The sequence below is a fragment of the Triturus cristatus genome, chromosome 1_2, assembly GCF_964204655.1.
Source record: "Triturus cristatus chromosome 1_2, aTriCri1.1, whole genome shotgun sequence".
In the NCBI taxonomy this organism is placed as follows: Eukaryota; Metazoa; Chordata; class Amphibia; order Caudata; family Salamandridae; genus Triturus; species Triturus cristatus.
In genome coordinates, this window is record NC_140580.1 from 123,060,041 (window position 1) to 123,204,219 (window position 144,179).

A 144,179-nucleotide genomic window follows, 5' to 3' on the forward strand; every position below is an offset into this window, starting at 1 on the left:
AACCCATACCTAAACAATCTTTTAAAGATTGGAAAAATATAAATCAAGAAGATTTGAAGCTCATACTAGAACAAACCCACCCAGTGTTCGCTTCAGACCCCAATTTAGCGCTCCAGCAATTATACGACTGGATGGGCCAGGCAACACACCAATCAGCCCCTTCTAAAGAACACTCTAGTAATAGAGCTAAACCCACCGCACCTTGGTACAATGACAAACTAAGGACACAAAAACAGATAAATAATAGCAAGGAAAGAACTTGGAGAAAAGACTATGATACTAGTAGTAAATCTGTCTATAAGGAATCCTTAGCACTATACAAAAACATGATAGCGGAAGCAAAAAAAGAATACTACAGTGATCAAATTGAGAAAGCTAAGAACTCCAGCAAACAACTATTCTTAATCACCAAAGCATTATCAGGCAATTCCCCAGACCTCACTCCCCCCCCCCGTCACAATTTTTGTGTGACTCTCTTGCCTCTTTTTTCTACACTAAAGTAGATGATATCTACCAGGCGTTCTCTTCCAAATCACCTCCGGGTTCAATCTCATCTACCACTCTCCCCCCAGCTAACACGTTCCCTTGCTTCCAACCAGTCACCCCGGACCAAATAAAAAATACATTATCTACCATTAAATCAGGTTCACCCCTGGACCCCTGCCCTTTATCTGTACTTAGACCAGTAATGGATGCCATTATACCGGCACTCACGCAGGTTTGCAATTTAATATTGCTGTCGGGCAATTATCCGGACCCTCTCAAAAACACTTTACTAAAACCTCTGCTAAAAAACCCTCACTGGACAAAAGTGAGTTAAAAAACTATCGACCAATTGCTAGTCTACCCTTCATGGCAAAGATGATTGAAAAAATCATGAATACCCAGATTTCCGAGTTTATTGAAAAACATCAGCTTCTCGACAACACGCAGTTTGGGTTTAGAAAACATTACGGGACAGAGACAGCCTTGATCAAAGCCGCTGATGATATCAGGGTCATCAGGGACCAGGGTGGCACTGCCATACTGGTTCTGCTAGATTTATCAGCGGCTTTCGACACGGTCGACCACAACACCTTGGTCGACCGTGTCCAAGGACTTGGCATCCGCCACACTGCCAAAAACCTAATAGCGTCCTTCCTAGCCAAAAGAACGCAGGCTGTCATTCTGGGACCCTTTCAATCAGTTCAACTCTCTGCTCCCTGCGGAGTTCCTCAAGGCTCATCCCTGAGTCCGACACTTTTCAACATCTATGTGTCGGACCTTGCTAAGACCATCAAAGCACATGGGATGATCCTAACCTCTTACGCCGACGACACCCAACTAGTGTTGGCGATTAAAGGCGACGGAGAGCAAGTAGCTGAAAAATTTAAGAAAGGGCTCCTAGATATAGGAGACTGGATGGCTACAAACTGCCTAAAGCTAAACTCGGAAAAAACCGAGGTACTCATCTTCTGTCCACTCTCTCCAGCCTGGTCCACCTGTTGGTGGCCAGAGACCTTCGGTACTCCTCCTACGCCCACCTCGAAGGTTAGGAACCTTGGTGTCATCTTTGATGATGGACTAAATTTCATGAACCACGCCAACAAAACAGTATCAACAGCACACTTGAAGTTAAAAATGATCCGGAAAATACGCCCTTTTCTCCCTGACTCTGCCATTAAGACACTGGTTTCTGCCCTGGTCCTCTCATCCCTGGACTATTGCAATGGGCTATTCCTCAATGCTCAAACCAGACTAATTGCAAAACTTCAAACAATACAAAATGCGGCAGCTCGCCTTCTTACCGGCAAAACAAAGTTTGAACCCATTTCCAAAAACATAAAAGATCTTCATTTGCTTACTGTGCAAAAAAGAATTCATTTCAAATCACTTTGCATAGTATTTAAAACAATCAATAATCAAGGACCACATTTTCTAAGAGACCAATTACAATCTTACAAACCCACAAGAGCTTTACGATCAGCCACTCTTAGCCAACTGGTCGTCCCTCGCACCAAAACAGTTACCTGGGGTGACCGACGCTTTTTGGTGGCGGCCCCCAGACTCTGGAACACCTTGCCCCTTAACATCAGACAAAGTGTTACACTGCTTCAGTTCCGCAAACTCTTGAAAACCTGGCTGTTCTCTCATTAACCTCTTTTTCTTTTCTTCCCTCACATCTGTTCAATTAACTGGTTTACCCCCTCACATTTCCTTAGTCAATATTGGTTTTAGCGCCAAGACGCCTACGAGTATATGCAGCGCTTTACAAATATTAAAAATAAATAAAATAAATAAATAAATAAATAATTCACATGAAATAGTCATTTAGAGTCAAAAAATTAAACATTAAAAAATTGCCATTTTCTGACCGTCTGGAGAAAGTTCGACAGGTCACGGGTCATCGTTTTTCATCAGAAAATTGATTTTTTGGACTGTCGAAAAATTGATTCAAAATGTCATTTGGATTGTGCCTCATGTTGAATAACTACTTTTTAAAGCCTCAATGTGACCAAAATTGCCATTTTTACCGACTTTTTCTCCTACTCAAAAGCTTCTATTTCGAATAATTTCAGGCATTAAAATGACTCTAAACACACTAATTTTAGTTCTAAGAGTACTAATTCACATGCGATAGTCATTTACAGTCAAAAAACTTAAACATTAAAAAATTACCATTTCTGACCATCTGGAGAAAATTCGACAGGTCACGGGTCACCGTTTTTCATCAGAAAATTGCTTTTTTGGGCTGTCGAAAAATTGATTCAAAATGTCATTTGGATTGTCCCTCCTGTTGAATAACTAGTTTTTAAAGCCTCGATGTGACCAAAATTGCCCTTTTTACAGACTTTTTCTCCTACTCAGAAGCTTCTATTTCGACCAATTTCAGGCATTAAAATGACTCTAAACACACTAATTTTAGTTTTAAGAGTTCTAATTCACATGCAATAGTCATTTGCAGACAAAAAATTAAACATTAAAAAATTACCATTTCTGACCATCTGGAGAAAGTTCGACAGGTCACGGGTCATCGTTTTTCATCAGAAAATTGATTTTTTGGACTGTCGAAAAATTGATTCAAAATTTCATTTGGATTGTGCCTCATGTTGAATAAATACACTTTAAAGCCTCAATGTGACCAAAATTGCCATTTTTACAGACTTTTTCTCCTACTCAGAAGCTTCTATTTCGACCAATTTCAGGCATTAAAATGACTCTAAACACACTAATTTTAGTTCTAAGAGTTCAAATTCACATGCGATAGTCATTTACAGTCAATAAGTTAAACATTAAAAAATTACCATTTCTGACCATCTGGAGAAAATTCGACAGGTCACGGGTCATCGTTTTTCATCAGAAAACTGATTTGTTGGACTGTCGAAAAATTGATTCAAAATGTCATTTGGATTGTGCCTCATGTTGAATAACTACTTTTTAAAGCCTCAATGTGACCAAAATTGCCATTTTTACAGACTTTTTCTCCTACTCAGAAGCTTCTATTTCGACCAATTCCAGGCATTAAAATGACTCTAGACACACTTATTTTAGTGCTAAGAGTTCTAATTTATTTTAATATTGCTCTCCCCTGAGGCGGAAGCCGGGGGATTCTCTCTCTATCCTTTATTTTTAAAACTTGTACCTGCACTTGTACTAGCTGATATTGTCCGTGCATAGGGCAATGATTAGTTCGATGTATTTTAAATACATTTTGGGTGGCTAAACCTTGGCGCTTACCTTCTATAAATCATCGCGCGCTGCAAAGCGCGACTGCAGCTTTCATCCCCAACAGCGCTGCCCTCTCGGTCGCGGTCACGTGACTTCTCCTACCTCACCCGCCATCTTGAGGAGGGAAGGGCTGCGCTCCAGTCTATCCAGCGCTCCCGCCCTCTTAGACTACTTAAGGGGCGTTTCTTCTACCACCGGCAAAAACCTTTATTTTAATATTGCTCTCCCCTGAGGCGGAAGCCGGGGGATTCTCTCTCTATCCTTTATTTTTAAAACTTGTACCTGCACTTGTACTAGCTGATATTGTCCGTGCATAGGGCAATGATTAGTTCGATGTATTTTAAATACATTTTGGGTGGCTAAACCTTGGCGCTTACCTTCTATAAATCATCGCGCGCTGCAAAGCGCGACTGCAGCTTTCATCCCCAACAGCGCTGCCCTCTCGGTCGCGGTCACGTGACTTCTCCTACCTCACCCGCCATCTTGAGGAGGGAAGGGCTGCGCTCCAGTCTATCCAGCACTCCCCCCCTTCCCGCCCCTTTGATGTATAAAAGTATAGGCACTTCCCGTCCGCGCAGCGGGCGGGCGCAGCGGGCGCGCCGGCGGCGCGCCGGAGGCGCGCCAGAGGCAAGCCCGTCTGCGCCCGTCCGCGCCGGGACCGGGCCCAGGGCCACAACCCCTGCCCAAAAAGTATCAGGAGACTTTAAAACATACACCAGCCATAACCTACATGCGCTTCGACCACTCAATATGGCCAAATGTTCAAAAATCAAACCCTCAGAGATCCATAAGGATACTGCCATCATTTGCCCTCACTGTTATGACACTATCCCATTAATACTTCCCCAAACTAACGGCTCTTCAACCAAACATGATGTAGGTGCTGTCACTTCCATAGCCCTTATAAATGCTCGCTCACTCGGTAAGCATAGGCAGGAAATATTTGATCTGATAACTGATTTTAAACTCGATATACTGTTTATCACCGAAACATGGACAGATGATACTTCACAGCCAGACTTGGTCATCGCCGTTCCAGAGGGATTTAAAGCCTACTGTCAGGACAGGCCTAAACAAAGAGGGGGTGGGCTGGCCATAATTGCCAGAGATTCATATCCTGTCAGAACGACATCTATTCCATCCACTTCCTGTGAGGCCATGCAATTTGCTATCAACATTTCCCCCCTGTTTAATTTCAAGGGTATACTAATATATCGTCCTCCAGGATCAAAGACGACCTTCCTGTCCAACATAAACACCATGATGGAATCTGTAGCCACAGAAAGTAGCTTCACGGTTCTAGGTGACCTGAACTTTCACTTAGATCTAGGTCACCTTACCGATTCTGCCGCCCTCATCTCTGATCTAGGTACCCTAGGGCTAAAACAACTTGTCACATCCTCTACCCATCAAGCAGGCCACATTTTAGACCCCATCTTTTCTAACCTAGAAGGACTGCAAATCACCAATATTTTGCCTATGCCTTGGACCGACCACTCTGCAATTTTTGCAAATATAGCCACCAATAATCACTGTAATAATAATCCTCAACCCATACCTAAACAATCTTTTAAAGATTGGAAAAATATAAATCAAGAAGATTTGAAGCTCATACTAGAACAAACCCACCCAGTGTTCGCTTCAGACCCCAATTTAGCGCTCCAGCAATTATACGACTGGATGGGCCAGGCAACACACCAATCAGCCCCTTCTAAAGAACACTCTAGTAATAGAGCTAAACCCACCGCACCTTGGTACAATGACAAACTAAGGACACAAAAACAGATAAATCATAGCAAGGAAAGAACTTGGAGAAAAGACTATGATACTAGTAGTAAATCTGTCTATAAGGAATCCTTAGCACTATACAAAAACATGATAGCGGAAGCAAAAAAAGAATACTACAGTGATCAAATTGAGAAAGCTAAGAACTCCAGCAAACAACTATTCTTAATCACCAAAGCATTATCAGGCAATTCCCCAGACCTCACTCCCCCCCCCGTCACAATTTTTGTGTGACTCTCTTGCCTCTTTTTTCTACACTAAAGTAGATGATATCTACCAGGCGTTCTCTTCCAAATCACCTCCGGGTTCAATCTCATCTACCACTCTCCCCCAGCTAACACGTTCCCTTGCTTCCAACCAGTCACCCCGGACCAAATAAAAAATACATTATCTACCATTGAATCAGTTTCACCCCTGGACCCCTGCCCTTTATCTGTACTTAGACCAGTAATGGATGCCATTATACCGGCACTCACGCAGGTTTGCAATTTAATATTGCTGTCGGGCAATTATCCGGACCCTCTCAAAAACACTTTACTAAAACCTCTGCTAAAAAACCCTCACTGGACAAAAGTGAGTTAAAAAACTATCGACCAATTGCTAGTCTACCCTTCATGGCAAAGATGATTGAAAAAATCATGAATACCCAGATTTCCGAGTTTATTGAAAAACATCAGCTTCTCGACAACATGCAGTTTGGGTTTAGAAAACATCACGGGACAGAGACAACCTTGATCAAAGCCGCTGATGATATCAGGGTCATCAGGGACCAGGGTGGCACTGCCATACTGGTTCTGCTAGATTTATCAGCGGCTTTCGACACGGTCGACCACAACACCTTGGTCGACCGTGTCCAAGGACTTGGCATCCGCCACACTGCCAAAAACCTAATAGCGTCCTTCCTAGCCAAAAGAACGCAGGCTGTCATTCTGGGACCCTTTCAATCAGTTCAACTCTCTGCTCCCTGCGGAGTTCCTCAAGGCTCATCCCTGAGTCCGACACTTTTCAACATCTATGTGTCGGACCTTGCTAAGACCATCAAAGCACATGGGATGAGCCTAACCTCTTACGCCGACGACACCCAACTAGTGTTGGCGATTAAAGGCGACGGAGAGCAAGTAGCTGAAAAATTTAAGAAAGGGCTCCTAGATATAGGAGACTGGATGGCTACAAACTGCCTAAAGCTAAACTCGGAAAAAAACGAGGTACTCATCTTCGGTCCACTCTCTCCAGCCTGGTCCACCTGTTGGTGGCCAGAGACCTTCGGTACTCCTCCTACGCCCACCTCGAAGGTTAGGAACCTTGGTGTCATCTTTGATGATGGACTAAATTTCATGAACCACGCCAACAAAACAGTATCAACAGCACACTTGAAGTTAAAAATGATCCGGAAAATACGCCCTTTTCTCCCTGACTCTGCCATTAAGACACTGGTTTCTGCCCTGGTCCTCTCATCCCTGGACTATTGCAATGGGCTATTCCTCAATGCTCAAACCAGACTAATTGCAAAACTTCAAACAATACAAAATGCGGCAGCTCGCCTTCTTACCGGCAAAACAAAGTTTGAACCCATTTCCAAAAACATAAAAGATCTTCATTTGCTTACTGTGCAAAAAAGAATTCATTTCAAATCACTTTGCATAGTATTTAAAACAATCAATAATCAAGGACCACATTTTCTAAGAGACCAATTACAATCTTACAAACCCACAAGAGCTTTACGATCAGCCACTCTTAGCCAACTGGTCGTCCCTCGCACCAAAACAGTTACCTGGGGTGACCGACGCTTTTTGGTGGCGGCCCCCAGACTCTGGAACACCTTGCCCCTTAACATCAGACAAAGTGTTACACTGCTTCAGTTCCGCAAACTCTTGAAAACCTGGCTGTTCTCTCATTAACCTCTTTTTCTTTTCTTCCCTCACATCTGTTCAATTAACTGGTTTACCCCCTCACATTTCCTTAGTCAATATTGGATTTAGCGTCAAGACGCCTACGAGTATAAGCAGCGCTTTACAAATATTAAAAATAAATAAAATAAATAAATAAATAAATAATTCACATGAAATAGTCATTTAGAGTCAAAAAATTAAACATTAAAAAATTGCCATTTCTGACCGTCTGGAGAAAGTTCGACAGGTCACGGGTCATCGTTTTTCATCAGAAAATTGATTTTTTGGACTGTCGAAAAATTGATTCAAAATGTCATTTGGATTGTGCCTCATGTTGAATAACTACTTTTTAAAGCCTCAATGTGACCAAAATTGCCATTTTTACCGACTTTTTCTCCTACTCAAAAGCTTCTATTTCGAATAATTTCAGGCATTAAAATGACTCTAAACACACTAATTTTAGTTCTAAGAGTACTAATTCACATGCGATAGTCATTTACAGTCAAAAAACTTAAACATTAAAAAATTACCATTTCTGACCATCTGGAGAAAATTCGACAGGTCACGGGTCATCGTTTTTCATCAGAAAATTGCTTTTTTGGGCTGTCGAAAAATTGATTCAAAATGTCATTTGGATTGTCCCTCCTGTTGAATAACTAGTTTTTAAAGCCTCGATGTGACCAAAATTGCCCTTTTTACAGACTTTTTCTCCTACTCAGAAGCTTCTATTTCGACCAATTTCAGGCATTAAAATGACTCTAAACACACTAATTTTAGTTCTAAGAGTTCTAATTCACATGCAATAGTCATTTGCAGACAAAAAATTAAACATTAAAAAATTACCATTTCTGACCATCTGGAGAAAGTCCGACAGGTCACGGATCATCGTTTTTCATCAGAAATTTGATTTATTGGACTGTCGAAAAATTGATTCAAAATGTTATTTGGATTGTGCCTCATGTTAAATAACTACTTTTTAAAGCCTCAATGTGAACAAAATTGCCATTTTTACAGACTTTTTCTCCTACTCAGAAGCTTCTATTTCGACCAATTTCAGGCATTAAAATGACTCTAAACACACTAATTTTAGTTCTAAGAGTTCTAATTCACATGCGATAGTCATTTACAGTCAATTAGTAAAACATTAAAAAATTACCATTTCTGACCATCTGGAGAAAATTCGACAGGTCATGGGTCATCGTTTTTCATCAGAAAATTGCTTTTTTGGGCTGTCGAAAAATTGATTCAAAATTTCATTTGGATTGTCCCTCCTGTTGAATAACTAGTTTTTAAAGCCTCGATGTGACCAAAATTGCCCTTTTTACAGACTTTTTCTCCTACTCAGAAGCTTCTATTTCGACCAATTTCAGGCATTAAAATGACTCTAAACACAATAATTTTAGTTCTAAGAGTTCTAATTCACATGCAATAGTCAATTGCAGACAAAAAATTAAACATTAAAAAATTACCATTTCTGACCATCTGGAGAAAGTTCGACAGGTCACGGATCATCGTTTTTCATCAGAAATTTGATTTTTTGGACTGCCGAAAAATTGATTAAAAATGTCATTTGGATTGTCCCTCCTGTTGAATAACTAGTTTTTAAAGCCTCGATGTGACCAAAATTGCCCTTACAGACTTTTTCTCCTACTCAGAAGCTTCTATTTCGACCAATTTCAGGCATTAAAATGACTCTAAACACACAAATTTTAGTTCTAAGAGTTCTAATTCACATGCAATAGTCATTTGCAGACAAAAAATGAAACATTAAAAAATTACCATTTCTGACCATCTGGAGAAAGTTCGACAGGTCACGGATCATCGTTTTTCATCAGAAATTTGATTTTTTGGACTGTCGAAAAATTGATTCAAAATGTCATTTGGATTGTGCCACATGTTAAATAACTACTTTTTAAAGCCTCAATGTGAACAAAATTGCCATTTTTACAGAATTTTTCTCCTACTCAGAAGCTTCTTTTTCGACAAATTTCAGGCATTAAAATGACTCTAAACACACTAATTTTAGTTCTAAGAGTTCTAATTCACATGCGATAGTCATTTACAGTCAATAAGTTAAACATTAAAAAATTACCATTTCTGACCATCTGGAGAAAATTCGACAGGTCCCGGGTCATCGTTTTTCATCAGAAAATTGATTTTTTGGACTGTCGAAAAATTGATTCAAAATTTCATTTGGATTGTGCCTCATGTTGAATAAATACACTTTAAAGCCTCAATGTGACCAAAATTGCCATTTTTACAGACTTTTTCTCCTACTCAGAAGCTTCTATTTCGACCAATTTCAGGCATTAAAATGACTCTAAACACACTAATTTTAGTTCTAAGAGTTCTAATTCACATGCGAAAGTCATTTACAGTCAATAAGTTAAACATTAAAAAATTACCATTTCTGACCATCTGGAGAAAATTCGACAGGTCACGGGTCATCGTTTTTCATCAGAAAATTGCTTTTGTTGGACTGTCGAAAAATTGATTCAAAATGTCATTTGGATTGTGCCTCATGTTGAATAACTACTTTTTAAAGCCTCAATGTGACCAAAATTGCCATTTTTACAGACTTTTTCTCCTACTCAGAAGCTTCTATTTCGACCAATTCCAGGCATTAAAATGACTCTAGACACACTTATTTTAGTGCTAAGAGTTCTAATTCACATGAAATAGTCATTTAGAGTCAAAAAATTAAACATTAAAAAATTGCCATTTCTGACCGTCTGGAGAAAGTTCGACAGGTCACGGGTCATCGTTTTTCATCAGAAAATTGATTTTTTGGACTGTCGAAAAATTGATTCAAAATGTCATTTGGATTGTGCCTCATGTTGAATAACTACTTTTTAAAGCCTCAATGTGACCAAAATTGCCATTTTTACCGACTTTTTCTCCTACTCAAAAGCTTCTATTTCGAATAATTTCAGGCATTAAAATGACTCTAAACACACTAATTTTAGTTCTAAGAGTTCTAATTCACATGCGATAGTCATTTACAGTCAATTAGTAAAACATTAAAAAATTACCATTTCTGACCATCTGGAGAAAATTCGACAGGTCATGGGTCATCGTTTTTCATCAGAAAATTGCTTTTTTGGGCTGTCGAAAAATTGATTCAAAATTTCATTTGGATTGTCCCTCCTGTTGAATAACTAGTTTTTAAAGCCTCGATGTGACCAAAATAGCCCTTTTTACAGACTTTTTCTCCTACTCAGAAGCTTCTATTTCGACCAATTTCAGGCATTAAAATGACTCTAAACACAATAATTTTAGTTCTAAGAGTTCTAATTCACATGCAATAGTCAATTGCAGACAAAAAATTAAACATTAAAAAATTACCATTTCTGACCATCTGGAGAAAGTTCGACAGGTCACGGATCATCGTTTTTCATCAGAAATTAGATTTTTTAGACTGTCGAAAAATTGATTCAAAATGTCATTTGGATTGTGCCACATGTTAAATAACTACTTTTTAAAGCCTCAATGTGAACAAAATTGCCATTTTTACAGACTTTTTCTCCTACTCAGAAGCTTCTATTTCGACCAATTTCAGGCATTGAAATGACTCTAAACACACTAATTTTAGTTCTAAGAGTTCTAATTCACATGCGATAGTCATTTACAGTCAATAAGTGAAACATTAAAAAATTACCATTTCTGACCATCTGGAGAAAATTCGATAGGTCACGGGTCATCGTTTTTCATCAGAAAATTGATTTGTTGGACTGTCGAAAAATTGATTCAAAATGTCATTTGGATTGTGCCTCATGTTGAATAACTACTTTTTAAAGCCTCAATGTGACCAAAATTGCCATTTTTACAGACTTTTTCTCGTACTCAGAAGCTTCTATTTCGACCAATTCCAGGCATTAAAATGACTCTAGACACACTTATTTTAGTGCTAAGAGTTCTAATTCACATGAAATAGTCATATAGAGTCAAAAAATTAAACATTAAAAAATTGCCATTTCTGACCGTCTGGAGAAAGTTCGACAGGTCACGGGTCATCGTTTTTCATCAGAAAATTGATTTTTTGGACTGTCGAAAAATTGATTCAAAATGTCATTTGGATTGTGCCTCATGTTGAATAACTACTTTTTAAAGCCTCGATGTGACCAAAATTGCCCTTTTTACAGACTTTTTCTCCTACTCAGAAGCTTCTATTTCGACCAATTTCAGGCATTAAAATGACTCTAAACACACTAATTTTAGTTCTAAGAGTTCTAATTCACATGCAATAGTCATTTGCAGTCAATAAGTTAAACATTAAAAAATTACCATTTCTGACCATCTGGAGAAAATTCGACAGGTCACGGGTCATCGTTTTTCATCAGAAAATTGATTTTTTGGACTGTCGAAAAATTGATTCAAAATGTCATTTGGATTGTCCCTCCTGTTGAATAACTAGTTTTTAAAGGCTCGATGTGACCAAAATTGCCCTTTTTACAGACTTTTTCTCCTACTCAGAAGCTTCTATTTCGACCAATTTCAGGCATTAAAATGACTCTAAACACACTAATTTTAGTTCTAAGAGTTCTAATTCACATGCAATAGTCATTTGCAGACAAAAAATTAAACATTAAAAAATTACCATTTCTGATCATCTGGAGAAAGTTCGACAGGTCGTGACCTGTCGAACTTTCTCCAGATGGTCAGAAATGGTAATTTTTTAATGTTTAATTTTTCATCGATGATCATCGTTTTTCATCAGAAAATTGATTTTTTGGACTGTCGAAAAATTGATTCAAAATTTCATTTGGATTGTGCCTCATGTTGAATAAATACACTTTAAAGCCTCAATGTGACCAAAATTGCCATTTTTACAGACTTTTTCTCCTACTCAGAAGCTTCTATTTTGACCAATTTCAGGCATTAAAATGACTCTAAACACGCTAATTTTAGTTCTAAGAGTTCTAATTCACATGCGATAGTCATTTACAGTCAATTAGTAAAACATTAAAAAATTACCATTTCTGACCATCTGGAGAAAATTCGACAGGTCACGGGTCGTCGTTTTTCATCAGAAAATTGCTTTTTTGGGCTGTCGAAAAATTGATTTAAAATGTCATTTGGATTGTCCCTCCTGTTGAATAACTAGTTTTTAAAGCCTCGATGTGACCAAAATTGCCCTTTTTACAGACTTTTTCTCCTACTCAGAAGCTTCTATTTCGACCAATTTCAGGCATTAAAATGACTCCAAACACACTAATTTTAGTTCTAAGAGTTCTAATTCACATGCGATAGTCATTTACAGTCAATAAGTTAAACATTAAAAAATTACCATTTCTGACCATCTGGAGAAAATTCGACAGGTCACGGGTCATCGTTTTTCATCAGAAAATTGCTTTTTTGGACTGTCGAAAAATTGATTCAAAATGTCATTTGGATTGTCCCTCCTGTTGAATAACTAGTTTTTAAAGCCTCGATGTGACCAAAATTGCCCTTTTTACAGACTTTTTCTCCTACTCAGAAGCTTCTATTTCGACCAATTTCAGGCATTAAAATGACTCTAAACACAATAATTTTAGTTCTAAGAGTTCTAATTCACATGCAATAGTCATTTGCAGACAAAAAATTAAACATTAAAAAATTACCATTTCTGACCATCTGGAGAAAGTTCGACAGGTCGTGACCTGTCGAACTTTCTCCAGATGGTCAGAAATGGTAATTTTTTAATGTTTAATTTTTCATCGATGATCATTGTTTTTCATCAGAAATTTGATTTTTTGGACTGTCGAAAAATTGATTCAAAATGTCATTTGGATTGTGCCACATGTTAAATAACTACTTTTTAAAGCCTCAAGGTGAACAAAATTGCAATTTTTACAGACTTTTTCTCCTACTCAAAAGCTTCTATTTCGAATAATTTCAGGCATTAAAATGACTCTAAACACACTAATTTTAGTTCTAAGAGTTCTAATTCACATGCGATAATCATTTACAGTCAATAAATGAAACATTAAAAAATTACCATTTCTGACCATCTGGAGAAAATTCGACAGGTCACAGGTCATCGTTTTTCATCAGAAAATTGCTTTTTTGGACTGTCGAAAAATTGATTCAAAATGTCATTTGGATTGTCCCTCCTGTTGAATAACTAGTTTTTAAAGCCTCGATGTGACCAAAATTGCCCTTACAGACTTTTTCTCCTACTCAGAAGCTTCTATTTCGACCAATTTCAGGCATTAAAATGACTCTAAACACACTAATTTTAGTTCTAAGAGTTCTAATTCACATGCAATAGTCATTTGCAGACAAAAAATGAAACATTAAAAAATTACCATTTCTGACCATCTGGAGAAAGTTCGACAGGTCACGGATCATCGTTTTTCATCAGAAATTTGATTTTTTGGACTGTCGAAAAATTGATTCAAAATGTCATTTGGATTGTGCCACATGTTAAATAACTACTTTTTAAAGCCTCAATGTGAACAAAATTGCCATTTTTACAGACTTTTTCTCCTACTCAAAAGCTTCTATTTTGAATAATTTCAGGCATTAAAATGACTCTAAACACACTAATTTTAGTTCTAAGAGTTCTAATTCATATGCAATAGTCATTTGCAGACAAAAAATTAAACATTAAAAAATTACCATTTCTGACCATCTGGAGAAAGTTCGACAGGTCCTGACCTGTCGAACTTTCTCCAGATGGTCAGAAATGGTAATTTTTTAATGTTTAATTTTTCATCGATGATCATCGTTTTTTATCAGAAACTTGATTTTTTGGACTGTCGAAAAATTGATTCAAAATGTCATTTGGATTGTGCCACATGTTAAATAACTACTTTTTAAAGCCTCAATGTGAACAAAATTGCCATTTTTACAGACTTTTTCTCCTACTCAAAAGCTTCTATTTTGAATAATTTCAGGCATTAAAATGACTCTAAACACACTAATTTTAGTTCTAAGAGTTCTAATTCACATGCGATAGTCATTTACAGTCAAAAAATTAAACATTAAAAAATTACCATTTCTGACCATCTGGAGAAAATTCGACAGGTCACGGGTCATCGTTTTTCATTAGAAAATTGATTTTTTTTGGACTGTCGAAAAATTGATTCAAAATTTCATTTGGATTGTGCCGCATGTTGAATAAATACATTTTAAAGCCTCAATGTGACCAAAATTGCCATTTTTACAGACTTTTTCTCCTACTCAGAAGCTTCTATTTCGACCAATTTCAGGCATTAAAATGACTCTAAACACACTAATTTTAGTTCTAAGAGTTCTAATTCACATGCGATAGTCATTTACAGTCAATAAGTTAAACCTTAAAAAATTACCATTTCTAACCATCTGGAGAAAATTCGACAGGTCACGGGTCATCGTTTTTCATCAGAAAATTGCTTTTTTGGACTGTCAAAAAATTGATTCAAAATGTCATTTGGATTGTCCCTCCTGTTGAATAACAAGTTTTTCAAGCCTCGATGTGACCAAAATTGCCCTTTTTACAGACTTTTTCTAATACTCAGAAGCTTCTATTTCGACCAATTTCAGGCATTAAAATGACTCTAAACACACTAATTTTAGTTCTAAGAGTTCTAATTCACATGCGAAAGTCATTTACAGTCAATAAGTTAAACATTAAAAAATTACCATTTCTGACCATCTGGAGAAAATTCGACAGGTCACGGGTCATCGTTTTTCATCAGAAAATTGCTTTTGTTGGACTGTCGAAAAATTGATTCAAAATGTCATTTGGATTGTGCCTCATGTTGAATAACTACTTTTTAAAGCCTCAATGTGACCAAAATTGCCATTTTTACAGACTTTTTCTCCTACTCAGAAGCTTCTATTTCGACCAATTCCAGGCATTAAAATGACTCTAGACACACTTATTTTAGTGCTAAGAGTTCTAATTCACATAAATAGTCATTTAGAGTCAAAAAATTAAACATTAAAAAATTGCCATTTCTGACCGTCTGGAGAAAGTTCGACAGGTCACGGGTCATCGTTTTCCATCAGAAAATTGATTTTTTGGACTGTCGAAAAATTGATTCAAAATGTCATTTGGATTGTGCCTCATGTTGAATAACTACTTTTTAAAGCCTCAATGTGACCAAAATTGCCATTTTTACAGACTTTTTCTCATACTCAGAAGCTTCTATTTCGACCAATTCCAGGCATTAAAATGACTCTAGACACACTTATTTTAGTGCTAAGAGTTCTAATTTATTTTAATATTGCTCTCCCCTGAGGCGGAAGCCGGGGGATTCTCTCTCTATCCTTTATTTTTAAAACTTGTACCTGCACTTGTACTAGCTGATATTGTCCGTGCATAGGGCAATGATTAGTTCGATGTATTTTAAATACATTTTGGGTGGCTAAACCTTGGCGCTTACCTTCTATAAATCATCGCGCGCTGCAAAGCGCGACTGCAGCTTTCATCCCCAACAGCGCTGCCCTCTCGGTCGCGGTCACGTGACTTCTCCTACCTCACCCGCCATCTTGAGGAGGGAAGGGCTGCGCTCCAGTCTATCCAGCGCTCCCGCCCTCTTAGACTACTTAAGGGGCGTTTCTTCTACCACCGGCAAAAACCTTTATTTTAATATTGCTCTCCCCTGAGGCGGAAGCCGGGGGATTCTCTCTCTATCCTTTATTTTTAAAACTTGTACCTGCACTTGTACTAGCTGATATTGTCCGTGCATAGGGCAATGATTAGTTCGATGTATTTTAAATACATTTTGGGTGGCTAAACCTTGGCGCTTACCTTCTATAAATCATCGCGCGCTGCAAAGCGCGACTGCAGCTTTCATCCCCAACAGCGCTGCCCTCTCGGTCGCGGTCACGTGACTTCTCCTACCTCACCCGCCATCTTGAGGAGGGAAGGGCTGCGCTCCAGTCTATCCAGCACTCCCCCCCTTCCCGCCCCCTTGATGTATAAAAGTATAGGCACTTCCCGTCCGCGCAGCGGGCGGGCGCAGCGGGCGCGCCGGCGGCGCGCCGGAGGCGCGCCAGAGGCAAGCCCGTCTGCGCCCGTCCGCGCCGGGACCGGGCCCAGGGCCACAACCCCTGCCCAAAAGGTATCAGGAGACTTTAAAACATACACCAGCCATAACCTACATGCGCTTCGACCACTCAATATGGCCAAATGTTCAAAAATCAAACCCTCAGAGATCCATAAGGATACTGCCATCATTTGCCCTCACTGTTATGACACTATCCCATTAATACTTCCCCAAACTAACGGCTCTTCAACCAAACATGATGTAGGTGCTGTCACTTCCATAGCCCTTATAAATGCTCGCTCACTCGGTAAGCATAGGCAGGAAATATTTGATCTGATAACTGATTTTAAACTCGATATACTGTTTATCACCGAAACATGGACAGATGATACTTCACAGCCAGACTTGGTCATCGCCGTTCCAGAGGGATTTAAACCCTACTGTCAGGACAGGCCTAAACAAAGAGGGGGTGGGCTGGCCATAATTGCTAGAGATTCATATCCTGTCAGAACGACATCTATTCCATCCACTTCCTGTGAGGCCATGCAATTTGCTATCAACATTTCCCCCCTGTTTAATTTCAAGGGTATACTAATATATCGTCCTCCAGGATCAAAGACGACCTTCCTGTCCAACATAAACACCATGATGGAATCTGTAGCCACAGAAAGTAGCTTCACGGTTCTAGGTGACCTGAACTTTCACTTAGATCTAGGTCACCTTACCGATTCTGCCGCCCTCATCTCTGATCTAGGTACCCTAGGGCTAAAACAACTTGTCACATCCTCTACCCATCAAGCAGGCCACATTTTAGACCCCATCTTTTCTAACCTAGAAGGACTGCAAATCACCAATATTTTGCCTATGCCTTGGACCGACCACTCTGCAATTTTTGCAAATATAGCCACCAATAATCACTGTAATAATAATCCTCAACCCATACCTAAACAATGTTTTAAAGATTGGAAAAATATAAATCAAGAAGATTTGAAGCTCATACTAGAACAAACCCACCCAGTGTTCGCTTCAGACCCCAATTTAGCGCTCCAGCAATTATACGACTGGATGGGCCAGGCAACACACCAATCAGCCCCTTCTAAAGAACACTCTAGTAATAGAGCTAAACCCACCGCACCTTGGTACAATGACAAACTAAGGACACAAAAACAGATAAATCATAGCAAGGAAAGAACTTGGAGAAAAGACTATGATACTAGTAGTAAATCTGTCTATAAGGAATCCTTAGCACTATACAAAAACATGATAGCGGAAGCAAAAAAAGAATACTACAGTGATCAAATTGAGAAAGCTAAGAACTCCAGGAAACAACTATTCTTAATCACCAAAGCATTATCAGGCAATTCCCCAGACCTCACTCCCCCCCCCCGTCACAATTTTTGTGTGACTCTCTTGCCTCTTTTTTCTACACTAAAGTAGATGATATCTACCAGGCGTTCTCTTCCAAATCACCTCCGGGTTCAATCTCATCTACCACTCTCCCCCCAGCTAACACGTTCCCTTGCTTCCAACCAGTCACCCCGGACCAAATAAAAAATACATTATCTACCATTAAATCAGGTTCACCCCTGGACCCCTGCCCTTTATCTGTACTTAGACCAGTAATGGATGCCATTATACCGGCACTCACGCAGGTTTGCAATTTAATATTGCTGTCGGGCAATTATCCGGACCCTCTCAAAAACACTTTACTAAAACCTCTGCTAAAAAACCCTCACTGGACAAAAGTGAGTTAAAAAACTATCGACCAATTGCTAGTCTACCCTTCATGGCAAAGATGATTGAAAAAATCATGAATACCCAGATTTCCGAGTTTATTGAAAAACATCAGCTTCTCGACAACACGCAGTTTGGGTTTAGAAAACATCACGGGACAGAGACAACCTTGATCAAAGCCGCTGATGATATCAGGGTCATCAGGGACCAGGGTGGCACTGCCATACTGGTTCTGCTAGATTTATCAGCGGCTTTCGACACGGTCGACCACAACACCTTGGTCGACCGTGTCCAAGGACTTGGCATCCGCCACACTGCCAAAAACCTAATAGCGTCCTTCCTAGCCAAAAGAACGCAGGCTGTCATTCTGGGACCCTTTCAATCAGTTCAACTCTCTGCTCCCTGCGGAGTTCCTCAAGGCTCATCCCTGAGTCCGACACTTTTCAACATCTATGTGTCGGACCTTGCTAAGACCATCAAAGCACATGGGATGAGCCTAACCTCTTACGCCGACGACACCCAACTAGTGTTGGCGATTAAAGGCGACGGAGAGCAAGTAGCTGAAAAATTTAAGAAAGGGCTCCTAGATATAGGAGACTGGATGGCTACAAACTGCCTAAAGCTAAACTCGGAAAAAAACGAGGTACTCATCTTCGGTCCACTCTCTCCAGCCTGGTCCACCTGTTGGTGGCCAGAGACCTTCGGTACTCCTCCTACGCCCACCTCGAAGGTTAGGAACCTTGGTGTCATCTTTGATGATGGACTAAATTTCATGAACCACGCCAACAAAACAGTATCAACAGCACACTTGAAGTTAAAAATGATCCGGAAAATACGCCCTTTTCTCCCTGACTCTGCCATTAAGACACTGGTTTCTGCCCTGGTCCTCTCATCCCTGGACTATTGCAATGGGCTATTCCTCAATGCTCAAACCAGACTAATTGCAAAACTTCAAACAATACAAAATGCGGCAGCTCGCCTTCTTACCGGCAAAACAAAGTTTGAACCCATTTCCAAAAACATAAAAGATCTTCATTTGCTTACTGTGCAAAAAAGAATTCATTTCAAATCACTTTGCATAGTATTTAAAACATCAATAATCAAGGACCACATTTTCTAAGAGACCAATTACAATCTTACAAACCCACAAGAGCTTTACGATCAGCCACTCTTAGCCAACTGGTCGTCCCTCGCACCAAAACAGTTACCTGGGGTGACCGACGCTTTTTGGTGGCGGCCCCCAGACTCTGGAACACCTTGCCCCTTAACATCAGACAAAGTGTTACACTGCTTCAGTTCCGCAAACTCTTGAAAACCTGGCTGTTCTCTCATTAACCTCTTTTTCTTTTCTTCCCTCACATCTGTTCAATTAACTGGTTTACCCCCTCACATTTCCTTAGTCAATATTGGATTTAGCGCCAAGACGCCTACGAGTATATGCAGCGCTTTACAAATATTAAAAATAAATAAAATAAATAAATAAATAAATAATTCACATGAAATAGTCATTTAGAGTCAAAAAATTAAACATTAAAAAATTGCCATTTCTGACCGTCTGGAGAAAGTTCGACAGGTCACGGGTCATCGTTTTTCATCAGAAAATTGATTTTTTGGACTGTCGAAAAATTGATTCAAAATGTCATTTGGATTGTGCCTCATGTTGAATAACTACTTTTTAAAGCCTCAATGTGACCAAAATTGCCATTTTTACCGACTTTTTCTCCTACTCAAAAGCTTCTATTTCGAATAATTTCAGGCATTAAAATGACTCTAAACACACTAATTTTAGTTCTAAGAGTACTAATTCACATGCGATAGTCATTTACAGTCAAAAAACTTAAACATTAAAAAATTACCATTTCTGACCATCTGGAGAAAATTCGACAGGTCACGGGTCATCGTTTTTCATCAGAAAATTGATTTTTTGGACTGTCGAAAAATTGATTCAAAATGTCATTTGGATTGTCCCTCCTGTTGAATAACTAGTTTTTAAAGCCTCGATGTGACCAAAATTGCCCTTTTTACAGACTTTTTCTCCTACTCAGAAGCTTCTATTTCGACCAATTTCAGGCATTAAAATGACTCTAAACACACTAATTTTAGTTCTAAGAGTTCTAATTCACATGCAATAGTCATTTGCAGACAAAAAATTAAACATTAAAAAATTATCATTTCTGACCATCTGGAGAAAGTCCGACAGGTCACGGATCATCGTTTTTCATCAGAAATTTGATTTTTTGGACTGTCGAAAAATTGATTCAAAATGTTATTTGGATTGTGCCTCATGTTAAATAACTACTTTTTAAAGCCTCAATGTGAACAAAATTGCCATTTTTACAGACTTTTTCTCCTACTCAGAAGCTTCTATTTCGACCAATTTCAGGCATTAAAATGACTCTAAACACACTAATTTTAATTCTAAGAGTTCTAATTCACATGCAATAGTCATTTGCAGTCAAAAAATTAAACATTAAAAAATTACCATTTCTGACCATCTGGAGAAAATTCGACAGGTCACGGGTCATTGTTTTTCATCAGAAAATTGATTTTTTGGACTGTCGAAAAATTGATTCAAAATTTCATTTGGATTGTGCCTCATGTTTAAATGTCGTTTAAATAAGAGGCGGATCTAGGGTGGGATCACACATTTGTTTGATGGAGAATATGGGGCCGGGCGTTTCACATCGGCCGTGGCAGGTATGGATCATTAATGCTACAGTGTAGAAAGAGTAACGTTGTGGTTTTGGAACGCTACATTATAGCAATGATAACATTGTGGTGTCCGAGTTGAATGTGAGCGGCTTTCGAGTTAAATGGGCAAATGTGCTAATGCAACATGGGTAAATTAGTGAATTGTAGGAATGTTTGCTAAGGTTGGTGGGTTAATGAGTGTAACTTTGGGGACGTAGAGGGGAGGTGATATTAGATCTATGGTGAGTGAGAGTTGCAGAGCTATTTGCTAGGCGGAACAAATCAACATCGTGAGGTACTTGTGAACGAACTAGACGTCACATTTAGACCCTGTTTATTTTAGGAAACGAAGAGACGCCATAGCATGGTTTTTGGGAAGCATCCAGGTGTAAATAGAATTAATTGACAAATTAGTTGAACCCCTTAAGCTTTAGTTTCTAAAGCGCTAGATTAGCAAGCATGACACATCGCAAAACGTTTTGTTTCATTAAATGCATAACTATCTGTAGAATCGTGATTTTATTGTTGAAATATTAACAGTTGTTTTGTTTCACTTGTTGTTGTAGTGACCCCTGACGAAGGGCACCAGTGGCCCGAAATGCATTGGGTTTATAAATAAACAGCACTGCCTAGACGAATTTGCACTTTTCGTGTTTTTGTCAGAGGTTCGGATGGCCCAACTTTAACACTAAAAATTGTGAAAATTGGCATACTACTCCGGGTGTGAAGGAAAAAGGTTTACACCAACATGAATGTACAAGTTAAAAACATGGAATGAAATGGATTAAAATGCGAAAGTTGGAAAGATTAAATGACGGCCCAGCAGGCCATACAAGCTGTGCGATTGGAGGGGGGAAATGGTACCCCCAAATTACGATTGTTATTGACCCAGATGCAGTTGGGGCATGGCATCTACCAAGACGCACGCACGCAGATGTAAAGTGATCAAAAGTTTTTCATCAGAAATTTGATTTTTTGGGCTGTCGAAAAATTGATTCAAAATGTCATTTGGATTGTCCCTCCTGTTGAATAACTAGTTTTTAAAGCCTCGATGTGACCAAAATTGCCCTTTTTACAGACTTTTTCTCCTACTCAGAAGCTTCTATTTCGACCAATTCCAGGCATTAAAATGACTCTAGACATACTTATTTTAGTGCTAAGAGTTCTAATTCACATGCAATAGTCATTTGCAGTCAATAAGTTAAACATTAAAAAATTACCATTTCTGACCATCTGGAGAAAATTCGACAGGTCACGGGTCATCGTTTTTCATCAGAAAATTGATTTTTTGGACTGTCGAAAAATTGATTCAAAATGTCATTTGGATTGTCCCTCCTGTTGAATAACTAGTTTTTAAAGGCTCGATGTGACCAAAATTGCCCTTTTTACAGACTTTTTCTCCTACTCAGAAGCTTCTATTTCGACCAATTTCAGGCATTAAAATGACTCTAAACACACTAATTTTAGTTCTAAGAGTTCTAATTCACATGCAATAGTCATTTGCAGACAAAAAATTAAACATTAAAAAATTACCATTTCTGACCATCTGGAGAAAGTTCGACAGGTCGTGACCTGTCGAACTTTCTCCAGATGGTCAGAAATGGTAATTTTTTAATGTTTAATTTTTCATCGATGATCATCGTTTTTCATCAGAAAATTGATTTTTTGGACTGTCGAAAAATTGATTCAAAATTTGATTTGGATTGTGCCTCATGTTGAATAAATACACTTTAAAGCCTCAATGTGACCAAAATTGCCATTTTTACAGACTTTTTCTCCTACTCAGAAGCTTCTATTTTGACCAATTTCAGGCATTAAAATGACTCTAAACACGCTAATTTTAGTTCTAAGAGTTCTAATTCACATGCGATAGTCATTTACAGTCAATTAGTAAAACATTAAAAAATTACCATTTCTGACCATCTGGAGAAAATTCGACAGGTCACGGGTCGTCGTTTTTCATCAGAAAATTGCTTTTTTGGGCTGTCGAAAAATTGATTTAAAATGTCATTTGGATTGTCCCTCCTGTTGAATAACTAGTTTTTAAAGCCTCGATGTGACCAAAATTGCCCTTTTTACAGACTTTTTCTCCTACTCAGAAGCTTCTATTTCGACCAATTTCAGGCATTAAAATGACTCCAAACACACTAATTTTAGTTCTAAGAGTTCTAATTCACATGCGATAGTCATTTACAGTCAATAAGTTAAACATTAAAAAATTACCATTTCTGACCATCTGGAGAAAATTCGACAGGTCACGGGTCATCGTTTTTCATCAGAAAATTGCTTTTTTGGACTGTCGAAAAATTGATTCAAAATGTCATTTGGATTGTCCCTCCTGTTGAATAACTAGTTTTTAAAGCCTCGATGTGACCAAAATTGCCCTTTTTACAGACTTTTTCTCCTACTCAGAAGCTTCTATTTCGACCAATTTCAGGCATTAAAATGACTCTAAACACAATAATTTTAGTTCTAAGAGTTCTAATTCACATGCAATAGTCATTTGCAGACAAAAAATTAAACATTAAAAAATTACCATTTCTGACCATCTGGAGAAAGTTCGACAGGTCGTGACCTGTCGAACTTTCTCCAGATGGTCAGAAATGGTAATTTTTTAATGTTTAATTTTTCATCGATGATCATCGTTTTTCATCAGAAATTTGATTTTTTGGACTGTCGAAAAATTGATTCAAAATGTCATTTGGATTGTGCCACATGTTAAATAACTACTTTTTAAAGCCTCAAGGTGAACAAAATTGCAATTTTTACAGACTTTTTCTCCTACTCAAAAGCTTCTATTTCGAATAATTTCAGGCATTAAAATGACTCTAAACACACTAATTTTAGTTCTAAGAGTTCTAATTCACATGCGATAATCATTTACAGTCAATAAATGAAACATTAAAAAATTACCATTTCTGACCATCTGGAGAAAATTCGACAGGTCACAGGTCATCGTTTTTCATCAGAAAATTGCTTTTTTGGACTGTCGAAAAATTGATTCAAAATGTCATTTGGATTGTCCCTCCTGTTGAATAACTAGTTTTCAAAGCCTCGATGTGACCAAAATTGCCCTTACAGACTTTTTCTCCTACTCAGAAGCTTCTATTTCGACCAATTTCAGGCATTAAAATGACTCTAAACACACTAATTTTAGTTCTAAGAGTTCTAATTCACATGCAATAGTCATTTGCAGACAAAAAATGAAACATTAAAAAATTACCATTTCTGACCATCTGGAGAAAGTTCGACAGGTCACGGATCATCGTTTTTCATCAGAAATTTGATTTTTTGGACTGTCGAAAAATTGATTCAAAATGTCATTTGGATTGTGCCACATGTTAAATAACTACTTTTTAAAGCCTCAATGTGAACAAAATTGCCATTTTTACAGAATTTTTCTCCTACTCAGAAGCTTCTTTTTCGACCAATTTCAGGCATTAAAATGACTCTAAACACACTAATTTTAGTTCTAAGAGTTCTAATTCACATGCGATAGTCATTTACAGTCAATAAGTTAAACATTAAAAAATTACCATTTCTGACCATCTGGAGAAAATTCGACAGGTCCCGGGTCATCGTTTTTCATCAGAAAATTGATTTTTTGGACTGTCGAAAAATTGATTCAAAATTTCATTTGGATTGTGCCTCATGTTGAATAAATACACTTTAAAGCCTCAATGTGACCAAAATTGCCATTTTTACAGACTTTTTCTCCTACTCAGAAGCTTCTATTTCGACCAATTTCAGGCATTAAAATGACTCTAAACACACTAATTTTAGTTCTAAGAGTTCTAATTCACATGCGATAGTCATTTACAGTCAATAAGTTAAACATTAAAAAATTACCATTTCTGACCATCTGGAGAAAATTCGACAGGTCACAAGTCATCGTTTTTCAACATAAAATTGATTTTTTTTGGACTGTCGAAAAATTGATTCAAAATTTCATTTGGATTGTGCCGCATGTTGAATAAATACATTTTAAAGCCTCAATGTGACCAAAATTGCCATTTTTACAGACTTTTTCTCCTACTCAGAAGCTTCTATTTCGACCAATTTCAGGCATTAAAATGACTCTAAACACACTAATTTTAGTTCTAAGAGTTCTAATTCACATGCGATAGTCATTTACAGTCAATAAGTTAAACCTTAAAAAATTACCATTTCTAACCATCTGGAGAAAATTCGACAGGTCACGGGTCATCGTTTTTCATCAGAAAATTGCTTTTTTGGACTGTCGAAAAATTGATTCAAAATGTCATTTGGATTGTCCCTCCTGTTGAATAACAAGTTTTTCAAGCCTCGATGTGACCAAAATTGCCCTTTTTACAGACTTTTTCTAATACTCAGAAGCTTCTATTTCGACCAATTTCAGGCATTAAAATGACTCTAAACACACTAATTTTAGTTCTAAGAGTTCTAATTCACATGCGAAAGTCATTTACAGTCAATAAGTTAAACATTAAAAAATTACCATTTCTGACCATCTGGAGAAAATTCGACAGGTCACGGGTCATCGTTTTTCATCAGAAAATTGCTTTTGTTGGACTGTCGAAAAATTGATTCAAAATGTCATTTGGATTGTGCCTCATGTTGAATAACTACTTTTTAAAGCCTCAATGTGACCAAAATTGCCATTTTTACAGACTTTTTCTCCTACTCAGAAGCTTCTATTTCGACCAATTCCAGGCATTAAAATGACTCTAGACACACTTATTTTAGTGCTAAGAGTTCTAATTCACATAAATAGTCATTTAGAGTCAAAAAATTAAACATTAAAAAATTGCCATTTCTGACCGTCTGGAGAAAGTTCGACATGTCACGGGTCATCGTTTTCCATCAGAAAATTGATTTTTTGGACTGTCGAAAAATTGATTCAAAATGTCATTTGGATTGTGCCTCATGTTGAATAACTACTTTTTAAAGCCTCAATGTGACCAAAATTGCCATTTTTACCGACTTTTTCTCCTACTCAAAAGCTTCTATTTCGAATAATTTCAGGCATTAAAATGACTCTAAACACACTAATTTTAGTTCTAAGAGTTCTAATTCACATGCGATAGTCATTTACAGTCCAAAAATTAAACATTAAAAAATTACCATTTCTGACCATCTGGAGAAAATTCGACAGGTCACGGGTCATCGTTTTTCATCAGAAAATTGCTTTTTTGGGCTGTCGAAAAATTGATTCAAAATGTCATTTGGATTGTCCCTCCTGTTGAATAACTAGTTTTTAAAGCCTCGATGTGACCAAAATTGCCCTTTTTACAGACTTTTGCTCCTTCTCAGAAGCTTCTATTTCGACCAATTTCAGGCATTAAAATGACTCTAAACACACTAATTTTAGTTCTAAGAGTTCTAATTCATATGCAATAGTCATTTGCAGACAAAAAATTAAACATTAAAAAATTACCATTTCTGACCATCTGGAGAAAGTTCGACAGGTCCTGACCTGTCGAACTTTCTCCAGATGGTCAGAAATGGTAATTTTTTAATGTTTAATTTTTCATCGATGATCATCGTTTTTTATCAGAAACTTGATTTTTTGGACTGTCGAAAAATTGATTCAAAATGTCATTTGGATTGTGCCACATGTTAAATAACTACTTTTTAAAGCCTCAATGTGAACAAAATTGCCATTTTTACAGACTTTTTCTCCTACTCAAAAGCTTCTATTTCGAATAATTTCAGGCATTAAAATGACTCTAAACACACTAATTTTAGTTCTAAGCGTTCTAATTCACATGCGATAGTCATTTACAGTCAAAAAATTAAACATTAAAAAATTACCATTTCTGACCATCTGGAGAAAATTCGACAGGTCACGGGTCATCGTTTTTCATCAGAAAATTGATTTTTTTTGGACTGTCGAAAAATTGATTCAAAATTTCATTTGGATTGTGCCGCATGTTGAATAAATACATTTTAAAGCCTCAATGTGACCAAAATTGCCATTTTTACAGACTTTTTCTCCTACTCAGAAGCTTCTATTTCGACCAATTTCAGGCATTAAAATGACTCTAAACACACTAATTTTAGTTCTAAGAGTTCTAATTCACATGCGATAGTCATTTACAGTCAATAAGTTAAACCTTAAAAAATTACCATTTCTAACCATCTGGAGAAAATTCGACAGGTCACGGGTCATCGTTTTTCATCAGAAAATTGCTTTTTTGGACTGTCGAAAAATTGATTCAAAATGTCATTTGGATTGTCCCTCCTGTTGAATAACAAGTTTTTCAAGCCTCGATGTGACCAAAATTGCCCTTTTTACAGACTTTTTCTAATACTCAGAAGCTTCTATTTCGACCAATTTCAGGCATTAAAATGACTCTAAACACACTAATTTTAGTTCTAAGAGTTCTAATTCACATGCAATAGTCATTTGCAGACAAAAAATTAAACATTAAAAAATTACCATTTCTGACCATCTGGAGAAAGTTCGACAGATTGTGACCTGTCGAACTTTCTCCAGATGGTCAGAAATGGTAATTTTTTAATGTTTAATTTTTCATCGATGATCATCGTTTTTCATCAGAAATTTGATTTTTTGGACTGTCGAAAAATTGATCCAAAATGTCATTTGGATTGTGCCTCATGTTGAATAACTACTTTTTAAAGCCTCACTGTGACCAAAATTGCCATTTTTACAGACTTTTTCTCCTACTCAGAAGCTTCTATTTCGACCAATTTCAGGCATTAAAATGACTCTAAACACACTAATTTTAATTCTAAGAGTTCTAATTCATATGCAATAGTCATTTTAGTCATTTGCAGTCAAAAAATTAAACATTAAAAAATTACCATTTCTGACCATCTGGAGAAAATTCGACAGGTCATGGGTCATCGTTTTTCATCAGAAAATTGCTTTTTTGGACTGTCGAAAAATTGATTCAAAATTTCATTTGGATTGTCCCTCCTTTTGAATAACTAGTTTTTAAAGCCTCGATGTGACCAAAATTGCCCTTTTTACAGACTTTTTCTCCTACTCAAAAGCTTCTATTTCGAATAATTTCAGGCATTAAAATGACTCTAAACACACTAATTTTAGTTCTAAGAGTTCTAATTCACATGCGATAATCGTTTACAGTCAATAAATGAAACATTAAAAAATTACCATTTCTGACCATCTGGAGAAAATTCGACAGGTCACGGGTCATCGTTTTTCATCAGAAAATTGATTTTTTGGACTGTCGAAAAATTGATTCAAAATTTCATTTGGATTGTGCCTCATGTTGAATAAATACACTTTAAAGCCTCAATGTGACCAAAATTGCCATTTTTACAGACTTTTTCTCCTACTCAGAAGCTTCTATTTCGACCAATTTCAGGCATTAAAATGACTCTAAACACACTAATTTTAGTTCTAAGAGTTCTAATTCACATGCGATAGTCATTTACAGTCAATAAGTTAAACATTAAAAAATTACCATTTCTGACCATCTGGAGAAAATTCGACAGGTCACGGGTCATCGTTTTTCATCAGAAAATTGCTTTTTTGGACTGTCGAAAAATTTATTCAAAATGTCATTTGGATTGTCCCTCCTGTTGAATAACTAGTTTTTAAAGCCTCGATGTGACCAAAATTGCCATTTTTACAGACTTTTTCTCCTACTCAGAAGCTTCTATTTCGACCAATTTCAGGCATTAAAATGACTCTAAACACACTAATTTTAGTTCTAAGAGTTCTAATTCACATGCGATAGTCATTTACAGTCAATAAGTTAAACATTAAAAAATTACCATTTCTGACCATCTGGAGAAAATTCGACAGGTCACGGGTCATCGTTTTTCATCAGAAAATTGCTTTTTTGGACTGTCGAAAAATTGATTCAAAATGTCATTTGGATTGTCCCTCCTGTTGAATAACTAGTTTTTAAAGCCTCGATGTGACCAAAATTGCCCTTTTTACAGACTTTTTCTCCTACTCAGAAGCTTCTATTTCGACCAATTTCAGGCATTAAAATGACTCTAAACACACTAATTTTAGTTCTAAGAGTTCTAATTCACATGCAATAGTCATTTGCAGACAAAAAATTAAAAATTAAAAAATTACCATTTCTGACCATCTGGAGAAAGTTCGACAGGTCACGGATCATCGTTTTTCATCAGAAATTTGATTTTTTGGACTGTCGAAAAATTGATCCAAAATGTCATTTAGATTGTGCCTCATGTTGAATAACTACTTTTTAAAGCCTCAATGTGACCAAAATTGCCATTTTTACACACTTTTTCTCCGACTCAGAAGCTTCTATTACGACCAATTTCAGGCATTAAAATGACTCTAAACACACTAATTTTAATTCTAAGAGTTCTAATTCACATGCAATAGTCATTTGCAGTCAAAAAATTAAACATTAAAAAATTACCATTTCTGACCATCTGGAGAAAATTCGACAGGTCACGGGTCATCGTTTTTCATCAGAAAATTGATTTTTTTGGACTGTCGAAAAATTTATCCAAAATGTCATTTGGATTGTGCCTCATGTTGAATAACTACTTTTTAAAGCCTCAATGTGACCAAAATTGCCATTTTTACAGACTTTTTCTCCTACTCAGAAGCTTCTATTTCGACCAATTCCAGGCATTAAAATGACTCTAGACACACTTATTTTAGTGCTAAGAGTTCTAATTTATTTTAATATTGCTCTCCCCTGAGGCGGAAGCCGGGGGATTCTCTCTCTATCCTTTATTTTTAAAACTTGTACCTGCACTTGTACTAGCTGATATTGTCCGTGCATAGGGCAATGATTAGTTCGATGTATTTTAAATACATTTTGGGTGGCTAAACCTTGGCGCTTACCTTCTATAAATCATCGCGCGCTGCAAAGCGCGACTGCAGCTTTCATCCCCAACAGCGCTGCCCTCTCGGTCGCGGTCACGTGACTTCTCCTACCTCACCCGCCATCTTGAGGAGGGAAGGGCTGCGCTCCAGTCTATCCAGCGCTCCCGCCCTCTTAGACTACTTAAGGGGCTTTTCTTCTACCACCGGCAAAAACCTTTATTTTAATATTGCTCTCCCCTGAGGCGGAAGCCGGGGGATTCTCTCTCTATCCTTTATTTTTAAAACTTGTACCTGCACTTGTACTAGCTGATATTGTCCGTGCATAGGGCAATGATTAGTTCGATGTATTTTAAATACATTTTGGGTGGCTAAACCTTGGCGCTTACCTTCTATAAATCATCGCGCGCTGCAAAGCGCGACTGCAGCTTTCATCCCCAACAGCGCTGCCCTCTCGGTCGCGGTCACGTGACTTCTCCTACCTCACCCGCCATCTTGAGGAGGGAAGGGCTGCGCTCCAGTCTATCCAGCACTCCCCCCCTTCCCGCCCCCTTGATGTATAAAAGTATAGGCACTTCCCGTCCGCGCAGCGGGCGGGCGCAGCGGGCGCACCGGCGGCGCGCCGGAGGCGCGCCAGAGGCAAGCCCGTCTGCGCCCGTCCGCGCCGGGACCGGGCCCAGGGCCACAACCCCTGCCCAAAAGGTATCAGGAGACTTTAAAACATACACCAGCCATAACCTACATGCGCTTCGACCACTCAATATGGCCAAATGTTCAAAAATCAAACCCTCAGAGATCCATAAGGATACTGCCATCATTTGCCCTCACTGTTATGACACTATCCCATTAATACTTCCCCAAACTAACGGCTCTTCAACCAAACATGATGTAGGTGCTGTCACTTCCATAGCCCTTATAAATGCTCGCTCACTCGGTAAGCATAGGCAGGAAATATTTGATCTGATAACTGATTTTAAACTCGATATACTGTTTATCACCGAAACATGGACAGATGATACTTCACAGCCAGACTTGGTCATCGCCGTTCCAGAGGGATTTAAAGCCTACTGTCAGGACAGGCCTAAACAAAGAGGGGGTGGGCTGGCCATAATTGCCAGAGATTCATATCCTGTCAGAACGACATCTATTCCATCCACTTCCTGTGAGGCCATGCAATTTGCTATCAACATTTCCCCCCTGTTTAATTTCAAGGGTATACTAATATATCGTCCTCCAGGATCAAAGACGACCTTCCTGTCCAACATAAACACCATGATGGAATCTGTAGCCACAGAAAGTAGCTTCACGGTTCTAGGTGACCTGAACTTTCACTTAGATCTAGGTCACCTTACCGATTCTGCCGCCCTCATCTCTGATCTAGGTACCCTAGGGCTAAAACAACTTGTCACATCCTCTACCCATCAAGCAGGCCACATTTTAGACCCCATCTTTTCTAACCTAGAAGGACTGCAAATCACCAATATTTTGCCTATGCCTTGGACCGACCACTCTGCAATTTTTGCAAATATAGCCACCAATAATCACTGTAATAATAATCCTCAACCCATACCTAAACAATCTTTTAAAGATTGGAAAAATATAAATCAAGAAGATTTGAAGCTCATACTAGAACAAACCCACCCAGTGTTCGCTTCAGACCCCAATTTAGCGCTCCAGCAATTATACGACTGGATGGGCCAGGCAACACACCAATCAGCCCCTTCTAAAGAACACTCTAGTAATAGAGCTAAACCCACCGCACCTTGGTACAATGACAAACTAAGGACACAAAAACAGATAAATCATAGCAAGGAAAGAACTTGGAGAAAAGACTATGATACTAGTAGTAAATCTGTCTATAAGGAATCCTTAGCACTATACAAAAACATGATAGCGGAAGCAAAAAAAGAATACTACAGTGATCAAATTGAGAAAGCTAAGAACTCCAGCAAACAACTATTCTTAATCACCAAAGCATTATCAGGCAATTCCCCAGACCTCACTCCCCCCCCCCCGTCACAATTTTTGTGTGACTCTCTTGCCTCTTTTTTCTACACTAAAGTAGATGATATCTACCAGGCGTTCTCTTCCAAATCACCTCCGGGTTCAATCTCATCTACCACTCTCCCCCCAGCTAACACGTTCCCTTGCTTCCAACCAGTCACCCCGGACCAAATAAAAAATACATTATCTACCATTAAATCAGGTTCACCCCTGGACCCCTGCCCTTTATCTGTACTTAGACCAGTAATGGATGCCATTATACCGGCACTCACGCAGGTTTGCAATTTAATATTGCTGTCGGGCAATTATCCGGACCCTCTCAAAAACACTTTACTAAAACCTCTGCTAAAAAACCCTCACTGGACAAAAGTGAGTTAAAAAACTATCGACCAATTGCTAGTCTACCCTTCATGGCAAAGATGATTGAAAAAATCATGAATACCCAGATTTCCGAGTTTATTGAAAAACATCAGCTTCTCGACAACACGCAGTTTGGGTTTAGAAAACATCACGGGACAGAGACAACCTTGATCAAAGCCGCTGATGATATCAGGGTCATCAGGGACCAGGGTGGCACTGCCATACTGGTTCTGCTAGATTTATCAGCGGCTTTCGACACGGTCGACCACAACACCTTGGTCGACCGTGTCCAAGGACTTGGCATCCGCCACACTGCCAAAAACCTAATAGCGTCCTTCCTAGCCAAAAGAACGCAGGCTGTCATTCTGGGACCCTTTCAATCAGTTCAACTCTCTGCTCCCTGCGGAGTTCCTCAAGGCTCATCCCTGAGTCCGACACTTTTCAACATCTATGTGTCGGACCTTGCTAAGACCATCAAAGCACATGGGATGAGCCTAACCTCTTACGCCGACGACACCCAACTAGTGTTGGCGATTAAAGGCGACGGAGAGCAAGTAGCTGAAAAATTTAAGAAAGGGCTCCTAGATATAGGAGACTGGATGGCTACAAACTGCCTAAAGCTAAACTCGGAAAAAAACGAGGTACTCATCTTCGGTCCACTCTCTCCAGCCTGGTCCACCTGTTGGTGGCCAGAGACCTTCGGTACTCCTCCTACGCCCACCTCGAAGGTTAGGAACCTTGGTGTCATCTTTGATGATGGACTAAATTTCATGAACCACGCCAACAAAACAGTATCAACAGCACACTTGAAGTTAAAAATGATCCGGAAAATACGCCCTTTTCTCCCTGACTCTGCCATTAAGACACTGGTTTCTGCCCTGGTCCTCTCATCCCTGGACTATTGCAATGGGCTATTCCTCAATGCTCAAACCAGACTAATTGCAAAACTTCAAACAATACAAAATGCGGCAGCTCGCCTTCTTACCGGCAAAACAAAGTTTGAACCCATTTCCAAAAACATAAAAGATCTTCATTTGCTTACTGTGCAAAAAAGAATTCATTTCAAATCACTTTGCATAGTATTTAAAACATCAATAATCAAGGACCACATTTTCTAAGAGACCAATTACAATCTTACAAACCCACAAGAGCTTTACGATCAGCCACTCTTAGCCAACTGGTCGTCCCTCGCACCAAAACAGTTACCTGGGGTGACCGACGCTTTTTGGTGGCGGCCCCCAGACTCTGGAACACCTTGCCCCTTAACATCAGACAAAGTGTTACACTGCTTCAGTTCCGCAAACTCTTGAAAACCTGGCTGTTCTCTCATTAACCTCTTTTTCTTTTCTTCCCTCACATCTGTTCAATTAACTGGTTTACCCCCTCACATTTCCTTAGTCAATATTGGATTTAGCGCCAAGACGCCTACGAGTATATGCAGCGCTTTACAAATATTAAAAATAAATAAAATAAATAAATAAATAAATAATTCACATGAAATAGTCATTTAGAGTCAAAAAATTAAACATTAAAAAATTGCCATTTCTGACCGTCTGGAGAAAGTTCGACAGGTCACGGGTCATCGTTTTTCATCAGAAAATTGATTTTTTGGACTGTCGAAAAATTGATTCAAAATGTCATTTGGATTGTGCCTCATGTTGAATAACTACTTTTTAAAGCCTCAATGTGACCAAAATTGCCATTTTTACCGACTTTTTCTCCTACTCTAAAGCTTCTATTTCGAATAATTTCAGGCATTAAAATGACTCTAAACACACTCATTTTAGTTCTAAGAGTACTAATTCACATGCGATAGTCATTTACAGTCAAAAAACTTAAACATTAAAAAATTACCATTTCTGACCATCTGGAGAAAATTCGACAGGTCACGGGTCATCGTTTTTCATCAGAAAATTGATTTTTTGGACTGTCGAAAAATTGATTCAAAATGTCATTTGGATTGTCCCTCCTGTTGAATAACTAGTTTTTAAAGCCTCGATGTGACCAAAATTGCCCTTTTTACAGACTTTTTCTCCTACTCAGAAGCTTCTATTTCGACCAATTTCAGGCATTAAAATGACTCTAAACACACTAATTTTAGTTCTAAGAGTTCTAATTCACATGCAATAGTCATTTGCAGACAAAAAATTAAACATTAAAAAATTACCATTTCTGACCATCTGGAGAAAGTCCGACAGGTCACGGATCATCGTTTTTCATCAGAAATTTGATTTTTTGGACTGTCGAAAAATTGATTCAAAATGTTATTTGGATTGTGCCTCATGTTAAATAACTACTTTTTAAAGCCTCAATGTGAACAAAATTGCCATTTTTACAGACTTTTTCTCCTACTCAGAAGCTTCTATTTCGACCAATTTCAGGCATTAAAATGACTCTAAACACACTAATTTAAATTCTAAGAGTTCTAATTCACATGCAATAGTCATTTGCAGTCAAAAAATTAAACATTAAAAAATTACCATTTCTGACCATCTGGAGAAAATTCGACAGGTCACGGGTCATTGTTTTTCATCAGAAAATTGATTTTTTGGACTGTCGAAAAATTGATTCAAAATTTCATTTGGATTGTGCCTCATGTTTAAATGTCGTTTAAATAAGAGGCGGATCTAGGGTGGGATCACACATTTGTTTGATGGAGAATATGGGGCCGGGCGTTTCACATCGGCCGTGGCAGGTATGGATCATTAATGCTACAGTGTAGAAAGAGTAACGTTGTGGTTTTGGAACGCTACATTATAGCAATGATAACATCGTGGTGTCCGAGTTGAATGTGAGCGGCTTTCGAGTTAAATGGGCAAATGTGCTAATGCAACATGGGTAAATTAGTGAATTGTAGGAATGTTTGCTAAGGTTGGTGGGTTAATGAGTGTAACTTTGGGGACGTAGAGGGGAGGTGATATTAGATCTATGGTGAGTGAGAGTTGCAGAGCTATTTGCTAGGCGGAACAAATCAACATCGTGAGGTACTTGTGAACGAACTAGACGTCACATTTAGACCCTGTTTATTTTAGGAAACGAAGAGACGCCATAGCATGGTTTTTGGGAAGCATCCAGGTGTAAATAGAATTAATTGACAAATTAGTTGAACCCCTTAAGCTTTAGTTTCTAAAGCGCTAGATTAGCAAGCATGACACATCGCAAAACGTTTTGTTTCATTAAATGCATAACTATCTGTAGAATCGTGATTTTATTGTTGAAATATTAACAGTTGTTTTGTTTCACTTGTTGTTGTAGTGACCCCTGACGAAGGGCACCAGTGGCCCGAAATGCATTGGGTTTATAAATAAACAGCACTGCCTAGACGAATTTGCACTTTTCGTGTTTTTGTCAGAGGTTCGGATGGCCCAACTTTAACACTAGAAATTGTGAAAATTGGCATACTACTCCGGGTGTGAAGGAAAAAGGTTTACACCAACATGAATGTACAAGTTAAAAACATGGAATGAAATGGATTAAAATGCGAAAGTTGGAAAGATTAAATGACGGCCCAGCAGGCCATACAAGCTGTGCGATTGGAGGGGGGAAATGGTACCCCCAAATTACGATTGTTATTGACCCAGATGCAGTTGGGGCATGGCATCTACCAAGACGCACGCACGCAGATGTAAAGTGATCAAAAGTTTTTCATCAGAAATTTGATTTTTTGGGCTGTCGAAAAATTGATTCAAAATGTCATTTGGATTGTCCCTCCTGTTGAATAACTAGTTTTTAAAGCCTCGATGTGACCAAAATTGCCCTTTTTACAGACTTTTTCTCCTACTCAGAAGCTTCTATTTCGACCAATTCCAGGCATTAAAATGACTCTAGACATACTTATTTTAGTGCTAAGAGTTCTAATTCACATGCAATAGTCATTTGCAGTCAATAAGTTAAACATTAAAAAATTACCATTTCTGACCATCTGGAGAAAGTTCGACAGGTCACGGATCATCGTTTTTCATCAGAAAATTGATTTTTTAGACTGTCGAAAAATTGATTCAAAATGTCATTTGGATTGTGCCACATGTTAAATAACTACTTTTTAAAGCCTCAATGTGACCAAAATTGCCATTTTTACAGACTTTTTCTCCTACTCAGAAGCTTCTATTTCGACCAATTTCAGGCATTAAAATGACTCTAAACACACTAATTTTAGTTCTAAGAGTTCTAATTCACATGCAATAGTCATTTGCAGACAAAAAATTAAACATTAAAAAATTACCATTTCTGACCATCTGGAGAAAGTTCGACAGGTCACGGATCATCGTTTTTCATCAGAAATTTGATTTTTTGGACTGTCGAAAAATTGATCCAAAATGTCATTTAGATTGTGCCTCATGTTGAATAACTATTTTTTAAAGCCTCAATGTGACCAAAATTGCCATTTTTACAGACTTTTTCTCCTACTCAGAAGCTTCTATTACGACCAATTTCAGGCATGAAAATGACTCTAAACACACTAATTTTAATTCTAAGAGTTCTAATTCACATGCAATAGTCATTTGCAGTCAAAAAATTAAACATTAAATAATTACCATTTCTGACCATCGGGAGAAAATTCGACAGGTCACGGGTCATCGTTTTTCATCAGAAAATTGATTTTTTGGACTGTCGAAAAATTGATTCAAAATGTCATTTGGATTGTCCCTCCTGTTGAATAACTAGTTTTTTAAAGGCTCGATGTGACCAAAATTGCCCTTTTTACAGACTTTTTCTCCTACTCAGAAGCTTCTATTTCGACCAATTTCAGGCATTAAAATGACTCTAAACACACTAATTTTAGTTCTAAGAGTTCTAATTCACATGCAATAGTCATTTGCAGACAAAAAATTAAACATTAAAAAATTACCATTTCTGACCATCTGGAGAAAGTTCGACAGGTCGTGACCTGTCGAACTTTCTCCAGATGGTCAGAAATGGTAATTTTTTAATGTTTAATTTTTCATCGATGATCATCGTTTTTCATCAGAAAATTGATTTTTTGGACTGTCGAAAAATTGATTCAAAATTTCATTTGGATTGTGCCTCATGTTGAATAAATACACTTTAAAGCCTCAATGTGACCAAAATTGCCATTTTTACAGACTTTTTCTCCTACTCAGAAGCTTCTATTTTGACCAATTTCAGGCATTAAAATGACTCTAAACACGCTAATTTTAGTTCTAAGAGTTCTAATTCACATGCGATAGTCATTTACAGTCAATTAGTAAAACATTAAAAAATTACCATTTCTGACCATCTGGAGAAAATTCGACAGGTCACGGGTCGTCGTTTTTCATCAGAAAATTGCTTTTTTGGGCTGTCGAAAAATTGATTTAAAATGTCATTTGGATTGTCCCTCCTGTTGAATAACTAGTTTTTAAAGCCTCGATGTGACCAAAATTGCCCTTTTTACAGACTTTTTCTCCTACTCAGAAGCTTCTATTTCGACCAATTTCAGGCATTAAAATGACTCCAAACACACTAATTTTAGTTCTAAGAGTTCTAATTCACATGCGATAGTCATTTACAGTCAATAAGTTAAACATTAAAAAATTACCATTTCTGACCATCTGGAGAAAATTCGACAGGTCACGGGTCATCGTTTTTCATCAGAAAATTGCTTTTTTGGACTGTCGAAAAATTGATTCAAAATGTCATTTGGATTGTCCCTCCTGTTGAATAACTAGTTTTTAAAGCCTCGATGTGACCAAAATTGCCCTTTTTACAGACTTTTTCTCCTACTCAGAAGCTTCTATTTCGACCAATTTCAGGCATTAAAATGACTCTAAACACAATAATTTTAGTTCTAAGAGTTCTAATTCACATGCAATAGTCATTTGCAGACAAAAAATTAAACATTAAAAAATTACCATTTCTGACCATCTGGAGAAAGTTCGACAGGTCGTGACCTGTCGAACTTTCTCCAGATGGTCAGAAATGGTAATTTTTTAATGTTTAATTTTTCATCGATGATCATCGTTTTTCATCAGAAATTTGATTTTTTGGACTGTCGAAAAATTGATTCAAAATGTCATTTGGATTGTGCCACATGTTAAATAACTACTTTTTAAAGCCTCAAGGTGAACAAAATTGCAATTTTTACAGACTTTTTCTCCTACTCAAAAGCTTCTATTTCGAATAATTTCAGGCATTAAAATGACTCTAAACACACTAATTTTAGTTCTAAGAGTTCTAATTCACATGCGATAATCATTTACAGTCAATAAATGAAACATTAAAAAATTACCATTTCTGACCATCTGGAGAAAATTCGACAGGTCACAGGTCATCGTTTTTCATCAGAAAATTGCTTTTTTGGACTGTCGAAAAATTGATTCAAAATGTCATTTGGATTGTCCCTCCTGTTGAATAACTAGTTTTCAAAGCCTCGATGTGACCAAAATTGCCCTTACAGACTTTTTCTCCTACTCAGAAGCTTCTATTTCGACCAATTTCAGGCATTAAAATGACTCTAAACACACTAATTTTAGTTCTAAGAGTTCTAATTCACATGCAATAGTCATTTGCAGACAAAAAATGAAACATTAAAAAATTACCATTTCTGACCATCTGGAGAAAGTTCGACAGGTCACGGATCATCGTTTTTCATCAGAAATTTGATTTTTTGGACTGTCGAAAAATTGATTCAAAATGTCATTTGGATTGTGCCACATGTTAAATAACTACTTTTTAAAGTCTCAATGTGAACAAAATTGCCATTTTTACAGAATTTTTCTCCTACTCAGAAGCTTCTTTTTCGACCAATTTCAGGCATTAAAATGACTCTAAACACACTAATTTTAGTTCTAAGAGTTCTAATTCACATGCGATAGTCATTTACAGTCAATAAGTTAAACATTAAAAAATTACCATTTCTGACCATCTGGAGAAAATTCGACAGGTCCCGGGTCATCGTTTTTCATCAGAAAATTGATTTTTTGGACTGTCGAAAAATTGATTCAAAATTTCATTTGGATTGTGCCTCATGTTGAATAAATACACTTTAAAGCCTCAATGTGACCAAAATTGCCATTTTTACAGACTTTTTCTCCTACTCAGAAGCTTCTATTTCGACCAATTTCAGGCATTAAAATGACTCTAAACACACTAATTTTAGTTCTAAGAGTTCTAATTCACATGCGATAGTCATTTACAGTCAATAAGTTAAACATTAAAAAATTACCATTTCTGACCATCTGGAGAAAATTCGACAGGACACGGGTCATCGTTTTTCATCAGAAAATTGATTTTTTTTGGACTGTCGAAAAATTGATTCAAAATTTCATTTGGATTGTGCCGCATGTTGAATAAATACATTTTAAAGCCTCAATGTGACCAAAATTGCCATTTTTACAGACTTTTTCTCCTACTCAGAAGCTTCTATTTCGACCAATTTCAGGCATTAAAATGACTCTAAACACACTAATTTTAGTTCTAAGAGTTCTAATTCACATGCGATAGTCATTTACAGTCAATAAGTTAAACCTTAAAAAATTACCATTTCTAACCATCTGGAGAAAATTCGACAGGTCACGGGTCATCGTTTTTCATCAGAAAATTGCTTTTTTGGACTGTCGAAAAATTGATTCAAAATGTCATTTGGATTGTCCCTCCTGTTGAATAACAAGTTTTTCAAGCCTCGATGTGACCAAAATTGCCCTTTTTACAGACTTTTTCTAATACTCAGAAGCTTCTATTTCGACCAATTTCAGGCATTAAAATGACTCTAAACACACTAATTTTAGTTCTAAGAGTTCTAATTCACATGCGAAAGTCATTTACAGTCAATAAGTTAAACATTAAAAAATTACCATTTCTGACCATCTGGAGAAAATTCGACAGGTCACGGGTCATCGTTTTTCATCAGAAAATTGCTTTTGTTGGACTGTCGAAAAATTGATTCAAAATGTCATTTGGATTGTGCCTCATGTTGAATAACTACTTTTTAAAGCCTCAATGTGACCAAAATTGCCATTTTTACTAGGCCTGGGCAAAAATTTCGTTCCGTTCGCGGAAATTGCGATAATTTGACATTTTTGCGTTCCGCGGAGAGCGCGAAAATGTCAAAAATTCCGGTTTCCGCAGCTTGGCGATAATTTGTTTCTTGCTCGCGCTGTAAAATGATACATTCTCGCGCGCGCGCGATCGCCTTACCTGAATCCCTGCGTTCGCCGACAAGTTTTCTTGATCCGGTCGCGTTCTCCATGAGATGTTGTATTGTTTTTAGCCATTTGCGCTGTCTCGCGACAGTTCGCGCCCGCAGTGACGTCATGCGTCGCGCGATCACGTCTTTCTTCTCGCGATCATGCACCGCGAGAACAACTCAAAACAAGATGGCCGCGCCCGCAAGCAACCACATGGGTAAGTTGGCGACCCGCAACCATGCAGAAAATCTCGCGAACATGCCGGAAAAAAACTTCCGCATCTTTGCGATATTTCTGCTTGTTTGCGATAATTTTAAACATTCTCGCGATAATTTGCGAAGGTTAATTCCGCAAATTCCGCCCACCCCTAATTTTTACAGACTTTTTCTCCTACTCAGAAGCTTCTATTTCGACCAATTCCAGGCATTAAAATGACTCTAGACACACTTATTTTAGTGCTAAGAGTTCTAATTCACATAAATAGTCATTTAGAGTCAAAAAATTAAACATTAAAAAATTGCCATTTCTGACCGTCTGGAGAAAGTTCGACATGTCACGGGTCATCGTTTTCCATCAGAAAATTGATTTTTTGGACTGTCGAAAAATTGATTCAAAATGTCATTTGGATTGTGCCTCATGTTGAATAACTACTTTTTAAAGCCTCAATGTGACCAAAATTGCCATTTTTACCGACTTTTTCTCCTACTCAAAAGCTTCTATTTCGAATAATTTCAGGCATTAAAATGACTCTAAACACACTAATTTTAGTTCTAAGAGTTCTAATTCACATGCGATAGTCATTTACAGTCCAAAAATTAAACATTAAAAAATTACCATTTCTGACCATCTGGAGAAAATTCGACAGGTCACGGGTCATCGTTTTTCATCAGAAAATTGCTTTTTTGGGCTGTCGAAAAATTGATTCAAAATGTCATTTGGATTGTCCCTCCTGTTGAATAACTAGTTTTTAAAGCCTCGATGTGACCAAAATTGCCCTTTTTACAGACTTTTGCTCCTACTCAGAAGCTTCTATTTCGACCAATTTCAGGCATTAAAATGACTCTAAACACACTAATTTTAGTTCTAAGAGTTCTAATTCATATGCAATAGTCATTTGCAGACAAAAAATTAAACATTAAAAAATTACCATTTCTGACCATCTGGAGAAAGTTCGACAGGTCCTGACCTGTCGAACTTTCTCCAGATGGTCAGAAATGGTAATTTTTTAATGTTTAATTTTTCATCGATGATCATCGTTTTTTATCAGAAACTTGATTTTTTGGACTGTCGAAAAATTGATTCAAAATGTCATTTGGATTGTGCCACATGTTAAATAACTACTTTTTAAAGCCTCAATGTGAACAAAATTGCCATTTTTACAGACTTTTTCTCCTACTCAAAAGCTTCTATTTCGAATAATTTCAGGCATTAAAATGACTCTAAACACACTAATTTTAGTTCTAAGAGTTCTAATTCACATGCGATAGTCATTTACAGTCAAAAAATTAAACATTAAAAAATTACCATTTCTGACCATCTGGAGAAAATTCGACAGGTCACGGGTCATCGTTTTTCATCAGAAAATTGATTTTTTTTGGACTGTCGAAAAATTGATTCAAAATTTCATTTGGATTGTGCCGCATGTTGAATAAATACATTTTAAAGCCTCAATGTGACCAAAATTGCCATTTTTACAGACTTTTTCTCCTACTCAGAAGCTTCTATTTCGACCAATTTCAGGCATTAAAATGACTCTAAACACACTAATTTTAGTTCTAAGAGTTCTAATTCACATGCGATAGTCATTTATAGTCAATAAGTTAAACCTTAAAAAATTACCATTTCTAACCATCTGGAGAAAATTCGACAGGTCACGGGTCATCATTTTTCATCAGAAAATTGCTTTTTTGGACTGTCGAAAAATTGATTCAAAATGTCATTTGGATTGTCCCTCCTGTTGAATAACAAGTTTTTCAAGCCTCGATGTGACCAAAATTGCCCTTTTTACAGACTTTTTCTAATACTCAGAAGCTTCTATTTCGACCAATTTCAGGCATTAAAATGACTCTAAACACACTAATTTTAGTTCTAAGAGTTCTAATTCACATGCAATAGTCATTTGCAGACAAAAAATTAAACATTAAAAAATTACCATTTCTGACCATCTGGAGAAAGTTCGACAGGTCGTGACCTGTCGAACTTTCTCCAGATGGTCAGAAATGGTAATTTTTTAATGTTTAATTTTTCATCGATGATCATCGTTTTTCATCAGAAATTTGATTTTTTGGACTGTCGAAAAATTGATCCAAAATGTCATTTGGATTGTGCCTCATGTTGAATAACTACTTTTTAAAGCCTCACTGTGACCAAAATTGCCATTTTTACAGACTTTTTCTCCTACTCAGAAGCTTCTATTTCGACCAATTTCAGGCATTAAAATGACTCTAAACACACTAATTTTAATTCTAAGAGTTCTAATTCATATGCAATAGTCATTTTAGTCATTTGCAGTCAAAAAATTAAACATTAAAAAATTACCATTTCTGACCATCTGGAGAAAATTCGACAGGTCATGGGTCATCGTTTTTCATCAGAAAATTGCTTTTTTGGACTGTCGAAAAATTGATTCAAAATTTCATTTGGATTGTCCCTCCTTTTGAATAACTAGTTTTTAAAGCCTCGATGTGACCAAAATTGCCCTTTTTACAGACTTTTTCTCCTACTCAAAAGCTTCTATTTCGAATAATTTCAGGCATTAAAATGACTCTAAACACACTAATTTTAGTTCTAAGAGTTCTAATTCACATGCGATAATCGTTTACAGTCAATAAATGAAACATTAAAAAATTACCATTTCTGACCATCTGGAGAAAATTCGACAGGTCACGGGTCATCGTTTTTCATCAGAAAATTGATTTTTTGGACTGTCGAAAAATTGATTCAAAATTTCATTTGGATTGTGCCTCATGTTGAATAAATACACTTTAAAGCCTCAATGTGACCAAAATTGCCATTTTTACAGACTTTTTCTCCTACTCAGAAGCTTCTATTTCGACCAATTTCAGGCATTAAAATGACTCTAAACACACTAATTTTAGTTCTAAGAGTTCTAATTCACATGCGATAGTCATTTACAGTCAATAAGTTAAACATTAAAAAATTACCATTTCTGACCATCTGGAGAAAATTCGACAGGTCACGGGTCATCGTTTTTCATCAGAAAATTGCTTTTTTGGACTGTCGAAAAATTGATTCAAAATGTCATTTGGATTGTCCCTCCTGTTGAATAACTAGTTTTTAAAGCCTCGATGTGACCAAAATTGCCATTTTTACAGACTTTTTCTCCTACTCAGAAGCTTCTATTTCGACCAATTTCAGGCATTAAAATGACTCTAAACACACTAATTTTAGTTCTAAGAGTTCTAATTCACATGCAATAGTCATTTGCAGACAAAAAATTAAACATTAAAAAATTACCATTTCTGACCATCTGGAGAAAGTTCGACAGGTCACGGATCATCGTTTTTCATCAGAAATTTGATTTTTTGGACTGTCGAAAAATTGATCCAAAATGTCATTTAGATTGTGCCTCATGTTGAATAACTATTTTTTAAAGCCTCAATGTGACCAAAATTGCCATTTTTACAGACTTTTTCTCCTACTCAGAAGCTTCTATTACGACCAATTTCAGGCATTAAAATGACTCTAAACACACTTATTTTAGTTCTAAGAGTTCTAATTCACATGCGATAGTCATTTACAGTCAATAAGTTAAACATTAAAAAATTACCATTTCTGACCATCTGGAGAAAATTCGACAGGTCACGGGTCATCGTTTTTCATCAGAAAATTGCTTTTTTGGACTGTCGAAAAATTGATTCAAAATGTCATTTGGATTGTCCCTCCTGTTGAATAACTAGTTTTTAAAGCCTCGATGTGACCAAAATTGCCCTTTTTACAGACTTTTTCTCCTACTCAGAAGCTTCTATTTCGACCAATTTCAGGCATTAAAATGACTCTAAACACACTAATTTTAGTTCTAAGAGTTCTAATTCACATGCAATAGTCATTTGCAGACAAAAAATTAAACATTAAAAAATTACCATTTCTGACCATCTGGAGAAAGTTCGACAGGTCACGGATCATCGTTTTTCATCAGAAATTTGATTTTTTGGACTGTCGAAAAATTGATCCAAAATGTCATTTAGATTGTGCCTCATGTTGAATAACTACTTTTTAAAGCCTCAATGTGACCAAAATTGCCATTTTTACACACTTTTTCTCCTACTCAGAAGCTTCTATTACGACCAATTTCAGGCATTAAAATGACTCTAAACACACTAATTTTAATTCTAAGAGTTCTAATTCACATGCAATAGTCATTTGCAGTCAAAAAATTAAACATTAAAAAATTACCATTTCTGACCATCTGGAGAAAATTCGACAGGTCACGGGTCATCGTTTTTCATCAGAAAATTGATTTTTTGGACTGTCGAAAAATTTATCCAAAATGTCATTTGGATTGTGCCTCATGTTGAATAACTACTTTTTAAAGCCTCAATGTGACCAAAATTGCCATTTTTACAGACTTTTTCTCCTACTCAGAAGCTTCTATTTCGACCAATTTCAGGCATTAAAATGACTCTAAACACACTAATTTTAGTTCTAAGAGTTCTAATTCACATGCGATAGTCATTTACAGTCAATTAGTAAAACATTAAAAAATTACCATTTCTGACCATCTGGAGAAAATTCGACAGGTCACGGGTCATCGTTTTTCATCAGAAAATTGCTTTTTTGGGCTGTCGAAAAATTGATTCAAAATGTCATTTGGATTGTCCCTCCTGTTGAATAACTAGTTTTTAAAGCCTCGATGTGACCAAAATTGCCCTTTTTACAGACTTTTTCTCCTACTCAGAAGCTTCTATTTCGACCAATTTCAGGCATTAAAATGACTCTAAACACACTAATTTTAGTTCTAAGAGTTCTAATTCACATGCAATAGTCATTTGCAGACAAAAAAATTAAACATTAAAAAATTACCATTTCTGACCATCTGGAGAAAGTTCGACAGGTCACGGATCATCGTTTTTCATCAGAAATTTGATTTTTTAGACTGTCGAAAAATTGATTCAAAATGTCATTTGGATTGTGCCACATGTTAAATAACTACTTTTTAAAGCCTCAATGTGAACAAAATTGCCATTTTTACAGACTTTTTCTCCTACTCAGAAGCTTCTATTTCGACCAATTTCAGGCATTAAAATGACTCTAAACACACTAATTTTAATTCTAAGAGTTCTAATTCATATGCAATAGTCATTTTAGTCATTTGCAGTCAAAAAATTAAACATTAAAAAATTACCATTTCTGACCATCTGGAGAAAATTCGACAGGTCATGGGTCATCGTTTTTCATCAGAAAATTGCTTTTTTGGACTGTCGAAAAATTGATTCAAAATTTCATTTGGATTGTCCCTCGTTTTGAATAACTAGTTTTTAAAGCCTCGATGTGACCAAAATTGCCCTTTTTACAGACTTTTTCTCCTACTCAAAAGCTTCTATTTCGAATAATTTCAGGCATTAAAATGACTCTAAACACACTAATTTTAGTTCTAAGAGTTCTAATTCACATGCGATAATCGTTTACAGTCAATAAATGAAACATTAAAAAATTACCATTTCTGACCATCTGGAGAAAATTCGACAGGTCACGGGTCATCGTTTTTCATCAGAAAATTGATTTTTTGGACTGTCGAAAAATTGATTCAAAATTTCATTTGGATTGTGCCTCATGTTGAATAAATACACTTTAAAGCCTCAATGTGACCAAAATTGCCATTTTTACAGACTTTTTCTCCTACTCAGAAGCTTCTATTTCGACCAATTTCAGGCATTAAAATGACTCTAAACACACTAATTTTAGTTCTAAGAGTTCTAATTCACATGCGATAGTCATTTACAGTCAATAAGTTAAACATTAAAAAATTACCATTTCTGACCATCTGGAGAAAATTCGACAGGTCACGGGTCATCGTTTTTCATCAGAAAATTGCTTTTTTGGACTGTCGAAAAATTGATTCAAAATGTCATTTGGATTGTCCCTCCTGTTGAATAACTAGTTATTAAAGCCTCGATGTGACCAAAATTGCCATTTTTACAGACTTTTTCTCCTACTCAGAAGCTTCTATTTCGACCAATTTCAGGCATTAAAATGACTCTAAACACACTAATTTTAGTTCTAAGAGTTCTAATTCACATGCAATAGTCATTTGCAGACAAAAAATTAAACATTAAAAAATTACCATTTCTGACCATCTGGAGAAAGTTCGACAGGTCACGGATCATCGTTTTTCATCAGAAATTTGATTTTTTGGACTGTCGAAAAATTGATCCAAAATGTCATTTAGATTGTGCCTCATGTTGAATAACTATTTTTTAAAGCCTCAATGTGACCAAAATTGCCATTTTTACAGACTTTTTCTCCTACTCAGAAGCTTCTATTACGACCAATTTCAGGCATGAAAATGACTCTAAACACACTAATTTTAATTCTAAGAGTTCTAATTCACATGCAATAGTCATTTGCAGTCAAAAAATTAAACATTAAATAATTACCATTTCTGACCATCTGGAGAAAATTCGACAGGTCACGGGTCATCGTTTTTCATCAGAAAATTGATTTTTTGGACTGTCGAAAAATTGATTCAAAATTTCATTTGGATTGTGCCGCATGTTGAATAAATACATTTTAAAGCCTCAATGTGACCAAAATTGCCATTTTTACAGACTTTTTCTCCTACTCAGAAGCTTCTATTTCGACCAATTTCAGGCATTAAAATGACTCTAAACACACTAATTTTAGTTCTAAGAGTTCTAATTCACATGCGATAGTCATTTACAGTCAATAAGTTAAACATTAAAAAATTACCATTTCTGACCATCTGGAGAAAATTCGACAGGTCACGGGTCATCGTTTTTCATCAGAAAATTGCTTTTTTGGACTGTCGAAAAATTGATTCAAAATGTCATTTGGATTGTCCCTCCTGTTGAATAACTAGTTTTTAAAGCCTCGATGTGACCAAAATTGCCCTTTTTACAGACTTTTTCTCCTACTCAGAAGCTTCTATTTCGACCAATTTCAGGCATTAAAATGACTCTAAACACACTAATTTTAGTTCTAAGAGTTCTAATTCACATGCAATAGTCATTTGCAGACAAAAAATTAAACATTAAAAAATTACCATTTCTGACCATCTGGAGAAAGTTCGACAGGTCACGGATCATCGTTTTTCATCAGAAATTTGATTTTTTGGACTGTCGAAAAATTGATCCAAAATGTCATTTAGATTGTGCCTCATGTTGAATAACTACTTTTTAAAGCCTCAATGTGACCAAAATTGCCATTTTTACACACTTTTTCTCCTACTCAGAAGCTTCTATTACGACCAATTTCAGGCATTAAAATGACTCTAAACACACTAATTTTAATTCTAAGAGTTCTAATTCACATGCAATAGTCATTTGCAGTCAAAAAATTAAACATTAAAAAATTACCATTTCTGACCATCTGGAGAAAATTCGACAGGTCACGGGTCATCGTTTTTCATCAGAAAATTGATTTTTTGGACTGTCGAAAAATTTATCCAAAATGTCATTTGGATTGTGCCTCATGTTGAATAACTACTTTTTAAAGCCTCAATGTGACCAAAATTGCCATTTTTACAGACTTTTTCTCCTACTCAGAAGCTTCTATTTCGACCAATTTCAGGCATTAAAATGACTCTAAACACACTAATTTTAGTTCTAAGAGTTCTAATTCACATGCGATAGTCATTTACAGTCAATTAGTAAAACATTAAAAAATTACCATTTCTGACCATCTGGAGAAAATTCGACAGGTCACGGGTCATCGTTTTTCATCAGAAAATTGCTTTTTTGGGCTGTCGAAAAATTGATTCAAAATGTCATTTGGATTGTCCCTCCTGTTGAATAACTAGTTTTTAAAGCCTCGATGTGACCAAAATTGCCCTTTTTACAGACTTTTTCTCCTACTCAGAAGCTTCTATTTCGACCAATTTCAGGCATTAAAATGACTCTAAACACACTAATTTTAGTTCTAAGAGTTCTAATTCACATGCAATAGTCATTTGCAGACAAAAAAATTAAACATTAAAAAATTACCATTTCTGACCATCTGGAGAAAGTTCGACAGGTCACGGATCATCGTTTTTCATCAGAAATTTGATTTTTTAGACTGTCGAAAAATTGATTCAAAATGTCATTTGGATTGTGCCACATGTTAAATAACTACTTTTTAAAGCCTCAATGTGAACAAAATTGCCATTTTTACAGACTTTTTCTCCTACTCAGAAGCTTCTATTTCGACCTATTTCAGGCATTAAAATGACTCTAAACACACTAATTTTAGTTCTAAGAGTTCTAATTCACATGCGATAGTCATTTACAGTCAATAAGTTAAACATTAAAAAATTACCATTTCTGACCATCTGGAGAAAATTCGACAGGTCCCAGGTCATCGTTTTTCATCAGAAAATTGATTTTTTGGACTGTCGAAAAATTGATTCAAAATTTCATTTGGATTGTGCCTCATGTTGAATAAATACACTTTAAAGCCTCAATGTGACCAAAATTGCCATTTTTACAGACTTTTTCTCCTACTCAGAAGCTTCTATTTCGACCAATTTCAGGCATTAAAATGACTATAAACACACTAATTTTAGTTCTAAGAGTTCTAATTCACATGCGATAGTCATTTACAGTCAATAAGTTAAACATTAAAAAATTGCCATTTCTGACCGTCTGGAGAAAGTTCGACAGGTCACGGGTCATCGTTTTTCATCAGAAAATTGATTTTTTGGACTGTCGAAAAATTGATTCAAAATGTCATTTGGATTGTGCCTCATGTTGAATAACTACTTTTTAAAGCCTCAATGTGACCAAAATTGCCATTTTTACAGACTTTTTCTCCTACTCAGAAGCTTCTATTTCGACCAATTTCAGGCATTAAAATGACTCTAAACACACTAATTTTAGTTCTAAGAGTTCTAATTCACATGCAATAGTCATTTGCAGACAAAAAATTAAACATTAAAAAATTACCATTTTTGACCATCTGGAGAAAGTTCGACAGGTCGTGACCTGTCGAACTTTCTCCAGATGGTCAGAAATGGTAATTTTTTAATGTTTAATTTTTCATCGATGATCATCGTTTTTCATCAGAAATTTGAATTTTTGGACTGTCGAAAAATTGATCCAAAATGTCATTTGGATTGTGCCTCATGTTGAATAACTACTTTTTAAAGCCTCAATGTGACCAAAATTGCCATTTTTACAGACTTTTTCTCCTACTCAGAAGCTTCTATTTCGACCAATTTCAGGCATTAAAATGACTCTAAACACACTAATTTTAGTTCTAAGAGTTCTAATTCACATGCGATAGTCATTTACAGTCAATTAGTAAAACATTAAAAAATTACCATTTCTGACCATCTGGAGAAAATTCGACAGGTCACGGGTCATCGTTTTTCATCAGAAAATTGCTTTTTTGGGCTGTCGAAAAATTGATTCAAAATGTCATTTGGATTGTCCCTCCTGTTGAATAACTAGTTTTTAAAGCCTCGATGTGACCAAAATTGCCCTTTTTACAGACTTTTTCTCCTACTCAGAAGCTTCTATTTCGACCAATTTCAGGCATTAAAATGACTCTAAACACACTAATTTTAGTTCTAAGAGTTCTAATTCACATGCAATAGTCATTTGCAGACAAAAAAATTAAACATTAAAAAATTACCATTTCTGACCATCTGGAGAAAGTTCGACAGGTCACGGATCATCGTTTTTCATCAGAAATTTGATTTTTTAGACTGTCGAAAAATTGATTCAAAATGTCATTTGGATTGTGCCACATGTTAAATAACTACTTTTTAAAGCCTCAATGTGAACAAAATTGCCATTTTTACAGACTTTTTCTCCTACTCAGAAGCTTCTATTTCGACCTATTTCAGGCATTAAAATGACTCTAAACACACTAATTTTAGTTCTAAGAGTTCTAATTCACATGCGATAGTCATTTACAGTCAATAAGTTAAACATTAAAAAATTACCATTTCTGACCATCTGGAGAAAATTCGACAGGTCCCAGGTCATCGTTTTTCATCAGAAAATTGATTTTTTGGACTGTCGAAAAATTGATTCAAAATTTCATTTGGATTGTGCCTCATGTTGAATAAATACACTTTAAAGCCTCAATGTGACCAAAATTGCCATTTTTACAGACTTTTTCTCCTACTCAGAAGCTTCTATTTCGACCAATTTCAGGCATTAAAATGACTCTAAACACACTAATTTTAGTTCTAAGAGTTCTAATTCACATGCGATAGTCATTTACAGTCAATAAGTTAAACATTAAAAAATTGCCATTTCTGACCGTCTGGAGAAAGTTCGACAGGTCACGGGTCATCGTTTTTCATCAGAAAATTGATTTTTTGGACTGTCGAAAAATTGATTCAAAATGTCATTTGGATTGTGCCTCATGTTGAATAACTACTTTTTAAAGCCTCAATGTGACCAAAATTGCAATTTTTACCGACTTTTTCTCCTACTCAAAAGCTTCTATTTCGAATACTTTCAGGCATTAAAATGACTCTAAACACACTAATTTTAGTTCTAAGAGTTCTAATTCACTGCGATAGTCATTTACAGTCAAAAAATTAAACATTAAAAAATTAACATTTCTGACCATCTGGAGAAAATTCGACAGGTCACGGGTCATCGTTTTTCATCAGAAAATTGATTTTTTTGGACTGTCGAAAAATTGATCCAAAATGTCATTTGGATTGTGCCTCATGTTGAATAACTACTTTTTAAAGCCTCAATGTGACCAAAATTGCCATTTTTACAGACTTTTTCTCCTACTCAGAAGCTTCTATTTCGACCAATTTCAGGCATTAAAATGACTCTAAACACACTAATTTTAGTTCTAAGAGTTCTAATTCACATGCAATAGTCATTTGCAGACAAAAAATTAAACATTAAAAAATTACCATTTTTGACCATCTGGAGAAAGTTCGACAGGTCGTGACCTGTCGAACTTTCTCCAGATGGTCAGAAATGGTAATTTTTTAATGTTTAATTTTTCATCGATGATCATCGTTTTTCATCAGAAATTTGAATTTTTGGACTGTCGAAAAATTGATTCAAAATGTCATTTGGATTGTGCCACATGTTAAATAACTACTTTTTAAAGCCTCAATGTGAACAAAATTGCCATTTTTACAGACTTTTTCTCCTACTCAGAAGCTTCTATTTCGACCAATTCCAGGCATTAAAATGACTCTAAACACACTTATTTTAGTGCTAAGAGTTCTAATTCACATGAAATAGTCATTTAGAGTCAAAAAATTAAACATTAAAAAATTGCCATTTCTGACCGTCTGGAGAAAATTCGACAGGTCACGGGTCATCGTTTTTCATCAGAAAATTGATTTTTTGGACTGTCGAAAAATTGATTCAAAATGTCATTTGGATTGTGCTTCATGTTGAATAAATACTTTTTAAAGCCTCAATGTGACCAAAATTGCCATTTTTACTGACTTTTTCTCCTACTCAAAAGCTTCTATTTCGAATAATTTCAGGCATTAAAATGACTCTAAACACACTAATTTTAGTTCTAAGAGTTCTAATTCACATGCGATAGTCATTTACAGTCAAAAAATTAAACATTAAAAAATTACCATTTCTGACCATCTGGAGAAAATTCGACAGGTCACGGGTCATCGTTTTTCATCAGAAAATTGATTTTTTTGGACTGTCTAAAAATTGATCCAAAATGTCATTTGGATTGTGCCTCATGTTGAATAACTACTTTTTAAAGCCTCAATGTGACCAAAATTGCCATTTTTACAGACTTTTTCTCCTACTCAGAAGCTTCTATTTCGACCAATTTCAGGCATTAAAATGACTCTAAACACACTAATTTTAGTTCTAAGAGTTCTAATTCACATGCAATAGTCATTTGCAGACAAAAAAATTAAACATTAAAAAATTACCATTTCTGACCATCTGGAGAAAGTTCGACAGGTCACGGATCATCGTTTTTCATCAGAAATTTGATTTTTTAGACTGTCGAAAAATTGATTCAAAATGTCATTTGGATTGTGCCACATGTTAAATAACTACTTTTTAAAGCCTCAATGTGAACAAAATTGCCATTTTTACAGACTTTTTCTCCTACTCAGAAGCTTCTATTTCGACCTATTTCAGGCATTAAAATGACTCTAAACACACTAATTTTAGTTCTAAGAGTTCTAATTCACATGCGATAGTCATTTACAGTCAATAAGTTAAACATTAAAAAATTACCATTTCTGACCATCTGGAGAAAATTCGACAGGTCCCAGGTCATCGTTTTTCATCAGAAAATTGATTTTTTGGACTGTCGAAAAATTGATTCAAAATTTCATTTGGATTGTGCCTCATGTTGAATAAATACACTTTAAAGCCTCAATGTGACCAAAATTGCCATTTTTACAGACTTTTTCTCCTACTCAGAAGCTTCTATTTCGACCAATTTCAGGCATTAAAATGACTCTAAACACACTAATTTTAGTTCTAAGAGTTCTAATTCACATGCGATAGTCATTTACAGTCAATAAGTTAAACATTAAAAAATTGCCATTTCTGACCGTCTGGAGAAAGTTCGACAGGTCACGGGTCATCGTTTTTCATCAGAAAATTGATTTTTTGGACTGTCGAAAAATTGATTCAAAATGTCATTTGGATTGTGCCTCATGTTGAATACCTACTTTTTAAAGCCTCAATGTGACCAAAATTGCAATTTTTACCGACTTTTTCTCCTACTCAAAAGCTTCTATTTCGAATACTTTCAGGCATTAAAATGACTCTAAACACACTAATTTTAGTTCTAAGAGTTCTAATTCACTGCGATAGTCATTTACAGTCAAAAAATTAAACATTAAAAAATTAACATTTCTGACCATCTGGAGAAAATTCGACAGGTCACGGGTCATCGTTTTTCATCAGAAAATTGATTTTTTTGGACTGTCGAAAAATTGATCCAAAATGTCATTTGGATTGTGCCTCATGTTGAATAACTACTTTTTAAAGCCTCAATGTGACCAAAATTGCCATTTTTACAGACTTTTTCTCCTACTCAGAAGCTTCTATTTCGACCAATTTCAGGCATTAAAATGACTCTAAACACACTAATTTTAGTTCTAAGAGTTCTAATTCACATGCAATAGTCATTTGCAGACAAAAAATTAAACATTAAAAAATTACCATTTCTGACCATCTGGAGAAAGTTCGACAGGTCACGGATCATCGTTTTTCATCAGAAATTTGATTTTTTGGACTGTCGAAAAATTGATCCAAAATGTCATTTAGATTGTGCCTCATGTTGAATAACTATTTTTTAAAGCCTCAATGTGACCAAAATTGCCATTTTTACAGACTTTTTCTCCTACTCAGAAGCTTCTATTACGACCAATTTCAGGCATTAAAATGACTCTAAACACACTTATTTTAGTTCTAAGAGTTCTAATTCACATGCGATAGTCATTTACAGTCAATAAGTTAAACATTAAAAAATTACCATTTCTGACCATCTGGAGAAAATTCGACAGGTCACGGGTCATCGTTTTTCATCAGAAAATTGCTTTTTTGGACTGTCGAAAAATTGATTCAAAATGTCATTTGGATTGTCCCTCCTGTTGAATAACTAGTTTTTAAAGCCTCGATGTGACCAAAATTGCCCTTTTTACAGACTTTTTCTCCTACTCAGAAGCTTCTATTTCGACCAATTTCAGGCATTAAAATGACTCTAAACACACTAATTTTAGTTCTAAGAGTTCTAATTCACATGCAATAGTCATTTGCAGACAAAAAATTAAACATTAAAAAATTACCATTTCTGACCATCTGGAGAAAGTTCGACAGGTCACGGATCATCGTTTTTCATCAGAAATTTGATTTTTTGGACTGTCGAAAAATTGATCCAAAATGTCATTTAGATTGTGCCTCATGTTGAATAACTACTTTTTAAAGCCTCAATGTGACCAAAATTGCCATTTTTACACACTTTTTCTCCTACTCAGAAGCTTCTATTACGACCAATTTCAGGCATTAAAATGACTCTAAACACACTAATTGTAATTCTAAGAGTTCTAATTCACATGCAATAGTCATTTGCAGTCAAAAAATTAAACATTAAAAAATTACCATTTCTGACCATCTGGAGAAAATTCGACAGGTCACGGGTCATCGTTTTTCATCAGAAAATTGATTTTTTGGACTGTCGAAAAATTTATCCAAAATGTCATTTGGATTGTGCCTCATGTTGAATAACTACTTTTTAAAGCCTCAATGTGACCAAAATTGCCATTTTTACAGACTTTTTCTCCTACTCAGAAGCTTCTATTTCGACCAATTTCAGGCATTAAAATGACTCTAAACACACTAATTTTAGTTCTAAGAGTTCTAATTCACATGCGATAGTCATTTACAGTCAATTAGTAAAACATTAAAAAATTACCATTTCTGACCATCTGGAGAAAATTCGACAGGTCACGGGTCATCGTTTTTCATCAGAAAATTGCTTTTTTGGGCTGTCGAAAAATTGATTCAAAATGTCATTTGGATTGTCCCTCCTGTTGAATAACTAGTTTTTAAAGCCTCGATGTGACCAAAATTGCCCTTTTTACAGACTTTTTCTCCTACTCAGAAGCTTCTATTTCGACCAATTTCAGGCATTAAAATGACTCTAAACACACTAATTTTAGTTCTAAGAGTTCTAATTCACATGCAATAGTCATTTGCAGACAAAAAAATTAAACATTAAAAAATTACCATTTCTGACCATCTGGAGAAAGTTCGACAGGTCACGGATCATCGTTTTTCATCAGAAATTTGATTTTTTAGACTGTCGAAAAATTGATTCAAAATGTCATTTGGATTGTGCCACATGTTAAATAACTACTTTTTAAAGCCTCAATGTGAACAAAATTGCCATTTTTACAGACTTTTTCTCCTACTCAGAAGCTTCTATTTCGACCAATTTCAGGCATTAAAATGACTCTAAACACACTAATTTTAATTCTAAGAGTTCTAATTCATATGCAATAGTCATTTTAGTCATTTGCAGTCAAAAAATTAAACATTAAAAAATTACCATTTCTGACCATCTGGAGAAAATTCGACAGGTCATGGGTCATCGTTTTTCATCAGAAAATTGCTTTTTTGGACTGTCGAAAAATTGATTCAAAATTTCATTTGGATTGTCCCTCGTTTTGAATAACTAGTTTTTAAAGCCTCGATGTGACCAAAATTGCCCTTTTTACAGACTTTTTCTCCTACTCAAAAGCTTCTATTTCGAATAATTTCAGGCATTAAAATGACTCTAAACACACTAATTTTAGTTCTAAGAGTTCTAATTCACATGCGATAATCGTTTACAGTCAATAAATGAAACATTAAAAAATTACCATTTCTGACCATCTGGAGAAAATTCGACAGGTCACGGGTCATCGTTTTTCATCAGAAAATTGATTTTTTGGACTGTCGAAAAATTGATTCAAAATTTCATTTGGATTGTGCCTCATGTTGAATAAATACACTTTAAAGCCTCAATGTGACCAAAATTGCCATTTTTACAGACTTTTTCTCCTACTCAGAAGCTTCTATTTCGACCAATTTCAGGCATTAAAATGACTCTAAACACACTAATTTTAGTTCTAAGAGTTCTAATTCACATGCGATAGTCATTTACAGTCAATAAGTTAAACATTAAAAAATTACCATTTCTGACCATCTGGAGAAAATTCGACAGGTCACGGGTCATCGTTTTTCATCAGAAAATTGCTTTTTTGGACTGTCGAAAAATTGATTCAAAATGTCATTTGGATTGTCCCTCCTGTTGAATAACTAGTTATTAAAGCCTCGATGTGACCAAAATTGCCATTTTTACAGACTTTTTCTCCTACTCAGAAGCTTCTATTTCGACCAATTTCAGGCATTAAAATGACTCTAAACACACTAATTTTAGTTCTAAGAGTTCTAATTCACATGCAATAGTCATTTGCAGACAAAAAATTAAACATTAAAAAATTACCATTTCTGACCATCTGGAGAAAGTTCGACAGGTCACGGATCATCGTTTTTCATCAGAAATTTGATTTTTTGGACTGTCGAAAAATTGATCCAAAATGTCATTTAGATTGTGCCTCATGTTGAATAACTATTTTTTAAAGCCCCAATGTGACCAAAATTGCCATTTTTACAGACTTTTTCTCCTACTCAGAAGCTTCTATTACGACCAATTTCAGGCATGAAAATGACTCTAAACACACTAATTTTAATTCTAAGAGTTCTAATTCACATGCAATAGTCATTTGCAGTCAAAAAATTAAACATTAAATAATTACCATTTCTGACCATCTGGAGAAAATTCGACAGGTCACGGGTCATCGTTTTTCATCAGAAAATTGATTTTTTGGACTGTCGAAAAATTGATTCAAAATTTCATTTGGATTGTGCCGCATGTTGAATAAATACATTTTAAAGCCTCAATGTGACCAAAATTGCCATTTTTACAGACTTTTTCTCCTACTCAGAAGCTTCTATTTCGACCAATTTCAGGCATTAAAATGACTCTAAACACACTAATTTTAGTTCTAAGAGTTCTAATTCACATGCGATAGTCATTTACAGTCAATAAGTTAAACATTAAAAAATTACCATTTCTGACCATCTGGAGAAAATTCGACAGGTCACGGGTCATCGTTTTTCATCAGAAAATTGCTTTTTTGGACTGTCGAAAAATTGATTCAAAATGTCATTTGGATTGTCCCTCCTGTTGAATAACTAGTTTTTAAAGCCTCGATGTGACCAAAATTGCCCTTTTTACAGACTTTTTCTCCTACTCAGAAGCTTCTATTTCGACCAATTTCAGGCATTAAAATGACTCTAAACACACTAATTTTAGTTCTAAGAGTTCTAATTCACATGCAATAGTCATTTGCAGACAAAAAATTAAACATTAAAAAATTACCATTTCTGACCATCTGGAGAAAGTTCGACAGGTCACGGATCATCGTTTTTCATCAGAAATTTGATTTTTTGGACTGTCGAAAAATTGATCCAAAATGTCATTTAGATTGTGCCTCATGTTGAATAACTACTTTTTAAAGCCTCAATGTGACCAAAATTGCCATTTTTACACACTTTTTCTCCTACTCAGAAGCTTCTATTACGACCAATTTCAGGCATTAAAATGACTCTAAACACACTAATTTTAATTCTAAGAGTTCTAATTCACATGCAATAGTCATTTGCAGTCAAAAAATTAAACATTAAAAAATTACCATTTCTGACCATCTGGAGAAAATTCGACAGGTCACGGGTCATCGTTTTTCATCAGAAAATTGATTTTTTGGACTGTCGAAAAATTTATCCAAAATGTCATTTGGATTGTGCCTCATGTTGAATAACTACTTTTTAAAGCCTCAATGTGACCAAAATTGCCATTTTTACAGACTTTTTCTCCTACTCAGAAGCTTCTATTTCGACCAATTTCAGGCATTAAAATGACTCTAAACACACTAATTTTAGTTCTAAGAGTTCTAATTCACATGCGATAGTCATTTACAGTCAATTAGTAAAACATTAAAAAATTACCATTTCTGACCATCTGGAGAAAATTCGACAGGTCACGGGTCATCGTTTTTCATCAGAAAATTGCTTTTTTGGGCTGTCGAAAAATTGATTCAAAATGTCATTTGGATTGTCCCTCCTGTTGAATAACTAGTTTTTAAAGCCTCGATGTGACCAAAATTGCCCTTTTTACAGACTTTTTCTCCTACTCAGAAGCTTCTATTTCGACCAATTTCAGGCATTAAAATGACTCTAAACACACTAATTTTAGTTCTAAGAGTTCTAATTCACATGCAATAGTCATTTGCAGACAAAAAAATTAAACATTAAAAAATTACCATTTCTGACCATCTGGAGAAAGTTCGACAGGTCACGGATCATCGTTTTTCATCAGAAATTTGATTTTTTAGACTGTCGAAAAATTGATTCAAAATGTCATTTGGATTGTGCCACATGTTAAATAACTACTTTTTAAAGCCTCAATGTGAACAAAATTGCCATTTTTACAGACTTTTTCTCCTACTCAGAAGCTTCTATTTCGACCAATTTCAGGCATTAAAATGACTATAAACACACTAATTTTAGTTCTAAGAGTTCTAATTCACATGCGATAGTCATTTACAGTCAATAAGTTAAACATTAAAAAATTGCCATTTCTGACCGTCTGGAGAAAGTTCGACAGGTCACGGGTCATCGTTTTTCATCAGAAAATTGATTTTTTGGACTGTCGAAAAATTGATTCAAAATGTCATTTGGATTGTGCCTCATGTTGAATAACTACTTTTTAAAGCCTCAATGTGACCAAAATTGCCATTTTTACAGACTTTTTCTCCTACTCAGAAGCTTCTATTTCGACCAATTTCAGGCATTAAAATGACTCTAAACACACTAATTTTAGTTCTAAGAGTTCTAATTCACATGCAATAGTCATTTGCAGACAAAAAATTAAACATTAAAAAATTACCATTTTTGACCATCTGGAGAAAGTTCGACAGGTCGTGACCTGTCGAACTTTCTCCAGATGGTCAGAAATGGTAATTTTTTAATGTTTAATTTTTCATCGATGATCATCGTTTTTCATCAGAAATTTGAATTTTTGGACTGTCGAAAAATTGATCCAAAATGTCATTTGGATTGTGCCTCATGTTGAATAACTACTTTTTAAAGCCTCAATGTGACCAAAATTGCCATTTTTACAGACTTTTTCTCCTACTCAGAAGCTTCTATTTCGACCAATTTCAGGCATTAAAATGACTCTAAACACACTAATTTTAGTTCTAAGAGTTCTAATTCACATGCGATAGTCATTTACAGTCAATTAGTAAAACATTAAAAAATTACCATTTCTGACCATCTGGAGAAAATTCGACAGGTCACGGGTCATCGTTTTTCATCAGAAAATTGCTTTTTTGGGCTGTCGAAAAATTGATTCAAAATGTCATTTGGATTGTCCCTCCTGTTGAATAACTAGTTTTTAAAGCCTCGATGTGACCAAAATTGCCCTTTTTACAGACTTTTTCTCCTACTCAGAAGCTTCTATTTCGACCAATTTCAGGCATTAAAATGACTCTAAACACACTAATTTTAGTTCTAAGAGTTCTAATTCACATGCAATAGTCATTTGCAGACAAAAAAATTAAACATTAAAAAATTACCATTTCTGACCATCTGGAGAAAGTTCGACAGGTCACGGATCATCGTTTTTCATCAGAAATTTGATTTTTTAGACTGTCGAAAAATTGATTCAAAATGTCATTTGGATTGTGCCACATGTTAAATAACTACTTTTTAAAGCCTCAATGTGAACAAAATTGCCATTTTTACAGACTTTTTCTCCTACTCAGAAGCTTCTATTTCGACCTATTTCAGGCATTAAAATGACTCTAAACACACTAATTTTAGTTCTAAGAGTTCTAATTCACATGCGATAGTCATTTACAGTCAATAAGTTAAACATTAAAAAATTACCATTTCTGACCATCTGGAGAAAATTCGACAGGTCCCAGGTCATCGTTTTTCATCAGAAAATTGATTTTTTGGACTGTCGAAAAATTGATTCAAAATTTCATTTGGATTGTGCCTCATGTTGAATAAATACACTTTAAAGCCTCAATGTGACCAAAATTGCCATTTTTACAGACTTTTTCTCCTACTCAGAAGCTTCTATTTCGACCAATTTCAGGCATTAAAATGACTCTAAACACACTAATTTTAGTTCTAAGAGTTCTAATTCACATGCGATAGTCATTTACAGTCAATAAGTTAAACATTAAAAAATTGCCATTTCTGACCGTCTGGAGAAAGTTCGACAGGTCACGGGTCATCGTTTTTCATCAGAAAATTGATTTTTTGGACTGTCGAAAAATTGATTCAAAATGTCATTTGGATTGTGCCTCATGTTGAATAACTACTTTTTAAAGCCTCAATGTGACCAAAATTGCAATTTTTACCGACTTTTTCTCCTACTCAAAAGCTTCTATTTCGAATACTTTCAGGCATTAAAATGACTCTAAACACACTAATTTTAGTTCTAAGAGTTCTAATTCACTGCGATAGTCATTTACAGTCAAAAAATTAAACATTAAAAAATTAACATTTCTGACCATCTGGAGAAAATTCGACAGGTCACGGGTCATCGTTTTTCATCAGAAAATTGATTTTTTTGGACTGTCGAAAAATTGATCCAAAATGTCATTTGGATTGTGCCTCATGTTGAATAACTACTTTTTAAAGCCTCAATGTGACCAAAATTGCCATTTTTACAGACTTTTTCTCCTACTCAGAAGCTTCTATTTCGACCAATTTCAGGCATTAAAATGACTCTAAACACATTAATTTTACTTCTAAGAGTTCTAATTCACATGCAATAGTCATTTGCAGACAAAAAATTAAACATTAAAAAATTACCATTTTTGACCATCTGGAGAAAGTTCGACAGGTCGTGACCTGTCGAACTTTCTCCAGATGGTCAGAAATGGTAATTTTTTAATGTTTAATTTTTCATCGATGATCATCGTTTTTCATCAGAAATTTGAATTTTTGGACTGTCGAAAAATTGATTCAAAATGTCATTTGGATTGTGCCACATGTTAAATAACTACTTTTTAAAGCCTCAATGTGAACAAAATTGCCATTTTTACAGACTTTTTCTCCTACTCAGAAGCTTCTATTTCGACCAATTCCAGGCATTAAAATGACTCTAAACACACTTATTTTAGTGCTAAGAGTTCTAATTCACATGAAATAGTCATTTAGAGTCAAAAAATTAAACATTAAAAAATTGCCATTTCTGACCGTCTGGAGAAAATTCGACAGGTCACGGGTCATCGTTTTTCATCAGAAAATTGATTTTTTGGACTGTCGAAAAATTGATTCAAAATGTCATTTGGATTGTGCTTCATGTTGAATAAATACTTTTTAAAGCCTCAATGTGACCAAAATTGCCATTTTTACCGACTTTTTCTCCTACTCAAAAGCTTCTATTTCGAATAATTTCAGGCATTAAAATGACTCTAAACACACTAATTTTAGTTCTAAGAGTTCTAATTCACATGCGATAGTCATTTACAGTCAAAAAATTAAACATTAAAAAATTACCATTTCTGACCATCTGGAGAAAATTCGACAGGTCACGGGTCATCGTTTTTCATCAGAAAATTGATTTTTTTGGACTGTCTAAAAATTGATCCAAAATGTCATTTGGATTGTGCCTCATGTTGAATAACTACTTTTTAAAGCCTCAATGTGACCAAAATTGCCATTTTTACAGACTTTTTCTCCTACTCAGAAGCTTCTATTTCGACCAATTTCAGGCATTAAAATGACTCTAAACACACTAATTTTAGTTCTAAGAGTTCTAATTCACATGCGATAGTCATTTACAGTCAATAAGTTAAACATTAAAAAATTACCATTTCTGACCATCTGGAGAAAATTCGACAGGTGACGGGTCATCGTTTTTCATCAGAAAATTGCTTTTATGGACTGTCGAAAAATTAATTCAAAATGTCATTTGGATTGTCCCTCCTGTTGAATAACTAGTTTTTAAAGCCTCGATGTGACCAAAATTGCCCTTTTTACAGACTTTTTCTCCTACTCAGAAGCTTCTATTTCGACCAATTTCAGGCATTAAAATGACTCTAAACACACTAATTTTAGTTCTAAGAGTTCTAATTCACATGCAATAGTCATTTGCAGACAAAAAATTAAACATTAAAAAATTACCATTTCTGACCATCTGGAGAAAGTTCGACAGGTCACGGATCATCGTTTTTCATCAGAAATTTGATTTTTTGGACTGTCGAAAAATTGATTAAAAATGTCATTTGGATTGTGCCACATGTTAAATAACTACTTTTTAAAGCCTCAATGTGAACAAAATTGCCATTTTTACAGACTTTTTCTCCTACTCAGAAGCTTCTATTTCGACCAATTTCAGGCAATAAAATGACTCTAAACACACTAATTTTAGTTCTAAGAGTTCTAATTCACATGCGATAGTCATTTACAGTCAATAAGTTAAACATTAAAAAATTACCATTTCTGACCATCTGGAGAAAATTCGACAGGTCACGGGTCATCGTTTTTCATCAGAAAATTGATTTGATGGACTGTCGAAAAATTGATTCAAAATGTCATTTGGATTGTGCCTCATGTTGAATAACTACTTTTTAAAGCCTCAATGTGACCAAAATTGCCATTTTTACAGACTTTTTCTCCTACTCAGAAGCTTCTATTTCGACCAATTCCAGGCATTAAAATGACTCTAGACACACTTATTTTAGTGCTAAGAGTTCTAATTCACATGAAATAGTCATTTAGAGTCAAAAAATTAAACATTAAAAAATTGCCATTTCTGACCGTCTGGAGAAAATTCGACAGGTCACGGGTCATCGTTTTTCATCAGAAAATTGATTTTTTGGACTGTCGAAAAATTGATCCAAAATGTCATTTGGATTGTGCCTCATGTTGAATAAATACTTTTTAAACCCTCAATGTGACCAAAATTGCCATTTTTACAGACTTTTTCTCCTACTCAGAAGCTTCTATTTCGACCAATTTCAGGCATTAAAATGACTCTAAACACACTAATTTTAGTTCTAAGAGTTCTAATTCACATGCGATAATCATTTACAGTCAATAAATGAAACATTAAAAAATTACCATTTCTGACCATCTGGAGAAAATTCGACAGGTCACGGGTCATCGTTTTTCATCAGAAAATTGATTTTTTGGACTGTCGAAAAATTGATTCAAAATCTCATTTGGATTGTGCCTCATGTTGAATAAATACACTTTAAAGCCTCAATGTGACCAAAATTGCCATTTTTACAGACTTTTTCTCCTACTCAGAAGCTTCTATGTCGACCAATTTCAGGCATTAAAATGACTCTAAACACACTAATTTTAGTTCTAAGAGTTCTAATTTACATGCGATAGTCATTTACAGTCAATTAGTAAAACATTAAAAAATTACCATTTCTGACCATCTGGAGAAAATTCGACAGGTCACGGGTCATCGTTTTTCATCAGAAAATTGCTTTTTTGGGCTGTCGAAAAATTGATTCAAAATGTCATTTGGATTGTCCCTCCTGTTGAATAACTAGTTTTTAAAGCCTCGATGTGACCAAAATTGCCCTTTTTACAGACTTTTTCTCCTACTCAGAAGCTTCTATTTCGACCAATTTCAGGCATTAAAATGACTCTAAACACACTAATTTTAGTTCTAAGAGTTCTAATTCACATGCAATAGTCATTTGCAGACAAAAAATTAAACATTAAAAAATTACCATTTCTGACCATCTGTAGAAAGTTCGACAGGTCACGGATCATCGTTTTTCATCAGATATTTGATTTTTTGGACTGTCGAAAAATTGATTCAAAATGTCATTTGGATTGTGCCACATGTTAAATAACTACTTTTTAAAGCCTCAATGTGAAGAAAATTGCTATTTTTACAGACTTTTTCTCCTACTCAGCAGCTTCTATTTTGACCAATTTCAGGCATTAAAATGACTCTAAACACACTAATTTTAGTTCTAAGAGTTCTAATTCACATGCGATAGTCATTTACAGTCAATAAGTTAAACATTAAAAAATTACCATTTCTGACCATCTGGAGAAAATTCGACAGGTCCCGGGTCATCGTTTTTCATCAGAAAATTGATTTTTTGGACTGTCGAAAAATTGATTCAAAATTTCATTTGGATTGTGCCTCATGTTGAATAAATACACTTTAAAGCCTCAATGTGACCAAAATTGCCATTTTTACAGACTTTTTCTCCTACTCAGAAGCTTCTATTTTGACCAATTTCAGGCATTAAAATGACTCTAAACACACTAATTTTAGTTCTAAGAGTTCTAATTCACATGCGATAGTCATTTGCAGACAAAAAATTAAACATTTAAAAATTACCATTTCTGACCATCTGGAGAAAGTTCGACAGGTCGTGACCTGTCGAACTTTCTCCAGATGGTCAGAAATGGTAATTTTTTAATGTTTAATTTTTCATCGATGGTCATCGTTTTTCATCAGAAATTTGATTTTTTGGACTGTCGAAAAATTGATTCAAAATGTCATTTGGATTGTGCCACATGTTAAATAACTACTTTTTAAAGCCTCAATGTGAACAAAATTGCCATTTTTACAGACTTTTTCTCCTACTCAAAAGCTTCTATTTCGAATAATTTCAGGCATTAAAATGACTCTAAACACACTAATTTTAGTTCTAAGAGTTCTAATTCACATGCGATAGTCATTTACAGTCAATAAGTTAAACATTAAAAAATTACCATTTCTGACCATCTGGAGAAAATTCGACAGGTCCCAGGTCATCGTTTTTCATCAGAAAATTGATTTTTTGGACTGTCGAAAAATTGATTCAAAATTTCATTTGGATTGTGCCTCATGTTGAATAAATACATTTTAAAGCCTCAATGTGACCAAAATTGCCATTTTTACAGACTTTTTCTCCTACTCAGAAGCTTCTATTTCGACCAATTTCAGGCATTAAAATGACTCTAAACACACTAATTTTAATTCTAAGAGTTCTAATTCACATGCAATAGTCATTTGCAGTCAAAAAATTAAACATTAAAAAATTACCATTTCTGACCATCTGGAGAAAGTTCGACAGGTCACGGGTCATCGTTTTTCATCAGAAAACTGATTTGTTGGACTGTCGAAAAATTGATTCAAAATGTCATTTGGATTGTGCCTCATGTTGAATAACTACTTTTTAAAGCCTCAATGTGACCAAAATTGCCATTTTTACAGACTTTTTCTCCTACTCAGAAGCTTCTATTTCGACCAATTCCAGGCATTAAAATGACTCTAGACACACTTATTTTAGTGCTAAGAGTTCTAATTCACATGAAATAGTCATTTAGAGTCAAAAAATTAAACATTAAAAAATTGCCATTTCTGACCGTCATGAGAAAACTCGACAGGTCACGGGTCATCGTTTTTCATCAGAAAATTGATTTTTTGGACTGTCGAAAAATTGATTCAAAATGTCATTTGGATTGTGCCTCATGTTGAATAGCTACTTTTAAAGCCTCAATGTGACCAAAATTGCCATTTTTACCGACTTTTTCTCCTACTCAAAAGCTTCTATTTCGAATAATTTCAGGCATTAAAATGACTCTAAACACACTAATTTTAGTTCTAAGAGTTCTAATTCACATGCGATAGTCATTTACAGTCAAAAAATTAAACATTAAAAAATTACCATTTCTGACCATCTGGAGAAAATTCGACAGGTCATGGGTCATCGTTTTTCATCAGAAAATTGCTTTTTTGGACTGTCGAAAAATTGATTCAAAATTTCATTTGGATTGTCCCTCGTTTTGAATAACTAGTTTTTAAAGCCTCGATGTGACCAAAATTGCCCTTTTTACAGACTTTTTCTCCTACTCAAAAGCTTCTATTTCGAATAATTTCAGGCATTAAAATGACTCTAAACACACTAATTTTAGTTCTAAGAGTTCTAATTCACATGCGATAATCGTTTACAGTCAATAAATGAAACATTAAAAAATTACCATTTCTGACCATCTGGAGAAAATTCGACAGGTCACGGGTCATCGTTTTTCATCAGAAAATTGATTTTTTGGACTGTCGAAAAATTGATTCAAAATTTCATTTGGATTGTGCCTCATGTTGAATAACTACTTTTTAAAGCCTCAATGTGACCAAAATTGCCATTTTTACAGACTTTTTCTCCTACTCAGAAGCTTCTATTTCGACCAATTTCAGGCATTAAAATGACTCTAAACACACTAATTTTAGTTCTAAGAGTTCTAATTCACATGCGATAGTCATTTGCAGTCAAAAAATTAAACATTAAATAATTACCATTTCTGACCATCTGGAGAAAATTCGACAGGTCACGGGTCATCGTTTTTCATCAGAAAATTGATTTTTTGGACTGTCGAAAAATTGATTCAAAATTTCATTTGGATTGTGCCGCATGTTGAATAAATACATTTTAAAGCCTCAATGTGACCAAAATTGCCATTTTTACAGACTTTTTCTCCTACTCAGAAGCTTCTATTTCGACCAATTTCAGGCATTAAAATGACTCTAAACACACTAATTTTAGTTCTAAGAGTTCTAATTCACATGCGATAGTCATTTACAGTCAATAAGTTAAACATTAAAAAATTACCATTTCTGACCATCTGGAGAAAATTCGACAGGTCACGGGTCATCGTTTTTCATCAGAAAATTGCTTTTTTGGACTGTCGAAAAATTGATTCAAAATGTCATTTGGATTGTCCCTCCTGTTGAATAACTAGTTTTTAAAGCCTCGATGTGACCAAAATTGCCCTTTTTACAGACTTTTTCTCCTACTCAGAAGCTTCTATTTCGACCAATTTCAGGCATTAAAATGACTCTAAACACACTAATTTTAGTTCTAAGAGTTCTAATTCACATGCAATAGTCATTTGCAGACAAAAAATTAAACATTAAAAAATTACCATTTCTGACCATCTGGAGAAAGTTCGACAGGTCACGGATCATCGTTTTTCATCAGAAATTAGATTTTTTGGACTGTCGAAAAATTGATCCAAAATGTCATTTAGATTGTGCCTCATGTTGAATAACTACTTTTTAAAGCCTCAATGTGACCAAAATTGCCATTTTTACACACTTTTTCTCCTACTCAGAAGCTTCTATTACGACCAATTTCAGGCATTAAAATGACTCTAAACACACTAATTTTAATTCTAAGAGTTCTAATTCACATGCAATAGTCATTTGCAGTCAAAAAATTAAACATTAAAAAATTACCATTTCTGACCATCTGGAGAAAATTCGACAGGTCACGGGTCATCGTTTTTCATCAGAAAATTGATTTTTTGGACTGTCGAAAAATTTATCCAAAATGTCATTTGGATTGTGCCTCATGTTGAATAACTACTTTTTAAAGCCTCAATGTGACCAAAATTGCCATTTTTACAGACTTTTTCTCCTACTCAGAAGCTTCTATTTCGACCAATTTCAGGCATTAAAATGACTCTAAACACACTAATTTTAGTTCTAAGAGTTCTAATTCACATGCGATAGTCATTTACAGTCAATTAGTAAAACATTAAAAAATTACCATTTCTGACCATCTGGAGAAAATTCGACAGGTCACGGGTCATCGTTTTTCATCAGAAAATTGCTTTTTTGGGCTGTCGAAAAATTGATTCAAAATGTCATTTGGATTGTCCCTCCTGTTGAATAACTAGTTTTTAAAGCCTCGATGTGACCAAAATTGCCCTTTTTACAGACTTTTTCTCCTACTCAGAAGCTTCTATTTCGACCAATTTCAGGCATTAAAATGACTCTAAACACACTAATTTTAGTTCTAAGAGTTCTAATTCACATGCAATAGTCATTTGCAGACAAAAAAATTAAACATTAAAAAATTACCATTTCTGACCATCTGGAGAAAGTTCGACAGGTCACGGATCATCGTTTTTCATCAGAAATTTGATTTTTTAGACTGTCGAAAAATTGATTCAAAATGTCATTTGGATTGTGCCACATGTTAAATAACTACTTTTTAAAGCCTCAATGTGAACAAAATTGCCATTTTTACAGACTTTTTCTCCTACTCAGAAGCTTCTATTTCGACCTATTTCAGGCATTAAAATGACTCTAAACACACTAATTTTAGTTCTAAGAGTTCTAATTCACATGCGATAGTCATTTACAGTCAATAAGTTAAACATTAAAAAATTACCATTTCTGACCATCTGGAGAAAATTCGACAGGTCCCAGGTCATCGTTTTTCATCAGAAAATTGATTTTTTGGACTGTCGAAAAATTGATTCAAAATTTCATTTGGATTGTGCCTCATGTTGAATAAATACACTTTAAAGCCTCAATGTGACCAAAATTGCCATTTTTACAGACTTTTTCTCCTACTCAGAAGCTTCTATTTCGACCAATTTCAGGCATTAAAATGACTCTAAACACACTAATTTTAGTTCTAAGAGTTCTAATTCACATGCGATAGTCATTTACAGTCAATAAGTTAAACATTAAAAAATTGCCATTTCTGACCGTCTGGAGAAAGTTCGACAGGTCACGGGTCATCGTTTTTCATCAGAAAATTGATTTTTTGGACTGTCGAAAAATTGATTCAAAATGTCATTTGGATTGTGCCTCATGTTGAATAACTACTTTTTAAAGCCTCAATGTGACCAAAATTGCAATTTTTACCGACTTTTTCTCCTACTCAAAAGCTTCTATTTCGAATACTTTCAGGCATTAAAATGACTCTAAACACACTAATTTTAGTTCTAAGAGTTCTAATTCACTGCGATAGTCATTTACAGTCAAAAAATTAAACATTAAAAAATTAACATTTCTGACCATCTGGAGAAAATTCGACAGGTCACGGGTCATCGTTTTTCATCAGAAAATTGATTTTTTTGGACTGTCGAAAAATTGATCCAAAATGTCATTTGGATTGTGCCTCATGTTGAATAACTACTTTTTAAAGCCTCAATGTGACCAAAATTGCCATTTTTACAGACTTTTTCTCCTACTCAGAAGCTTCTATTTCGACCAATTTCAGGCATTAAAATGACTCTAAACACACTAATTTTAGTTCTAAGAGTTCTAATTCACATGCAATAGTCATTTGCAGACAAAAAATTAAACATTAAAAAATTACCATTTTTGACCATCTGGAGAAAGTTCGACAGGTCGTGACCTGTCGAACTTTCTCCAGATGGTCAGAAATGGTAATTTTTTAATGTTTAATTTTTCATCGATGATCATCGTTTTTCATCAGAAATTTGAATTTTTGGACTGTCGAAAAATTGATTCAAAATGTCATTTGGATTGTGCCACATGTTAAATAACTACTTTTTAAAGCCTCAATGTGAACAAAATTGCCATTTTTACAGACTTTTTCTCCTACTCAGAAGCTTCTATTTCGACCAATTCCAGGCATTAAAATGACTCTAAACACACTTATTTTAGTGCTAAGAGTTCTAATTCACATGAAATAGTCATTTAGAGTCAAAAAATTAAACATTAAAAAATTGCCATTTCTGACCGTCTGGAGAAAATTCGACAGGTCACGGGTCATCGTTTTTCATCAGAAAATTGATTTTTTGGACTGTCGAAAAATTGATTCAAAATGTCATTTGGATTGTGCTTCATGTTGAATAAATACTTTTTAAAGCCTCAATGTGACCAAAATTGCCATTTTTACCGACTTTTTCTCCTACTCAAAAGCTTCTATTTCGAATAATTTCAGGCATTAAAATGACTCTAAACACACTAATTTTAGTTCTAAGAGTTCTAATTCACATGCGATAGTCATTTACAGTCAAAAAATTAAACATTAAAAAATTACCATTTCTGACCATCTGGAGAAAATTCGACAGGTCACGGGTCATCGTTTTTCATCAGAAAATTGATTTTTTTGGACTGTCTAAAAATTGATCCAAAATGTCATTTGGATTGTGCCTCATGTTGAATAACTACTTTTTAAAGCCTCAATGTGACCAAAATTGCCATTTTTACAGACTTTTTCTCCTACTCAGAAGCTTCTATTTCGACCAATTTCAGGCATTAAAATGACTCTAAACACACTACTTTTAGTTCTAAGAGTTCTAATTCACATGCGATAGTCATTTACAGTCAATAAGTTAAACATTAAAAAATTACCATTTCTGACCATCTGGAGAAAATTCGACAGGTGACGGGTCATCGTTTTTCATCAGAAAATTGCTTTTATGGACTGTCGAAAAATTAATTCAAAATGTCATTTGGATTGTCCCTCCTGTTGAATAACTAGTTTTTAAAGCCTCGATGTGACCAAAATTGCCCTTTTTACAGACTTTTTCTCCTACTCAGAAGCTTCTATTTCGACCAATTTCAGGCATTAAAATGACTCTAAACACACTAATTTTAGTTCTAAGAGTTCTAATTCACATGCAATAGTCATTTGCAGACAAAAAATTAAACATTAAAAAATTACCATTTCTGACCATCTGGAGAAAGTTCGACAGGTCACGGATCATCGTTTTTCATCAGAAATTTGATTTTTTGGACTGTCGAAAAATTGATTAAAAATGTCATTTGGATTGTGCCACATGTTAAATAACTACTTTTTAAAGCCTCAATGTGAACAAAATTGCCATTTTTACAGACTTTTTCTCCTACTCAGAAGCTTCTATTTCGACCAATTTCAGGCAATAATATGACTCTAAACACACTAATTTTAGTTCTAAGAGTTCTAATTCACATGCGATAGTCATTTACAGTCAATAAGTTAAACATTAAAAAATTACCATTTCTGACCATCTGGAGAAAATTCGACAGGTCACGGGTCATCGTTTTTCATCAGAAAATTGATTTGATGGACTGTCGAAAAATTGATTCAAAATGTCATTTGGATTGTGCCTCATGTTGAATAACTACTTTTTAAAGCCTCAATGTGACCAAAATTGCCATTTTTACAGACTTTTTCTCCTACTCAGAAGCTTCTATTTCGACCAATTCCAGGCATTAAAATGACTCTAGACACACTTATTTTAGTGCTAAGAGTTCTAATTCACATGAAATAGTCATTTAGAGTCAAAAAATTAAACATTAAAAAATTGCCATTTCTGACCGTCTGGAGAAAATTCGACAGGTCACGGGTCATCGTTTTTCATCAGAAAATTGATTTTTTGGACTGTCGAAAAATTGATCCAAAATGTCATTTGGATTGTGCCTCATGTTGAATAACTACTTTTTAAACCCTCAATGTGACCAAAATTGCCATTTATACAGACTTTTTCTCCTACTCAGAAGCTTCTATTTCGACCAATTTCAGGCATTAAAATGACTCTAAACACACTAATTTTAGTTCTAAGAGTTCTAATTCACATGCGATAATCATTTACAGTCAATAAATGAAACATTAAAAAATTACCATTTCTGACCATCTGGAGAAAATTCGACAGGTCACGGGTCATCGTTTTTCATCAGAAAATTGATTTTTTGGACTGTCGAAAAATTGATTCAAAATCTCATTTGGATTGTGCCTCATGTTGAATAAATACACTTTAAAGCCTCAATGTGACCAAAATTGCCATTTTTACAGACTTTTTCTCCTACTCAGAAGCTTCTATGTCGACCAATTTCAGGCATTAAAATGACTCTAAACACACTAATTTTAGTTCTAAGAGTTCTAATTTACATGCGATAGTCATTTACAGTCAATTAGTAAAACATTAAAAAATTACCATTTCTGACCATCTGGAGAAAATTCGACAGGTCACGGGTCATCGTTTTTCATCAGAAAATTGCTTTTTTGGGCTGTCGAAAAATTGATTCAAAATGTCATTTGGATTGTCCCTCCTGTTGAATAACTAGTTTTTAAAGCCTCGATGTGACCAAAATTGCCCTTTTTACAGACTTTTTCTCCTACTCAGAAGCTTCTATTTCGACCAATTTCAGGCATTAAAATGACTCTAAACACACTAATTTTAGTTCTAAGAGTTCTAATTCACATGCAATAGTCATTTGCAGACAAAAAATTAAACATTAAAAAATTACCATTTCTGACCATCTGTAGAAAGTTCGACAGGTCACGGATCATCGTTTTTCATCAGATATTTGATTTTTTGGACTGTCGAAAAATTGATTCAAAATGTCATTTGGATTGTGCCACATGTTAAATAACTACTTTTTAAAGCCTCAATGTGAAGAAAATTGCCATTTTTACAGACTTTTTCTCCTACTCAGCAGCTTCTATTTTGACCAATTTCAGGCATTAAAATGACTCTAAACACACTAATTTTAGTTCTAAGAGTTCTAATTCACATGCGATAGTCATTTACAGTCAATAAGTTAAACATTAAAAAATTACCATTTCTGACCATCTGGAGAAAATTCGACAGGTCCCGGGTCATCGTTTTTCATCAGAAAATTGATTTTTTGGACTGTCGAAAAATTGATTCAAAATTTCATTTGGATTGTGCCTCATGTTGAATAAATACACTTTAAAGCCTCAATGTGACCAAAATTGCCATTTTTACAGACTTTTTCTCCTACTCAGAAGCTTCTATTTTGACCAATTTCAGGCATTAAAATGACTCTAAACACACTAATTTTAGTTCTAAGAGTTCTAATTCACATGCGATAGTCATTTGCAGACAAAAAATTAAACATTTAAAAATTACCATTTCTGACCATCTGGAGAAAGTTCGACAGGTCGTGACCTGTCGAACTTTCTCCAGATGGTCAGAAATGGTAATTTTTTAATGTTTAATTTTTCATCGATGGTCATCGTTTTTCATCAGAAATTTGATTTTTTGGACTGTCGAAAAATTGATTCAAAATGTCATTTGGATTGTGCCACATGTTAAATAACTACTTTTTAAAGCCTCAATGTGAACAAAATTGCCATTTTTACAGACTTTTTCTCCTACTCAAAAGCTTCTATTTCGAATAATTTCAGGCATTAAAATGACTCTAAACACACTAATTTTAGTTCTAAGAGTTCTAATTCACATGCGATAGTCATTTACAGTCAATAAGTTAAACATTAAAAAATTACCATTTCTGACCATCTGGAGAAAATTCGACAGGTCCCAGGTCATCGTTTTTCATCAGAAAATTGATTTTTTGGACTGTCGAAAAATTGATTCAAAATTTCATTTGGATTGTGCCTCATGTTGAATAAATACATTTTAAAGCCTCAATGTGACCAAAATTGCCATTTTTACAGACTTTTTCTCCTACTCAGAAGCTTCTATTTCGACCAATTTCAGGCATTAAAATGACTCTAAACACACTAAGTTTAATTCTAAGAGTTCTAATTCACATGCAATAGTCATTTGCAGTCAAAAAATTAAACATTAAAAAATTACCATTTCTGACCATCTGGAGAAAGTTCGACAGGTCACGGGTCATCGTTTTTCATCAGAAAACTGATTTGTTGGACTGTCGAAAAATTGATTCAAAATGTCATTTGGATTGTGCCTCATGTTGAATAACTACTTTTTAAAGCCTCAATGTGACCAAAATTGCCATTTTTACAGACTTTTTCTCCTACTCAGAAGCTTCTATTTCGACCAATTCCAGGCATTAAAATGACTCTAGACACACTTATTTTGGTGCTAAGAGTTCTAATTCACATGAAATAGTCATTTAGAGTCAAAAAATTAAACATTAAAAAATTGCCATTTCTGACCGTCTGGAGAAAACTCGACAGGTCACGGGTCATCGTTTTTCATCAGAAAATTGATTTTTTGGACTGTCGAAAAATTGATTCAAAATGTCATTTGGATTGTGCCTCATGTTGAATAGCTACTTTTAAAGCCTCAATGTGACCAAAATTGCCATTTTTACCGACTTTTTCTCCTACTCAAAAGCTTCTATTTCGAATAATTTCAGGCATTAAAATGACTCTAAACACACTAATTTTAGTTCTAAGAGTTCTAATTCACATGCGATAGTCATTTACAGTCAAAAAATTAAACATTAAAAAATTACCATTTCTGACCATCTGGAGAAAATTCGACAGGTCACGGGTCATCGTTTTTCATCAGAAAATTGATTTTTTTGGACTGTCGAAAAATTGATCCAAAATGTCATTTGGATTGTGCCTCATGTTGAATAACTACTTTTTAAAGCCTCAATGTGACCAAAATTGGCATTTTTACAGACTTTTTCTCCTACTCAGAAGCTTCTATTTCGACCAATTTCAGGCATTAAAATGACTCTAAACACACTAATTTTAGTTCTAAGAGTTCTAATTCACATGCGATAGTCATTTACAGTCAATAAGTTAAACATTAAAAAATTACCATTTCTGACAATCTGGAGAAAATTCGACAGGTCACGGGTCATCGTTTTTCATCAGAAAATTGCTTTTTTGGACTGTCGAAAAATTAATTCAAAATGTCATTTGGATTGTCCCTCCTGTTGAATAACTAGTTTTTAAAGCCTCGATGTGACCAAAATTGCCCTTTTTACAGACTTTTTCTCCTACTCAGAAGCTTCTATTTCGACCAATTTCAGGCATTAAAATGACTCTAAACACACTAATTTTAGTTCTAAGAGTTCTAATTCACATGCAATAGTCATTTGCAGACAAAAATTTAAACATTTAAAAATTACCATTTCTGACCATCTGGAGAAAGTTCGACAGGTCGTGACCTGTCGAACTTTCTCCAGATGGTCAGAAATGGTAATTTTTTAATGTTTAATTTTTCATCGATGGTCATCGTTTTTCATCAGAAATTTGATTTTTTGGACTGTCGAAAAATTGATTCAAAATGTCATTTGGATTGTGCCACATGTTAAATAACTACTTTTTAAAGCCTCAATGTGAACAAAATTGCCATTTTTACAGACTTTTTCTCCTACTCAAAAGCTTCTATTTCGAATAATTTCAGGCATTAAAATGACTCTAAACACACTAATTTTAGTTCTAAGAGTTCTAATTCACATGCGATAGTCATTTACAGTCAATAAGTTAAACATTAAAAAATTACCATTTCTGACCATCTGGAGAAAGTTCGACAGGTCACGGGTCATCGTTTTTCATCAGAAAATTGATTTTTTGGACTGTCGAAAAATTGATTCAAAATTTCATTTGGATTGTGCTTCATGTTGAATAAATACATTTTAAAGCCTCAATGTGACCAAAATTGCCATTTTTACAGACTTTTTCTCCTACTCAGAAGCTTCTATTTCGACCAATTTCAGGCATTAAAATGACTCTAAACACACTAATTTTAGTTCTAAGAGTTCTAATTCACATGCGATAGTCATTTACAGTCAATTAGTAAAACATTAAAAAATTACCATTTCTGACCATCTGGAGAAAATTCGACAGGTCACGGGTCATCGTTTTTCATCAGAAAATGACTTTTTTGGGCTGTCGAAAAATTGATTCAAAATGTCATTTGGATTGTCCCTCCTGTTGAATAACTAGTTTTTAAAGCCTCGATGTGACCAAAATCGCCCTTTTTACAGACTTTTTCTCCTACTCAGAAGCTTCTATTTCGACCAATTTCAGGCATTAAAATGACTCTAAACACACTAATTTTAGTTCTAAGAGTTCTAATTCACATGCAATAGTCATTTGCAGACAAAAAATTAAACATTAAAAAATTACCATTTCTGACCATCTGGAGAAAGTTCGACAGGTCACGGATCATCGTTTTTCATCGGAAATTAGATTTTTTGGACTGTCGAAAAATTGATTCAAAATGTCATTTGGATTGTGCCACATGTTAAATAACTACTTTTTAAAGCCTCAATGTGAACAAAATTGCCATTTTTACAGACTTTTTCTCCTACACAGAAGCTTCTATTTCGACCAATTTCAGGCATTAAAATGACTCTAAACACACTAATTTTAGTTCTAAGAGTTCTAATTCACATGCGATAGTCATTTACAGTCAATAAGTTAAACATTAAAAAATTACCATTTCTGACCATCTGGAGAAAATTCGACAGGTCACGGGTCATCGTTTTTCATCAGAAAATTGATTTGTTGGACTGTCGAAAAATTGATTCAAAATGTCATTTGGATTGTGCCTCATGTTGAATAACTACTTTTTAAAGCCTCAATGTGACCAAAATTGCCATTTTTACAGACTTTTTCTCCTACTCAGAAGCTTCTATTTCGACCAATTCCAGGCATTAAAATGACTCTAGACACACTTATTTTAGTGCTAAGAGTTCTAATTCACATGAAATAGTCATTTAGAGTCAAAAAAGTTAAACATTAAAAAATTGCCATTTCTGACCGTCTGGAGAAAGTTCGACAGGTCACGGGTCATCGTTTTTCATCAGAAAATTGATTTTTTGGACTGTCGAAAAATTGATTCAAAATGTCATTTGGATTGTGCCTCATGTTGAATAACTACTTTTTAAAGCCTCAATGTGACCAAAATTGCCATTTTTACCGACTTTTTCTCCTACTCAAAAGCTTCTATTTCAAATAATTTCAGGCATTAAAATGACTCTAAACACACTAATTTTAGTTCTAAGAGTTCTAATTCACATGCGATAGTCATTTACAGTCAAAAAATTAAACATTAAAAAATTACCATTTCTGACCATCTGGAGAAAATTCGACAGGTCACGGGTCATCGTTTTTCATCAGAAAATTGATTTTTTTGGACTGTCGAAAAATTTATCCAAAATGTCATTTGGATTGTGCCTCATGTTGAATAACTACTTTTTAAAGCCTCAATGTGACCAAAATTGCCATTTTTACAGACTTTTTCTCCTACTCAGAAGCTTCTATTTCGACCAATTTCAGGCATTAAAATGACTCTAAACACACTAATTTTAGTTCTAAGAGTTCTAATTCACATGCGACAGTCATTTACAGTCAATAAGTTAAACATTAAAAAATTACCATTTCTGACCATCTGGAGAAAATTCGACAGGAGACGGGTCATCGTTTTTCATCAGAAAATTGCTTTTATGGACTGTCGAAAAATTAATTCAAAATGTCATTTGGATTGTCCCTCCTGTTGAATAACTAGTTTTTAAAGCCTCGATGTGACCAAAATTGCCCTTTTTACAGACTTTTTCTCCTACTCAGAAGCTTCTATTTCGACCAATTTCAGGCATTAAAATGACTCTAAACACACTAATTTTAGTTCTAAGAGTTCTAATTCACATGCAATAGTCATTTGCAGACAAAAAATTAAACATTAAAAAATTACCATTTCTGACCATCTGGAGAAAGTTCGACAGGTCACGGATCATCGTTTTTCATCAGAAATTTGATTTTTTGGACTGTCGAAAAATTGATTAAAAATGTCATTTGGATTGTGCCACATGTTAAATAACTACTTTTTAAAGCCTCAATGTGAACAAAATTGCCATTTTTACAGACTTTTTCTCCTACTCAGAAGCTTCTATTTCGACCAATTTCAGGCAATAATATGACTCTAAACACACTAATTTTAGTTCTAAGAGTTCTAATTCACATGCGATAGTCATTTACAGTCAATAAGTTAAACATTAAAAAATTACCATTTCTGACCATCTGGAGAAAATTCGACAGGTCACGGGTCATCGTTTTTCATCAGAAAATTGATTTGATGGACTGTCGAAAAATTGATTCAAAATGTCATTTGGATTGTGCCTCATGTTGAATAACTACTTTTTAAAGCCTCAATGTGACCAAAATTGCCATTTTTACAGACTTTTTCTCCTACTCAGAAGCTTCTATTTCGACCAATTCCAGGCATTAAAATGACTCTAGACACACTTATTTTAGTGCTAAGAGTTCTAATTCACATGAAATAGTCATTTAGAGTCAAAAAATTAAACATTAAAAAATTGCCATTTCTGACCGTCTGGAGAAAATTCGACAGGTCACGGGTCATCGTTTTTCATCAGAAAACTGATTTTTTGGACTGTCGAAAAATTGATCCAAAATGTCATTTGGATTGTGCCTCATGTTGAATAACTACTTTTTAAAGCCTCAATGTGACCAAAATTGCCATTTTTACAGACTTTTTCTCCTACTCAGAAGCTTCTATTTCGACCAATTCCAGGCATTAAAATGACTCTAGACACACTTATTTTGGTGCTAAGAGTTCTAATTCACATGAAATAGTCATTTAGAGTCAAAAAATTAAACATTAAAAAATTGCCATTTCTGACCGTCTGGAGAAAACTCGACAGGTCACGGGTCATCGTTTTTCATCAGAAAATTGATTTTTTGGACTGTCGAAAAATTGATTCAAAATGTCATTTGGATTGTGCCTCATGTTGAATAGCTACTTTTAAAGCCTCAATGTGACCAAAATTGCCATTTTTACCGACTTTTTCTCCTACTCAAAAGCTTCTATTTCGAATAATTTCAGGCATTAAAATGACTCTAAACACACTAATTTTAGTTCTAAGAGTTCTAATTCACATGCGATAGTCATTTACAGTCAAAAAATTAAACATTAAAAAATTACCATTTCTGACCATCTGGAGAAAATTCGACAGGTCACGGGTCATCGTTTTTCATCAGAAAATTGATTTTTTTGGACTGTCGAAAAATTGATCCAAAATGTCATTTGGATTGTGCCTCATGTTGAATAACTACTTTTTAAAGCCTCAATGTGACCAAAATTGGCATTTTTACAGACTTTTTCTCCTACTCAGAAGCTTCTATTTCGACCAATTTCAGGCATTAAAATGACTCTAAACACACTAATTTTAGTTCTAAGAGTTCTAATTCACATGCGATAGTCATTTACAGTCAATAAGTTAAACATTAAAAAATTACCATTTCTGACAATCTGGAGAAAATTCGACAGGTCACGGGTCATCGTTTTTCATCAGAAAATTGCTTTTTTGGACTGTCGAAAAATTAATTCAAAATGTCATTTGGATTGTCCCTCCTGTTGAATAACTAGTTTTTAAAGCCTCGATGTGACCAAAATTGCCCTTTTTACAGACTTTTTCTCCTACTCAGAAGCTTCTATTTCGACCAATTTCAGGCATTAAAATGACTCTAAACACACTAATTTTAGTTCTAAGAGTTCTAATTCACATGCAATAGTCATTTGCAGACAAAAATTTAAACATTTAAAAATTACCATTTCTGACCATCTGGAGAAAGTTCGACAGGTCGTGACCTGTCGAACTTTCTCCAGATGGTCAGAAATGGTAATTTTTTAATGTTTAATTTTTCATCGATGGTCATCGTTTTTCATCAGAAATTTGATTTTTTGGACTGTCGAAAAATTGATTCAAAATGTCATTTGGATTGTGCCACATGTTAAATAACTACTTTTTAAAGCCTCAATGTGAACAAAATTGCCATTTTTACAGACTTTTTCTCCTACTCAAAAGCTTCTATTTCGAATAATTTCAGGCATTAAAATGACTCTAAACACACTAATTTTAGTTCTAAGAGTTCTAATTCACATGCGATAGTCATTTACAGTCAATAAGTTAAACATTAAAAAATTACCATTTCTGACCATCTGGAGAAAGTTCGACAGGTCACGGGTCATCGTTTTTCATCAGAAAATTGATTTTTTGGACTGTCGAAAAATTGATTCAAAATTTCATTTGGATTGTGCTTCATGTTGAATAAATACATTTTAAAGCCTCAATGTGACCAAAATTGCCATTTTTACAGACTTTTTCTCCTACTCAGAAGCTTCTATTTCGACCAATTTCAGGCATTAAAATGACTCTAAACACACTAATTTTAGTTCTAAGAGTTCTAATTCACATGCGATAGTCATTTACAGTCAATTAGTAAAACATTAAAAAATTACCATTTCTGACCATCTGGAGAAAATTCGACAGGTCACGGGTCATCGTTTTTCATCAGAAAATGACTTTTTTGGGCTGTCGAAAAATTGATTCAAAATGTCATTTGGATTGTCCCTCCTGTTGAATAACTAGTTTTTAAAGCCTCGATGTGACCAAAATCGCCCTTTTTACAGACTTTTTCTCCTACTCAGAAGCTTCTATTTCGACCAATTTCAGGCATTAAAATGACTCTAAACACACTAATTTTAGTTCTAAGAGTTCTAATTCACATGCAATAGTCATTTGCAGACAAAAAATTAAACATTAAAAAATTACCATTTCTGACCATCTGGAGAAAGTTCGACAGGTCACGGATCATCGTTTTTCATCGGAAATTAGATTTTTTGGACTGTCGAAAAATTGATTCAAAATGTCATTTGGATTGTGCCACATGTTAAATAACTACTTTTTAAAGCCTCAATGTGAACAAAATTGCCATTTTTACAGACTTTTTCTCCTACTCAGAAGCTTCTATTTCGACCAATTTCAGGCATTAAAATGACTCTAAACACACTAATTTTAGTTCTAAGAGTTCTAATTCACATGCGATAGTCATTTACAGTCAATAAGTTAAACATTAAAAAATTACCATTTCTGACCATCTGGAGAAAATTCGACAGGTCACGGGTCATCGTTTTTCATCAGAAAATTGATTTGTTGGACTGTCGAAAAATTGATTCAAAATGTCATTTGGATTGTGCCTCATGTTGAATAACTACTTTTTAAAGCCTCAATGTGACCAAAATTGCCATTTTTACAGACTTTTTCTCCTACTCAGAAGCTTCTATTTCGACCAATTCCAGGCATTAAAATGACTCTAGACACACTTATTTTAGTGCTAAGAGTTCTAATTCACATGAAATAGTCATTTAGAGTCAAAAAAGTTAAACATTAAAAAATTGCCATTTCTGACCGTCTGGAGAAAGTTCGACAGGTCACGGGTCATCGTTTTTCATCAGAAAATTGATTTTTTGGACTGTCGAAAAATTGATTCAAAATGTCATTTGGATTGTGCCTCATGTTGAATAACTACTTTTTAAAGCCTCAATGTGACCAAAATTGCCATTTTTACCGACTTTTTCTCCTACTCAAAAGCTTCTATTTCAAATAATTTCAGGCATTAAAATGACTCTAAACACACTAATTTTAGTTCTAAGAGTTCTAATTCACATGCGATAGTCATTTACAGTCAAAAAATTAAACATTAAAAAATTACCATTTCTGACCATCTGGAGAAAATTCGACAGGTCACGGGTCATCGTTTTTCATCAGAAAATTGATTTTTTTGGACTGTCGAAAAATTTATCCAAAATGTCATTTGGATTGTGCCTCATGTTGAATAACTACTTTTTAAAGCCTCAATGTGACCAAAATTGCCATTTTTACAGACTTTTTCTCCTACTCAGAAGCTTCTATTTCGACCAATTTCAGGCATTAAAATGACTCTAAACACACTAATTTTAGTTCTAAGAGTTCTAATTCACATGCGACAGTCATTTACAGTCAATAAGTTAAACATTAAAAAATTACCATTTCTGACCATCTGGAGAAAATTCGACAGGAGACGGGTCATCGTTTTTCATCAGAAAATTGCTTTTATGGACTGTCGAAAAATTAATTCAAAATGTCATTTGGATTGTCCCTCCTGTTGAATAACTAGTTTTTAAAGCCTCGATGTGACCAAAATTGCCCTTTTTACAGACTTTTTCTCCTACTCAGAAGCTTCTATTTCGACCAATTTCAGGCATTAAAATGACTCTAAACACACTAATTTTAGTTCTAAGAGTTCTAATTCACATGCAATAGTCATTTGCAGACAAAAAATTAAACATTAAAAAATTACCATTTCTGACCATCTGGAGAAAGTTCGACAGGTCACGGATCATCGTTTTTCATCAGAAATTTGATTTTTTGGACTGTCGAAAAATTGATTAAAAATGTCATTTGGATTGTGCCACATGTTAAATAACTACTTTTTAAAGCCTCAATGTGAACAAAATTGCCATTTTTACAGACTTTTTCTCCTACTCAGAAGCTTCTATTTCGACCAATTTCAGGCAATAATATGACTCTAAACACACTAATTTTAGTTCTAAGAGTTCTAATTCACATGCGATAGTCATTTACAGTCAATAAGTTAAACATTAAAAAATTACCATTTCTGACCATCTGGAGAAAATTCGACAGGTCACGGGTCATCGTTTTTCATCAGAAAATTGATTTGATGGACTGTCGAAAAATTGATTCAAAATGTCATTTGGATTGTGCCTCATGTTGAATAACTACTTTTTAAAGCCTCAATGTGACCAAAATTGCCATTTTTACAGACTTTTTCTCCTACTCAGAAGCTTCTATTTCGACCAATTCCAGGCATTAAAATGACTCTAGACACACTTATTTTAGTGCTAAGAGTTCTAATTCACATGAAATAGTCATTTAGAGTCAAAAAATTAAACATTAAAAAATTGCCATTTCTGACCGTCTGGAGAAAATTCGACAGGTCACGGGTCATCGTTTTTCATCAGAAAATTGATTTTTTGGACTGTCGAAAAATTGATCCAAAATGTCATTTGGATTGTGCCTCATGTTGAATAACTACTTTTTAAAACCTCAATGTGACCAAAATTGCCATTTTTACAGACTTTTTCTCCTACTCAGAAGCTTCTATTTCGACCAATTTCAGGCATTAAAATGACTCTAAACACACTAATTTTAGTTCTAAGAGTTCTAATTCACATGCGATAATCATTTACAGTCAATAAATGAAACATTAAAAAATTGCCATTTCTGACCATCTGGAGAAAATTCGACAGGTCACGGGTCATCGTTTTTCATCAGAAAATTGATTTTTTGGACTGTCGAAAAATTGATTCAAAATCTCATTTGGATTGTGCCTCATGTTGAATAAATACACTTTAAAGCCTCAATGTGACCAAAATTGCCATTTTTACAGACTTTTTCTCCTACTCAGAAGCTTCTATGTCGACCAATTTCAGGCATTAAAATGACTCTAAACACACTAATTTTAGTTCTAAGAGTTCTAATTTACATGCAATAGTCATTTACAGTCAATTAGTAAAACATTAAAAAATTACCATTTCTGACCATCTGGAGAAAATTCGACAGGTCACGGGTCATCGTTTTTCATCAGAAAATTGCTTTTTTGGGCTGTCGAAAAATTGATTCAAAATGTCATTTGGATTGTCCCTCCTGTTGAATAACTAGTTTTTAAAGCCTCGATGTGACCAAAATTGCCCTTTTTACAGACTTTTTCTCCTACTCAGAAGCTTCTATTTCGACCAATTTCAGGCATTAAAATGACTCTAAACACACTAATTTTAGTTCTAAGAGTTCTAATTCACATGCAATAGTCATTTGCAGACAAAAAATTAAACATTAAAAAATTACCATTTCTGACCATCTGTAGAAAGTTCGACAGGTCACGGATCATCGTTTTTCATCAGATATTTGATTTTTTGGACTGTCGAAAAATTGATTCAAAATGTCATTTGGATTGTGCCACATGTTAAATAACTACTTTTTAAAGCCTCAATGTGAAGAAAATTGCCATTTTTACAGACTTTTTCTCCTACTCAGCAGCTTCTATTTTGACCAATTTCAGGCATTAAAATGACTCTAAACACACTAATTTTAGTTCTAAGAGTTCTAATTCACATGCGATAGTCATTTACAGTCAATAAGTTAAACATTAAAAAATTACCATTTCTGACCATCTGGAGAAAATTCGACAGGTCCCGGGTCATCGTTTTTCATCAGAAAATTGATTTTTTGGACTGTCGAAAAATTGATTCAAAATTTCATTTGGATTGTGCCTCATGTTGAATAAATACACTTTAAAGCCTCAATGTGACCAAAATTGCCATTTTTACAGACTTTTTCTCCTACTCAGAAGCTTCTATTTTGACCAATTTCAGGCATTAAAATGACTCTAAACACACTAATTTTAGTTCTAAGAGTTCTAATTCACATGCGATAGTCATTTGCAGACAAAAAATTAAACATTTAAAAATTACCATTTCTGACCATCTGGAGAAAGTTCGACAGGTCGTGACCTGTCGAACTTTCTCCAGATGGTCAGAAATGGTAATTTTTTAATGTTTAATTTTTCATCGATGGTCATCGTTTTTCATCAGAAATTTGATTTTTTGGACTGTCGAAAAATTGATTCAAAATGTCATTTGGATTGTGCCACATGTTAAATAACTACTTTTTAAAGCCTCAATGTGAACAAAATTGCCATTTTTACAGACTTTTTCTCCTACTCAAAAGCTTCTATTTCGAATAATTTCAGGCATTAAAATGACTCTAAACACACTAATTTTAGTTCTAAGAGTTCTAATTCACATGCGATAGTCATTTACAGTCAGTAAGTTAAACATTAAAAAATTACCATTTCTGACCATCTGGAGAAAATTCGACAGGTCCCAGGTCATCGTTTTTCATCAGAAAATTGATTTTTTGGACTGTCGAAAAATTGATTCAAAATTTCATTTGGATTGTGCCTCATGTTGAATAAATACATTTTAAAGCCTCAATGTGACCAAAATTGCCATTTTTACAGACTTTTTCTCCTACTCAGAAGCTTCTATTTCGACCAATTTCAGGCATTAAAATGACTCTAAACACACTAATTTTAATTCTAAGAGTTCTAATTCACATGCAATAGTCATTTGCAGTCAAAAAATTAAACATTAAAAAATTACCATTTCTGACCATCTGGAGAAAGTTCGACAGGTCACGGGTCATCGTTTTTCATCAGAAAACTGATTTGCTGGACTGTCGAAAAATTGATTCAAAATGTCATTTGGATTGTGCCTCATGTTGAATAACTACTTTTTAAAGCCTCAATGTGACCAAAATTGCCATTTTTACAGACTTTTTCTCCTACTCAGAAGCTTCTATTTCGACCAATTCCAGGCATTAAAATGACTCTAGACACACTTATTTTGGTGCTAAGAGTTCTAATTCACATGAAATAGTCATTTAGAGTCAAAAAATTAATCATTAAAAAATTGCCATTTCTGACCGTCTGGAGAAAACTCGACAGGTCACGGGTCATCGTTTTTCATCAGAAAATTGATTTTTTGGACTGTCGAAAAATTGATTCAAAATGTCATTTGGATTGTGCCTCATGTTGAATAGCTACTTTTAAAGCCTCAATGTGACCAAAATTGCCATTTTTACCGACTTTTTCTCCTACTCAAAAGCTTCTATTTCGAATAATTTCAGGCATTAAAATGACTCTAAACACACTAATTTTAGTTCTAAGAGTTCTAATTCACATGCGATAGTCATTTACAGTCAAAAAATTAAACATTAAAAAATTACCATTTCTGACCATCTGGAGAAAATTCGACAGGTCACGGGTCATCGTTTTTCATCAGAAAATTGATTTTTTTGGACTGTCGAAAAATTGATCCAAAATGTCATTTGGATTGTGCCTCATGTTGAATAACTACTTTTTAAAGCCTCAATGTGACCAAAATTGGCATTTTTACAGACTTTTTCTCCTACTCAGAAGCTTCTATTTCGACCAATTTCAGGCATTAAAATGACTCTAAACACACTAATTTTAGTTCTAAGAGTTCTAATTCACATGCGATAGTCATTTACAGTCAATAAGTTAAACATTAAAAAATTACCATTTCTGACAATCTGGAGAAAATTCGACAGGTCACGGGTCATCGTTTTTCATCAGAAAATTGCTTTTTTGGACTGTCGAAAAATTAATTCAAAATGTCATTTGGATTGTCCCTCCTGTTGAATAACTAGTTTTTAAAGCCTCGATGTGACCAAAATTGCCCTTTTTACAGACTTTTTCTCCTACTCAGAAGCTTCTATTTCGACCAATTTCAGGCATTAAAATGACTCTAAACACACTAATTTTAGTTCTAAGAGTTCTAATTCACATGCAATAGTCATTTGCAGACAAAAATTTAAACATTTAAAAATTACCATTTCTGACCATCTGGAGAAAGTTCGACAGGTCGTGACCTGTCGAACTTTCTCCAGATGGTCAGAAATGGTAATTTTTTAATGTTTAATTTTTCATCGATGGTCATCGTTTTTCATCAGAAATTTGATTTTTTGGACTGTCGAAAAATTGATTCAAAATGTCATTTGGATTGTGCCACATGTTAAATAACTACTTTTTAAAGCCTCAATGTGAACAAAATTGCCCTTTTTACAGACTTTTTCTCCTACTCAAAAGCTTCTATTTCGAATAATTTCAGGCATTAAAATGACTCTAAACACACTAATTTTAGTTCTAAGAGTTCGAATTCACATGCGATAGTCATTTACAGTCAATAAGTTAAACATTAAAAAATTACCATTTCTGACCATCTGGAGAAAATTCGACAGGTCACGGGTCATCGTTTTTCATCAGAAAATTGATTTTTTGGACTGTCGAAAAATTGATTCAAAATTTCATTTGGATTGTGCCTCATGTTGAATAAATACATTTTAAAGCCTCAATGTGACCAAAATTGCCATTTTTACAGACTTTTTCTCCTACTCAGAAGCTTCTATTTCGACCAATTTCAGGCATTAAAATGACTCTAAACACACTAATTTTAGTTCTAAGAGTTCTAATTCACATGCGATAGTCATTTACAGTCAATAGGTTAAACATGAAAAAATTACCATTTCTGACCATATGGAGAAAATTCGACAGGTCACGGGTCATCGTTTTTCATCAGAAAATTGATTTTTTGGACTGTCGAAAAATTGATTCAAAATTTCATTTGGATTGTGCCACATGTTGAATAAATACATTTTAAAGCCTCAATGTGACCAAAATTGCAATTTTTACAGACTTTTTCTCCTACTCAGAAACTTCTATTTCGACCAATTTCAGGCATTACAATGACTCTAAACACACTAATTTTAGTTCTAAGAGTTCCAATTCACATGCGATAGTCATTTACAGTCAATAAATTAAAGATTAAAAAATTACCATTTCTGACCATCTGGAGAAAATTCGACAGGTCACGGGTCATCGTTTTTCATCAGAAAATTGATTTTTTTGGACTGTCGAAAAATTGATCCAAAATGTCATTTGGATTGTCCCTCCTGTTGAATGACTACTTTTTAAAGCCTCAATGTGACCAAAATTGCCATTTTTACAGACTTTTTCTCCTACTCAGAAGCTTCTATTTCGACCAATTTCAGGCATTACAATGACTCTAAACACACTAATTTTAGTTCTAAGAGTTCGAATTCACATGCGATAGTCATTTACAGTCAATAAATTAAACATTAAAAAAATTACCATTTCTGACCATCTGGAGAAAGCTCGTCAGGTCACGGGTCATCGTTTTTCATCAGAAAATTGATTTTTTGGACTGTCGAAAAATTGATTCAAAATGTCATTTCGATTGTGCCTCATGTTGAATAACTACTTTTTAAAGCCTCAATGTGACCAAAATTGCCATTTTTACAGACTTTTTCTCCTACTCAGAAGCTTCTATTTCGACCAATTTCAGGAATTAAAATGACTCTAAACACACTAATTTTAATTCTAAGAGTTCTAATTCACATGCGATAGTCATTTACAGTCAATAGGTTAAACATTAAAAAATTACCATTTCTGACCATCTGGAGAAAATTCGACAGGTCACGGGTCATCGTTTTTCATCAGAAAATTGCTTTTTTGGACTGTCGAAAAATTGATTCAAAATTTCATTTGGATTGTCCCTCCTGTTTAATAACTAGTTTTTAAAGCCTCGATGTGACCAAAATTGCCCTTTTTACAGACTTTTTCTCCTACTCAGAAGCTTCTATTTCGACCAATTTCAGGCATTAAAATGACTCTAAACACACAAATTTTAGTTCTAAGAGTTCGAATTCACATGCGATAGTCATTTACAGTCAATAAGTTAAACATTAAAAAATTATAATTTCTGACCATCTGGAGAAAATTCGACAGGTCACGGGTCATCGTTTTTCATCAGAAATTTGATTTTTTGGACTGTCGAAAAATTGATTCAAAATGTCATTTGGATTGTGCCTCATGTTGAATAACTACTTTTTAAAGCCTCAATGTGACCAAAATTGCCATTTTTACAAACTTTTTCTCCTTTTCAGAAGCTTCTGTTTCGACCAATTTCAGGCATTAAAATGACTCTAAACACACTAATTTTCGTTCTAAGAGTTCTAATTCACATGCGATAGTCATTTACAGTCAATAGTTTAAACATTAAAAAATTACCATTTCTGACCATCTGGAGAAAATTCGACAGGTCACGGGTCATCGATTTTCATCAGAAAATTGATTTTTTGGACTGTCGAAAAATTGATTCAAAATTTCTTTTTGATTGTGCCTCATGTTAAATAACTACATTTTAAAGCCTCAATGTGACCAAAATTGCCATTTTTACAGACTTTTTCTCCTTTTCAGAAGCTTCTATTTTGACCAATTTCAGGCATTAAAATGACTCTAAACACACTAATTTTAATTCTAAGAGTTCTAATTCACATGCAATAGTCATTTGCAGTCAAAAAATTAAACATTAAAAAATTACCATTTCTGACCCTCTGGAGAAAATTCGACAGGTCACGGGTCATCGTTTTTCATCAGAAAATTGATTTTTTGGACTGTCGAAAAATTGATTCAAAATTTCATTTGGATTGTGCCTCATGTTGAATAAATACATTTTAAAGCCTCAATGTGACCAAAATTGCCATTTTTACAGACTTTTTCTCCTACTCAGAAGCTTCTATTTCGACCAATTTCAGGCATTAAAATGACTCTAAACACACTAATTTTAGTTCTAAGAGTTCTAATTCACATGCGATAGTCATTTACAGTCAATAGGTTAAACATGAAAAAATTACCATTTCTGACCATCTAGAGAAAAATCGACAGGTCACGGGTCATCGTTTTTCATCAGAAAATTGATTTTTTGGACTGTCGAAAAATTGATTCAAAATTTCATTTGGATTGTGCCACATGTTGAATAAATACATTTTAAAGCCTCAATGTGACCAAAATTGCAATTTTTACAGACTTTTTCTCCTACTCAGAAGCTTCTATTTCGACCAATTTCAGGCATTACAATGACTCTAAACACACTAATTTTAGTTCTAAGAGTTCTAATTCACATGCGATAGTCATTTACAGTCAATAAATTAAAGATTAGGGGGGCGTGGCTTGGCTGCGAGGCGGAATGGCTGCCTGAAACCGCAGCTCCGCCGATCGAGCAAATTAATCCGGCGATTATCTGACAAAATTGTGCCTGGTCTCGGTCCTCTCGCCCCCGCTTGAACACCTGGTGTGGGGGCCCGGCCGGAGGGGATCCCTGCCACGGCGAGTGCGGCTGCAGTGACTATCGGCCTGCCGAGCGAGCACCGGAGGCGGGGCCTGCGACCCTCCTGGAAGCCGGGGACTGCCGTGGGACTGATACCCAGAGCGGCGCGGTGCTGCTCGTAGGTGTGAGGCTGATTTCCCCGGGCCTGATCGCGCGCTGCCTCACTGACTTTTCCCCCTCGGGGGACGCTGGGATCCGGAGGCGGTTCGCCCTGGGCTGAGGTTCGCTGCTGGCGGAGCTGGAGTTCGGCGCTGGGAGGGCGCTCTGTGTCCCCGCGCTTGGAGGAGCCTGGAGGCCATTACGGAGGTCGTGGCGCGTGGGCCTGAGCTGTCGACCGGAGAGAGGCCCTGTGGGACACCGTGAACTGGGCGCGAACTGCCAATCCACCCGACGAGGTAACTCGTGCTGTGCTCGTGGGGCGCGAAGATACGGCTGCCTACGAGGGAGCTCCCGGTGGCGGCGGTCTGCCTGCAGCTGTGGATTGGGGAGAAGTGCCTGCTGCCTGGACCCTGAGAATAAGCTTTAGTGGGCCGCAACCCCTCGAGGTCCGGTGCATGTGCCTGTTGTGACGGGCGGCGTTTGTGCCTTGGAGACACTGAGTGCGACGCCATTTTGCCGGGCTGGAGCGCTGCTGACGCCGTGCGGTGCTGCTGCGAAGCCCTGACCTGGGAGCTTAACAGTACAGTGGTCGCGCTGAGGGCGGCCTGCGGCTGGTGAACTGTGCCGCAACTGGACCGGCGAAGCGTACTGATCCGTGGAAGGGCATACTCTGCCGCGCGGGACTGCGGCTGCTGGCGACAACCAGTCGGGTTGCGGTTTGGGGACAGCGGCGGCTCCGTTCCATAGTCAGCGCTGCGAGACAGCAATGGGCAAGCCTGATACCCGCCAACCGCGCCTGACATTCGACAAATCTAAGCAAAAAACGCCGGATCCGGACACTCGAGACTCCGACGCGGCGAAGGATGCCCAGGGCGGCTCTCAAGACGTGGACATTAAATCAATGTTTCAAGACCTAAAGACGAGCCTGCAGGGAATAGATGGCAAGATGGACGCGCTAGCGGCGCGCATGGATGGCATTACGACGCGAATGGACAAGCAGGAGGGCAGAGTGGAAGGGCTGGAAACCCGTGTCGCAGAGACGGAGGAGAACCAGTCGGCGCTGGCCACGCAAATGAAGGGTATGGAAAAAGTCCTGGCACTCATACAGCAAAAGAACGAGGATTTGGAGGCTCGCTCAAGGCGCAACAACATCCGCGTCACGGGGGTGGCAGAATCGACGGACATCACCAACATGGAGCAATATGTCGAGCAGATGTTGAAAGACTTGTTCGGGTCAGGCCTCTCGCAGATGTTCCTAGTTGAAAGGGCACATAGGTCACTGGGACCTAGGCCTAAGCCGGGAGCACCGTCCAGACCCATTATCGCGCGCATCTTGAATTACAGGGACCGGGACACGATATTGCGCATGGCACGCGACATGAAGGACGTACAATACAAGGGCAACCACATCGCGCTGTACCCGGACTTCACGCTACAGGTTCAGATGGCCCGCAGGGAATTCATGCCGGCGAAGAAAATCTTTCTACAAACGGGCACGAAGTACTCATTGATCTACCCTGCCAAGCTCCGGGTGCATGGCCCGGGGAAACCTTCTTTCTTCGTGGATGCGAAGGCAGCCTTGCAGTACGCGAAGCAATTGGCCAGAGACCAGAAGAACCACCCGCCTGCGGAGGGACCAGATCTCCAGGACAGGCTAAGTGATGTGGAATGATTGTATCCGATGGGGTTTTCTGATGTTTCACTGTGACCTGCCTGTATGGGCTAGACTGGAGACTGGTGTCTGCTGGGGACATAGGGAAGTTCCTCCAGATGGCTGGACTGCTATTAATATGACCTCTTGATCTTGGGGGTGGGGGTCCTCGAGCTGGCACAACCAACTGGCGCTCGATCGCCCTGTCAAAAGTACGGGGTTAGTAGGTGGCCAACCTGCGCGCCTCAGGGGATGATTCCCATTTACGGGCTACTATCGATGGCCTTAGTGACTGACTGTGGGGTGGGGTGGGTAATTGGGGGGGAAGTTGCACAACCTGATTGGGGGGTTGGCGCGGGTGGGGTTTCTGGTTTTGGGAGTTGGGAGGATGTTATGGTTAGTTGTGGGGTTTGTAGCGACGACCGAGAAGAAGCACATCGCTGTGATTTATCGTTTACTATAAAGTACACACTGCAATGTTTTCCATCAAGGTGCACGGGGTGCTGCGTTCACTCCTGTGCCTGGCTGCTAGCCGTGCGGCAGGTGTTTGACCCTTGTGTTTGCGGGTGGGGCGAGAGTGGCGAGCTGAGCGGACATGGCCTGCTGCTAGCTTATGGTTTTTTGAGGTACCTGTTGCCGTGCAGAGAGTGAGGTGCCTAACTTGGAATGTGCGTGGTATGAATGACGGCCGCAAGGCCAGGCTGGTGCAGGCCTACCTACTTAGGAAAGACATAGACATCTGCCTCCTGCAGGAAACCCATCTAACTGCTACTGCGACACAGCTGCTCCGGCGACACCGATGGGCAGAGCTAGTACATGCGGCATACTCCAATTACTCCAGAGGTGTGGCGATCTTAATCAGGAGAGGGCTTCCATGGACCACACATGAGACGATTAGGGATGCGGATGGCAGATATATCATATTGGTGGGGGCGCTGCATGGCATGAGAGTGGTGCTGGTGAATGTCTATGGCCCCAATGACGACAATCCCGACTTTTATGGAGAGTTATGGCATAAGGTACAGACCCGGGGGCCGGCGGCAGTGCTGTGGGGGGGTGACTACAACGTGGTGCTCTCTGACACGATGGATAGGCAGGGCGCGGCCAGGGACCATCATCCTAGAGCGGCGGAGACGCTCGGAGATATTATACAAGATGCGGGGCTGGTGGATTCCTGGAGAGTGCTGCACCCCGGGGATCGCGCGGGTACGTGCATAACTGCGCATAGGGCTGCTTGGTCCAGGCTGGACTACTGGCTGTTATCCAGGGATCTGCACACCTCGGTATTGGAGGTAGAGCACCTGCCGAGGTCACTCTCTGATCATGCTCCGGTGTTATTGTCACTGGCTACCCCCTCCAAATATGCTACGCCCTTTAGCTGGCGGTTCCCCTCCCGGGCACTGCGCGACCAGGTATTCCAGCAAGGTCTCTGCGAAAAGCTCGAGGAGTACTTTGAGCTTAATGAGGGATCTGTGGAGTCCCCGGGTATACTGTGGGAGGCCTGCAAAGTGGTCGCCAGAGGGTACTGCATGTCCCTAAAGTCGGGAGTTCTGAGAACCATACGGCGCACGCTTAGCTCCTTGGAGGCGGAACTTGCGCGGCTTGAGTCCACGTTACTTGTGGCGCCTTCTGATGGCGTGCGGGCTACATTCCGATCGACACTGACTAGATATCAGGAGGAAGCTGACCGTGAGGTCGCGTACTTATCTAAGGACTGTCAAGCCAGACGGTATGGAGAGGGGGACCGCGCGGGCCGCACGCTGGCGAACTTGTTGCGGGCACCGCGTGGGGCGGATCATATCCTGGAATTACAGAGGGAAGACGGTGGGGTGGTGCGGGAGCCGCCGGATATACTCGCCACTATGACAGATTTTTATAGAGAATTATATACTTCCAAGGTGGATCCGGACGACACTGTTCTCCGTGAGTACTTAGATACTATAGCGCTGGCGTGGTTCAATGATAGAGCCAGACAGTACATGGACCTCCCGTTTGCGCCGGACGACATAAGGGCAGTGATCGCTAGTTTACCCCCATGCAAGGCACCAGGCCCTGATGGGCTGACGGCGGCCTTCTACAAGGAATATGCTGACATCCTGGTTCCGCGCTTGCACAAAGTGTTCGAGGAGGCGGTGGAAACGGGTATCCTTCCCCAGTCAATGCGTGAAGCATTGATCATCACGCTGCTGAAACCAGGAAAGGACCCCACTAGCCCGGACTCCTACCGCCCACTTTCCCTGATAAACCTTGGCGCTAAAATATATGCAAAATTGCTCTCTGACCGCCTAAAATTCATGCTGCCACAGATAGCGCTGTCTGATCAGTCGGGCTTTGTCATGGGGAGATCCACCTCCCAGAACCTGAGGGTGCTTTTTGGGCTCCTACACTACCTGGACCCCAGGGTGCAGGCAACGGCGGCGTTGCTGGACGCGACTAAAGCGTTTGACTCCCTGGAGTGGAAATTTTTGCGGACACTGTTTACCCGAATGGGCTTTAGCCTGCCCTTTGCTAGGCGTATCGGCGTACTGTATAATGGCCCGACGGCAAGAGTGCGGGTGAATGGTCAAACGTCTGCGCCCATACGCATAACCAGAGGGACTCGACAGGGCTGCCCGCTTTCGCCGTTACTCTTTGCCATTGCCACGGAGCCCCTGGCGGCTCGGTTGAGGCAGCACCACACCCAGCGCAGCATAGGCTTCACGTCACGTGGCCTATTGATATCGATGTATGCTGATGATCTTACCATATATATGATGAACCCGTCAGAGAACTTTGATCCGTTGATGAGAGAGGTGATACGCTATAGTGGCCTAACCGGCATAGATATCAACTGGTCGAAGTCAGTGATGTTGCCGCTGACGGACGGCACATCTGCATGTCACACGGAATTCCCGATTCAGTGGGCCACTGACGAGGTCAAGTACCTAGGCATTCGGATCAGTCGCTCAATTCAGGAGGTGTGGCTGTCTAACTTCGGGGTGGCCATGGAGTGGCTGGAGACTAAGGTGAAGAGATGGAAGGCGCTGCCGCTTTCCATGTTGGGCCGCATCGCTATTGCGAAAATGGTCGTTGTGCCCAAGTTCCTTTATCTATTTGTAAACATCCCTTTACCGCTAACAAAGGCATTCTTCCGTCGCCTCCGCTCAGCCGTGATCGAACTGGTCTGGGCGGGCAGGCAGCCTCGAGTGGCTTGGAACCTCCTCACACTTCCCTTCCGTCAAGGGGGCCTGGCAGCCCCGGACTTTGAGCTGTATGCGTACAGCGCGCAGGCACAATACCTACACTATTGGCATCACCCAATTCCTTACCAGCCACACGTGGCGATAGAGATGGACGTGGCGGCGCCCTGTCCGCTACGGACAGCGGTGTACCAGAAATATAAACGACCTAGGGAAGACATTGACACCGTGGAAATGGTGCGTTGGGCCTGGGCGGGCATTGCCGGACGCGCGGGCATCTCCGATCTCTACGCCCCGAGCATGCCTCTGGAGGGAAATCCCCTGTTGGGTCCGCTGACGGACGCGGCGGTGGCGCGCCGGGCCAGTGCGTGTGGGCTGACGGTGGCAGGTGACCTGTATCCGGACGATACTTTCATTACACTGCCTGACATGGCCGCGGCCTCTGAACCGACGGCATCGGAGCTGCTGCTCTACTATCAATTACGGTCGGCCTGTAAACAGAGGTACCCTACGTTCCCGGAGGCCCCGCCGTCGCTGGCGGCCTTAGAGGACGTGCTGTCCAACTCCTCCTCGCGGAAATTAATAACACACATATACAGGTCTACACAACGCGCGACGCCTGTTGCGCATGTGGACTCCAGGACATTGTGGGAGGGGGAAACGGGCGTGCGCATCACGGAACAACAGTGGGAATTCTGCTGCGCCCAGCTTGAGCAATTGTCGCCTAATTATAGGCTGCGGCTGGTACATTTCAACTACTTACACAGGACGTACCGTACACCTATACAACTTTTTAAGATGGGCCTGCAGGCTGATACGAAGTGTTGGAGATGTGGCGCGGGGGACGCTACGTTCTTCCATCTTGTATGGACATGTGGACCCATTGACGGGTTCTGGGATGCCATTTTCAAAGCTGTCGGTGAAATTGTGGGTATGCGCATTGTTCCGGACCCACTGGTGGCCCTCCTGGGCTTTGTTAAGAATATACCCCCGGCGTCGCGTCGTCTTGTGGCCCTTCTCTTACTGCTCGCCAAGCGTCAACTGGCAGTACACTGGAAGAAGCAGGCCCCGCCGGCCGTTGCGGGATGGGTTAGATCCGCGATATACTGCAAGGACCAACTCACTGCCTATTGGGATCAGTTGCCGCAGCGCTCACGACCGGTGGATATATGGCAGCCGTTAGTGGACTGGCTGGCGAGGAGGGATGCGACTGGCGAGGACTGAGGCCATGAGCGAGTGGACTGGTGGTTTGATAGGGGCGCGCTTTGGGTCTGCATGTGGAGGCTAACTGGCGATGGGGATGCGCTGCCCTGACCGCTGCTGCTCTGGTGGCTGGGCTGCGATATGACTGGATGGGCTGCCTGGTGTTTCCGCGGCTGCGGCACCGCGTGGGTAACGTGTTGGAGACTGCAGAAGTACTGATGATTAGCGTGTGCTACTGTTCCTCGACTGTCGCTTTCTGGTTGTTTGTTGCTATAAATTGTGTATATTCTTATTTTGGATATATTGCTCAGATGTACGAGGTGGATAAGCTTTGGCGGCGCGCCGCCACGTCACTATGCTGCCTGCCTCCGGGTTGTTGGCTAAATAGCGGTGTACATTTTGAAGTGACAATAAAGGTTTTTAAAAACTCAAAAAAAAAAAAATAAATAAAACAATAAATTAAAGATTAAAAAATTACCATTTCTGACCATCTGGAGAAAATTCGACAGGTCACGGGTCATCGTTTTTCATCAGAAAATTGATTTTTTTGGACTGTCGAAAAATTGATCCAAAATGTCATTTGGATTGTCCCTCCTGTTGAATGACTACTTTTTAAAGCCTCAATGTGACCAAAATTGCCATTTTTACAGACTTTTTCTCCTACTCAGAAGCTTCAATTTCGACCAATTTCAGGCATTAAAATGACTCTAAACCCACTAATTTTCGTTCTAAGAGTTCGAATTCACATGAAATAGTCATTTGCAGACAAAAAATTAAACAGCAAAAAATTACCATTTCTGACCATCTGGAGAAAGCTCGTCAGGTCACGGGTCATTGTTTTTCATCAGAAAATTGATTTTTTGGACTGTCGAAAAATTGATTCAAAATGTCATTTAGATTGTGCCTCATGTTGAATAACTACTTTTTAAAGCCTCAATGTGACCAAAATTGCCATTTTTACAGACTTTTTCTCCTACTCAGAAGCTTCTATTTCGACCAATTTCAGGAATTAAAATGACTCTAAACACACTAATTTTAATTCTAAGAGTTCTAATTCACATGCAATAGTCATTTGCAGTCAAAAAATTAAACATTAAAAAATTACCATTTCTGACCATCTGGAGAGAATTCGACAGGTCACGGGTCATCGTTTTTCATCAGAAAATTGCTTTTTTGGACTGTCGAAAAATTGATTCAAAATTTCATTTGGATTGTCCCTCCTGTTGAATAACTAGTTTTTAAAGCCTCGATGTGACCAAAATTGCCCTTTTTACAGACTTTTTCTCCTACTCAGAAGCTTCTATTTCGACCAATTTCAGGCATTAAAATGACTCTAAACACACTAATTTTAGTTCTAAGAGTTCTAATTCACATGCGATAGTCATTTACAGTCAATAAATTAAACATTAAAAAATTACCATTTCTGACCATCTGGAGAAAGCTCGTCAGGTCACGGGTCATCGTTTTTCATCAGAAAATTGATTTTTTGGACTGTCGAAAAATTGATTCAAAATGTCATTTAGATTGTGCCTCATCTTGAATAACTACTTTTTAAAGCCTCAATGTGACCAATATTGCCATTTTTACAGACTTTTTCTCCTACTCAGAAGCTTCTATTTCGACCAATTTCAGGCATTAAAATGACTCTAAACACACTAATTTTAATTCTAAGAGTTCTAATTCACATGCAATAGTCATTTGCAGTCAAAAAATTAAACATTAAAAAATTACCATTTCTGACCATCTGGAGAAAATTCGACAGGTCACGGGTCATCGTTTTTCATCAGAAAATTGATTTTTTGGACTGTCGAAAAATTGATTCAAAATGTCATTTGGATTGTGCCTCATGTTGAATAAATACATTTTAAAGCCTCAATGTGACCAAAATTGCCATTTTTACAGACTTTCTCCTACTCAGAAGCTTCTATTTCGACCAATTTCAGGCATTAAAATGACTCTAAACACACTAATTTTAGCTCTAAGAGTTCTAATTCACATGCTATAGTCATTTACAGTCAATAGGTTAAACATTAAAAAATTACCATTTCTGACCATCTGGAGAAAATTCGACAGGTCACGGGTCATCGTTTTTCATCAGAAATGTGATTTTTTGGACTGTCGAAAAATTGATTCAAAATGTCATTTGGATTGTGCCTCATGTTGAATAACTACTTTTTAAAGCCTCAATGTGACCAAAATTGCCATTTTTACAGACTTTTTCTCCTACTCAGAAGCTTCTATTTCGAACAATTTCAGGCATTAAAATGACTCTAAACACACTAATTTTAGTTCTAAGAGTTCTAATTCACATGCGATAGTCATTTACAGTCAAAAAATTAAACATTAAAAAACTATCATTTCTGACCATCTGGAGAAAATTCGACAGGTCACGTCATCGTTTTTCATCAGAAAATTGATTTTTTGGACTGTCGAAAAATTGATTCAAAATTTCATTTGGATTGTGCCTCATGTTGAATAAATACATTTTAAAGCCTCAATGTGACCAAAATTGCCATTTTTACAGACTTTTTCTCCTACTCAGAAGCTTCTATTTCGACCAATTTCAGGCATTAAAATGACTCTAAACACACTAATTTTAGTTCTAAGAGTTCTAATTCACATGCGATAGTCAATTACAGTCAATAAATTAAACATTAAAAAATTATTATTTCTGACCATCTGGAGAAAATTCGACAGGTCACGGGTCATCGTTTTTCATCAGAAAATTGATTTTTTTGGATTGTCGAAAAATTGATCCAAAATGTCATTTGGATTGTCCCTCCTGTTGAATAAATACATTTTAAAGCCTCAATGTGACCAAAATTGCCATTTTTACAGACTTTCTCCTACTCAGAAGCTTCTATTTCGACCAATTTCAGGCATTAAAATGACTCTAAACACACTAATTTTAGTTCTAAGAGTTCTAATTCACATGCGATAGTCATTTACAGTCAATAAATTAAACATTAAAAAATTACCGTTTCTGACCATCTGGAGAAAATTCGACAGGTCACGGGTCATCGTTTTTCATCAGAAAATTGCTTTTTTGGACTGTCGAAAAATTGATTCAAAATTTCATTTGGATTGTCCCTCCTGTTGAATAACTAGTTTTCAAAGCCTCGATGTGACCAAAATTGCCCTTTTTACAGACTTTTTCTCCTACTCAGAAGCTTCTATTTTTACCAATTTCAGGCATTAAAATGACTCTAAACAAACTAATTTTAGTTCTAAGAGTTCTAATTCATATGCAATATTCATTTGCAGACAAAAAATTAAACATTAAAAAATTACCATTTCTGACCATCTGGAGAAAATTCGACAGGTCACGGGTCATCGTTTTTCATCAGAAATTTGATTTTTTGGACTGTCGAAAAATTGATTCAAAATGTCATTTGGATTGTGCCTCATGTTGAATAACTACTTTTTAAAGCCTCAATGTGACCAAAATTGCCATTTTTACAGACTTTTTCTCCTACTCAGAAGCTTCTATTTCGACCAATTTCAGGCATTAAAATGACTCTAAACACACTAATTTTAGTTCTAAGAGTTCTAATTCACATGCGATAGTCATTTACAGTCAATAAATTAAACATTAAAAAAATTACCATTTCTAACCATCTGGAGAAAGCTCGTCAGGTCACGGGTCATGGTTTTTCATCAGAAAATTGATTTTTTGGACTGTCGAAAAATTGATTCAAAATGTCATTTCGATTGTGCCTCATGTTGAATAACTACTTTTTAAAGCCTCAATGTGACCAAAATTGCCATTTTTACAAACATTTTTCCTTTTCAGAAGCTTCTATTTCGACCAATTTCAGGCATTAAAATGACTCTAAACACGCTAATTTTAATTCTAAGAGTTCTAATTCACATGCAATAGTCATTTGCAGTCAAAAAATTAAACATTAAAAAATTACCATTTCTGACCATCTGGAGAAAATTCGACAGGTCACGGGTCATCGTTTTTCATCGAAAATTGATTTTTTGGACTGTCGAAAAATTGATTCGAAATTTCATTTGGATTGTGCCTCATGTTGAATAAATACATTTTAAAGCCTCAATGTGACCAAAATTGCCATTTTTACAGACTTTTTCTCCTACTCAGAAGCTTCTATTTCGACCAATTTCAGGAATTAAAATGACTCTAAACACACTAATTTTAATTCTAAGAGTTCTAATTCACATGTGATAGTCATTTACAGTCAATAAATTAAACATTAAAAAAATTACCATTTCTGACCATCTGGAGAAAATTCGACAGGTCACGGGTCATCGTTTTTCATCAGAAAATTGCTTTTTTGGACTGTCGAAAAATTGATTCAAAATTTCATTTGGATTGTCCCTCCTGTTTAATAACTAGTTTTTAAAGCCTCGATGTGACCAAAATTGCCCTTTTTACAGACTTTTTCTCCTACTCAGAAGCTTCTATTTCGACCAATTTCAGGCATTAAAATGACTCTAAACACACTAATTTTAGTTCTAAGAGTTCGAATTCACATGCGATAGTCATTTACAGTCAATAAGTTAAACATTAAAAAATTATAATTTCTGACCATCTGGAGAAAATTCGACAGGTCACGGCTCATCGTTTTTCATCAGAAATTTGATTTTTTGGACTGTCGAAAAATTGATTCAAAATGTCATTTGGATTGTGCCTCATGTTGAATAACTACTTTTTAAAGCCTCAATGTGACCAAAATTGCCATTTTTACAAACTTTTTCTCCTTTTCAGAAGCTTCTGTTTCGACCAATTTCAGGCATTAAAATGACTCTAAACACACTAATTTTAGTTCTAAGAGTTCTAATTCACATGCGATCGTCATTTACAGTCAATAGGTTAAACATTAAAAAATTACCATTTCTGACCATCTGGAAAAAATTCGACAGGTCACGGGTCATCGTTTTTCATCAGAAAATTGATTTTTTGGACTGTCTAAAAATTGATTCAAAATTTCATTTGGATTGTGCCTCATGTTAAATAACTACATTTTAAAGACTCAATGTGACCAAAATTGCCATTTTTACAGACTTTTTCTCCTTTTCAGAAGCTTCTATTTCGACCAATTTCAGGCATTAAAATGACTCTAAACCCACTAATTTTAGTTCTAAGAGTTCGAATTCACATGCAATGGTCATTTGCAGACAAAAAATTAAACATTAAAAAATTACCATTTCTGACCATCTGGAGAAAGCTCGTCAGGTCACGGGTCATCGTTTTTCATCAGAAAATTGATTTTTTGGACTGTCGAAAAATTGATTCAAAATGTCATTTCGATTGTGCCTCATGTTAAATAACTACTTTTTAAAGCCTCAATGTGACCAAAATTGCCATTTTTACAGACTTTTTCTCCTACTCAGAAGCTTCTATTTCGACCAATTTCAGGCATTAAAATGACTCTAAACACACTAATTTTAGTTCTAAGAGTTCTAATTCACATGCGATAGTCATTTACAGTCAATAAATTAAACATTAAAAAAATTACCATTTCTAACCATCTGGAGAAAGCTCGTCAGGTCACGGGTCATGGTTTTTCATCAGAAAATTGATTTTTTGGACTGTCGAAAAATTGATTCAAAATGTCATTTCGATTGTGCCTCATGTTGAATAACTACTTTTTAAAGCCTCAATGTGACCAAAATTGCCATTTTTACAGACTTTTTCTCCTACTCAGAAGCTTCTATTTCGACCAATTTCAGGAATTAAAATGACTCTAAACACACTAATTTTAATTCTAAGAGTTCTAATTCACATGTGATAGTCATTTACAGTCAATAAATTAAACATTAAAAAAATTACCATTTCTGACCATCTGGAGAAAATTCGACAGGTCACGGGTCATCGTTTTTCATCAGAAAATTGCTTTTTTGGACTGTCGAAAAATTGATTCAAAATTTCATTTGGATTGTCCCTCCTGTTTAATAACTAGTTTTTAAAGCCTCGATGTGACCAAAATTGCCCTTTTTACAGACTTTTTCTCCTACTCAGAAGCTTCTATTTCGACCAATTTCAGGCATTAAAATGACTCTAAACACACTAATTTCAGTTCTAAGAGTTCTAATTCACATGGGATAGTCATTTACAGTCAATAGGTTAAACATTAAAAAATTACCATTTCTGACCATCTGGAGAAAATTCGACAGGTCACGGGTCATCGTTTTTCATCAGAAAATTGATTTTTTGGACTGTCGAAAAATTGATCCAAAATGTCATTTGGATTGTCCCTCCTGTTGAATAACTACTTTTTAAAGCCTCAATGTGACCAAAATTGCCATTTTTACAGACTTTTTCTCCTACTCAGAAGCTTCAATTTCGACCAATTTCAGGCATTAAAATGACTCTAAACCCACTAATTTTAGTTCTAAGAGTTCGAATTCACATGCAATAGTCATTTGCAGACAAAAAATTAAACAGCAAAAAATTACCATTTCTGACCATCTGGAGAAAGCTCGTCAGGTCACGGGTCATCGTTTTCATCAGAAAATTGATTTTTTGGACTGTCGAAAAATTGATTCAAAATGTCATTTAGATTGTGCCTCATGTTGAATAACTACTTTTTAAAGCCTCAATGTAACCAAAATTGCAATTTTTACAGACTTTTTCTCCTACTCAGAAGCTTCTATTTCGACCAATTTTAGGAATTAAAATGACTCTAAACACACTAATTTTAATTCTAAGAGTTCTAATTCACATGCAATAGTCATTTGCAGTCAAAAAATTAAACATTAAAAAATTACCATTTCTGACCATCTGGAGAAAATTCGACAGGTCACGGGTCATCGTTTTTCATCAGAAAATTGATTTTTTTGGACTGTCGAAAAATTGATTCAAAATTTCATTTGGATTGTGCCTCATGTTGAATAAATACATTTTAAAGCCTCAATGTGACCAAAATTGCCATTTTTACAGACTTTCTCCTACTCAGAAGCTTCTATTTCGACCAATTTCAGGCATTAAAATGACTCTAAACACACTAATTTTAGCTCTAAGAGTTCTAATTCACATGCGATAGTCATTTACAGTCAATAGGTTAAACATTAAAAAATTACCATTTCTGACCATCTGGAGAAAATTCGACAGGTCACGGGTCATCGTTTTTCATCAGAAATGTGATTTTTTGGACTGTAGAAAAATTGATTCAAAATGTCATTTGGATTGTGCCTCATGTTGAATAACTACTTTTTAAAGCCTCAATGTGACCAAAATTGCCATTTTTACAGACTTTTTCTCCTACTCAGAAGCTTCTATTTCGAACAATTTCAGGCATTAAAATGACTCTAAACACACTAATTTTAGTTCTAAGAGTTCTAATTCACATGCGATAGTCATTTACAGTCAAAAAATTAAACATTAAAAAACTATCATTTCTGACCATCTGGAGAAAATTCGACAGGTCACGTCATCGTTTTTCATCAGAAAATTGATTTTTTGGACTGTCGAAAAATTGATTCAAAATTTCATTTGGATTGTGCCTCATGTTGAATAAATACATTTTAAAGCCTCAATGTGACCAAAATTGCCATTTTTACAGACTTTTTCTCCTACTCAGAAGCTTCTATTTCGACCAATTTCAGGCATTAAAATGACTCTAAACACACTAATTTTAGTTCTAAGAGTTCTAATTCACATGCGATAGTCAATTACAGTCAATAAATTAAACATTAAAAAATTATTATTTCTGACCATCTGGAGAAAATTCGACAGGTCACGGGTCATCGTTTTTCATCAGAAAATTGATTTTTTTGGATTGTCGAAAAATTGATCCAAAATGTCATTTGGATTGTCCCTCCTGTTGAATAAATACATTTTAAAGCCTCAATGTGACCAAAATTGCCATTTTTACAGACTTTCTCCTACTCAGAAGCTTCTATTTCGACCAATTTCAGGCATTAAAATGACTCTAAACACACTAATTTTAGCTCTAAGAGTTCTAATTCACATGCGATAGTCATTTACAGTCAATAGGTTAAACATTAAAAAATTATAATTTCTGACCATCTGGAGAAAATTCGACAGGTCACGGGTCATCGTTTTTCATCAGAAATTTGATTTTTTGGACTGTCGAAAAATTGATTCAAAATGTCATTTGGATTGTGCCTCATGTTGAATAACTACTTTTTAAAGCCTCAATGTGACCAAAATTGCCATTTTTACAAACTTTTTCTCCTTTTCAGAAGCTTCTGTTTCGACCAATTTCAGGCATTAAAATGACTCTAAACACACTAATTTTAGTTCTAAGAGTTCTAATTCACATGCGATCGTCATTTACAGTCAATAGGTTAAACATTAAAAAATTACCATTTCTGACCATCTGGAGAAAATTCGACAGGTCACGGGTCATCGTTTTTCATCAGAAAATTGATTTTTTGGACTGTCGAAAAATTGATTCAAAATTTCATTTGGATTGTGCCTCATGTTAAATAACTACATTTTAAAGACTCAATGTGACCAAAATTGCCATTTTTACAGACTTTTTCTCCTTTTCAGAAGCTTCTATTTCGACCAATTTCAGGCATTAAAATGACTCTAAACCCACTAATTTTAGTTCTAAGAGTTCGAATTCACATGCAATGGTCATTTGCAGACAAAAAATTAAACATTAAAAAATTACCATTTCTGACCATCTGGAGAAAGCTCGTCAGGTCACGGGTCATCGTTTTTCATCAGAAAATTGATTTTTTGGGCTGTCGAAAAATTGATTCAAAATGTCATTTCGATTGTGCCTCATGTTAAATAACTACTTTTTAAAGCCTCAATGTGACCAAAATTGCCATTTTTACAGACTTTTTCTCCTACTCAGAAGCTTTTATTTTGACCAATTTCAGGCATTAAAATGACTCTAAACACACTAATTTTAGTTCTAAGAGTTCTAATTCACATGCGATAGTCATTTACAGTCAATAAATTAAACATTAAAAAATTACCATTTCTGACCATCTGGAGAAAATTCGACAGGTCACGGGTCATCGTTTTTCATCAGAAAATTGCTTTTTTGGACTGTCGAAAAATTGATTCAAAATTTCATTTGGATTGTGCCTCATGTTAAATAACTACATTTTAAAGACTCAATGTGACCAAAATTGCCATATTTACAGACTTTTTCTCCTTTTCAGAAGCTTCTATTTCGACCAATTTCAGGCATTAAAATGACTCTAAACCCACTAATTTTCGTTTTAAGAGTTCGAATTCACATGCAATAGTTATTTGCAGACAAAAAATTAAACAGCAAAAAATTACCATTTCTGACCATCTGGAGAAAATTCGACAGGTCACGGGTCATCGTTTTTCATCAGAAATTTGATTTTTTGGACTGTCGAAAAATTGATTCAAAATGTCATTTGGATTGTGCCTCATGTTGAATAACTACTTTTTAAAGCCTCAATGTGACCAAAATTGCCATTTTTACAGACTTTTTCTCCTACTCAGAAGCTTCTATTTCGACCAATTTCAGGCATTAAAATGACTCTAAACACACTAATTTTAGTTCTAAGAGTTCTAATTCACATGCGATAGTCATTTACAGTCAATAAATTAAACATTAAAAAAATTACCATTTCTAACCATCTGGAGAAAGCTCGTCAGGTCACGGGTCATGGTTTTTCATCAGAAAATTGATTTTTTGGACTGTCGAAAAATTGATTCAAAATGTCATTTCGATTGTGCCTCATGTTGAATAACTACTTTTTAAAGCCTCAATGTGACCAAAATTGCCATTTTTACAGACTTTTTCTCCTACTCAGAAGCTTCTATTTCGACCAATTTCAGGAATTAAAATGACTCTAAACACACTAATTTTAATTCTAAGAGTTCTAATTCACATGTGATAGTCATTTACAGTCAATAAATTAAACATTAAAAAAATTACCATTTCTGACCATCTGGAGAAAATTCGACAGGTCACGGGTCATCGTTTTTCATCAGAAAATTGCTTTTTTGGACTGTCGAAAAATTGATTCAAAATTTCATTTGGATTGTCCCTCCTGTTTAATAACTAGTTTTTAAAGCCTCGATGTGACCAAAATTGCCCTTTTTACAGACTTTTTCTCCTACTCAGAAGCTTCTATTTCGACCAATTTCAGGCATTAAAATGACTCTAAACACACTAATTTTAGTTCTAAGAGTTCGAATTCACATGCGATAGTCATTTACAGTCAATAAGTTAAACATTAAAAAATTATAATTTCTGACCATCTGGAGAAAATTCGACAGGTCACGGGTCATCGTTTTTCATCAGAAATTTGATTTTTTGGACTGTCGAAAAATTGATTCAAAATGTCATTTGGATTGTGCCTCATGTTGAATAACTACTTTTTAAAGCCTCAATGTGACCAAAATTGCCATTTTTACAAACTTTTTCTCCTTTTCAGAAGCTTCTGTTTCGACCAATTTCAGGCATTAAAATGACTCTAAACACACTAATTTTAGTTCTAAGAGTTCTAATTCACATGCGATCGTCATTTACAGTCAATAGGTTAAACATTAAAAAATTACCATTTCTGACCATCTGGAGAAAATTCGACAGGTCACGGGTCATCGTTTTTCATCAGAAAATTGATTTTTTGGACTGTCGAAAAATTGATTCAAAATTTCATTTGGATTGTGTCTCATGTTAAATAACTACATTTTAAAGACTCAATGTGACCAAAATTGCCATTTTTACAGACTTTTTCTCCTTTTCAGAAGCTTCTATTTCGACCAATTTCAGGCATTAAAATGACTCTAAACCCACTAATTTTAGTTCTAAGAGTTCGAATTCACATGCAATGGTCATTTGCAGACAAAAAATTAAACATTAAAAAATTACCATTTCTGACCATCTGGAGAAAGCTCGTCAGGTCACGGGTCATCGTTTTTCATCAGAAAATTGATTTTTTGGACTGTCGAAAAATTGATTCAAAATGTCATTTCGATTGTGCCTCATGTTAAATAACTACTTTTTAAAGCCTCAATGTGACCAAAATTGCCATTTTTACAGACTTTTTCTCCTACTCAGAAGCTTTTATTTCGACCAATTTCAGGCATTAAAATGACTCTAAACACACTAATTTTAGTTCTAAGAGTTCTAATTCACATGCGATAGTCATTTACAGTCAATAAATTAAACATTAAAAAATTACCATTTCTGACCATCTGGAGAAAATTCGACAGGTCACGGGTCATCGTTTTTCATCAGAAAATTGCTTTTTTGGACTGTCGAAAAATTGATTCAAAATTTCATTTGGATTGTCCCTCCTGTTGAATAACTAGTTTTTAAAGCCTCGATGTGACCAAAATTGCCCTTTTTACAGACTTTTTCTCCTACTCAGAAGCTTCTATTTTTACCAATTTCAGGCATTAAAATGACTCTAAACAAACTAATTTTAGTTCTAAGAGTTCTAATTCATATGCAATATTCATTTGCAGACAAAAAATTAAACATTAAAAAATTACCATTTCTGACCATCTGGAGAAAATTCGACAGGTCACGGGTCATCGTTTTTCATCAGAAATTTGATTTTTTGGACTGTCGAAAAATTGATTCAAAATGTCATTTGGATTGTGCCTCATGTTGAATAACTACTTTTTAAAGCCTCAATGTGACCAAAATTGCCATTTTTACAGACTTTTTCTCCTACTCAGAAGCTTCTATTTCGACCAATTTCAGGCATTAAAATGACTCTAAACACACTAATTTTAGTTCTAAGAGTTCTAATTCACATGCGATAGTCATTTACAGTCAATAAATTAAACATTAAAAAAATTACCATTTCTAACCATCTGGAGAAAGCTCGTCAGGTCACGGGTCATGGTTTTTCATCAGAAAATTGATTTTTTGGACTGTCGAAAAATTGATTCAAAATGTCATTTCGATTGTGCCTCATGTTGAATAACTACTTTTTAAAGCCTCAATGTGACCAAAATTGCCATTTTTACAGACTTTTTCTCCTACTCAGAAGCTTCTATTTCGACCAATTTCAGGAATTAAAATGACTCTAAACACACTAATTTTAATTCTAAGAGTTCTAATTCACATGTGATAGTCATTTACAGTCAATAAATTAAACATTAAAAAAATTACCATTTCTGACCATCTGGAGAAAATTCGACAGGTCACGGGTCATCGTTTTTCATCAGAAAATTGCTTTTTTGGACTGTCGAAAAATTGATTCAAAATTTCATTTGGATTGTCCCTCCTGTTTAATAACTAGTTTTTAAAGCCTCGATGTGACCAAAATTGCCCTTTTTACAGACTTTTTCTCCTACTCAGAAGCTTCTATTTCGACCAATTTCAGGCATTAAAATGACTCTAAATACACTAATTTTAGTTCTAAGAGTTCGAATTCACATGCGATAGTCATTTACAGTCAATAAGTTAAACATTAAAAAATTATAATTTCTGACCATCTGGAGAAAATTCGACAGGTCACGGGTCATCGTTTTTCATCAGAAATTTGATTTTTTGGACTGTCGAAAAATTGATTCAAAATGTCATTTGGATTGTGCCTCATGTTGAATAACTACTTTTTAAAGCCTCAATGTGACCAAAATTGCCATTTTTACAAACTTTTTCTCCTTTTCAGAAGCTTCTGTTTCGACCAATTTCAGGCATTAAAATGACTCTAAACACACTAATTTTAGTTCTAAGAGTTCTAATTCACATGCGATCGTCATTTACAGTCAATAGGTTAAACATTAAAAAATTACCATTTCTGACCATCTGGAGAAAATTCGACAGGTCACGGGTCATCGTTTTTCATCAGAAAATTGATTTTTTGGACTGTCGAAAAATTGATTCAAAATTTCATTTGGATTGTGCCTCATGTTAAATAACTACATTTTAAAGACTCAATGTGACCAAAATTGCCATTTTTACAGACTTTTTCTCCTTTTCAGAAGCTTCTATTTCGACCAATTTCAGGCATTAAAATGACTCTAAACCCACTAATTTTAGTTCTAAGAGTTCGAATTCACATGCAATGGTCATTTGCAGTCAAAAAATTAAACATTAAAAAATTACCATTTCTGACCCTCTGGAGAAAATTCGACAGGTCACGGGTCATCGTTTTTCATCAGAAAATTGATTTTTTGGACTGTCGAAAAATTGATTCAAAATTTCATTTGGATTGTGCCTCATGTTGAATAAATACATTTTAAAGCCTCAATGTGACCAAAATTGCCATTTTTACAGACTTTTTCTCCTACTCAGAAGCTTCTATTTCGACCAATTTCAGGCATTAAAATGACTCTAAACACACTAATTTTAGTTCTAAGAGTTCTAATTCACATGCGATAGTCATTTACAGTCAATAGGTTAAACATGAAAAAATTACCATTTCTGACCATCTGGAGAAAATTCGACAGGTCACGGGTCATCGTTTTTCATCAGAAAATTGATTTTTTGGACTGTCGAAAAATTGATTCAAAATTTCATTTGGATTGTGCCACATGTTGAATAAATACATTTTAAAGCCTCAATGTGACCAAAATTGCAATTTTTACAGACTTTTTCTCCTACTCAGAAGCTTCTATTTCGACCAATTTCAGGCATTACAATGACTCTAAACACACTAATTTTAGTTCTAAGAGTTCTAATTCACATGCGATAGTCATTTACAGTCAATAAATTAAAGATTAAAAAATTACCATTTCTGACCATCTGGAGAAAATTCGACAGGTCACGGGTCATCGTTTTTCATCAGAAAATTGATTTTTTTGGACTGTCGAAAAATTGACCCAAAATGTCATTTGGATTGTCCCTCCTGTTGAATGACTACTTTTTAAAGCCTCAATGTGACCAAAATTGCCATTTTTACAGACTTTTTCTCCTACTCAGAAGCTTCAATTTCGACCAATTTCAGGCATTAAAATGACTCTAAACCCACTAATTTTCGTTTTAAGAGTTCGAATTCACATGCAATAGTTATTTGCAGACAAAAAATTAAACAGCAAAAAATTACCATTTCTGACCATCTGGAGAAAGCTCGTCAGGTCACGGGTCATTGTTTTTCATCAGAAAATTGATTTTTTGGACTGTCGAAAAATTGATTCAAAATGTCATTTAGATTGTGCCTCATGTTGAATAACTACTTTTTAAAGCCTCAATGTGACCAAAACTGCCATTTTTACAGACTTTTTCTCCTACTCAGAAGCTTCTATTTCGACCAATTTCAGGAATTAAAATGACTCTAAACACACTAATTTTAATTCTAAGAGTTCTAATTCACATGCAATAGTCATTTGCAGTCAAAAAATTAAACATTAAAAAATTACCATTTCTGACCATCTGGAGAGAATTCGACAGGTCACGGGTCATCGTTTTTCATCAGAAAATTGCTTTTTTGGACTGTCGAAAAATTGATTCAAAATTTCATTTGGATTGTCCCTCCTGTTGAATAACTAGTTTTTAAAGCCTCGATGTGACCAAAATTGCCCTTTTTACAGACTTTTTCTCCTACTCAGAAGCTTCTATTTCGACCAATTTCAGGCATTAAAATGACTCTAAACACACTAATTTTAGTTCTAAGAGTTCTAATTCATACGCAATATTCATTTGCAGACAAAAAATTAAACATTAAAAATTACCATTTCTGACCATCTGGAGAAAATTCGACAAGTCACGGGTCATCGTTTTTCATCAGAAATTTGATTTTTTGGACTGTCGAAAAATTGATTCAAAATGTCATTTGGATTGTGCCTCATGTTGAATAACTACTTTTTAAAGCCTCAATGTGACCAAAATAACCATTTTTACAGACTTTTTCTCCTACTCAGAAGCTTCTATTTCGACCAATTTCAGGCATTAAAATGACTCTAAACACACTAATTTTAGTTCTAAGAGTTCTAATTCACATGCGATAGTCATTTACAGTCAATAAATTAAACATTAAAAAATTACCATTTCTGACCATCTGGAGAAAGATCGTCAGGTCACGGGTCATCGTTTTTCATCAGAAAATTGATTTTTTGGACTTTCGAAAAATTGATTCAAAATGTCATTTAGATTGTGCCTCATGTTGAATAACTACTTTTTAAAGCCTCAATGTGACCAAAATTGCCATTTTTACAGACTTTTTCTCCTACTCAGAAGCTTCTATTTCGACCAATTTCAGGCATTAAAATGACTCTAAACACACTAATTTTAATTCTAAGAGTTCTAATTCACATGCAATAGTCATTTGCAGTCAAAAAATTAAACATTAAAAAATTACCATTTCTGACCATCTGGAGAAAATTCGACAGGTCACGGGTCATCGTTTTTCATCAGAAAATTGATTTTTTTGGACTGTCGAAAAATTGATTCAAAATTTCATTTGGATTGTGCCTCATGTTGAATAAATACATTTTAAAGCCTCAATGTGACCAAAATTGCCATTTTTACAGACTTTCTCCTACTCAGAAGCTTCTATTTCGACCAATTTCAGGCATTAAAATGACTCTAAACACACTAATTTTAGCTCTAAGAGTTCTAATTCACATGCGATAGTCATTTACAGTCAATAGGTTAAACATTAAAAAATTACCATTTCTGACCATCTGGAGAAAATTCGACAGGTCACGGGTCATCGTTTTTCATCAGAAATGTGATTTTTTGGACTGTCGAAAAATTGATTCAAAATGTCATTTGGATTGTGCCTCATGTTGAATAACTACTTTTAAAGCCTCAATGTGACCAAAATTGCCATTTTTACAGACTTTTTCTCCTACTCAGAAGCTTCTATTTCGAACAATTTCAGGCATTAAAATGACTCTAAACACACTAATTTTAGTTCTAAGAGTTCTAATTCACATGCGATAGTCATTTACAGTCAAAAAATTAAACATTAAAAAATTATCATTTCTGACCATCTGGAGAAAATTCGACAGGTCACGTCATCGTTTTTCATCAGAAAATTGATTTTTTGGACTGTCGAAAAATTGATTCAAAATTTCATTTGGATTGTGCCTCATGTTGAATAAATACATTTTAAAGCCTCAATGTGACCAAAATTGCCATTTTTACAGACTTTTTCTCCTACTCAGAAGCTTCTATTTCGACCAATTTCAGGCATTAAAATGACTCTAAACACACTAATTTTAGTTCTAAGAGTTCTGATTCACATGCGATAGTCAATTACAGTCAATAAATTAAACATTAAAAAATTATTATTTCTGACCATCTGGAGAAAATTCGACAGGTCACGGGTCATCGTTTTTCATCAGAAAATTGATTTTTTTGGATTGTCGAAAAATTGATCCAAAATGTCATTTGGATTGTCCCTCCTGTTGAATAAATACATTTTAAAGCCTCAATGTGACCAAAATTGCCATTTTTACAGACTTTCTCCTACTCAGAAGCTTCTATTTCGACCAATTTCAGGCATTAAAATGACTCTAAACACACTAATTTTAGTTCTAAGAGTTCTAATTCACATGCGATCGTCATTTACAGTCAATAGGTTAAACATTAAAAAATTACCATTTCTGACCATCTGGAGAAAATTCGACAGGTCACGGGTCATCGTTTTTCATCAGAAAATTGATTTTTTGGACTGTCGAAAAATTGATTCAAAATTTCATTTGGATTGTGCCTCATGTTAAATAACTACATTTTAAAGACTCAATGTGACCAAAATTGCCATTTTTACAGACTTTTTCTCCTTTTCAGAAGCTTCTATTTCGACCAATTTCAGGCATTAAAATGACTCTAAACCCACTAATTTTAGTTCTAAGAGTTCGAATTCACATGCAATGGTCATTTGCAGACAAAAAATTAAACATTAAAAAATTACCATTTCTGACCATCTGGAGAAAGCTCGTCAGGTCACGGGTCATCGTTTTTCATCAGAAAATAGCTTTTTTGGACTGTCGAAAAATTGATTCAAAATTTCATTTGGATTGTCCCTCCTGTTTAATAACTAGTTTTTAAAGCCTCGATGTGACCAAAATTGCCCTTTTTACAGACTTTTTCTCCTATTCAGAAGCTTCTATTTCGACCAATTTCAGGCATTAAAATGACTCTAAACACACTAATTTTAGTTCTAAGAGTTCGAATTCACATGCGATAGTCATTTACAGTCAATAAGTTAAACATTAAAAAATTATAATTTCTGACCATGTGGAGAAAATTCGACAGGTCACGGGTCATCGTTTTTCATCAGAAAATTTATTTTTTGGACTGTCGAAAAATTGATTCAAAATGTCATTTGGATTGTGCCTCATGTTGAATAACTACTTTTTAAAGCCTCAATGTGACCAAAATAGCCATTTTTACAGACTTTTTCTCCTACTCAGAAGCTTCTATTTCGACCAATTTCAGGCATTAAAATGACTCTAAACACACTAATTTTAATTCTAAGAGTTCTAATTCACATGCGATAGTCATTTACAGTCAATAAATTAAACATTAAAAAAATTACCATTTCTGACCATCTGGAGAAAATTCGACAGGTCACGGGTCATCGTTTTTCATCAGAAAATTGCTTTTTTGGACTGTCGAAAAATTGATTCAAAATTTCATTTGGATTGTCCCTCCTGTTGAATAACTACTTTTTAAAGCCTCAATGTGACCAAAATTGCCATTTTTACAAACTTTTTCTCCTTTTCAGAAGCTTCTGTTTCGACCAATTTCAGGCATTAAAATGACTCTAAACACACTAATTTTCGTTCTAAGAGTTCTAATTCACATGCAATAGTCATTTGCAGTCAAAAAATTAAACATTAAAAAATTACCATTTCTGACCATCTGGAGAAAATTCGACAGGTCACGGGTCATCGTTTTTCATCAGAAATGTGATTTTTTGGACTGTCGAAAAATTGATTCAAAATGTCATTTGGATTGTGCCTCATGTTGAATAACTACTTTTTAAAGCCTCAATGTGACCAAAATTGCCATTTTTACAGACTTTTTCTCCTACTCAGAAGCTTCTATTTCGACCAATTTCAGGCATTAAAATGACTCTAAACACACTAATTTTAGTTCTAAGAGTTCTAATTCACATGCGATAGTCATTTACAGTCAATAAATTAAACATTAAAAAAATTACCATTTCTGACCATCTGGAGAAAGCTCGTCAGGTCACGGGTCATCGTTTTTCATCAGAAAATTGATTTTTTGGACTGTCGAAAAATTGATTCAAAATGTCATTTCGATTGTGCCTCATGTTGAATAACTACTTTTTAAAGCCTCAATGTGACCAAAATTGCCATTTTTACAGACTTTTTCTCCTACTCAGAAGCTTCTATTTCGACCAATTTCAGGAATTAAAATGACTCTAAACACACTAATTTTAATTCTAAGAGTTCTAATTCACATGCGATAGTCATTTACAGTCAATAGGTTAAACATTAAAAAATTACCATTTCTGACCATCTGGAGAAAATTCGACAGGTCACGGGTCATCGTTTTTCATCAGAAAATTGCTTTTTTGGACTGTCGAAAAATTGATTCAAAATTTCATTTGGATTGTCCCTCCTGTTTAATAACTAGTTTTTAAAGCCTCGATGTGACCAAAATTGCCCTTTTTACAGACTTTTTCTCCTACTCAGAAGCTTCTATTTCGACCAATTTCAGGCATTAAAATGACTCTAAACACACTAATTTTAGTTCTAAGAGTTCGAATTCACATGCGATAGTCATTTACAGTCAATAAGTTAAACATTAAAAAATTATAATTTCTGACCATCTGGAGAAAATTCGACAGGTCACGGGTCATCGTTTTTCATCAGAAATTTGATTTTTTGGACTGTCGAAAAATTGATTCAAAATGTCATTTGGATTGTGCCTCATGTTGAATAACTACTTTTTAAAGCCTCAATGTGACCAAAATTGCCATTTTTACAAACTTTTTCTCCTTTTCAGAAGCTTCTGTTTCGACCAATTTCAGGCATTAAAATGACTCTAAACACACTAATTTTCGTTCTAAGAGTTCTAATTCACATGCGATAGTCATTTACAGTCAATAGGTTAAACATTAAAAAATTACCATTTCTGACCATCTGGAGAAAATTCGACAGGTCACGGGTCATCGATTTTCATCAGAAAATTGATTTTTTGGACTGTCGAAAAATTGATTCAAAATTTATTTTTGATTGTGCCTCATGTTAAATAACTACATTTTAAAGCCTCAATGTGACCAAAATTGCCATTTTTACAGACTTTTTCTCCTACTCAGAAGCTTCTATTTCGACCAATTTCAGGCATTAAAATGACTCTAAACACACTAATTTTAGTTCTAAGAGTTCTAATTCACATGCGATAGTCATTTACAGTCAAAAAATTAAACATTAAAAAATTACCATTTCTGACCATCTGGAGAAAATTCGACAGGTCACGGGTCATCGTTTTTCATCAGAAATGTGATTTTTTGGACTGTCGAAAAATTGATTCAAAATGTCATTTGGATTGTGCCTCATGTTGAATAACTACTTTTTAAAGCCTCAATGTGACCAAAATTGCCATTTTTACAGACTTTTTCTCCTACTCAGAAGCTTCTATTTCGACCAATTTCAGGCATTAAAATGACTCTAAACACACTAATTTTAGTTCTAAGAGTTCTAATTCACATGCGATAGTCATTTACAGTCAATAAATTAAACATTAAAAAAATTACCATTTCTGACCATCTGGAGAAAGCTCGTCAGGTCACGGGTCATCGTTTTTCATCAGAAAATTGATTTTTTGGACTGTCGAAAAATTGATTCAAAATGTCATTTCGATTGTGCCTCATGTTGAATAACTACTTTTTAAAGCCTCAATGTGACCAAAATTGCCATTTTTACAGACTTTTTCTCCTACTCAGAAGCTTCTATTTCGACCAATTTCAGGAATTAAAATGACTCTAAACACACTAATTTTAATTCTAAGAGTTCTAATTCACATGCGATAGTCATTTACAGTCAATAGGTTAAACATTAAAAAATTACCATTTCTGACCATCTGGAGAAAATTCGACAGGTCACGGGTCATCGTTTTTCATCAGAAAATTGCTTTTTTGGACTGTCGAAAAATTGATTCAAAATTTCATTTGGATTGTCCCTCCTGTTTAATAACTAGTTTTTAAAGCCTCGATGTGACCAAAATTGCCCTTTTTACAGACTTTTTCTCCTACTCAGAAGCTTCTATTTCGACCAATTTCAGGCATTAAAATGACTCTAAACACACTAATTTTAGTTCTAAGAGTTCGAATTCACATGCGATAGTCATTTACAGTCAATAAGTTAAACATTAAAAAATTATAATTTCTGACCATCTGGAGAAAATTCGACAGGTCACGGGTCATCGTTTTTCATCAGAAATTTGATTTTTTGGACTGTCGAAAAATTGATTCAAAATGTCATTTGGATTGTGCCTCATGTTGAATAACTACTTTTTAAAGCCTCAATGTGACCAAAATTGCCATTTTTACAAACTTTTTCTCCTTTTCAGAAGCTTCTGTTTCGACCAATTTCAGGCATTAAAATGACTCTAAACACACTAATTTTCGTTCTAAGAGTTCTAATTCACATGCGATAGTCATTTACAGTCAATAGGTTAAACATTAAAAAATTACCATTTCTGACCATCTGGAGAAAATTCGACAGGTCACGGGTCATCGATTTTCATCAGAAAATTGATTTTTTGGACTGTCGAAAAATTGATTCAAAATTTATTTTTGATTGTGCCTCATGTTAAATAACTACATTTTAAAGCCTCAATGTGACCAAAATTGCCATTTTTACAGACTTTTTCTCCTACTCAGAAGCTTCTATTTCGACCAATTTCAGGCATTAAAATGACTCTAAACACACTAATTTTAGTTCTAAGAGTTCTAATTCACATGCGATAGTCATTTACAGTCAATAAATTAAACATTAAAAAAATTATCATTTCTGACCATCTGGAGAAAGCTCGTCAGGTCACGGGTCATCGTTTTTCATCAGAAAATTGATTTTTTGGACTGTCGAAAAATTGATTCAAAATGTCATTTCGATTGTGCCTCATGTTGAATAACTACTTTTTAAAGCCTCAATGTGACCAAAATTGCCATTTTTACAGACTTTTTCTCCTACTCAGAAGCTTCTATTTCGACCAATTTCAGGAATTAAAATGACTCTAAACACACTAATTTTAATTCTAAGAGTTCTAATTCACATGCGATAGTCATTTACAGTCAATAGGTTAAACATTAAAAAATTACCAGTTCTGACCATCTGGAGAAAATTCGACAGGTCACGGGTCATCGTTTTTCATCAGAAAATTGCTTTTTTGGACTGTCGAAAAATTGATTCAAAATTTCATTTGGATTGTCCCTCCTGTTTAATAACTAGTTTTTAAAGACTCGATGTGACCAAAATTGCCCTTTTTACAGACTTTTTCTCCTACTCAGAAGCTTCTATTTCGACCAATTTCAGGCATTAAAATGACTCTAAACACACTAATTTTAGTTCTAAGAGTTCGAATTCACATGCGATAGTCATTTACAGTCAATAAGTTAAACATTAAAAAATTATAATTTCTAACCATCTGGAGAAAATTCGACAGGTCACGGGTCATCGTTTTTCATCAGAAATTTGATTTTTTGGACTGTCGAAAAATTGATTCAAAATGTCATTTGGATTGTGCCTCATGTTGAATAACTACTTTTTAAAGCCTCAATGTGACCAAAATTGCCATTTTTACAAACTTTTTCTCCTTTTCAGAAGCTTCTGTTTCGACCAATTTCAGGCATTAAAATGACTCTAAACACACTAATTTTCGTTCTAAGAGTTCTAATTCACATGCGATAGTCATTTACAGTCAATAGGTTAAACATTAAAAAATTACCATTTCTGACCATCTGGAGAAAATTCGACAGGTCACGGGTCATCGTTTTTCATCAGAAAATTGATTTTTTGGACTGTCGAAAAATTGATTCAAAATTTCATTTGGATTTTGCCTCATGTTGAATAAATACATTTTAAAGCCTCAATGTGACCAAAATTGCCTTTTTTACAGACTTTTTCTCCTACACAGAAGCTTCTATTTCGACCAATTTCAGGCATTAAAATGACTCTAAACACACAAATTTTAATTCTAAGAGTTCTAATTCACATGCAATAGTCATTTGCAGTCAAAAAATTAAACATTAAAAAATTACCATTTCTGACCATCTGGAGAAAATTCGACAGGTCACGGGTCATCGTTTTTCATCAGAAAATTGCTTTTTTGGACTGTCGAAAAATTGATTCAAAATTTCATTTGGATTGTCCCTCCTGTTGAATAACTAGTTTTTAAAGCCTCGATGTGACCAAAATTGCCCTTTTTACAGACTTTTTCTCCTACTCAGAAGCTTCTATTTCGACCAATTTAAGGCATTAAAATGACTCTAAACACACTAATTTTAGTTCTAAGAGTTCTAATTCATATGCAATATTCATTTGCAGACAAAAAATTAAACATTAAAAAATTACCATTTCTGACCATCTGGAGAAAATTCGACAGGTCACGGGTCATCGTTTTTCATCAGAAATGTGATTTTTTGGACTGTCGAAAAATTGATTCAAAATGGCATTTCGATTGTGCCTCATGTTGAATAACTACTTTTTAAAGCCTCAAAGTCACCAAAATTGCCATTTTTACAGACTTTTTCTCCTACTCAGAAGCTTCTATTTCGACCAATTTCAGGAATTAAAATGACTCTAAACACACTAATTTTAATTCTAAGAGTTCTAATTCACATGCGATAGTCATTTACAGTCAATAGGTTAAACATTAAAAAATTACCATTTCTGACCATCTGGAGAAAATTCGACAGGTCACGGGTCATCGTTTTTCATCAGAAAATTGCTTTTTTGGACTGTCGAAAAATTGATTCAAAATTTCATTTGGATTGTCCCTCCTGTTTAATAACTAGTTTTTAAAGCCTCGATGTGACCAAAATTGCCCTTTTTACAGACTTTTTCTCCTACTCAGAAGCTTCTATTTCGACCAATTTCAGGCATTAAAATGACTCTAAACACACTAATTTTAGTTCTAAGAGTTCGAATTCACATGCGATAGTCATTTACAGTCAATAAGTTAAACATTAAAAAATTATAATTTCTGACCATCTGGAGAAAATTCGACAGGTCACGGGTCATCGTTTTTCATCAGAAATTTGATTTTTTGGACTGTCGAAAAATTGATTCAAAATGTCATTTGGATTGTGCCTCATGTTGAATAACTACTTTTTAAAGCCTCAATGTGACCAAAATTGCCATTTTTACAAACTTTTTCTCCTTTTCAGAAGCTTCTGTTTCGACCAATTTCAGGCATTAAAATGACTCTAAACACACTAATTTTCGTTCTAAGAGTTCTAATTCACATGCGATAGTCATTTACAGTCAATAGGTTAAACATTAAAAAATTACCATTTCTGACCATCTGGAGAAAATTCGACAGGTCACGGGTCATCGATTTTCATCAGAAAATTGATTGTTTGGACTGTCGAAAAATTGATTCAAAATTTATTTTTGATTGTGCCTCATGTTAAATAACTACATTTTAAAGCCACAATGTGACCAAAATTGCCATTTTTACAGACTTTTTCTCCTACTCAGAAGCTTCTATTTCGACCAATTTCAGGCATTAAAATGACTCTAAACACACTAATTTTAGTTCTAAGAGTTCTAATTCACATGCGATAGTCATTTACAGTCAATAAATTAAACATTAAAAAAATTACCATTTCTGACCATCTGGAGAAAGCTCGTCAGGTCACGGGTCATCGTTTTTCATCAGAAAATTGATTTTTTGGACTGTCGAAAAATTGATTCAAAATGTCATTTCGATTGTGCCTCATGTTGAATAACTACTTTTTAAAGCCTCAATGTGACCAAAATTGCCATTTTTACAGACTTTTTCTCCTACTCAGAAGCTTCTATTTCGACCAATTTCAGGAATTAAAATGACTCTAAACACACTAATTTTAATTCTAAGAGTTCTAATTCACATGCGATAGTCATTTACAGTCAATAGGTTAAACATTAAAAAATTACCAGTTCTGACCATCTGGAGAAAATTCGACAGGTCACGGGTCATCGTTTTTCATCAGAAAATTGCTTTTTTGGACTGTCGAAAAATTGATTCAAAATTTCATTTGGATTGTCCCTCCTGTTTAATAACTAGTTTTTAAAGACTCGATGTGACCAAAATTGCCCTTTTTACAGACTTTTTCTCCTACTCAGAAGCTTCTATTTCGACCAATTTCAGGCATTAAAATGACTCTAAACACACTAATTTTAGTTCTAAGAGTTCGAATTCACATGCGATAGTCATTTACAGTCAATAGGTTAAACATTAAAAAATTACCATTTCTGACCATCTGGAGAAAATTCGACAGGTCACGGGTCATCGATTTTCATCAGAAAATTGATTTTTTGGACTGTCGAAAAATTGATTCAAAATTTCATTTGGATTGTGCCTCATGTTGAATAAATACATTTTAAAGCCTCAATGTGACCAAAATTGCCATTTTTACAGACTTTTTCTCCTACTCAGAAGCTTCTATTTCGACCAATATCAGGCATTAAAATGACTCTAAACACACTAATTTTAATTCTAAGAGTTCTAATTCACATGCAATAGTCATTTGCAGTCAAAAAATTAAACATTAAAAAATTACCATTTTTGACCATCTGGAGAAAATTCGACAGGTCACGGGTCATCGTTTTTCATCAGAAAATTGCTTTTTTGGACTGTCGAAAAATTGATTCAAAATTTCATTTGGATTGTCCCTCCTGTTGAATAACTAGTTTTTAAAGCCTCGATGTGACCAAAATTGCCCTTTTTACAGACTTTTTCTCCTACTCAGAAGCTTCTATTTCGACCAATTTCAGGCATTAAAATGACTCTAAACACACTAATTTTAGTTCTAAGAGTTCTAATTCATATGCAATATTCATTTGCAGACAAAAAATTAAACATTAAAAAATTACCATTTCTGACCATCTGGAGAAAATTCGACAGGTCACGGGTCATCGTTTTTCATCAGAAATTTGATTTTTTGGACTGTCGAAAAATTGATTCAAAATGTCATTTGGATTGTGCCTCATGTTGAATAACTACTTTTTAAAGCCTCAATGTGACCAAAATTGCCATTTTTACAGACTTTTTCTCCTACTCAGAAGCTTCTATTTCGACCAATTTCAGGCATTAAAATGACTCTAAACACACTAATTTTAGTTCTAAGAGTTCTAATTCACATGCGATAGTCATTTACAGTGAATAAATTAAACATTAAAAAAATTACCATTTCTGACCATCTGGAGAAAGCTCGTCAGGTCACGGGTCATCGTTTTTCATCAGAAAATTGATTTTTTTGGACTGTCGAAAAATTGATTCAAAATGTCATTTCGATTGTGCCTCATGTTGAATAACTACTTTTTAAAGCCTCAATGTGACCAAAATTGCCATTTTTACAGACTTTTTCTCCTACTCAGAAGCTTCTATTTCGACCAATTTCAGGAATTAAAATGACTCTAAACACACTAATTTTAATTCTAAGAGTTCTAATTCACATGCGATAGTCATTTACAGTCAATAGGTTAAACATTAAAAAATTACCATTTCTGACCATCTGGAGAAAATTCGACAGGTCACGGGTCATCGTTTTTCATCAGAAAATTGCTTTTTTGGACTGTCGAAAAATTGATTCAAAATTTCATTTGGATTGTCCCTCCTGTTTAATAACTAGTTTTTAAAGCCTCGATGTGACCAAAATTGCCCTTTTTACAGACTTTTTCTCCTACTCAGAAGCTTCTATTTCGACCAATTTCAGGCATTAAAATGACTCTAAACACACTAATTTTAGTTCTAAGAGTTCGAATTCACATGCGATAGTCATTTACAGTCAATAAGTTAAACATTAAAAAATTATAATTTCTAACCATCTGGAGAAAATTCGACAGGTCACGGGTCATCGTTTTTCATCAGAAATTTGATTTTTTGGACTGTCGAAAAATTGATTCAAAATGTCATTTGGATTGTGCCTCATGTTGAATAACTACTTTTTAAAGCCTCAATGTGACCAAAATTGCCATTTTTACAAACTTTTTCTCCTTTTCAGAAGCTTCTGTTTCGACCAATTTCAGGCATTAAAATGACTCTAAACACACTAATTTTCGTTCTAAGAGTTCTAATTCACATGCGATAGTCATTTACAGTCAATAGGTTAAACATTAAAAAATTACCATTTCTGACCATCTGGAGAAAATTCGACAGGTCACGGGTCATCGATTTTCATCAGAAAATTGATTTTTTGGACTGTCGAAAAATTGATTCAAAATTTCATTTGGATTGTGCCTCATGTTGAATAAATACATTTTAAAGCCTCAATGTGACCAAAATTGCCATTTTTACAGACTTTTTCTCCTACTCAGAAGCTTCTATTTCGACCAATATCAGGCATTAAAATGACTCTAAACACACTAATTTTAATTCTAAGAGTTCTAATTCACATGCAATAGTCATTTGCAGTCAAAAAATTAAACATTAAAAAATTACCATTTTTGACCATCTGGAGAAAATTCGACAGGTCACGGGTCATCGTTTTTCATCAGAAAATTGCTTTTTTGGACTGTCGAAAAATTGATTCAAAATTTCATTTGGATTGTCCCTCCTGTTGAATAACTAGTTTTTAAAGCCTCGATGTGACCAAAATTGCCCTTTTTACAGACTTTTTCTCCTACTCAGAAGCTTCTATTTCGACCAATTTCAGGCATTAAAATGACTCTAAACACACTAATTTTAGTTCTAAGAGTTCTAATTCATATGCAATATTCATTTGCAGACAAAAAATTAAACATTAAAAAATTACCATTTCTGACCATCTGGAGAAAATTCGACAGGTCACGGGTCATCGTTTTTCATCAGAAATTTGATTTTTTGGACTGTCGAAAAATTGATTCAAAATGTCATTTGGATTGTGCCTCATGTTGAATAACTACTTTTTAAAGCCTCGATGTGACCAAAATTGCCCTTTTTACAGACTTTTTCTCCTACTCAGAAGCTTCTATTTCGACCAATTTCAGGCATTAAAATGACTCTAAACACACTAATTTTAGTTCTAAGAGTTCGAATTCACATGCGATAGTCATTTACAGTCAATAAGTTAAACATTAAAAAATTATAATTTCTGACCATCTGGAGAAAATTCGACATCGTTTTTCATCAGAAATTTGATTTTTTGGACTGTCGAAAAATTGATTCAAAATGTCATTTGGATTGTGCCTCATGTTGAATAACTACTTTTTAAAGCCTCAATGTGACCAAAATTGCCATTTTTACAAACTTTTTCTCCTTTTCAGAAGCTTCTGTTTCGACCAATTTCAGGCATTAAAATGACTCTAAACACACTAATTTTAATTCTAAGAGTTCTAATTCACATGCAATAGTCATTTGCAGTCAAAAATTAAACATTAAAAAATTACCATTTCTGACCATCTGGAGAAAATTCGACAGGTCACGGGTCATCGTTTTTCATCAGAAAATTGATTTTTTGGACTGTCGAAAAATTGATTCAAAATTTCATTTGGATTGTGCCTCATGTTGAATAAATACATTTTAAAGCCTCAATGTGACCAAAATTGCCATTTTTACAGACTTTTTCTCCTACTCAGAAGCTTCTATTTCGACCAATTTCAGGCATTAAAATGACTCTAAACACACTAATTTTAGTTCTAAGAGTTCTAATTCACATGCGATAGTCATTTACAGTCAATAGGTTAAACATGAAAAAATTACCATTTCTGACCATATGGAGAAAATTCGACAGGTCACGGGTCATCGTTTTTCATCAGAAAATTGATTTTTTGGACTGTCGAAAAATTGATTCAAAATTTCATTTGGATTGTGCCACATGTTGAATAAATACATTTTAAAGCCTCAATGTGACCAAAATTGCAATTTTTACAGACTTTTTCTCCTACTCAGAAACTTCTATTTCGACCAATTTCAGGCATTACAATGACTCTAAACACACTAATTTTAGTTCTAAGAGTTCCAATTCACATGCGATAGTCATTTACAGTCAATAAATTAAAGATTACAAAATTACCATTTCTGACCATCTGGAGAAAATTCGACAGGTCACGGGTCATCGTTTTTCATCAGAAAATTGATTTTTTTGGACTGTCGAAAAATTGATCCAAAATGTCATTTGGATTGTCCCTCCTGTTGAATGACTACTTTTTAAAGCCTCAATGTGACCAAAATTGCCATTTTTACAGACTTTTTCTCCTACTCAGAAGCTTCTATTTCGACCAATTTCAGGCATTACAATGACTCTAAACACACTAATTTTAGTTCTAAGAGTTCGAATTCACATGCGATAGTCATTTACAGTCAATAAATTAAACATTAAAAAAATTACCATTTCTGACCATCTGGAGAAAGCTCGTCAGGTCACGGGTCATCGTTTTTCATCAGAAAATTGATTTTTTGGACTGTCGAAAAATTGATTCAAAATGTCATTTCGATTGTGCCTCATGTTGAATAACTACTTTTTAAAGCCTCAATGTGACCAAAATTGCCATTTTTACAGACTTTTTCTCCTACTCAGAAGCTTCTATTTCGACCAATTTCAGGAATTAAAATGACTCTAAACACACTAATTTTAATTCTAAGAGTTCTAATTCACATGCGATAGTCATTTACAGTCAATAGGTTAAACATTAAAAAATTACCATTTCTGACCATCTGGAGAAAATTCGACAGGTCACGGGTCATTGTTTTTCATCAGAAAATTGCTTTTTTGGACTGTCGAAAAATTGATTCAAAATTTCATTTGGATTGTCCCTCCTGTTTAATAACTAGTTTTTAAAGCCTCGATGTGACCAAAATTGCCCTTTTTACAGACTTTTTCTCCTACTCAGAAGCTTCTATTTCGACCAATTTCAGGCATTAAAATGACTCTAAACACACTAATTTTAGTTCTAAGAGTTCGAATTCACATGCGATAGTCATTTACAGTCAATAAGTTAAACATTAAAAAATTACCATTTCTGACCATCTGGAGAAAATTCGACAGGTCACGGGTCATCGTTTTTCATCAGAAAATTGATTTTTTGGACTGTCGAAAAATTGATTCAAAATTTCATTTGGATTGTGCCTCATGTTGAATAAATACATTTTAAAGCCTCAATGTGACCAAAATTGCCATTTTTACAGACTTTTTCTCCTACTCAGAAGCTTCTATTTCGACCAATTTCAGGCATTAAAATGACTCTAAACACACTAATTTTAGTTCTAAGAGTTCTAATTCACATGCGATAGTCATTTACAGTCAATAGGTTAAACATGAAAAAATTACCATTTCTGACCATATGGAGAAAATTCGACAGGTCACGGGTCATCGTTTTTCATCAGAAAATTGATTTTTTGGACTGTCGAAAAATTGATTCAAAATTTCATTTGGATTGTGCCACATGTTGAATAAATACATTTTAAAGCCTCAATGTGACCAAAATTGCAATTTTTACAGACTTTTTCTCCTACTCAGAAACTTCTATTTCGACCAATTTCAGGCATTACAATGACTCTAAACACACTAATTTTAGTTCTAAGAGTTCCAATTCACATGCGATAGTCATTTACAGTCAATAAATTAAAGATTAAAAAATTACCATTTCTGACCATCTGGAGAAAATTCGACAGGTCACGGGTCATCGTTTTTCATCAGAAAATTGATTTTTTTGGACTGTCGAAAAATTGATCCAAAATGTCATTTGGATTGTCCCTCCTGTTGAATGACTACTTTTTAAAGCCTCAATGTGACCAAAATTGCCATTTTTACAGACTTTTTCTCCTACTCAGAAGCTTCTATTTCGACCAATTTCAGGCATTACAATGACTCTAAACACACTAATTTTAGTTCTAAGAGTTCGAATTCACATGCGATAGTCATTTACAGTCAATAAATTAAACATTAAAAAAATTACCATTTCTGACCATCTGGAGAAAGCTCGTCAGGTCACGGGTCATCGTTTTTCATCAGAAAATTGATTTTTTGGACTGTCGAAAAATTGATTCAAAATGTCATTTCGATTGTGCCTCATGTTGAATAACTACTTTTTAAAGCCTCAATGTGACCAAAATTGCCATTTTTACAGACTTTTTCTCCTACTCAGAAGCTTCTATTTCGACCAATTTCAGGAATTAAAATGACTCTAAACACACTAATTTTAATTCTAAGAGTTCTAATTCACATGCGATAGTCATTTACAGTCAATAGGTTAAACATTAAAAAATTACCATTTCTGACCATCTGGAGAAAATTCGACAGGTCACGGGTCATCGTTTTTCATCAGAAAATTGCTTTTTTGGACTGTCGAAAAATTGATTCAAAATTTCATTTGGATTGTCCCTCCTGTTTAATAACTAGTTTTTAAAGCCTCGATGTGACCAAAATTGCCCTTTTTACAGACTTTTTCTCCTACTCAGAAGCTTCTATTTCGACCAATTTCAGGCATTAAAATGACTCTAAACACACAAATTTTAGTTCTAAGAGTTCGAATTCACATGCGATAGTCATTTACAGTCAATAAGTTAAACATTAAAAAATTATAATTTCTGACCATCTGGAGAAAATTCGACAGGTCACGGGTCATCGTTTTTCATCAGAAATTTGATTTTTTGGACTGTCGAAAAATTGATTCAAAATGTCATTTGGATTGTGCCTCATGTTGAATAACTACTTTTTAAAGCCTCAATGTGACCAAAATTGCCATTTTTACAAACTTTTTCTCCTTTTCAGAAGCTTCTGTTTCGACCAATTTCAGGCATTAAAATGACTCTAAACACACTAATTTTCGTTCTAAGAGTTCTAATTCACATGCGATAGTCATTTACAGTCAATAGTTTAAACATTAAAAAATTACCATTTCTGACCATCTGGAGAAAATTCGACAGGTCACGGGTCATCGATTTTCATCAGAAAATTGATTTTTTGGACTGTCGAAAAATTGATTCAAAATTTCTTTTTGATTGTGCCTCATGTTAAATAACTACATTTTAAAGCCTCAATGTGACCAAAATTGCCATTTTTACAGACTTTTTCTCCTTTTCAGAAGCTTCTATTTTGACCAATTTCAGGCATTAAAATGACTCTAAACACACTAATTTTAATTCTAAGAGTTCTAATTCACATGCAATAGTCATTTGCAGTCAAAAAATTAAACATTAAAAAATTACCATTTCTGACCCTCTGGAGAAAATTCGACAGGTCACGGGTCATCGTTTTTCATCAGAAAATTGATTTTTTGGACTGTCGAAAAATTGATTCAAAATTTCATTTGGATTGTGCCTCATGTTGAATAAATACATTTTAAAGCCTCAATGTGACCAAAATTGCCATTTTTACAGACTTTTTCTCCTACTCAGAAGCTTCTATTTCGACCAATTTCAGGCATTAAAATGACTCTAAACACACTAATTTTAGTTCTAAGAGTTCTAATTCACATGCGATAGTCATTTACAGTCAATAGGTTAAACATGAAAAAATTACCATTTCTGACCATCTAGAGAAAAATCGACAGGTCACGGGTCATCGTTTTTCATCAGAAAATTGATTTTTTGGACTGTCGAAAAATTGATTCAAAATTTCATTTGGATTGTGCCACATGTTGAATAAATACATTTTAAAGCCTCAATGTGACCAAAATTGCAATTTTTACAGACTTTTTCTCCTACTCAGAAGCTTCTATTTCGACCAATTTCAGGCATTACAATGACTCTAAACACACTAATTTTAGTTCTAAGAGTTCTAATTCACATGCGATAGTCATTTACAGTCAATAAATTAAAGATTAGGGGGGCGTGGCTTGGCTGCGAGGCGGAATGGCTGCCTGAAACCGCAGCTCCGCCGATCGAGCAAATTAATCCGGCGATTATCTGACAAAATTGTGCCTGGTCTCGGTCCTCTCGCCCCCGCTTGAACACCTGGTGTGGGGGCCCGGCCGGAGGGGATCCCTGCCACGGCGAGTGCGGCTGCAGTGACTATCGGCCTGCCGAGCGAGCACCGGAGGCGGGGCCTGCGACCCTCCTGGAAGCCGGGGACTGCCGTGGGACTGATACCCAGAGCGGCGCGGTGCTGCTCGTAGGTGTGAGGCTGATTTCCCCGGGCCTGATCGCGCGCTGCCTCACTGACTTTTCCCCCTCGGGGGACGCTGGGATCCGGAGGCGGTTCGCCCTGGGCTGAGGTTCGCTGCTGGCGGAGCTGGAGTTCGGCGCTGGGAGGGCGCTCTGTGTCCCCGCGCTTGGAGGAGCCTGGAGGCCATTACGGAGGTCGTGGCGCGTGGGCCTGAGCTGTCGACCGGAGAGAGGCCCTGTGGGACACCGTGAACTGGGCGCGAACTGCCAATCCACCCGACGAGGTAACTCGTGCTGTGCTCGTGGGGCGCGAAGATACGGCTGCCTACGAGGGAGCTCCCGGTGGCGGCGGTCTGCCTGCAGCTGTGGATTGGGGAGAAGTGCCTGCTGCCTGGACCCTGAGAATAAGCTTTAGTGGGCCGCAACCCCTCGAGGTCCGGTGCATGTGCCTGTTGTGACGGGCGGCGTTTGTGCCTTGGAGACACTGAGTGCGACGCCATTTTGCCGGGCTGGAGCGCTGCTGACGCCGTGCGGTGCTGCTGCGAAGCCCTGACCTGGGAGCTTAACAGTACAGTGGTCGCGCTGAGGGCGGCCTGCGGCTGGTGAACTGTGCCGCAACTGGACCGGCGAAGCGTACTGATCCGTGGAAGGGCATACTCTGCCGCGCGGGACTGCGGCTGCTGGCGACAACCAGTCGGGTTGCGGTTTGGGGACAGCGGCGGCTCCGTTCCATAGTCAGCGCTGCGAGACAGCAATGGGCAAGCCTGATACCCGCCAACCGCGCCTGACATTCGACAAATCTAAGCAAAAAACGCCGGATCCGGACACTCGAGACTCCGACGCGGCGAAGGATGCCCAGGGCGGCTCTCAAGACGTGGACATTAAATCAATGTTTCAAGACCTAAAGACGAGCCTGCAGGGAATAGATGGCAAGATGGACGCGCTAGCGGCGCGCATGGATGGCATTACGACGCGAATGGACAAGCAGGAGGGCAGAGTGGAAGGGCTGGAAACCCGTGTCGCAGAGACGGAGGAGAACCAGTCGGCGCTGGCCACGCAAATGAAGGGTATGGAAAAAGTCCTGGCACTCATACAGCAAAAGAACGAGGATTTGGAGGCTCGCTCAAGGCGCAACAACATCCGCGTCACGGGGGTGGCAGAATCGACGGACATCACCAACATGGAGCAATATGTCGAGCAGATGTTGAAAGACTTGTTCGGGTCAGGCCTCTCGCAGATGTTCCTAGTTGAAAGGGCACATAGGTCACTGGGACCTAGGCCTAAGCCGGGAGCACCGTCCAGACCCATTATCGCGCGCATCTTGAATTACAGGGACCGGGACACGATATTGCGCATGGCACGCGACATGAAGGACGTACAATACAAGGGCAACCACATCGCGCTGTACCCGGACTTCACGCTACAGGTTCAGATGGCCCGCAGGGAATTCATGCCGGCGAAGAAAATCTTTCTACAAACGGGCACGAAGTACTCATTGATCTACCCTGCCAAGCTCCGGGTGCATGGCCCGGGGAAACCTTCTTTCTTCGTGGATGCGAAGGCAGCCTTGCAGTACGCGAAGCAATTGGCCAGAGACCAGAAGAACCACCCGCCTGCGGAGGGACCAGATCTCCAGGACAGGCTAAGTGATGTGGAATGATTGTATCCGATGGGGTTTTCTGATGTTTCACTGTGACCTGCCTGTATGGGCTAGACTGGAGACTGGTGTCTGCTGGGGACATAGGGAAGTTCCTCCAGATGGCTGGACTGCTATTAATATGACCTCTTGATCTTGGGGGTGGGGGTCCTCGAGCTGGCACAACCAACTGGCGCTCGATCGCCCTGTCAAAAGTACGGGGTTAGTAGGTGGCCAACCTGCGCGCCTCAGGGGATGATTCCCATTTACGGGCTACTATCGATGGCCTTAGTGACTGACTGTGGGGTGGGGTGGGTAATTGGGGGGGAAGTTGCACAACCTGATTGGGGGGTTGGCGCGGGTGGGGTTTCTGGTTTTGGGAGTTGGGAGGATGTTATGGTTAGTTGTGGGGTTTGTAGCGACGACCGAGAAGAAGCACATCGCTGTGATTTATCGTTTACTATAAAGTACACACTGCAATGTTTTCCATCAAGGTGCACGGGGTGCTGCGTTCACTCCTGTGCCTGGCTGCTAGCCGTGCGGCAGGTGTTTGACCCTTGTGTTTGCGGGTGGGGCGAGAGTGGCGAGCTGAGCGGACATGGCCTGCTGCTAGCTTATGGTTTTTTGAGGTACCTGTTGCCGTGCAGAGAGTGAGGTGCCTAACTTGGAATGTGCGTGGTATGAATGACGGCCGCAAGGCCAGGCTGGTGCAGGCCTACCTACTTAGGAAAGACATAGACATCTGCCTCCTGCAGGAAACCCATCTAACTGCTACTGCGACACAGCTGCTCCGGCGACACCGATGGGCAGAGCTAGTACATGCGGCATACTCCAATTACTCCAGAGGTGTGGCGATCTTAATCAGGAGAGGGCTTCCATGGACCACACATGAGACGATTAGGGATGCGGATGGCAGATATATCATATTGGTGGGGGCGCTGCATGGCATGAGAGTGGTGCTGGTGAATGTCTATGGCCCCAATGACGACAATCCCGACTTTTATGGAGAGTTATGGCATAAGGTACAGACCCGGGGGCCGGCGGCAGTGCTGTGGGGGGGTGACTACAACGTGGTGCTCTCTGACACGATGGATAGGCAGGGCGCGGCCAGGGACCATCATCCTAGAGCGGCGGAGACGCTCGGAGATATTATACAAGATGCGGGGCTGGTGGATTCCTGGAGAGTGCTGCACCCCGGGGATCGCGCGGGTACGTGCATAACTGCGCATAGGGCTGCTTGGTCCAGGCTGGACTACTGGCTGTTATCCAGGGATCTGCACACCTCGGTATTGGAGGTAGAGCACCTGCCGAGGTCACTCTCTGATCATGCTCCGGTGTTATTGTCACTGGCTACCCCCTCCAAATATGCTACGCCCTTTAGCTGGCGGTTCCCCTCCCGGGCACTGCGCGACCAGGTATTCCAGCAAGGTCTCTGCGAAAAGCTCGAGGAGTACTTTGAGCTTAATGAGGGATCTGTGGAGTCCCCGGGTATACTGTGGGAGGCCTGCAAAGTGGTCGCCAGAGGGTACTGCATGTCCCTAAAGTCGGGAGTTCTGAGAACCATACGGCGCACGCTTAGCTCCTTGGAGGCGGAACTTGCGCGGCTTGAGTCCACGTTACTTGTGGCGCCTTCTGATGGCGTGCGGGCTACATTCCGATCGACACTGACTAGATATCAGGAGGAAGCTGACCGTGAGGTCGCGTACTTATCTAAGGACTGTCAAGCCAGACGGTATGGAGAGGGGGACCGCGCGGGCCGCACGCTGGCGAACTTGTTGCGGGCACCGCGTGGGGCGGATCATATCCTGGAATTACAGAGGGAAGACGGTGGGGTGGTGCGGGAGCCGCCGGATATACTCGCCACTATGACAGATTTTTATAGAGAATTATATACTTCCAAGGTGGATCCGGACGACACTGTTCTCCGTGAGTACTTAGATACTATAGCGCTGGCGTGGTTCAATGATAGAGCCAGACAGTACATGGACCTCCCGTTTGCGCCGGACGACATAAGGGCAGTGATCGCTAGTTTACCCCCATGCAAGGCACCAGGCCCTGATGGGCTGACGGCGGCCTTCTACAAGGAATATGCTGACATCCTGGTTCCGCGCTTGCACAAAGTGTTCGAGGAGGCGGTGGAAACGGGTATCCTTCCCCAGTCAATGCGTGAAGCATTGATCATCACGCTGCTGAAACCAGGAAAGGACCCCACTAGCCCGGACTCCTACCGCCCACTTTCCCTGATAAACCTTGGCGCTAAAATATATGCAAAATTGCTCTCTGACCGCCTAAAATTCATGCTGCCACAGATAGCGCTGTCTGATCAGTCGGGCTTTGTCATGGGGAGATCCACCTCCCAGAACCTGAGGGTGCTTTTTGGGCTCCTACACTACCTGGACCCCAGGGTGCAGGCAACGGCGGCGTTGCTGGACGCGACTAAAGCGTTTGACTCCCTGGAGTGGAAATTTTTGCGGACACTGTTTACCCGAATGGGCTTTAGCCTGCCCTTTGCTAGGCGTATCGGCGTACTGTATAATGGCCCGACGGCAAGAGTGCGGGTGAATGGTCAAACGTCTGCGCCCATACGCATAACCAGAGGGACTCGACAGGGCTGCCCGCTTTCGCCGTTACTCTTTGCCATTGCCACGGAGCCCCTGGCGGCTCGGTTGAGGCAGCACCACACCCAGCGCAGCATAGGCTTCACGTCACGTGGCCTATTGATATCGATGTATGCTGATGATCTTACCATATATATGATGAACCCGTCAGAGAACTTTGATCCGTTGATGAGAGAGGTGATACGCTATAGTGGCCTAACCGGCATAGATATCAACTGGTCGAAGTCAGTGATGTTGCCGCTGACGGACGGCACATCTGCATGTCACACGGAATTCCCGATTCAGTGGGCCACTGACGAGGTCAAGTACCTAGGCATTCGGATCAGTCGCTCAATTCAGGAGGTGTGGCTGTCTAACTTCGGGGTGGCCATGGAGTGGCTGGAGACTAAGGTGAAGAGATGGAAGGCGCTGCCGCTTTCCATGTTGGGCCGCATCGCTATTGCGAAAATGGTCGTTGTGCCCAAGTTCCTTTATCTATTTGTAAACATCCCTTTACCGCTAACAAAGGCATTCTTCCGTCGCCTCCGCTCAGCCGTGATCGAACTGGTCTGGGCGGGCAGGCAGCCTCGAGTGGCTTGGAACCTCCTCACACTTCCCTTCCGTCAAGGGGGCCTGGCAGCCCCGGACTTTGAGCTGTATGCGTACAGCGCGCAGGCACAATACCTACACTATTGGCATCACCCAATTCCTTACCAGCCACACGTGGCGATAGAGATGGACGTGGCGGCGCCCTGTCCGCTACGGACAGCGGTGTACCAGAAATATAAACGACCTAGGGAAGACATTGACACCGTGGAAATGGTGCGTTGGGCCTGGGCGGGCATTGCCGGACGCGCGGGCATCTCCGATCTCTACGCCCCGAGCATGCCTCTGGAGGGAAATCCCCTGTTGGGTCCGCTGACGGACGCGGCGGTGGCGCGCCGGGCCAGTGCGTGTGGGCTGACGGTGGCAGGTGACCTGTATCCGGACGATACTTTCATTACACTGCCTGACATGGCCGCGGCCTCTGAACCGACGGCATCGGAGCTGCTGCTCTACTATCAATTACGGTCGGCCTGTAAACAGAGGTACCCTACGTTCCCGGAGGCCCCGCCGTCGCTGGCGGCCTTAGAGGACGTGCTGTCCAACTCCTCCTCGCGGAAATTAATAACACACATATACAGGTCTACACAACGCGCGACGCCTGTTGCGCATGTGGACTCCAGGACATTGTGGGAGGGGGAAACGGGCGTGCGCATCACGGAACAACAGTGGGAATTCTGCTGCGCCCAGCTTGAGCAATTGTCGCCTAATTATAGGCTGCGGCTGGTACATTTCAACTACTTACACAGGACGTACCGTACACCTATACAACTTTTTAAGATGGGCCTGCAGGCTGATACGAAGTGTTGGAGATGTGGCGCGGGGGACGCTACGTTCTTCCATCTTGTATGGACATGTGGACCCATTGACGGGTTCTGGGATGCCATTTTCAAAGCTGTCGGTGAAATTGTGGGTATGCGCATTGTTCCGGACCCACTGGTGGCCCTCCTGGGCTTTGTTAAGAATATACCCCCGGCGTCGCGTCGTCTTGTGGCCCTTCTCTTACTGCTCGCCAAGCGTCAACTGGCAGTACACTGGAAGAAGCAGGCCCCGCCGGCCGTTGCGGGATGGGTTAGATCCGCGATATACTGCAAGGACCAACTCACTGCCTATTGGGATCAGTTGCCGCAGCGCTCACGACCGGTGGATATATGGCAGCCGTTAGTGGACTGGCTGGCGAGGAGGGATGCGACTGGCGAGGACTGAGGCCATGAGCGAGTGGACTGGTGGTTTGATAGGGGCGCGCTTTGGGTCTGCATGTGGAGGCTAACTGGCGATGGGGATGCGCTGCCCTGACCGCTGCTGCTCTGGTGGCTGGGCTGCGATATGACTGGATGGGCTGCCTGGTGTTTCCGCGGCTGCGGCACCGCGTGGGTAACGTGTTGGAGACTGCAGAAGTACTGATGATTAGCGTGTGCTACTGTTCCTCGACTGTCGCTTTCTGGTTGTTTGTTGCTATAAATTGTGTATATTCTTATTTTGGATATATTGCTCAGATGTACGAGGTGGATAAGCTTTGGCGGCGCGCCGCCACGTCACTATGCTGCCTGCCTCCGGGTTGTTGGCTAAATAGCGGTGTACATTTTGAAGTGACAATAAAGGTTTTTAAAAACTCAAAAAAAAATAAATAAATAAAACAATAAATTAAAGATTAAAAAATTACCATTTCTGACCATCTGGAGAAAATTCGACAGGTCACGGGTCATCGTTTTTCATCAGAAAATTGATTTTTTTGGACTGTCGAAAAATTGATCCAAAATGTCATTTGGATTGTCCCTCCTGTTGAATGACTACTTTTTAAAGCCTCAATGTGACCAAAATTGCCATTTTTACAGACTTTTTCTCCTACTCAGAAGCTTCAATTTCGACCAATTTCAGGCATTAAAATGACTCTAAACCCACTAATTTTCGTTCTAAGAGTTCGAATTCACATGAAATAGTCATTTGCAGACAAAAAATTAAACAGCAAAAAATTACCATTTCTGACCATCTGGAGAAAGCTCGTCAGGTCACGGGTCATTGTTTTTCATCAGAAAATTGATTTTTTGGACTGTCGAAAAATTGATTCAAAATGTCATTTAGATTGTGCCTCATGTTGAATAACTACTTTTTAAAGCCTCAATGTGACCAAAATTGCCATTTTTACAGACTTTTTCTCCTACTCAGAAGCTTCTATTTCGACCAATTTCAGGAATTAAAATGACTCTAAACACACTAATTTTAATTCTAAGAGTTCTAATTCACATGCAATAGTCATTTGCAGTCAAAAAATTAAACATTAAAAAATTACCATTTCTGACCATCTGGAGAGAATTCGACAGGTCACGGGTCATCGTTTTTCATCAGAAAATTGCTTTTTTGGACTGTCGAAAAATTGATTCAAAATTTCATTTGGATTGTCCCTCCTGTTGAATAACTAGTTTTTAAAGCCTCGATGTGACCAAAATTGCCCTTTTTACAGACTTTTTCTCCTACTCAGAAGCTTCTATTTCGACCAATTTCAGGCATTAAAATGACTCTAAACACACTAATTTTAGTTCTAAGAGTTCTAATTCACATGCGATAGTCATTTACAGTCAATAAATTAAACATTAAAAAATTACCATTTCTGACCATCTGGAGAAAGCTCGTCAGGTCACGGGTCATCGTTTTTCATCAGAAAATTGATTTTTTGGACTGTCGAAAAATTGATTCAAAATGTCATTTAGATTGTGCCTCATCTTGAATAACTACTTTTTAAAGCCTCAATGTGACCAATATTGCCATTTTTACAGACTTTTTCTCCTACTCAGAAGCTTCTATTTCGACCAATTTCAGGCATTAAAATGACTCTAAACACACTAATTTTAATTCTAAGAGTTCTAATTCACATGCAATAGTCATTTGCAGTCAAAAAATTAAACATTAAAAAATTACCATTTCTGACCATCTGGAGAAAATTCGACAGGTCACGGGTCATCGTTTTTCATCAGAAAATTGATTTTTTGGACTGTCGAAAAATTGATTCAAAATGTCATTTGGATTGTGCCTCATGTTGAATAAATACATTTTAAAGCCTCAATGTGACCAAAATTGCCATTTTTACAGACTTTCTCCTACTCAGAAGCTTCTATTTCGACCAATTTCAGGCATTAAAATGACTCTAAACACACTAATTTTAGCTCTAAGAGTTCTAATTCACATGCTATAGTCATTTACAGTCAATAGGTTAAACATTAAAAAATTACCATTTCTGACCATCTGGAGAAAATTCGACAGGTCACGGGTCATCGTTTTTCATCAGAAATGTGATTTTTTGGACTGTCGAAAAATTGATTCAAAATGTCATTTGGATTGTGCCTCATGTTGAATAACTACTTTTTAAAGCCTCAATGTGACCAAAATTGCCATTTTTACAGACTTTTTCTCCTACTCAGAAGCTTCTATTTCGAACAATTTCAGGCATTAAAATGACTCTAAACACACTAATTTTAGTTCTAAGAGTTCTAATTCACATGCGATAGTCATTTACAGTCAAAAAATTAAACATTAAAAAACTATCATTTCTGACCATCTGGAGAAAATTCGACAGGTCACGTCATCGTTTTTCATCAGAAAATTGATTTTTTGGACTGTCGAAAAATTGATTCAAAATTTCATTTGGATTGTGCCTCATGTTGAATAAATACATTTTAAAGCCTCAATGTGACCAAAATTGCCATTTTTACAGACTTTTTCTCCTACTCAGAAGCTTCTATTTCGACCAATTTCAGGCATTAAAATGACTCTAAACACACTAATTTTAGTTCTAAGAGTTCTAATTCACATGCGATAGTCAATTACAGTCAATAAATTAAACATTAAAAAATTATTATTTCTGACCATCTGGAGAAAATTCGACAGGTCACGGGTCATCGTTTTTCATCAGAAAATTGATTTTTTTGGATTGTCGAAAAATTGATCCAAAATGTCATTTGGATTGTCCCTCCTGTTGAATAAATACATTTTAAAGCCTCAATGTGACCAAAATTGCCATTTTTACAGACTTTCTCCTACTCAGAAGCTTCTATTTCGACCAATTTCAGGCATTAAAATGACTCTAAACACACTAATTTTAGTTCTAAGAGTTCTAATTCACATGCGATAGTCATTTACAGTCAATAAATTAAACATTAAAAAATTACCGTTTCTGACCATCTGGAGAAAATTCGACAGGTCACGGGTCATCGTTTTTCATCAGAAAATTGCTTTTTTGGACTGTCGAAAAATTGATTCAAAATTTCATTTGGATTGTCCCTCCTGTTGAATAACTAGTTTTCAAAGCCTCGATGTGACCAAAATTGCCCTTTTTACAGACTTTTTCTCCTACTCAGAAGCTTCTATTTTTACCAATTTCAGGCATTAAAATGACTCTAAACAAACTAATTTTAGTTCTAAGAGTTCTAATTCATATGCAATATTCATTTGCAGACAAAAAATTAAACATTAAAAAATTACCATTTCTGACCATCTGGAGAAAATTCGACAGGTCACGGGTCATCGTTTTTCATCAGAAATTTGATTTTTTGGACTGTCGAAAAATTGATTCAAAATGTCATTTGGATTGTGCCTCATGTTGAATAACTACTTTTTAAAGCCTCAATGTGACCAAAATTGCCATTTTTACAGACTTTTTCTCCTACTCAGAAGCTTCTATTTCGACCAATTTCAGGCATTAAAATGACTCTAAACACACTAATTTTAGTTCTAAGAGTTCTAATTCACATGCGATAGTCATTTACAGTCAATAAATTAAACATTAAAAAAATTACCATTTCTAACCATCTGGAGAAAGCTCGTCAGGTCACGGGTCATGGTTTTTCATCAGAAAATTGATTTTTTGGACTGTCGAAAAATTGATTCAAAATGTCATTTCGATTGTGCCTCATGTTGAATAACTACTTTTTAAAGCCTCAATGTGACCAAAATTGCCATTTTTACAAACATTTTTCCTTTTCAGAAGCTTCTATTTCGACCAATTTCAGGCATTAAAATGACTCTAAACACGCTAATTTTAATTCTAAGAGTTCTAATTCACATGCAATAGTCATTTGCAGTCAAAAAATTAAACATTAAAAAATTACCATTTCTGACCATCTGGAGAAAATTCGACAGGTCACGGGTCATCGTTTTTCATCGAAAATTGATTTTTTGGACTGTCGAAAAATTGATTCGAAATTTCATTTGGATTGTGCCTCATGTTGAATAAATACATTTTAAAGCCTCAATGTGACCAAAATTGCCATTTTTACAGACTTTTTCTCCTACTCAGAAGCTTCTATTTCGACCAATTTCAGGAATTAAAATGACTCTAAACACACTAATTTTAATTCTAAGAGTTCTAATTCACATGTGATAGTCATTTACAGTCAATAAATTAAACATTAAAAAAATTACCATTTCTGACCATCTGGAGAAAATTCGACAGGTCACGGGTCATCGTTTTTCATCAGAAAATTGCTTTTTTGGACTGTCGAAAAATTGATTCAAAATTTCATTTGGATTGTCCCTCCTGTTTAATAACTAGTTTTTAAAGCCTCGATGTGACCAAAATTGCCCTTTTTACAGACTTTTTCTCCTACTCAGAAGCTTCTATTTCGACCAATTTCAGGCATTAAAATGACTCTAAACACACTAATTTTAGTTCTAAGAGTTCGAATTCACATGCGATAGTCATTTACAGTCAATAAGTTAAACATTAAAAAATTATAATTTCTGACCATCTGGAGAAAATTCGACAGGTCACGGCTCATCGTTTTTCATCAGAAATTTGATTTTTTGGACTGTCGAAAAATTGATTCAAAATGTCATTTGGATTGTGCCTCATGTTGAATAACTACTTTTTAAAGCCTCAATGTGACCAAAATTGCCATTTTTACAAACTTTTTCTCCTTTTCAGAAGCTTCTGTTTCGACCAATTTCAGGCATTAAAATGACTCTAAACACACTAATTTTAGTTCTAAGAGTTCTAATTCACATGCGATCGTCATTTACAGTCAATAGGTTAAACATTAAAAAATTACCATTTCTGACCATCTGGAAAAAATTCGACAGGTCACGGGTCATCGTTTTTCATCAGAAAATTGATTTTTTGGACTGTCTAAAAATTGATTCAAAATTTCATTTGGATTGTGCCTCATGTTAAATAACTACATTTTAAAGACTCAATGTGACCAAAATTGCCATTTTTACAGACTTTTTCTCCTTTTCAGAAGCTTCTATTTCGACCAATTTCAGGCATTAAAATGACTCTAAACCCACTAATTTTAGTTCTAAGAGTTCGAATTCACATGCAATGGTCATTTGCAGACAAAAAATTAAACATTAAAAAATTACCATTTCTGACCATCTGGAGAAAGCTCGTCAGGTCACGGGTCATCGTTTTTCATCAGAAAATTGATTTTTTGGACTGTCGAAAAATTGATTCAAAATGTCATTTCGATTGTGCCTCATGTTAAATAACTACTTTTTAAAGCCTCAATGTGACCAAAATTGCCATTTTTACAGACTTTTTCTCCTACTCAGAAGCTTCTATTTCGACCAATTTCAGGCATTAAAATGACTCTAAACACACTAATTTTAGTTCTAAGAGTTCTAATTCACATGCGATAGTCATTTACAGTCAATAAATTAAACATTAAAAAAATTACCATTTCTAACCATCTGGAGAAAGCTCGTCAGGTCACGGGTCATGGTTTTTCATCAGAAAATTGATTTTTTGGACTGTCGAAAAATTGATTCAAAATGTCATTTCGATTGTGCCTCATGTTGAATAACTACTTTTTAAAGCCTCAATGTGACCAAAATTGCCATTTTTACAGACTTTTTCTCCTACTCAGAAGCTTCTATTTCGACCAATTTCAGGAATTAAAATGACTCTAAACACACTAATTTTAATTCTAAGAGTTCTAATTCACATGTGATAGTCATTTACAGTCAATAAATTAAACATTAAAAAAATTACCATTTCTGACCATCTGGAGAAAATTCGACAGGTCACGGGTCATCGTTTTTCATCAGAAAATTGCTTTTTTGGACTGTCGAAAAATTGATTCAAAATTTCATTTGGATTGTCCCTCCTGTTTAATAACTAGTTTTTAAAGCCTCGATGTGACCAAAATTGCCCTTTTTACAGACTTTTTCTCCTACTCAGAAGCTTCTATTTCGACCAATTTCAGGCATTAAAATGACTCTAAACACACTAATTTCAGTTCTAAGAGTTCTAATTCACATGGGATAGTCATTTACAGTCAATAGGTTAAACATTAAAAAATTACCATTTCTGACCATCTGGAGAAAATTCGACAGGTCACGGGTCATCGTTTTTCATCAGAAAATTGATTTTTTGGACTGTCGAAAAATTGATCCAAAATGTCATTTGGATTGTCCCTCCTGTTGAATAACTACTTTTTAAAGCCTCAATGTGACCAAAATTGCCATTTTTACAGACTTTTTCTCCTACTCAGAAGCTTCAATTTCGACCAATTTCAGGCATTAAAATGACTCTAAACCCACTAATTTTAGTTCTAAGAGTTCGAATTCACATGCAATAGTCATTTGCAGACAAAAAATTAAACAGCAAAAAATTACCATTTCTGACCATCTGGAGAAAGCTCGTCAGGTCACGGGTCATCGTTTTCATCAGAAAATTGATTTTTTGGACTGTCGAAAAATTGATTCAAAATGTCATTTAGATTGTGCCTCATGTTGAATAACTACTTTTTAAAGCCTCAATGTAACCAAAATTGCAATTTTTACAGACTTTTTCTCCTACTCAGAAGCTTCTATTTCGACCAATTTTAGGAATTAAAATGACTCTAAACACACTAATTTTAATTCTAAGAGTTCTAATTCACATGCAATAGTCATTTGCAGTCAAAAAATTAAACATTAAAAAATTACCATTTCTGACCATCTGGAGAAAATTCGACAGGTCACGGGTCATCGTTTTTCATCAGAAAATTGATTTTTTTGGACTGTCGAAAAATTGATTCAAAATTTCATTTGGATTGTGCCTCATGTTGAATAAATACATTTTAAAGCCTCAATGTGACCAAAATTGCCATTTTTACAGACTTTCTCCTACTCAGAAGCTTCTATTTCGACCAATTTCAGGCATTAAAATGACTCTAAACACACTAATTTTAGCTCTAAGAGTTCTAATTCACATGCGATAGTCATTTACAGTCAATAGGTTAAACATTAAAAAATTACCATTTCTGACCATCTGGAGAAAATTCGACAGGTCACGGGTCATCGTTTTTCATCAGAAATGTGATTTTTTGGACTGTAGAAAAATTGATTCAAAATGTCATTTGGATTGTGCCTCATGTTGAATAACTACTTTTTAAATCCTCAATGTGACCAAAATTGCCATTTTTACAGACTTTTTCTCCTACTCAGAAGCTTCTATTTCGAACAATTTCAGGCATTAAAATGACTTTAAACACACTAATTTTAGTTCTAAGAGTTCTAATTCACATGCGATAGTCATTTACAGTCAAAAAATTAAACATTAAAAAACTATCATTTCTGACCATCTGGAGAAAATTCGACAGGTCACGTCATCGTTTTTCATCAGAAAATTGATTTTTTGGACTGTCGAAAAATTGATTCAAAATTTCATTTGGATTGTGCCTCATGTTGAATAAATACATTTTAAAGCCTCAATGTGACCAAAATTGCCATTTTTACAGACTTTTTCTCCTACTCAGAAGCTTCTATTTCGACCAATTTCAGGCATTAAAATGACTCTAAACACACTAATTTTAGTTCTAAGAGTTCTAATTCACATGCGATAGTCAATTACAGTCAATAAATTAAACATTAAAAAATTATTATTTCTGACCATCTGGAGAAAATTCGACAGGTCACGGGTCATCGTTTTTCATCAGAAAATTGATTTTTTTGGATTGTCGAAAAATTGATCCAAAATGTCATTTGGATTGTCCCTCCTGTTGAATAAATACATTTTAAAGCCTCAATGTGACCAAAATTGCCATTTTTACAGACTTTCTCCTACTCAGAAGCTTCTATTTCGACCAATTTCAGGCATTAAAATGACTCTAAACACACTAATTTTAGCTCTAAGAGTTCTAATTCACATGCGATAGTCATTTACAGTCAATAGGTTAAACATTAAAAAATTATAATTTCTGACCATCTGGAGAAAATTCGACAGGTCACGGGTCATCGTTTTTCATCAGAAATTTGATTTTTTGGACTGTCGAAAAATTGATTCAAAATGTCATTTGGATTGTGCCTCATGTTGAATAACTACTTTTTAAAGCCTCAATGTGACCAAAATTGCCATTTTTACAAACTTTTTCTCCTTTTCAGAAGCTTCTGTTTCGACCAATTTCAGGCATTAAAATGACTCTAAACACACTAATTTTAGTTCTAAGAGTTCTAATTCACATGCGATCGTCATTTACAGTCAATAGGTTAAACATTAAAAAATTACCATTTCTGACCATCTGGAGAAAATTCGACAGGTCACGGGTCATCGTTTTTCATCAGAAAATTGATTTTTTGGACTGTCGAAAAATTGATTCAAAATTTCATTTGGATTGTGCCTCATGTTAAATAACTACATTTTAAAGACTCAATGTGACCAAAATTGCCATTTTTACAGACTTTTTCTCCTTTTCAGAAGCTTCTATTTCGACCAATTTCAGGCATTAAAATGACTCTAAACCCACTAATTTTAGTTCTAAGAGTTCGAATTCACATGCAATGGTCATTTGCAGACAAAAAATTAAACATTAAAAAATTACCATTTCTGACCATCTGGAGAAAGCTCGTCAGGTCACGGGTCATCGTTTTTCATCAGAAAATTGATTTTTTGGGCTGTCGAAAAATTGATTCAAAATGTCATTTCGATTGTGCCTCATGTTAAATAACTACTTTTTAAAGCCTCAATGTGACCAAAATTGCCATTTTTACAGACTTTTTCTCCTACTCAGAAGCTTTTATTTTGACCAATTTCAGGCATTAAAATGACTCTAAACACACTAATTTTAGTTCTAAGAGTTCTAATTCACATGCGATAGTCATTTACAGTCAATAAATTAAACATTAAAAAATTACCATTTCTGACCATCTGGAGAAAATTCGACAGGTCACGGGTCATCGTTTTTCATCAGAAAATTGCTTTTTTGGACTGTCGAAAAATTGATTCAAAATTTCATTTGGATTGTGCCTCATGTTAAATAACTACATTTTAAAGACTCAATGTGACCAAAATTGCCATATTTACAGACTTTTTCTCCTTTTCAGAAGCTTCTATTTCGACCAATTTCAGGCATTAAAATGACTCTAAACCCACTAATTTTCGTTTTAAGAGTTCGAATTCACATGCAATAGTTATTTGCAGACAAAAAATTAAACAGCAAAAAATTACCATTTCTGACCATCTGGAGAAAATTCGACAGGTCACGGGTCATCGTTTTTCATCAGAAATTTGATTTTTTGGACTGTCGAAAAATTGATTCAAAATGTCATTTGGATTGTGCCTCATGTTGAATAACTACTTTTTAAAGCCTCAATGTGACCAAAATTGCCATTTTTACAGACTTTTTCTCCTACTCAGAAGCTTCTATTTCGACCAATTTCAGGCATTAAAATGACTCTAAACACACTAATTTTAGTTCTAAGAGTTCTAATTCACATGCGATAGTCATTTACAGTCAATAAATTAAACATTAAAAAAATTACCATTTCTAACCATCTGGAGAAAGCTCGTCAGGTCACGGGTCATGGTTTTTCATCAGAAAATTGATTTTTTGGACTGTCGAAAAATTGATTCAAAATGTCATTTCGATTGTGCCTCATGTTGAATAACTACTTTTTAAAGCCTCAATGTGACCAAAATTGCCATTTTTACAGACTTTTTCTCCTACTCAGAAGCTTCGATTTCGACCAATTTCAGGAATTAAAATGACTCTAAACACACTAATTTTAATTCTAAGAGTTCTAATTCACATGTGATAGTCATTTACAGTCAATAAATTAAACATTAAAAAAATTACCATTTCTGACCATCTGGAGAAAATTCGACAGGTCACGGGTCATCGTTTTTCATCAGAAAATTGCTTTTTTGGACTGTCGAAAAATTGATTCAAAATTTCATTTGGATTGTCCCTCCTGTTTAATAACTAGTTTTTAAAGCCTCGATGTGACCAAAATTGCCCTTTTTACAGACTTTTTCTCCTACTCAGAAGCTTCTATTTCGACCAATTTCAGGCATTAAAATGACTCTAAACACACTAATTTTAGTTCTAAGAGTTCGAATTCACATGCGATAGTCATTTACAGTCAATAAGTTAAACATTAAAAAATTATAATTTCTGACCATCTGGAGAAAATTCGACAGGTCACGGGTCATCGTTTTTCATCAGAAATTTGATTTTTTGGACTGTCGAAAAATTGATTCAAAATGTCATTTGGATTGTGCCTCATGTTGAATAACTACTTTTTAAAGCCTCAATGTGACCAAAATTGCCATTTTTACAAACTTTTTCTCCTTTTCAGAAGCTTCTGTTTCGACCAATTTCAGGCATTAAAATGACTCTAAACACACTAATTTTAGTTCTAAGAGTTCTAATTCACATGCGATCGTCATTTACAGTCAATAGGTTAAACATTAAAAAATTACCATTTCTGACCATCTGGAGAAAATTCGACAGGTCACGGGTCATCGTTTTTCATCAGAAAATTGATTTTTTGGACTGTCGAAAAATTGATTCAAAATTTCATTTGGATTGTGTCTCATGTTAAATAACTACATTTTAAAGACTCAATGTGACCAAAATTGCCATTTTTACAGACTTTTTCTCCTTTTCAGAAGCTTCTATTTCGACCAATTTCAGGCATTAAAATGACTCTAAACCCACTAATTTTAGTTCTAAGAGTTCGAATTCACATGCAATGGTCATTTGCAGACAAAAAATTAAACATTAAAAAATTACCATTTCTGACCATCTGGAGAAAGCTCGTCAGGTCACGGGTCATCGTTTTTCATCAGAAAATTGATTTTTTGGACTGTCGAAAAATTGATTCAAAATGTCATTTCGATTGTGCCTCATGTTAAATAACTACTTTTTAAAGCCTCAATGTGACCAAAATTGCCATTTTTACAGACTTTTTCTCCTACTCAGAAGCTTTTATTTCGACCAATTTCAGGCATTAAAATGACTCTAAACACACTAATTTTAGTTCTAAGAGTTCTAATTCACATGCGATAGTCATTTACAGTCAATAAATTAAACATTAAAAAATTACCATTTCTGACCA